General features: G+C 45.5%; 1 protein-coding gene across 1 annotated transcript; it reads right to left on the bottom strand.

The window, feature by feature from the left end:
* Positions 1-6,775: 6,775 nt before the first annotated feature.
* On the bottom strand, positions 6,776-96,022 carry BBS2 (Bardet-Biedl syndrome 2). Its single transcript, XM_068259982.1, has 18 exons — positions 95,884-96,022; positions 69,192-69,317; positions 56,125-56,352; positions 54,956-55,081; positions 52,560-52,622; positions 51,555-51,632; positions 50,216-50,320; positions 49,821-49,907; positions 46,323-46,458; positions 43,390-43,529; positions 41,725-41,869; positions 40,771-40,942; positions 36,291-36,420; positions 35,258-35,389; positions 35,040-35,177; positions 27,261-27,373; positions 24,299-24,447; positions 6,776-9,207 (listed from the first exon to the last, which is right to left on the bottom strand). The coding sequence occupies exons 2-18, from the start codon at positions 69,306-69,308 to the stop codon at positions 9,101-9,103; spliced, it is 2,166 nt and encodes a 721-aa protein (XP_068116083.1). The 5' UTR covers positions 69,309-69,317; positions 95,884-96,022; the 3' UTR covers positions 6,776-9,100.
* Between the last annotated feature and the right edge of the window lie 15,045 nt (positions 96,023-111,067).

Genomic DNA, 111,067 nt, shown 5'->3' with positions numbered 1-111,067 from the left:
CAGCCACGCCTGCACAGTAAGCTGGAGCTACTCATGCATGGGCAGCTCCATGCAGCTGCCCTCGTGCTTGAAGAGCAGCCTGGCCAGGATCGCCTGGAGGCTCCTGAAGAGCCTTTTTAGGATCCTGAGGCTTCACTCTTCTTGGGTATAACCATTTTAAGCCAAGCTTTGGCTCAGGTTCACTCTAAGTGATCGTTGTTACTGGTTTTTTACACGTACACATATGCAGTACACAAAGCTCCAGTACAAGTAGCAATAAGGCATGTTTCAGGAAGTCAGGTGCATGATGGATACATTTACAATGGTTTGTATGTTATCTGTCTGCTGTGCCCGTTGCAGTTTCACACTAATGACTGTTAAGCGTTCAATGCACTGCCGTAATACCGATGGAAGCCTGGGGCTCCCCACTGGATTGAAAAATTCCAACGGAATTCCTTCCACACCTGGGAGGATTCTCATTGGTCCAGTAATGGCAGCAATACATTTACTGATAAAATAGTAATACCCGGAAGGCTCATGGTGGTTCTGGGCCACGATGAGCTTTCTACCTATTACTTACCCCATAGAGCCATATCAATCAATATAGCCCTATCCCATAAAGCCATATCAATCCATGCCATGCACTGATGAGAACCTGAACATCCAAAACCGCTGTATGCAAGTTAGATTACTTACAGGCTTGTTATACACCAGCGCAGTGGCGTATGAGGCAAGTTTTACATTAAGCCCCCCCCCCCCCCCCAAACATTTTATACAGAACAATGTTTACTGCGCAAACAACCTAAAGATATCCACAGTATAAGAGGTGTAAGCGGAGGAGGGGGAACAGTTTGTTATTGGTTACCACTTATTCAAAGCATATATAGAAGTGATCTTTACCAGCATAGCACCATTGAAGAGCTAATACTGCAGTTGAGGGTGAGCCCTTAAATTATTTATTTATTGTATTTATAAAGCGCCAACATATTACGCAGCGCTGATGGGCCCCTCTGGTCCAAGGGACCGGTGCGGTCACAACCTTTGCATCCCCCCTATTGCTATGCAACTGCACTAACGGTTCTCGATTTCTGCCTGGCTTTCAGGGGCATAAAGAGATAATTTGCATATTCAAAAGTGATGCATCATGGGAAACCACAGTTGCTCACTTAGGCCTCTTTTCCACGGACTGTGGATAGGCAGTGAAATGCCTCTCAAACTCTCACGACTGCTCACTACTGCCGGGTAACTGTGCTCACTGCTGCCTGGTAACTGCTTGCTAAGCACACAGCTCAACAGTCCATGGAAAAGAGGCCTTAAAGTGAATGTTAAGCTTGCTGAAAAAAAAAAAAAACACCAAACCAGGTACTCACCTATGGAGATGGAAGGATCTGGGTCCTATAAAGCCTTCCCGCTCCTCTCCTGGTCCCCGCAATCCAGTGTTGTCACCCCACAAAGCAGTATCTGTCTGGTCGAATACTGCTCTGTGCTGCCAGCGGAAGGCTTCGGGAGCACTCGGGCTCCCGAAGACATTTGAAGCCTACCGTGCTGAGGGATTGAAACCAGCGTGACATCGCTGGAACCCGGGGACTGTGAGAGGAGCAGGAAGGCTCTATAGGACCCAGAGCCTTCCCTCTCCATAAGAGTTTTTTTTCTTAGCTTAACATCTAGCTTTAAAGCTGAATTTATCGCAAATACCTTCCGTTTAAAGAAGGCAAAATTACATCTGTTAAAATAGTAAAGTTGTCCTTTAGACCACTACAGGACAGAGCTTTCTACAATGTTGTGTTTCTACAGGTGAAATTGATGAATGTAAATACCTACACATACATCATGTCTGTGTTTGGAAGCCTGTCCCAACACTCCCAAGATTGCATTTCCTTTCTTACACTTGGCATTTATAGGAACTTTAGAAGAAAGCTAACTGGAACCAAACACAGAGGCAGTGTTCATAATCTCCTACATTGTTTAGTTAATAATGTTTCATAACACACCTCCCTTTCATTAAAATCAGATTATCTGTTAAAACACTGCACACGGTGTGTATGATAAATTGTGCTCACTGAGATTTGTGCTGTGTATCAGTTACTCTGCATGTCTATAGCTACAATCATGGCTAAGCACAGTTAGGGCTACTGGTTGGGCTCTTGCCCTACCTCTGGTGAGCCAATTACCTAGTGGCCTTAGTTAGTATGTCAGACAGTTATCAATCATGCTGAGGTTGATAGAAATCTTTTCTGCACACCATTGTGTGATTTTATGTAGAAACACACGCTTTTTTTCTGCAAAGGAAATATGCATTTAAAGTAAACCTGATACAATGATGGTACAAGGATTTATACTTACCTGGGACTTCCTCCAGCCCTTGTAGTCCATTGGCTCCCTTAGTGTCCATCTGGTCCCCTCCACACAGCCACTGTGGATTCCGCAATCAAGCCGGGTTGCAGGCACACATGCACTGTTCCTGCCGCATACACTCCCTGATCATGCTCCCATGGACAGAAGCATTAAAGTGTACCTGAGAAGAACAAAAAAAAAAAAAAAATTATACATATCTGGGGCCTCTTCCTGCTCCGCGCCCTCCCCCTGCTCCTCCGCCACCTGAATAGTATGCAATTCACCCCGGGAAGTCCTCCAGTCAGCGCAGGTGCCATCTGGCCGTGCACGCTCCCCTGTCGCTAGGAGCGTTCAGCCCTGCGCAGAAGTACATGCTTCTGTCACAGTTGAGGTGGCACGCGCATCCAGACCATGTGTGTTAAAGAGACTGAAGTCTCTTTTTTTTTACCTGCTTCTGTTTAACAATCCTCTTCAGCTGTAATGCCAGAGTTAAATCGCCGCATCCCCGTGGCAGAGGAATGATTTATTACCATAGATAAGCCCTGCAAAGCTCCCGGGCTCGCAGGGCTTCACTTCCTCGAAGAGGCTAAGCTTTACACTGTAGCTCTGCCTCCTCTGCAGTCAATCTCTGCGGATTGCCACCTCTCCCCGCCCCTCTCAATCTTCTTTCCCTGAGAGGGGCAGGGAGGAGGCGGAGATTGATTGTGGAGAGGCAGAGCTACAGCTCAAAGCTCAGCCTCTCCAGGAAGAAAAGCCCTGCGAGCCAGGGCAGCATGATCTGCGACCTGCAAAGTCGTAGAATTTTGCAGGTCGTTTTCTAGGCAATAAATCACTTCTGTGCCGCGGGGATGCAGTGATTTAGCTCTGGCATTAAAGTGGATCCGAGATGAAATTCTACTCATTGCATAATTGTGTTCCTTTCCTATTGTTTATAGGGCATTCTTCAAGCCAAATACTTTTTTGTTTTAATACTCAAATTCCCTATAAACTAAACAACCCTCGCCCACAGCTTTTCAGAGAGCCTTGGCATTTTCAGACAGTAGCAAGGGCTCATGGGAGCTCAGTCTGGGCAGGAGGAGGGGGAGGTATTACTAGCCAGAGATTTCAGAGGCAGAGGGGAGGAGGGGGGATTAGGTTTTTTTTTCACAGGCTGAGTGCTGAAGATGCAGATAAGCTTGGTTGTGTGTAATGTTTACAAACAACATGGCTGCTGTCATTGTATCAATGGAAGAAATAATCATATTGTATTGAAGCTTTTTGCATTTAGATTTGCTGTGTAAATTATCTAAACTTTAGATAAGATATATAGACAAGTTACTTGTTCTAGTTAGTTTTTCATCTCGGATCCGCTTTAAAGCTGAAGAGGATTGTTAAACAAAATAGGGTAAAAAGAGAGACTTCAGAGTCTCTTTAAAAATAGCCAAGACCTGTGGACTTTCGGGGCGAAGAGTGGACGATTTAGGTGGCGGAGGGTGACAATGAGGTAGTGATCAGGCTGGAGGAAGCCCCTGGTATGTATAGATTTTAATATTTTGTCCATCTCAGGCTTACTTTAATAAACTGTGCACACTCAGCAACCCCCTGATTGCACTCCTGGCTCTAATGGCTGAGACCACCCTTTTGCTATAGTTCCTAACTGACTTAGTCAGGACTTTACCAAGGCTGACAGAGGAGGAACCCGGGAGGATAGCAAGGGAGCACAGACTACAGGGGCTGAGAGGAAGCCCTAGCTAAGTGTAAATCCTTTTATTTCATTGGCTCAGGTACTTATGTGTGAGCTAGTCCATTGATTAACCTCCCTAGCGTTCAATTTTCCAGGCTTTCTGTGAAAAAAGTGATCCAATTCATTTTCATAACCTTTTTTTTCCTGTAACTTGCCAAAATGTGTCAAGCAAGGGTCTAGTATACAGTGCAGGAGAGTATTGACGTTTATGCACGTCAATACTGTTCACAGCATGTTTTGTATTGACATGTATAACTGTCAATATTGCTAGGGAGGTTAACATTGGTTCTAAGTTTTCCAATGCAAACAATTCACACAAAAACAGACACGTGTGCTTCCAGCCTTATCGACCTGTATGTTTCCACATTAAGCTGTCTATTTTCTTTTTCCCCTCACACAGTGTTAAAAAAATGGAGTCACGGTAATAGGGAACATTGGGAAGGACGGAGGACCTACTAGAGCTCTGCTAACAGTGACTTTGGGTCACAGATGACTGTATCTGACCTGTGGCTTTTCTCCCAATATTTTCTATTTTCTTCATGTAGAAGGGGTAGAGTTGAAATAACCATACATGTCAGCGCAATAGCACACAGGTATGTTCTACATAAAAACATCTCTAACATTCACATTGTTGTTGAAAACACAGCAGTGACTGAATAACACTGCTGAGCGATTGTTTGTGACTTGGCAGAACTTACTGGGTAAACCAGCAAAAGCAATCTCAGCACAAATGCTAGGGGAATACTATCCCAAAACATGGTTTGTGTATGCGCTGTCCTCTGTGTACCCAATCTAGAAAACCTGTCTTATGCTGGGAATACACCATACGTTTTTTGGGCAGATAAATGGTTGGATAGATAATTTCCGACATGTCCGATCTTATTTTCGATCATTTTACTGATCGATTTCTCATAGAAAAGAATGGAAATAGATAAGAAAAGATAAGAGAATCGAGCGGGAAATCGCCCGGAAAATCGCATCGTGTGTACCCAACATCATGCTCAACAAATATGCTGAAAAAATGCACAGACAACGGCTTGGACATGTGGTATATATTTAAAGTTTAATGAAAAAATATCGACAAAAACCTATAAAAATTCAATAAATACATAATTTATTTTAAAGCCCAACTTTACAACCCCCAAAGTTTATTTTAGCCTTGAATTTAGAGGGGACAAAATGTTATGTTTTTATTTATATCTGTCATCATATCCTACCTCAGAAAATGAAGTGGTTTAACTGCTCTGGACGACGTTAATTGAAATGTACACCCTGTTTGGCAGCTGTTATCCTTGCCAGGGCTTAATTTCACTCACCGCCGCAACTCACTCTCGCTGCTACCGTTGATCACGCTGCTCTCGCCGCAGACCTCTCGCCCTGCTGTCGGTATGACGGCAGAGCTCTGTGAGGCGGTCAGGAGACTATTCCATTGGCTCACATTGATGACATGAATGAAATTGGCTCTTAACCGCCTCACAGAGTTCTGATGGCAGAGAGAGTGGACTGGAACGGGTGATTTGCGGTAGCAGCGATTTCGTGTGGCGTGAAGTCGGCGAGCCCCGGTTTTTGATGCCAGCGGTCTCTGGTCCTTAAAGAGAACCCGAGGCGTTTTTTTTTTTTAAATCTTAAGAGGACACAGAGGCATGTTCTGTGCACAATCGCATGTCTCTGTGTCTCTCTATTGCCGCCGCTATTTCCTCCCCCCGCCCAGTCTGCTGTGCACCACTGAAAATATTGCCTGGCTAGCGACTCTAGCCTGATGTTTACAAATTATCAGGGGGGCACAGAGACCAGGGGGGGGGGATGGGGTGAAGACCAAGAGGCGGCAATCGAAAAGAACATGCCTCTGTGTCCTATTAAGATTTAAAGGGCCAGAGACAGCTGGTACTTAAGTGGTTACAGTACTGTTGTCACTAGCTTTTACACAGTCCTATCTCTAGTTAAACTGCATAAAATGAGCCTTTGATGGTCCCTCCTTTCCTCAAGCGACCAGAAACAAACATTCCATTGTGTTTGGTTAGTGCTACATTTGTGCAGCAAAATACAAATTTGGGCTGCTTTCATTTTGAAGAGAATAGCATTTTTTCCCCAGACAAGATCTCCCAGCCCCCTACAACGGTGCACAGACATGAAACCGGTATGGTTGGATAGTGCCACAAAAATAATCTAGCGGCACAAATGCAGTACTACCTATGCCAGTTTAAGGTCAATGCACTGTTGTAGGAGGGTTGGGTGATGTTACAATCTTGACCACTTAAAGTAAAGGTCGAAAATATAAAAAAAAAAAAATAAATAAAGATCCACTTACCTGGGGCTTCCTCCAGCCCCTTGCAGCCGTCCTGTGCCCTCGCCGCAGCACTGGTGGCTCCCGGTCTCCTGCACTGGCAAAGCCGACCTCGCCAGGTCGGGTTCCGGGTCGGCTGCTGCTGCGTTTCATGGTGCTGGTCACATGGGAATCGCTGACGTCAAAAAGACGGTACTGCGCAGGGGCAGAACTACTGCGCCTTGCAGTACTGTCCTTTTGATGTCAGCGAGCCCATGTGACCAGCGCCGTGGAACGCAGCAGCCGACCCGGAACCCGACCTAGCAAGGTCGGCTTTGCCAGCGCAGGACATCGGGAGCCACCGGAGCTGCGGCGAGGGCACAGGACAGCTGCAAGGGGCTGGAGGAAGCCCCAGGTAAGTGGATCTTTATTTTTATTTTTTTATACCTTCGACCTTTACTTTAAGTGGTCAAGATTGTAACATCACCCAACCCTCCTACAACAGTGCATTGACCTGATGCCCCCTTTTACATGAGAAATCTATTCCTTTTCACAAACAGACCATTAGGGGGCTCGGTATGATTGATATTGTGGTGAAATCCCTCCAACAAGAAACTCTGAGGACTGTGGTACTCCTGGCAGTTTCCTGTCTGTGAACCCTGTTGCATTGTGGGAAGTAGCTGTTTCCAACTGCCAAAAGAGCATGCAGCAGCTACATCACCTGCCAACAGTAAAAATGTCACCATGTAATAAATGTCAGAATGTAAAACAGGGATTTAAAAGTTTTTACATTGGGCAAACACCGACTTAATCATTTATACATAACTGTAAAAATGAAGCACTTTTTTATTACATTATTTTCACTGGAGTTACTCTTTAAAGACCACAGAGCTTTCTGTTTGTGGGCTGTGATGTCTTCCAGGATGTTTTTTTTTTTTTATAAATAAATATTTATTGGTTTATTTTTTAAATAAAAAGTTTTTTTTATTATTTTTATATAACTGCCCCCCTCTGCCAGCCTATGACAGCGACAGCCAATGAGAGCTGACTGATCTCCTGTGTCCCAGGGGGACAGCCGTGTCACATGGCTGTCCCCAGTACAGCGCTGCCGTAGATCGCAGCCCTGTACAGACTAAATAGAAAGTGAGTCTGCTAGCGGCGATCGCCGCTGGGAGACTGATGATGGAGCGGAGCTTCAAATCCCCGCCCCAGGATTTTACGCCAATCAGCATTAGGCGGTCCTGGGATTTCCGCCATAACCACACCCATCGGCATGACACGGCCATGTAGTTGTTAAAGGGAATATTCAGGCAGCTAAAAAAAGACACTTACTTACCTGAGGCTTTCTCCAGTCCCGAGCAGCCAACATGTCCCACGACGCAGCTCCACTCCCAGCCGCCAGCCCGGGGTCTCCACCAGTGCAGAGGCTGACCTCGCAAGGTAGTCCTCTACTGCACCTGCGTAGTACACTCCACACCACGTGCGAGTGATTGACAGCAGTGTTCGCACAGGTGCAGTAGAGGACGACCTTACAAGGTCAGCCTCAGCACCGGCGGGGACCCCGGGGCCAGCGGCTCGGAGCGGAGCTGCTGCGAGGGACCTGTCGGCTGCAAGGGGCTGGAGGAAGCCTGGTGTAAGTAAATCTCATTTTTTGTTTTAGCTGCCTGTTTTAGCTTCCCTTTAAAACATAATATCGTAATTGCGATTATGTTTAAAACAAAAGCAGCACAATACTTTGCAGCAGAAATGTAGCACTAACCAAATATGATATTTTTATTTGTGCTTATCTGGCCACAGATAAAAATAAAAGGTTGCTTTTGAAAACTCCCTTACCTTTTACAGACATGAAACTTGTTTACAGCCCGCATAACTCAAAACTAAACAAGGCAAATTGTTAAAAACAATCATGGCAATTAGAGTAAATTGTAAGAACTAACTTTGCAAATTAACTTTTAAAACAGGAAAACCTTTTATTCAGCTTTGCTTATATGCAGACCTGCACATATTTATACAGGCATAAGCACTTCCCCACCCCCCTAGTTTCCCCTTATATGAGGGGAAGTTGTAAGACCCCAAATTGCCATTTCCTGTGAACCCCAAGCCCTTCTGTCTGAGGCTGAGACATTGTTTCTGCTGGAATGCTGGGAAATGTAGTGAGATCTGTTCCTCCTACGTTGGGTGTTGGTCACTGAGATAATAGTTCTGACTTGTATGCAAATATAATGTAGCTTGAAACTTGGGCCAGTCGAATGAACTTCCTGTGGATTTTGATTGGCCCCATTTCCAAGCTGCATACAATATACATTACATTTGCACATAAGACAATTATTTGCAGCTTATTGACTATGCTTAGTTATAAGGTCACATCTGCTGCATCCAGAGAAGACAGGAAGCAAACCGTAATGCAGCAGCAATGCGTTTCCCCCTTGGAAAAGCTTACAGATTCAATTTGGTGAACCTTAGTATTCTGTCCACCAAATTGATTCTATAAGCTTTTTCCATTCGCTTATCCTCCAGATTGCAATTAGAATTTGCCTTGTTGGGTTCTGCGATGAGTTAGATTTTGCTTTATAAGCTCACATGGGAGACTTGTTCCCATACTCTGATTATCCACATCACTGCCTATAAAGCCTATTCATCTCCTCTGATATGGACAGTAAACACGTCTACACGGAACAGTTACACCCAGATAATCCTGCTGGGAGGCTTATTACCCTGGGATTGGAGCCTATAAAACATCAGCTCACATCGCTTTGGTCTGCAAGTCTGCACTGGATGCTGGAGGATGCTGAAGGCCCCGGCTAGGAAGGAGTGGCTCCCACACGCATGATCCTGAACAAGGCATTGATATTGTTGGTGCGGATGGCGTCCCGGCATGCTGTAATCACCTGGGCTTTAGGTTTACCCACTGGAGAAAAAAGGAAAAAAGAGAATTCAGCATATTCAAAATGTATGCAATTCATTTTTCTACAAAATCTTGAAATTACATGGATCTGGTTAGGTTCATAGATGCTCAATTGTAAATCTTACTGTAAACCTACATTTTATAGCAGTATGAGTGCCCTTTAGCGGTATTACCCTTAAGGTGGCCACACACCATACAATTTTTTAAATATCTGTTCAATTTCAGAATTGCAATCAATTTTTCTGACTGATTGTAACATTTCAAAAATATGACCAATGTACCACACACCTATGTTCAATTTTTCCCCAATCATGATAAAAATGATTGGAAACTGAGAAAATTGCTAGGTGGTGTGTATTAATAAATTGACAATCTAACACACACCATACAATCTTTAGAAAGATTGAAGAAAAATATCTGGCATTCCGGATCGATAAAAATCGAAGAAAATGGGAAATCCGTTTGGATTTTTCAGTCGAATGAAAAAAAAAGCTTTCGATTTTTTTTCGGGAGATCCGATCGTTTTTTATTGAATTGGCGTAAAATCGGATCATTTTATTGTATCGTGTGTGGCCACCTTTATTTCTAGCTTCATGTACCTGGAGTTATGCTATTAGTGCTACTCGAGTAGCCCGGGTCGCACTAATGGAAGAACGCGCGGTACTTGCTGCTGGAAATACTGCTGTGCATTGTCTGTGGTATTACCGCGATGGTTTGCATCAACCCATATGCCTGAAGCAGGGTGTGAAAAAGGCATTGGCTTCAATTCACCAAGCATTACCGCATTCGGTAAAGCAGAAAACAGATGATTTTACCAAACATATTGTCAAATGTCAATTCACTAATGTTATTGTTGTATGGAAAAGCAAAATTATAGACTTAAAGTGAATGGGAACCGCATTTTTTAAAAAAAGAAGCAAATACTTACCTAAGGAGAGGGAAGGCTCTGGGTTGTATAGAGCCTTCTGTCTCCTCTCTTGGTGCTCTCTATCCTGTGCTGGCTCCCCCCTTCCCCCGTTTCAATCCCCCACCGAAAGGGTATTTGGAAGTCTTCTGGAGCCGTGTCCTCCCGAAGACGTGCGGCTCCATACTGCACAGGCGTGAGCGTACAAGAGAGCGTGCTTGCGCAAGCGCAGTACAGGGCCACCCTTCTTCAGGAGCACTCTGGCTTCCTGAAGACTTCTGAAGCCTCCTTCGGCTGGGTAAAGCAGTATTTGACAAATTTAGTCAAATACTGCTACCGGGCGAGCCAGCACTGGAACGAGGGGACCAGGAGAGGAGCCGGAAGGCTCTATAGGACCCAGAGCCTTCCCTCTCCTTAGGTAAGTATTTGCTTCATTTTTTTAAATGCAGTTCCCATTCACTTTAAAGTCAGTTCACAAAGATTAGAGCATTTGGTAAAATAAGTGAAATGTTCAACATTTTATCACCAGCCTGGAGCTTTCTGTAACTAACAAATAGCCATTTGGTTAAAGTCAATGGGCCCCGCTGATTAAAATAAAAACCAGATACTTACCTAAGGAGAGGGAAGGCTCTGGGTCCTAATGAGCCTTCCTCCTCTTCCGATGCCCTCGGTGCAGCTCAGGATGCCCCGTTTGAATCCCCCGCCGGAGGACTTCAGAAGTCTTTCGGAGCCGAGTCCTCCCAAAGACAGGCGGCTCCAAACTGCACACGCGCGAGACAGGGCACTCAAACGTGCACAGTATGGAGCGGCCTGTCTTCGGGAGCACTCTGGCTCCCGAAGAATTCTGAATACTCCTTTCAGTGGCAGAGAGAGCAGTATTTGACTAATTTAGTGAACTACTGCTACGGGAGATTCTGCGCTGGAACGGGCACTAGGAAAGGGAAGGCTCATTAGGACCCAGAGCCTTCCCTGTCCTTAGGTAAGTATCAGGTTTTTATTTTAATCAGCGGTTTCCAATTACTTTAAACGGAAAAGGCAAAAGAGCCAGCCAATAGGAAGAGCCACCCTGTCTAACTACTCACTCCATTGGTACCAATGTACAGCTGGGTGGGAAATCAGAAAGTAGACAAAGCATGAGATGCAGGAGCAGGGCACATTCAGTGGGATTTCCCCATAACCCTTTAGATGTGCACAGGGAAAGACTGATACAGATAATCAGAGGGACTACAGATAGCATGCAGATCTAAAAAGGAAGCACCTAAATTACTATTTCTTTGCAAGAGTAATTTAAGCGCTCATACTTGTGACCAAGCACTTGAATTAACCTAAAGAAGCAAGGCAGCACCATGAAACGCGTTCTATATCGTGCATTAATAAAACATTTTTTTCCATTAACCTATGGTTCTACTGAGAAGGTAGGAACCTTCCCTTCTCATCTATATAAGCATTTATGGTAGTCTATCATAAAGAATGCCTTCACCAGTGTTTTAAGCATGGTTGTTTAACAGGCATTTTATGACAAGGTGGGGGAAAAAAATCACTGGGGAGAAAAAGTGAATTGCATTTGGGCCATTCTGTTACTTTAGAACTTGTCAATGCCAAACAGCCACTAGAACAATATAATGGGATTTGAAAGTATACTGTAGTTGATGGAGCTGTTTGTGGAAGCCGAGGCTTCAGTCATGATGTCTACATAGACAGTAGGGATGGTCAGAACAGCTCAATAACAAGACAAGGGGAAAGCGGCGTCCAGTGGGAATAAAATAGATTAAAAAATAAATAAAACAAAATGCAGCTAATAGCATTTTTAGGCACTTTTATTTGGCCTGAGGAAGTGGGCAGAGTCCCACAAACTAGTTGCATGTCCTTTACATGAATTGATCTTCATTGAGGTAAGCCACCTCATGTTTTTCGTTTGTAACATATTTTATTTCCACTGGGCTACTCTTTCCCCTTGTCTTGTGTCACCCCAGCCCCCCGCCCCTGCTCCCAGAGTGTGTATCTTTTAGAAGAGTGCGACCATCTCTAAGCTACCTGGAAACCCGAGTGGTCGGGGTTGTGCATCTCCACCTGCCTATTACAGTCGGTTGCCCTTTTTCAACCTACCTTTGTATAATCCCATTACTCTCTCTTCTTCCTCTGTATCTGTGTAACATACTGCACCATTTGGTTTCCTGTTGTCTGTGTTTTTTTCCTTTTAGGGTGCAGTTTTTTTACACCCAAAAAAACACTTAGCTCAATAACAATTTCATCAGAATATTAAGTTCTGCCAGTAAATACCAAATTTTGCGTTCTGATTTCCGTGTTCCGAAAGCTTTTTTCAAGTCAATGGCGCCAGATTTTGTGGTTAATAATAATGTTATGGAGATTAGTAGGAACAAAAACTAATTTGTTATAAGACTATGGCCTCGATTCATCAAGACTTATCTTGTCAGTATTGGCAATCTAGAGGTATATTGCCAATATAGGTAGCCATACAAGTTACACCCCCCCCATGCGCTTAATTATAGGTAGCCTGGCCACGTCACCAGAGAGCTGAGAGCTAGGCAGTGACTTACCACAAAGTTCGGATCCCCCTTGCTCACTCCTTGCTGTGCTGCCCTGCGGAATAGTTCACACCTCAGAACATTGGTAAGCCAGCCGCAGTGAAGAGACAGCCAGGCAAGCGGTGCACAGTGACGGTGTGTATACTTCAAATGAGCAGTGATGTCACTTTCTGTATCTGCGCCATCACTGTGCACCGTTGGCCTGGCTGTCTCCTCCACACTAATCTGAGGTCTGAAGTATGCCGCAGAGAAGCACAGCAAGGAGCGAGGGAGGGGGAGCCAAACTTTGTGGAGGCAGGACAGGACCAGGACAAGTGGCAGGTGGACAATAAAGTGGCAGGCAAATCTGGTGTGTACCACCTGGCCAACAGCAAAGTACCACCGGTGGCAAGCGTACCACAGGTGCAAAGCCCTGGTCTAGAGATTAGCCTGTCTAATTATGCCTTTTCAACCAGTAAACAGCAAGTGTAAATTAGGGCTGTCAGGTGTGCCACTTTATGCCATCGTTTGGTCTAATATATAAACACAGGAGGTTAACTCTTTTGTGTTCATAGGGCACCAGAAAGTAAACACTGCAGGGTTTTTGTAAGATTTCTGTAAGTTGTAACAAAGAAATGTTTTTCTTTAAAGTTATGATGCTGTTGCTTATCTCCTTAGAGCAGAGAGGAAGCTCTCAGTTTAGGTCTGCTTCAAAAGCTGACAGAACCAACAGGTTTTGGACTAGTCCATCTCCTCACGATGGAGTCTCAGGGTTTCCTTTTGTTTTCAAAAGCATTTGCTGAACAGCCATTGTTAAGTCTGACTGCCAAAATAGTGTGCGAGTAGGGATGCTGGCTTGTCCTATTTTGGCAGTTAGACTTAGCAACTGCCATTTAGGAAATTATTTTAAAAAACAAAGAAAACCCTTTGTATCCCCAATGAGGAACTCGACTAGTCCAAAACATGTTGGTTCTGAAAGATTTTAACTGCTTACTTTTTCACTGTAATGGTCCTTTAAAATGGTAATTTGATAACAACCGTGAAGGTCAGGATGTACTGCTGCATTGCTGAGCTTATTTCAGTAATGTGTCTCAGACTCTCATGTGCTGTGCTGTGTTCTGACAATAAACTGCTGCATGCAACCCAACACAGTGCTGTCTCATTTCAATTAATACTGCCATGCAGAGCAACACACGTACATTTTTGTAAAGAGAAGTAAATGGTTGGCACTCCAAAACATTGGTACAGAAAGATCTGTAATTCATTCTGTAATTAAGATAATCCAAAATTCCAAAGCAACAAAGTACCTCCTTATCAAGAAAAAAACAGTGCAAGTTCATCTGAAAAACAACTCCGCACCAATAAATCACCACAATGCACAATAAATAAATACATTTGAAGTAGCCCAAGAAAAAGAGGGTGACCATCGTAGAGGAACACAAGTACCAAACACTAAGGTGAAGAATGTGTGGACAAGTTTCAAAGATGGCTAAAAGTGCTTCTAGCCTGGAAAGAGAACCACTATAAAAGTTGAAGCCAATAAATGCGTCATTAGACTAAGAGCAAGCTAGGAAGATAAAAAGCCAACATAGGCTTTTTCTTCCACTCCCTCTCTACAGTTATCCATATAATAATTCCTTTTTTTGTATAGCGCTTTTCTCCTGTCGGACTCAAAGCGCTTGTGAGGCAGCCACTAGAGCGCACTCAGTAGGCAGTAGCAGTGTTAGAGTGTCTCGCCCAAAGAGCTCCTTACGGAATAGGTGCTGGCTTACTGAATAGCAAGAGCCAAGATTTGAACCCAGGTCTCCTACATCAGAGGCAGAGCCCTTAACCATTACACTATCCAGCCACCATATCTGACACCTGTCACTGTTAGAGATAGCCAGTTTTAAATTGTGCAAATCGTGATGCAAATCTAGCCTCCAAAACACAAAATGAGGTGGCAAATCAACATTCAACATTAAGGACCTCAAGGCTTGTGTTTGCAAAATAAATAAAATAGGAAAGGAAGAAGGAAACAATTGGAAAAGGATAGTCGAAAAATGGAAGTTCAAAAAATGACAGTTGGAAAATAATGGCAATTTAAAAATGGCAGTTGAAAAAAAACAAGAGTTAGAAAATGGCAGTTGGAAAATGACAGTTAAAATTTGATAGTTGGAAAATGACAGTTAAAATTTGACAGTTGGAAAATGACAGTTGGAAAATGGCAGTTGAAAAATGACAGTTAAAATTTGACAGTTGGAAAATGGCAGTTGGAATTTGACAGTTGGAAAATGGCAGTTGGAAATTGACAGTTAAAATTTGACAGTTGGAAAATGGCAGTTGGAATTTGGCAGTTGGAATTTGGCAGTTGGAAAATGGCAGTTGGAAAATGAGAGTTAAAATTTGACAGTTGGAAAATGGCAGTTGGAAAATGGCAGTTAAAATTTGACAGTTGGAAAATGGCAGTTGAAAAATGACAGTTAAAATTTGACAGTTGAAAAATGACAGTTAAAATTTGACAGTTGAAAAATGACAGTTAAAATTTGACAGTTGAAAAATGACAGTTGAAAAATGACAGTTGAAAAATGACAGTTGAAAAATGACAGTTGAAAAATAACAGTGGGAAAATGGCAGTTAAAAGTTGAACTGTCATTTTTCAACTGTCATTTTTCAACTGCCATTTTCCCACTGTCATTTTCTAACTGTCAAATTTTAACTGCCAATTTCCAACTGTCAATTTTCAATTGCCATTTTCTAACTTATTTTTCAACTGCCAAATTTCAACTGCCCTTTTCTAACTGTCTTATTTAAACTGTCATTTTCCAACTGTCAAATTTCAACTGTTTAAAGGACCACTACAGTGAAAAAAGTGAGCAGTTAAGGGAGAAATTAAGTGAGAGGCATATTGAGGCTGCCATATTTATTTCCTTTTAAGCAATGCCAGTTACCTGACTATCATGCTGATCCTCTGCCTCTAATACTTTTAGTCACAGCTCCTGAACAAGCACATGCAGATCAGGTGTTTCTGACATTGTCAGATCTGAGAAGGTTAGCTGCATGCTTGTTTCTGGTGTGATTCAGACACTTCTGCAGAGACATAGATCAGCAGGGCTGCCAGTCAACTCATATAGTTTAAGGGCTCTTTCACAGTGCGACGTTAAAGTCGCACGTTACAACAACATGTAACGCACAGTAACTTACAGCAATGAAAAATCAATGGGCTGTTCACAGTGCACATGTTGCGTTGGTGTCTAACGCTGCACGTTAAATGAAAGTGCTGCATGCTTTGCGTTATACACGTTTTTAGTTGCGTTAGACTGTTTGCACATGCTCAGTAACTTTTCTTTTTAACGCACGCGCTGTTTTCGTTCTATCGTACTGTGCAACGAAAACGGCGCACCAAACGCAGGGCTAAATAACATAAAAGTTATATTCTTTCAATGCGTTGCATTGGGGGCACGTTATGCGACCTTAACATCGCACCAAACGCAACGTCTTACTGTGTAAAAGGCCTAAAAGGAAATTAATATAGCAGCCACTATATTCTTCTCACTTAAGTTGCCTTTAACCTCCCTGCCGTTATAAAAAATTGCTGCGCACGGCAGGGAGGGTGTTTTTTGTCATTATTTTTTTTTTTTAGCATGTAGCTAGCCTAGCGCTAGCTACAGGCGTCCCCCCGAATGTGCCGATCGCCGCCGGCGCATATACCCATCCGGAAATCCCGTTCTGAACGGGATTTCCAGGAGGGCTTCCCCCGTCGCCATGGCGACGGGCGCGATGACGTCACCGACGTCGTGACGTCAGAGGGAGTCCCGAACCACCCCTCGACGCTGCCTGGCACTGATTGGCCAGGCATCGCACGGGTCTCGGGGGGGGGGGGGGGGCACCCTCTGATGCGGCGAATCGGCGCGGAGCGGCGGCGGTCGTAAGTTACACGCAGCTAGCAAAGTGCTAGCTGCGTGTAACAAAAAAAAAAATTATGCAAATCGGCCCAGCAGGGCCTGAGGAATCCTCTGCGGCAGGTTACCCCGAGCTGAGCTCGGGATAACCGGCAGGGAGGTTAAAGGAGTTCTTTTGCATCCATAAGCCTCATCTAGACAGAGCGATCCGGCGGCTCGATTAGCCGCCGGATCGCCTCTTCCGCATCCCCGTGCGTACCCGCCGCGTCCCCGCTCGCCCGCGCGTCAGATTCGATCCACCCTCGTCCCCGCTTATCTTACGCTCGATTCCCTGCCATTGTCCCCTCGTGGGGAACGAGCAGGGAATCGGTGGGGGCGAGATCCGACCTGTCGGATGTTATCAATCGAGCCGATTGATAAGCCAAATCGCCGCCGGATCGCTACGTGTAGACGTAGCTTAAGTATCAAACAAGCTGACACTTACCTGGGGCTTCTATTGGCCCCCTGCAGTGGTAATGTCTCACGCCGTCCTCTTCCGATGCTCCGTTCCCCGCCGCCGGTCCCGGTGTAATCACACGAGTTATTACACTGCGGCTGTGCAGTTAGCTCCCGATGACGCGAGCAGGAGCTAACATTGTCTGTTTAGACGAATATTAAACTGGGACCGGCGGCGGGAAACGAAGCATCGTAGGAGGACGGCACAAGACATTACAGCTGCAGGGGGCTGATAGAAGCCCCAGATAAGTGTCAGCTTGTTTGATTGATTTTTAGAATCGCACAGAACCTCTTTAAAGAAGACCTAAACTCAAGCACTGCAGTCAAGGAAAACAAATACTACTGCGCATGCGCACACACCGACAAGGAGATCTTTGGGGCTCCCAGAGCTGGATCCCTTCTACTGTGGAGGAAGGGGGAAACCTCTTTAGGATACAAAGGCCTCCCCTTCCCTGAGGTAAGTACCCCCTGGGGCACTTTTTTCTTACAGGTACACTTTAAGAAAATAAGAGGGTATATGGGAGGAGAAAAGTAGGAGGCATTGGTGGGGAAACCAACCACAATTAGATTGCAAGCCTACATATTGTCAGTATTGGCAATCAGTAGGTAGATTGCCAATATAGGTAGCCTTGCAAGTTCCTCTCTAACCCCCCCCGCATACATATGAACTGCCTGCCGGGCAGAGCCAGATTAAGACCACGCAGGGCCCCAAGCAGGGCAATACATTTGGGGCCCCCCTCCGCTCACTTATGTCCTCCCCTTTGGCACCATCTCCCTCTGTCAGGCCACACATTTTTACTGATCTCCCTCCTGGCACCATGATCCCTGCCTCACTGAGGGCTCTCTCACAGTGTTAAAGGGGAACTGAAGAGAGAGGTATATGGAGGCTGCCATGTTTATTTCCTTTTAGACAATACCAGTTGCCTGGCAGCCCTGCTGATCCTCTGCCTCTAATACTATTAGCCATAGCCCCTAAACAAGCATGCAGCAGATCAGGTGTTTCAGTGGTTCAGACTTATAAGTCTGATCTGACAAGACTAGCTGCATGCTTGTTTCTGGTTTTAATCAGATACTAGTGCAGAGAAATAGACCAGCAGGGCTGCCAGGCAACTGGTATTGATTAAAAGGAAATAAACATGACAGCCTCCATATACCTCTCTCTTCAGTTCCCCTTTAAAGTCGCACGTTATAAAATACTTTAAAGGGGAACTGAAGTAAGAGATATACGGAGGCTGCCATATTTATTTCCTTTTAATCAATACCAGTTGCCTGGCAGCCCTGCTGGTCTATTTTTCTGCAGTAGTATTTGAATAACACCAGAAACAAGCATGCAGCTAGTCTTGTCAGATCTGACTTTAAAGTCTGAAACACCTGATCTGCTGCATGCTTGTTCAGGGGCTATGGCTAATAGTATTAGAGGCAGAGGATCAGCAGGGCTGCCAGGCAACTGTTATTGATTAAAAGGAAATAAATATGGCAGCCTCCGTATACCTCTTACTTCAGTTCCCCTTTAACACAGAGTAAAGCACAGCACTACAAAGTCTGTGCGACATTCACAGTGCACAGTTGCGTTAGTGTGTAACGTGTAGCGTTATTAAAAAGTGTTGCATGCTGTGCGTTTAACAATGAATCTGCTGCGTTATGTGTGTTGCACATGCTCAGTAATGCTTTTTTTTCCCTTTTTTAAACTGTTCCTCATGCGCCGTTTTCGTTCCATAGTAAATACATTTTGTAACGTGCGACTTTAACGTCACACTGAAAGTGTATATGCGTTGCTAAATGTGAAAGTGTATATGCGGTGCGTTAGCGCAGCGTTGTGCGACCTTAACGTCGCATCAAACAACGTCCTAGTGTGTTAGTAGCCTCATGCTAATTTCCGAAGTTTAAGCACCCCTACTTCCATCACTGTTTTCACTCCCCCCCACCCCCCCTCAACATCCATGCCTTTTTGGTATTCAGTGGCAGTGCATCACTGTCTGCACACAACCCACTTTACTATAGTATGAAACCTTATAGGCCACATCCATACTCAGTACTGACAGGTGGAAAAGCCATTATGATTCGATCATAGTGAAATAATCTGTCAGTAACAATTGATGCATGTATGGCCAGCTTTAGATTATGTTTTATAATAACAAGATTGGAGAGAGGAGAGAGAAGGCAAAGCAGGTGGTTTTGGTGCACAACGCTCAGCACCGGTTACCCAAACCAGGATCCCCATAGCAGCAATAATATGCTGCGCGGGGCACGTAAGGGAAATTCGGGGCTCTGGTGATTGCCGCACCCCAAATTACACCTCCCTCAGAGTTGCAACGACTTGGAGGGAGAATGGTATTTATCGCCACCGGGGAGATTATTGGCAGCAGGAAAAGCCGTCATTCGGCACTCCCGGCGCCCAACTGACCTACAGCGTACAAATACTAAGGGCTCAGACACTATAAGCGATTTTCGGAGCGCTTTTAGCCATCAGAGCTTTCTGAGAGATTTTTAAAAAACGCTCAAATTGACTTACATTAAAATCATGGTAAAAGCGCGATCATGGTAAAATCGCGACCGCGGTAAAATCACGATCGTGGTAAAATTGCACAGAAAAGTGCTTAGAGTGTGTCTGAGCCCTTATGCAGAGAAGGGGAGAAACGGTGAGGTGAGAAAAGCTGAGAGGGGAGAAGATATTTGCCTCACCAGGATTGTACTTTTATTTAGCTTTCCTGTATGACACAAGAAGACACAGACACCCAGCACTAGGGGAAGAGGGAAACAAAGGTGAATGAGGGAGGGCTGGTGCACGCCAAGAGCAATTTGAAAAGCGCTTGGCTAATGTTACCCTATGAGAGTGTTCCCACAGCGGCATTGTGGTTTTTTCAAAATCGCAAACATGCTGCATGTAGCATTTTTTGGAGCAATTCATTCAAAAATCGCTCTGAAAATCACTTCACAAAACCGCACTCCCAAATTGCTAGCGATTGCTATTGCGATTTTGGGGTGCACTAGCCCAGAGAGAGGAGGAGTGGAGAGAAATTGAGACTAGCCTAAAGGCTGAGACACACCAGAAAATCTCCCCAAACGCTGGAGGTTTCAAAAGCTCTTCCCAATGTAATGCTATGGGGTTTTTTTCTTACAAAACCTCATTGCTACAATGTGTATAGACACATAGGATAACATTAGCAGGAGGTTTCAAAAACTCAAAACGCTCAGAAAAACTTCTCTGGTGTGCACCAGGCCTGAGATTGAGCAGAGAGCTTCTCTGTATTGCAGTCCCACATCACACAGAGGCAACTTGCCTGTAATAGGACTCCTGTACATGCCAGTCTCTCACACAAGTCAGGAAGCAGCCCTCCTGGAGTCTAGGGACTGTCAAAAACTTTTCAACTTGTTTAACACCTTATCCACACATGCAGTCATTATAACAATGAGGAGAGACCAGACAGATATTTTCCCACAGACCCTCCAGGCAAGCTCTGCATCATGCTGTGTATATTTACCAGCTTGCCTGCCCTCTAATTGCACTTTTATCAGCTAGCCTAGTGCTTCACATTGCCTTACAACAACAAACCTGAATACACCAGATGCTGGACCAGCCCTAAATCACTGAATAAAAGGTGGTCTGGGGGTAAATCTCCCCCCTTCTCCCCTGTAATAGATACTTTGCTCCCCTCTGCTCACACTCTGGCATGCTGTTGCATTATCTGGCAGCTAAAAAGATGCAATTTGCAAACTAACAAGATTCACGTCTGAGCAAGGCTGTGGCCACTCAGGTATAACTGGGGTGATAAAACTAAGGGTAAATGATGATGCTATCATGGAAGAAAAATTAACTACAGATGTACCTGTAGCCTCAGCCCTGGCTAGCAAGTAGTTCTGTTTGTTTTCAAAACATTTGTATTAGTGGAGAACGCTGGACAGAGATCACACAAATAACATTAGTCATTCCAGACCCCAGCCTGTGTTTGACCGCTAAACTAAGGAGGGGAGGGGGTGGGAGGATCCAGGAGGAAACACTGTCTGTATGTGTCTTATTGTCTGTTATGGAGAGCATTTCTGAAGACTTTGTTTTTTACTGACCATAAAGAGTTACATCAACAGGGGCAATAAATCTTTATTGGAGCTGCCGGGCCCCTGACCTTTCACTAGATCAAAGCAACTGCCTCTGTTGCCTGGTGGATAATCCGGCTCGGGCGTCGGGAGACTTGGGCGCAGGATACAGCTGCTATACGGCTATTGCTGGAAGCCAAATTGCAGTGTTTTAAAAGCAACTTTAGCTATGTCTTCTGACTGTACGCCGCAATAGCCATAAATCCTATTTCGGCCTATGATGGTGCCGGCTGCGTCCAAATCTCCTGCACTGTTATTACAGTGCTCGCCCCCTTCCCCTGCATAATTATAGGTAGCCTAGTCCCACCATCAGAGAGCTGAGTGCTAGGCAGTGACTCATCACAAAGTTCGGCTCCCCCTTGCTCACTCATTGCTGTGCTGCCCTGCGGAATAGTTCACACCTCAGATCATCGGTAAGCCAGCCACAGAGAAGTGACAGTCAGGCAAGCGGTGCACAGTGACAGCGCGAATACTTCAAATACAGGAAGTGAGCAGTGATGTCCCTTTCTGTATCTGCGCCATTACTGTGCACCATTTTCCTTGCTGTCTCTTCCCCACTGATCTGAGGTCTGAAGTATGCTGCAGAGCAGCACAGCAAGGAGCTAGGGAGGAGGAGCCAAACTTTGTGGAGGCAGGACAGGACAAGTGGCATGCGGGCAATAAAGTAGCAGGCAAACCTGGTGTGTACCACCTGGCCAACAGCAAAGTACCACCGGTGGTACGTGTAGCACAGATTGAAAAGCCTTGCAATAGAGCAGCGCAGTCCAACTGGCGGCCCGCCTCTCCGAGATGCAGGCATGGCATGCGCTATGGGCGCCATGCCTGCTCCCTCTTTTGTGGCCTCTCCTGTGTCCCCGCTGCCTAGTACTACCGCTGCCTCACAGCTCAGACCTCACAGATCGCGGCGACTGAGGCAAACAGAGTGCGCATAGTACCCGCACGGAGTACGTCACATGCGGAAGTGACATCATGAGTCACTTCCGCATGTGACGGTCTGCCGCGCGGGTGTTATGCGCGCGCTCTGCTTCCTTCAGTCGCCGCGATCTGTGAGGTCTGAGCTGTGAAGCAGCGGCAGCGGTAGTACTAGGCAGCGGGGACACAGGAGAGAGGTAACGGGCGAGGCAATGGAACTGGGGGAACACCTGTCACTTACTGGGGGGGCACCTGTCACTATCTAACTGGGGGGGCACCTGTCACTATAACTGGGGGGGCACCTGTCACTATAACTGGGGGGGGGGCACCTGTCTATCTAACTGGGGGGGCACCTGTCACTATCTATCTGGGGGGCACCTGTCACTAACTGGGGGGGCACCTGTCACTATCTAACTGGGGGGGCACCTGTCACTATCTAACTGGGGGGGGGCACCTGTCACTATCTAACTTGGGGGGGCCCTGTCACTAACTGGGGGGGCACCTGTCACTATCTAACTGGGGGGGCACCTGTCACTATCTAACTGGGGGGGGCACCTGTCACTACCTGGGAGGGGGGGCACCTGTTACTACCTCATCCGGCCACACCACAGCATCACCGCCAGCCCGGCCATAGCAGCAACGAAGGCCTTTCAGCCCACACATCATCACCAATCTGGCCAGAAACACTATTGCCAGGCCAGCCAGGCGCAGCAGCCAGTCGAGGAGAATACAGAAGCCAGGTGAGAGGTGTCTACCATATTAAAGAGGCATTCTGCCTATTTATGTGAAATGCTCTCTATTTATGTGCCTCATGACTGCTGAATTTGTCGTGTTGGGGGCATCACGATTGCTGAATTTGTCTTGTTGGGGGCCTCAAGATTGCTTATTTTGTCTTGTTGGGAGCCTCATGATTTGTTGGGGGCCTCATGATTGCTGAATTTGTCTTGTTGGGGGACTCATGATTGCTGAATGTGCCTTGTTGGGGGCCTCATGATTGCTGAATTTGTCTTGTTGGGGGCCTCATGATTGCTGAATTTGTCTTGTTGGGGGCCTCATGATTGCTGAATTTGTCTTGTTGGGGGTCTCATGATTGCTGCATGTGCCTTGTTGGGGGCCTCATGATTGCTGAATTTGTCTTGTTGGGGGCCTCATGATTGCTGAATTTGTCTTGTTGGGGGTCACATGATTGCGAACTGCGAGACTATGGAAAAAGCTGAATCATCATCATGAGACAATAGCATTAAACCTTTTTTAGCTTTTTAAAACGGAAAATAAAACTGGGAGGTTCTAAAAAAAAATATACATTTTTCAGGAGTAGGATGGATGAAATTGTTTATCTTCAGAGTTTATTTTCAACTTGGATTTTCCATAATGTTCATGTAGGAGTTAAAACGTTTGTATGTAGTTTAAATTGCTGTTGCCACTTTGCGATAGATAAGTGACTTTTGGGTTGCAGTTTGGGCACTCGGCCTCCCAAAGGTTCGCCACCACTGTCCTAATCTAATGTCCCACATTTCTAAATTCATGTAAATTTGTCTCCACCCGTGGCCACACCCACATTCTGGTCCATGGCCACACCCATTTTTCGGCACGGCGCGCCGCTATACTCGCAACAGAACCCCCATGGTTTTAGTCGCGCCGTGTGCGCCGCACAACTTCACCAAAATCTTAAATTGCATTATGTGGAAAGTGCTGCCAATCTAATTGTCCTTTAATTGCATTCTTTTTCCTGAGGGGGGGGGGGGAGGGGGGGGGGGCCACTGCGGCTCTAGCAAGAACCTTCAGCCCTCCACCATGGGGTCTGAAAAAAAAATGGCCCTCCATGCCCATGATGTTGGACAGCACTGCCATAGAGGATGTGTGTGGCACGGGGCGCGCATACAGCATTGGAGGGGAACACTGGAGGAACTGCGGAATGTGGGAAGACTGAGGAATCAGGAAGACTTAAGGGGGCTGGAAGAAGCCCCAGGTAAGTAAATGGACATTTTATTACTTCAGGTTTCCTTTAAAGCTGGCCACACACACTATACATTTTTTTTTTCCCTTTTCCCAATTAGACATTTGATTAACGAAAACAGCAAATTGGACAAAAATGGTGTTTTCCATTAGGACTATCAACATTTTGAATGTCATCACAAGAAAGGCAATGTTCATTTTTGGTGATGTCAATCACAGGCCCATCGCAATGTCATTCGCAGTGCCGATCAAAAATGCAGTTGTATAGTGTATGGCCAGGTTAACAGACTCTAATAATGTTATTTGGAGTGGAGTGTCTCATTACTCACCACGTAAACGGCCAGCTCGCTGGATGGCTTGATTCACACCCTTCAGATTGTTCAGTAGCTCTGTATGATTGCTACAGCGAATTTTGTAGCGATTTATAAGGTCTCTGTTGAGGTCATAGAGTTCTGTATAACGTTTCTTCATGTTCTTTCTGTGTAAGGAAAAGACATTACATTAGCCACACTGAACACAGTTTACACCACCATCTATCAGTAAATAATAACCTCAACTGGTAATCTTACTAAAAAAAAAAAAAAAAAAAGTTAATTATGGACATTCCAGGTTCCTCCAACATCTCAAAAACATACAGGTAAATCAGTGGGCTCCCCCCAATATTGGCATTAGTCTATGATAGTGACACTGCAGTATGACTATGGTGAAGACTGAATACTCAAAAATAAAAATGCACAATAATAAGTGCCATCAACAAGACACATTGAATGGATAAGCAGCGGCCTTTGACCTCCTAGACCACACCCCCTTGTCATAGATAGAAGTGGATGATTCAGGATAGGGTGGAGCTGACAACTTATTTTTTTCCATCCAGCTCAACCTTAATTAGATTAACAAAACAGAAATAACTTTTTTCAAAACTCCTATAATAAATATATGTACCTATATACAGAACCGTCATTGGCAAACAAAACAGTGTGCAAATCTCCTGCTTAATTAAATGTAATGTGAGTATACAGCGAAAGCCCTTTTCCTCTGGAAGTGGCATTTGCAAACACGTTGCAATTTGGGGTGTTGTGTAGAAACTTTTTCCTATGATTGTAGCTTTGCATGGCGTGATTGCAATTTTCAGGAGATTTAGGAGGGTTTATGCCATATTGGTGAACTGCACAGATATCACATAAAACAACACTAGCGTTGCAATTTATGTGTGCTCTACCTGACAACTACCGAAACACAGTCGCAGGAAAACTGCAGCAAGCAATACGATTGTGCTGAGGTTTAAATCAAATTGTGCCTGATTGCCGCAGAGGAACCAGAGCACCCCAGTGATCATCACAGTGCCCCTGCAATTTTCCTAGAATGCAGCAAAATAGCATCCAATAAGATTTTTCACACTTGACTTATGAATGGCCCACCTGTACAAACCTGTACCTGCAAAAGTGAAATTTGATTCTGTGGGATCAAGTCAGATTTGGGGGGCAGATTTGGCACAGAAGGGGACACTGAAGGCATGTTGGCAGAGGTGGCATTGAAGGGGACACTGAAGGTTGAGGTGGCACCGAAAGGGACACTGAAGGCACAGGGGGGCAGTGATGGCACAGAAGGGGACACTGAAGGCACAGAGGGCAGTGGTGGCACAGAAGGGGACACTGAAGACACGAGGCAGTGGTGGCACAGAAGGGGACACTCAAGACACGAGGCAGTGGTGGCACAGAAGGGGACACTCAAGGCACGGGGCAGTGGTGGCACAGAAGGCAGTGGTGGCACAGAAGGGGACACTGAAGGCACAGAGGGCAGTGGTGGCACAGAAGGGGACACTGAAGATGCGGGGCAGTAGTGGCACAGAAGGGGACACTGAAGGCACAGAGGGCAGTGGTGGCACAGAAGGGGACACTGAAGGCACAGAGGGCAGTGGTGGCACAGAAGGGGACACTGAAGACACGGGGCAGTGGTGGCACAGAAGGGGACACTGAAGACACGGGGCAGTGATGGCACAGAAGGGGACACTGAAGACACGGGGCAGTGGTGGCACAGAAGGGGACACTGAAGACACGGGGCAGTGGTGGCACAGAAGCCAGTGGTGGCACAGAAGGGGACACTGAAGGCACAGAGGGCAGTGGTGGCACAGAAGGGGACACTGAAGATACGGGGCAGTGGTGGCACAGAAGGGGACACTGAAGGCACAGAGGGCAGTGGTGGCACAGAAGGGGACACTGAAGGCACGGGGGCAGTGGTGGCACAGAAGGTGACACTGAAGGCACAGAGGGCAGTGGTGGCACAGAAGGGGACACTGAAGATACGGGGCAGTGGTGGCACAGAAAGGGACACTGAAGGCACAGAGGGCAGTGGTGGCACAGAAGGGGACACTGAAGGCACAGAGGGCAGTGGTGGCACAGAAGGGGACACTGAAGACACGGGGCAGTGGTGGCACAGAAGGGGACACTGAAGACACGGGGCAGTGATGGCACAGAAGGGGACACTGAAGACACGGGGCAGTGGTGACACTGAAGACACGGGGCAGTGGTGGCACAGAAGGCAGTGGTGGCACAGAAGGGGACACTGAAGGCACAGAGGGCAGTGGTGGCACAGAAGGGGACACTGAAGATACGGGGCAGTGGTGGCACAGAAGGGGACACTGAAGGCACAGAGGGCAGTGGTGGCACAGAAGGGGACACTGAAGGCACAGAGGGCAGTGGTGGCACAGAAGGGGACACTGAAGACACGGGGCAGTGGTGGCACAGAAGGGGACACTGAAGACACGGGGCAGTGATGGCACAGAAGGGGACACTGAAGACACGGGGCAGTGGTGGCACAGAAGGGGACACTGAAGACACAGAGGACAGTGGTGGCAAAGAAGGGGACACTGAAGGCAGGGGGGCAGAGGTGGAACAGATGGGGACACTGGAGGCACAGGGGACAGAGATAGCACAGTGTTCTGACGGATTCAGGTTATGAACAGACCTACATTCCCTATATCGATCGTTGACCGAGGACTACTTGTACATAAGAATTTAGCATTTAGGTAGAACATGTACATAAATGTCAGGAAACAAAAAAGGGGTGTGCCCTGCATTTTATATTCCTTATTTTATATGTATAATTAAAAATGCTAAATTATTTTTAATAATCTCTATTAATCTCTTTTTAATGCACCCACGGCCATAAGATCACAAGATGGATTCACGCTGACACCTTCACTTCAGGCAGTGGCATGATGCAGTACTAAAATATATGAGAGCGCGGATGATATGAGGTGTGATTGCCAGCCTGAGACAGGAGATAACTTACATGTCCCTCATGAGACGGGCATCCTCGGCTTGCACCAGCAGGCTGCGCACCAGGTTAGACTGATCAGCCATGTCTGCAGTCAGCTTCTGGTGTACCGAGTGCGAGTCATCCACCTGCAAATAATGCAGGGCTGCTTAGTGGATACAACTTGTTAAAGAGGAACTGTAGTGAAAATAACCATGAATAAAATTGCTTATTTTTCTATATCCATTTGTAATTTATTTAGTCAGTGTTTGCCCATTGTAAAACCTTTCCTCACCCTGATTTACTTTCTGAAATTTGTCCTGCCGGCAACATCTTTAGTGCTGGCAATATTAATTAATCTGGCGCACAGATCGTAATTCCACTAGTAAACCTCACTCCATGTGAGGGAAGGCAGGACCAATATCAGTCGATCAGCACAAAATTCAAGGACCGCCACTCATCTACTAGTATTCACTTTATTGTATCAAGGTTAAAATTAACAACAACGGACCCTCCAAAACCCCCCACCTATTAAAACCCCCAAAATCCACACTGGAAATTCCAAGGAGCGCTCCTGGTCACAACCATACTCAAACACCCACATTCATCCACCAAGGATTGATCAATCCACTAACTAGATGAATAGAGGCTAATATACTAATTTTCAGTCTGCGATGGCTCAGTCCACTTCAATAATTCACTCCGGAGTATGACTTCCAGATAGCTAATCCTGCAGTATGGATGCACAGTCCAGAGTTTTAATCTTCAATAACTGCAACATACTTCTGCATAGCCATGTCTTTTAACACTTCCTTATGTGAATATAAGTGTACAGTCCCTCTTCTGAACACCATGCCATCATCTTACAACCTGGCTTCCGCTCGGCTGGATGATTTCCAAACAAAGTTTCCCTTCAGCATAAAGGTATTACCTTCTCGCCGCCGATTCTAATGGCAAGGACTTCCTTCTGCGGCGTCCCGCAGTATACAGGTACCTGTATTCGTGACTGTTCGCCAGCTGACCGTATATCTCGCATCCCTTCGTATGGACGCCAGTGCTGCTCCTCGTGTCCAGTGTGTAGGCCACGCCCACATACGCGTTACGCCCACCAACGTGAGCTTCGTCAGTGTGATGACGCTGTGGCTGGGTGATAGTGGGAACACCCTTTTCCTTTTAAAAACATGAATGTCATATATCCACGCCTCTCTTTGGGTTCGCTTTGATTCTGCGCTCTAGGTGTTTTTTGCATGTCAGTTTCCCATACCTTGAATTTAAGGAGATGTAGTCCATATTTGTTCATATAGAGCCCCATAGGTTTTTTGTTTTTCAATGCCTCATATCACTGCCTCTCATATGCACAGGATTTATTACTGTCAATGGTAAAGCGGTTTTCATACCTCATTCTTTAATAATTCTGTCATTATACCAGAATCATCACTCTTCCACATATGTGTGAGACTATCTTTCGCCCATCGATTTTTTCTCTTCCTCCACACACATAATCTACAATTTTCAGTCATATATCCTTCTTGCATACTGCAATATACTTTTTTCATAATGTCAAGATGTAACATCCCTCTCATATCCTGTTTACACCTCTCTTTGCTGTTCTCACTCAGACATTGGCATCACACTTGTCTACACTTCCCAGCATCCCTGCAATCCAGACTTGTCCTAGTATGCCAATCCACCACTACCAATCCCACTACTCATACAGGGGGGCTAACTTGAGGAAGGTCTGGCTTAATCAAGGACCAACCCTACCCATATTCTTTCAAAAAATGAACCAGATTTAATTCTGAGTTTAATCCTCGTGGGATCAATGTTCCCAAAGTATAAATCCACCTATTCTCTATCTGGTACAGTAATTTTTCAAAGTCCCCACCCCTTGTGCTTCTTTTTGGTTTAATTATGCATTTGTACCTTAGACAGTCTGGATTGCTATCATGGAATACTGCGAAATGTGTACCCAATGGGCTTTTTTCATCGGCAGCAGCTATATTTCCTACATGCTCACCAATTCTTTCTTTTATCTTCCTTTTTGTTTTCCCTATATACTTCAGTCCACATGGGCAGGTAATCATGTAAATTACACCTTCTGAATTACAGTTCACAAAATTTCTGATGTCATACTTTTTGTTCCCCTTTGCATTCTCAAACACGTTTGTTTTTTCTACTAACCTGCAATACCTGCAGGATCCACATGGGAACATCCCATTTGGGATGGGGCCTAAGAATCCCCTTCCTCAATTGGGATCAATACTTTTAGAGTGAACCTCAGCCCTCACCAAAGTGTCCTTAAGATTTGGGGCCCTCCGTGGAGTCAGCAACGGATATGGACCCACAATCTTCAACAGATCTGGGTCCAAACTTAACACATGCCAGTGCTTTTCAAGCACCTTCCTGAGCTGGGGCCAGTGAGACCCATATGTGGTTATGAATCTCACTTTCCCCTGCCCATCGTTCTTTCTTTTCTGTTTCTTTCTCAGAACGTCGTCACGGTCAATTGCACCAACACGCTCTCTGGCATTGTCTAGAACCTGTTCAGGATATCCACGTTTCCTGAACCGTTCACACATTTTATTTACCTCTAGCCCAAACTCTTCCTCTTCCGAGCAATTTCGGCGTACCCTCACGAGCTGTCCATATGGGATACCCCACTTTTGACTCCTTGGGTGAAAGCTTGAGGCATGAAGATATGTGTTTCCTGCCGTATCTTTTCTGAAAACAGTTGTCTGTAGTCTTCTGTCTTTCTTCCTTATCATCACATCTAAAAAAGATAACCTCTCGCTTTCTATACTGTATGTTACTCTTAAATTTCTAGAGTTTACATTTAAATCCTCGAAGAATATCTCCAGATTTTTCCTTGGTCCCCTCCAGACAAGGAAGACGTCGTCTATGTAACGAAGCCAGAGGGCAGCGTGCGCCCCAAACATGGGATGGGTATACACATCACCTCTTTCCCATGCCCCCAGATGCAAACATGCATATGCTGGTGCGCACGCTGCCCCCATCGACGTCCCCCTTGTCTGTCGGTACATAGACCTATCTGCCATGAAACAATTTTCCTGCAAGACTAACTTCAATAATTCAATTACTGTACAATTTATATTAGACTTCCATCCTCTGTATTGTGCCAAGAAATACCTTACTGCCTCAATTCCCACCTCATGAGGGACTGAAGTATATAGGGATTCTATGTCTACACTCACTAACAAATCATCATCATCCATTTGAAAATCTCTAATTAGGTTCAACAACTCAGTGGTGTCTTTGATAAAAGATGGTAACTCTTCCACTAAGCCCTTTAGGTTCTCGTCTATAAAGACCCCAACCTTTTCTAACGGTCCATCTATTGCAGCTACTATGGGCCTTCCCGGGGGATTGTCCCTATTTTTGTGAACTTTTGGTATTAAATACAGTACCGGGATTTTATAATGTTGCAACTTCATAAAATTATATTCAGCTGCAGATATTGATCCCTCCTCCAAGGCCTGTTCTAAAATCTCATCTCTTTTCTTAATTATCCCTGGGAATGGGTTATCACGTAGCTTCGTGTATGTATCTTTGCAGTTAAGCTGTCTATTCATTTCTTCAAAATATGCTTCTTTGCTCCATAGTACGATGTTTCCCCCCTTATCACTTCCTCTGATAATGATGTCATCCGCCTCTTTTAATTCAAGAACTGCCTGTCTCTCCAAGGGGGATAGGTTATCAAACCTGGGTCCCCAATGTATAGATTCAAGATCTCGACTGACCAGTTCAGAAAACACTTTAATGTTCTTATCCATGGAGAGTGGAGGCATGTATCTTGACCGTTTTTTGAGGTCTGAATAGACAACACTATTATCCTTACCTCCCTGCGACACCATGGGGATGGGGCTTCCTTCATCTATCAACCCTTCTAGATCCCTCAAAAGTGCCCTCTCCTCTACGGATCTAACTGTGGGTTCAGATTCTGGAGTCTCTTCAGGCCGAGAGGACATATTCTCTTTGTTAGCAAACATCTTCTTAAACAAAACATTCCTCAGAAAAAACTGGAAATCCTTATAGGTATCAAAGGGATCCCCACCTACAACAGGTGAGAAGGATAATCCCTTGTTTAGCACTGAAATTTGCTGCTCCCTTAGCTCGAATTTAGTCAAATTCACAATATTATTTTTGTCCTCTCCGTCTTCAGGTTCCCCATTCTCATCTATTCCCTGTGCGTTTTGCCTTTCCTGTCCGGTTGTACTCTTTTCTTTAGAATGGGCTGTAATGTAGGTGGATTTATACTTTGGGAACATTGATCCTACGAGGATTAAACTCAGAATTAAATCTGGTTCATTTTTTGAAAGAATATGGGTATGGTTGGTCCTTGATTAAGCCAGACCTTCCTCAAGTTAGCCCCCCTGTATGAGTAGTGGGATTGGTAGTGGTGGATTGGCATACTAGGACAAGTCTGGATTGCAGGGATGCTGGGAAGTGTAGACAAGTGTGATGCCAATGTCTGAGTAAGAACAGCAAAGAGAGGTGTAAACAGGATATGAGAGGGATGTTACATCTTGACATTATGAAAAAAGTATATTGCAGTATGCAAGAAGGATATATGACTGAAAATTGTAGATTATGTGTGTGGAGAAAGAGAAAAAAATCGATGGGCGAAAGATAGTCTCACACATATGTGGAAGAGTGATGATTCTGGTATAATGACAGAATTATTAAAGAATGAGGTATGAAAACCGCTTTACCATTGACAGTAATAAATCCTGTGCATATGAGAGGCAGTGATATGAGGCATTGAAAAACAAAAAACCTATGGGGCTCTATATGAACAAATATGGACTACATCTCCTTAAATTCAAGGTATGGGAAACTGACATGCAAAAAACACCTAGAGCGCAGAATCAAAGCGAACCCAAAGAGAGGCGTGGATATATGACATTCATGTTTTTAAAAGGAAGAGGGTGTTCCCACTATCACCCAGCCACAGCGTCATCACACTGACGAAGCTCACGTTGGTGGGCGTAACGCGTATGTGGGCGTGGCCTACACACTGGACACGAGGAGCAGCACTGGCGTCCATACGAAGGGATGCGAGATATACGGTCAGCTGGCGAACAGTCACGAATACAGGTACCTGTATACTGCGGGACGCCGCAGAAGGAAGTCCTTGCCATTAGAATCGGCGGCGAGAAGGTAATACCTTTATGCTGAAGGGAAACTTTGTTTGGAAATCATCCAGCCGAGCGGAAGCCAGGTTGTAAGATGATGGCATGGTGTTCAGAAGAGGGACTGTACACTTATATTCACATAAGGAAGTGTTAAAAGACATGGCTATGCAGAAGTATGTTGCAGTTATTGAAGATTAAAACTCTGGACTGTGCATCCATACTGCAGGATTAGCTATCTGGAAGTCATACTCCGGAGTGAATTATTGAAGTGGACTGAGCCATCGCAGACTGAAAATTAGTATATTAGCCTCTATTCATCTAGTTAGTGGATTGATCAATCCTTGGTGGATGAATGTGGGTGTTTGAGTATGGTTGTGACCAGGAGCGCTCCTTGGAATTTCCAGTGTGGATTTTGGGGGTTTTAATAGGTGGGGGGTTTTGGAGGGTCCGTTGTTGTTAATTTTAACCTTGATACAATAAAGTGAATACTAGTAGATGAGTGGCGGTCCTTGAATTTTGAACATCTTTAGTGCTGGCAAGGTGCAGCTCTGTGGAATCTTTGTTTACTGAGAGTTCTGAAGCCAGTAGAAAATATACCTTTCAAGTCTTTCAAGAATGCTCTGAGAGGAGAATTCCGCATAGCTTAACAGCCTAGTCTAAACATCAGTGGCAGGGTGGAGCTACATACCAATATACAGCAATATATAGATATAGGAAGAGTTTCTGATGCAGAAACCAGGAAAATTACCATAAAATTGGGTAACCTGTATAATTTACTGCATTGTACTATATGTCACTACACTGCCTCTTTAAAATATACAACACAAAAAGTTTATTAACTTTCAACAACAAACTTTCAGAACAAATTGTTGTAAACGGTTGCACTGATTGTCCAGAGGAAATACCCGAATGTCAGGGAAATGTTCCGCCTTTTGAACTTTCAAACCGGCCTATTGGTTTATTAATAAATTGAAAGCATCTATTGACCAATAGGGTAGCTAAGCTCAGCTTACAATTATTACATATGCAAAGATGAGATGCTAAGAATTCCGGCTCACATGCAAATTTATAGCACACCGAAACGGAAATGAGGCCCAAAAAATTAACATATTTACTGTAATTAAAGAGGACAATTGGTGAAAAATAGAAAGCCTGCAATGTAAGGCTCCCTTACTGCTGCATGGATCGGCGGGCGGTAGGGTTAAGCACCCTCTTGCCCGTAATTCATTGTCAGAAACTCCGCCCCTAACTCGGCAGCTCACGTGATTTTTTTTTTGTCTATAGTCTTCCGAAGCTGTGGCCACCCCCACCTGTGTTGTCTGGCCCGCCCCAGCTTGGCAGCCGCTTCCTAATTGGCTGTGGAGCTGGGACAGGACCCACAGCAATGAAGTGAAGGTGGCCTCAGAGCTTCAGAAAGCTTTGGAAAAATGGCAGTGGCTTTCTTACAGATGGAGGGGGCGGAGTTTCTGTCATTTATGAATCACAGACGAGCTAGTGAATGATTACCTCTATCTAACCTGTGCGGTAATAATAGAGAGCCTTACATTGCAGGCTCTTGCACAGGCTTATTTTTTCACCAATTGTCCTCTTTAATACTTATCTCCTGCAGATTCCATCTGTCATAATCTGGTGTTCTGTTCGGCCACCGCTCCTCTACAAAATCTGGCATCTCCATTTTGAGAATAGCACTGTCCCTGGAAGAACTTCAGGGTCAGAGCTTGTGTGTCCAAATGCACGGTCAGGACACTTGGGAGTGAGCTCAGTAGGACATAGGGACATGGTTGAAGGGGGGGGGGGGGAACGGGACGCGAGTGGGATGGACGCCAGAGACCTGCCTCCACCAGTTTAAAAATTTGACTTTCTCTGAACGAGAATTTTTTTGCTGGGGATTACATAGAAGCGCACAAGACAACTGACAGCGCAGAGAGGTATGTACCAGCAGACTGAACATACATCTGTGCTTAGTTTCAATAGTTAAACATGTGGTCAGGTATCCTTTAATGGAAATTGCATCTAGATTGGAAATGGGCCAAACCAATCCCCCTCCTGTCAATTTTGGCTGGCCCAATTCCAATCTGTGCGCAATTTGCATTAAATTTGTATGCCAGACAGAATTCCTAATGCCTAGTACACGTCATACAATTTTCTGTTAGATTTTTCTGTAAAGGTGCGTACACACGCACTACTTCCGCCAACAACGGGTCTATCAGACCCTTCCGCTGGGCGGACGTTCAGCCGACAGTAGCAAGTGAGTACGCGCTGTCGGCAGACTGATAAGACTGTTTCTGAACGATCCGCTGCCGGTCGGCTGAATGTCCGCCCAGCGGGAGGGTCTGACGGACCCGTCGTTGGCGGAAGTAGTGCGTGTGTACGCACCTTAAGATTTTCTTTTAGATTATTTTCTGTAAAGTACTGGTAAAGACTGGTCATTATCTCTGGTGCATTGTCTTCTGTCTTCTTATCTCCTGCTGAGTAGAACATGTTGAAAATTATCTATCTGGCAGGTAAATCTAACAGAAAATTGTATGGTGTGTACTAGGCATAACATCCCACCGACACTATCATCTCATCAGTTTACCTCAGACTGGCTTTAGAGTCACAGAAAGATGTCATATACAAGCTGAGGTTATGTACCGCAGCAGATCAGAACAAGTCACCCCACCTGCACAAGCACTTTCCGGAGCTGGTCAAAGTATTTGGGGAAATCTGCTTCTACAGGCAGGTCTTCTATAGCCAGAAAGGCTGCCAGCGATTGAATGATGTCTCCAGCAAGGTCCATGTCATCTGTACCTAGTGTGATCTGCATAGACATTACACATTACAATGCATTGCATGGGATTGGTACAAATATTGCGCATGGTGTCATGAGGGAATGCCTACCTCTCCATTAGGTTTCATACTGATGAGAAGAGTCCCAGCATCGCGAAGAGACGTAAAGCAGATCTGAAATGGAGCACTCTGCACCTCTGTGTCTTCCGGTAACAGGAAGTTTTGGTTCAACCAGAGGACAACCTACCACACAAAGAGAGAAGACGATGGACAGTCAGAATTCAGCATGAAGAGAAGAGGAGTTCTGTAATGGTGCTTGTTGCCTAATCGCACTGGTGCAAGACTACAATTTATACTGACATCAAAGCGCTATAGACCCCCAAGGTACCGCATTTCCTGCATTAGATGCAGGTATAAGTACATTGAAAAGGACTTTTTTTTTATTTTTTATAAAGTCTCACTGTATTAGGAATTGACTAGGAATAATGATATGTATACCATTAAAGTAGCTATACACAACCCAAACAACCCTCTGGTGCAATAATTTTATGAATTGTAACAGAATTTGTGCTACAACATAGCCACTTGATTTACCTTTCGATCGCTTTGGTCCAAAATCGGTCAAAAGGATATATTAGACAGGCTGGAAACAGGCGCACACGCCACACACTAAATGCCGGCGGCATGTATAGGGCTACCGGAGCAGAGGCACTCTGAAGACGAATAGGGACCGCGTGGTGGGTGACATAAGAAAGGTAATGTATAAATGCACGCATGGGGGGTACATTTATAAGGGGGCACCGGCGATGCAGCTGACTCGGACGATTTCTTGCTGAAATCAATTGAGAATCAGCCTGCGGTGTATAGGCAGCCATCAGATCTCTCTAATCAGATTCGATCAGAGAGATTTGTCTCGAATCTGGCCATCATTGCTAGATGTATGGCCACCTTTAATCATTTAAAATGTTTGCATAGTATATGGCTATATGGCTAGCTTAGCTCTGTATCAGTGATGGATATGTTTCGACGCGTGCCTGGAGTATCTCCCGCTTGAAGCTTTTTAGTTTCAGTTTTAAACAAGTATTATAACCTTTAAAATGCAATTGAGACCTACAAGCAAGCCTGTTCATTGCAGAAGACTCACCCTCTGTACCCGTTCATTTATGGTGAAGGTGACATGGCTGGATGGCTCTGGTGACGAGGCTGGGTTACTAAGAACATACATAGAAAACCGAGGAAGTTGCCTTGTCAGTTCAAAGACATGGAACTGTGCACTATGAAACAAACAAAAAACAAAAAGTCAATACTTTAGTCATAAGGACATATTTGCTAAAGTAAGCACATGAAATGTATTTTTATGCAAGCAGCACACCTGAAGTGAGAGGGATATGGAGGCTGACATGTTTATTTCCTTTTGAATAATGCACATTGCCTGTCTGTCCTGCTGATCCTCTGCCCCTAATATTTTAAGCCATAGACCCTGAACGAGCATGCAGATCAGGTGTTAATGACAAATCTGACAAGATTAGCTGCATGCTTGTTTCAGGTGTGTGACTTAGACCTTATGACCTCGAAATATCAACAGCACTGCCAGGAAACTGGTATTGTATAAAAGGAAATAAATATGGCAGCTTTCATAGGTTACACACCTCAGATTCCTTTTAAAGCACACCTGAAGTGAGAGGGATATGGAAGCTTCCATATTAATTTCCTTTTAAACGATGCTGGTTGCCTGGTTGTAATACTGATCCTTTGCCTCTTACCAGAGTTGAAAAATATAAAAGATTTATATATACCTGGGGCTTCCTCCAGCCCCATAAGCTTGGATCGCTCCCATGCCGCTGTCTGTAGCTCTGGTACCGGGTCCCGTCACTTCAGCCAGTCTACGCAGGAGAAGTACTCTCTGTACGTATCTCTCCAGCGGCAGCGCAAACAGCCCACTTCTCTTATGTCAGACTGGCCCCGACTGACAGAAGTGATGGGACCTAATACCAGAGCTACAGACAGTGGCGTGGGAGCGATCCAAGCTTATGGGGCTGGAGGTAGCCCCAGGTATATATAAATCTTTTATATTTTTGTACTTACCTGGAGCTTCCTCCATCCCACCATAGCTCGGGAGGTCCTCTTGGCTCCTCTCCTTGTCCCGTTGGTGGCTCCGTTAATTGGCGACTTCGGACTGAAATCGCCAGTACGAGTCCCTGCTGTGCACGTTACGCATATAAATCAATATTAATAATGACAATATCATATTTTGTTCATAACTGGCAAGGAGAAGGGGAGTGGGGATGCCATGGTGAAGAGCTCAATTTTAGTCACAACTATTACTCTGCAAGTAAAAATAGACATTGCATCTTCACAGTATATGTATGAACTGTTACTCAGTACTTATATGGGTAGTAAAGTAGCTGATGTGTGCGTTGTTCCATTTTTTTTTGTAAATCTATTTCTCTCATGTTGTTTACTTTTCTCTTGTTGTAAAATGTGAGTTTGCACTGCCAGTGATATCTGTTAGGTCTCTTTCACAGTGCGACGTTAAAGTCACACGTTAAAACAACATTTAACACAGAATAACTCACTGGAATGAAAAATCAATGCCCCATTCACAGTGCACACGTTGCGCTGGTGACTAACGCTGCACGTTAAGGGAAAGTACTGCATGCTGTGCGTTATACACGTTATTAGCTGCGTTGGACTGTTTGCACATGCTCAGTAATGACTTGGAAACATACTTTTCATTGCCTGTATGCTCTACTGTACGCGACCGTAACGGGGCATTAAGTTGCGTTGCGGCTTTTTTGGGGCATTGCGTTGAAATTTGCGTTGCGACTTTAACGTCGCATCAAACCGCAACATCCTACTGTGAAAGAGGCCTTAGACCCTTTTACAGGACTTATGGTGCACAAATTGCACATTCTATAATGTTCCCTACCGCTTCTAGTATTCACTTCAAGTAGACATCAATACAACTTATCAGCAGTTCAGTGCACATGGAGAAGTATGGATTAACCACTTTCCTACCCTGGTCATTTTCACAGTTCAACTCAGGTCTGATTACTTTGGCAATAACTTTATAAATAATTATCACAACTAAATTATCTATATATTGTTTTATTCAGGGCAAATGAGGCTTTTTGTGGCTGATATTTATTTTTAGTAATGGCCTTATTTTCTATGTATTTTAAAAGGAAAAATAAGGAAAAAAGTGAAAAAATACACAATTTTTCCACTTTCATACATTATAGCTTTAATGTAAAATGCTTCTATTGTTCATTAACCCACACATTTTATTTGTCTATCTCTCCTGTTTATTTAAACAGTTTATTTGTTTTAATATGTATTAGTAACACATTGTATATACCCTACTCTCTCGTTACATCTGTCTGCTCCTGGAATGTTTGTTTTACACTTGATTACACATTAAACTTGCCATTTAATTCCCTGGGAGGAAGGGCGGGGTTTGCTGTCATTCCTTTACAACTGTGTAGCATTGTTATCAGCTCAGAGATAAACAGTTTATTATTTATTAAACAGTAAATTAGCTAGTATTGTGTAGGGAGAGGACTGCAGAGACTTATTTTCACGTCATGGGGCAGGAAGTGGTTAATGGAGACGTATGGATTAATGGAAAGTAAATGTAAACAGCAAGGTTTAATTCACACTGCAGATCACAACTGCAATTTTTCCAAGCGATTTTTAACCACTTTACCCCCAGCCGTACGGATTTCTCCGTCCCTTTTTACCATCCTTTTACCACCAGGGACGGAGAAATCCGTACTTCCCGCGCTCCCGCTCGCTCATGCGCGCACTCCCGCTTGCATACACGCCGCCGCCCGCTCGCTCGGAGATCAATGAACGGGAAAAACCATTCCCGTTCGTTGATCTAAGCCGCGCAATGATCCGCTGCTTCTATGAGAAGCAGCGCGATCATTGTGGAAAAAAAAACCAAAAAACTTTCCCAGCCTCATAGCACTTCCTGCAAGCGTCCGGACGCTTGCAGGTCGCATGTAAACAAAATGTTACTGTGGCCATCTTGTGGCCAAATAGTAAAACTACACCCTAAAGCATTTTTCACATACAAATACATTAGTTTTACACAAAAAAGTAACTCATTACCTCCCACACTCCCCAATTATAATTTTTTTGGAATAAAAAAAAAAATTAAAAAATTTACAATTAAAAAAAAACATAAATAGTTACCTTAGGGACTGAACTTTTTAAATATTTATGTCAGGAGGGTACAACACTGTTACTTTATAAACTATGGGCTTGTAATTAGGGATGGACGCAAAACTGAAAAAAATGCACCTTTATTTCCAAATAAAATATTGGCGCCAAACATTGTGATAGGGACATAATTTAAACGGTTTTATAACCGGGACAAATGGGCAAATACATTTCATGGGTTTTAATTACAGTAGCATGCATTATTTAAAAACTATAATGGCCGAAAACTGAAAAATATGGAATTTTTTCAAACATTTTTCCTATTTTCCCATTAAAACATATTTAGAATAAAATAATTCTTGGCATAATGTCCCACCTAAAGAAAGCCTAATTGGTGGCGGAAAAAAACAAGATATAGTTAATTTCATTGTGATAAGTAATGATAAAGTTATAGACGAATGAATGGAAGGAGCGTTGAAAGGTGAAAATTGCTCTGGTGCTCAAGGGGTAAAACCCCTCAGTGGTGAAGTGGTTAAGCAGGATTCCTGCAAAATGCAATTGCTCAGAAAATACTGCATGCAGTAAAATTGCAGTTGAATCCACATTGCAATGCTGCAGTGGATTCACCCTCATAGGGCTTTATTGTACTAGAGCTTTGCTGATCGCCGTCGATCAGCAAATGCCCCGAAAACACTGCTACTGTGAACTAGCCTTTAGTTACATGGCAGTATTTTGCTAGTATTTTAAAAAAGTGTTAAAATCAGTAATGCAGGTACAGCAAGACCCCCAGTATCCAGCACAGGTGGGGTTTGCCTGATGCCAGCTATGTGTGCACTTACAGCAATGCAGCTAGGAGCTGCAGGAAATGTAGGTGCATGGATGTTTTGTGTCCTTTGTGTATGACTCCCAAAGCGTGAATATGACCCAGTGCCGGTGAGGTGACACGCCGGGAGACATACATGGATCCAGCACAGCAGCTAGGAGCTGCAGGAGTGTAGAAGATGAAGCCTGGAGGTTTTGTAAATCGCTTCTGCTGCACATCGCCCTGAAAAATCTATAATAAAGTTCAAGCCCCTATTCTGCCATCAGGCATGTCAGCTGGTTGAGACTGCTGAGTGCTCGAGTTCCAGATTATGGGGGTCTTACTGCACATTTAGTTCAGATACGTTCGCCTTGGTGCACTGGAAATATGCAACTCATGGGCTCATGCTTGTCCAGTTCACAGGAGCACAGGCATGGACCTGGGCAACTGGGATCCAGTCAGAGCATCTACTGGCAGGGAATGACACAGAATGGAGGGGACCCAAGTGGAAACGGACATCTTTCTAGAGGTGTCCGTAGATTAGAATAAAATCCTATAAACTACTGTATATGTGGTTTGCAGCTTTTTAGCACAGTTCAGGTGTGCTCAGATTATGACTCCTGGAGGACACTTGATCTGACAGTAAAGCTGGTCTTACCTGCTTTTGTAACCCACAAAGGCTTTGATGTGCAGATCCACAGGGACATCTTTAGGGGGACAGATTGGAACTCTAATGCATCCCATTAGGTTTTGGACACTAGGATGAACAACATGGCTTTCACCTTCAAATATACCTTCAGCAAAAATAAGCACAGCGCGAATGATTGTATCTAAAAGATAAAAACAAATACAACGTGTTGTTACTACCAAAAGAGTTGCACGGTTAAGCTGGTCAGACATCTAGCAATGCTACAGCCCGATTGACCATCTGATTCAATCATTTCATCAAATTGGATGAAAATCGGTGCTGCAATAAGCATGCCTGATCGACGACTAATGTATCAATTGAGCAAGCTGGAAAATCTTGACATGGTCATTTGGGTGCGCGGCAGTAACGGTGTTCGATATCGCAGCGGCTGAAAAAAGCGACATAACCCCGGCTGCTTTCCCCCAATATGTCAGTGAATTCTAATCTCACCTGCCCAGCTACGGCGACTCCTGGTCTTGTCCGCTGTCTCCCCCAAGCACTGCCAGGCGTGTCTATGTGACATCACACACACGCCCCCACGGCATGGAGCTCAGTGTGACGGCAGTGCTCGGGGAAGACAGCGGAGGAGACCAGGAGTTGCCGCCGCTGGAGCAGGTGAGACCACAATGCACTGGGGAGGGCATTAACATTTGGAGGGCGGCAAAATGGCACCCTGAGGCCGATTCCCGAGAGATTTCATGCTGAAATTGATGGGGAATCAGCCCGCGGTGTATGAGCAGCCAACAAAAGTCTCTCTCTCCGACCAGAGAGAGATCTGTCTCTAAGCCGATCTGCCCATACATCACTAGATGTATGGGCACCTTTAAAGGTAATATGAGTTTAGATATATTCACTTTCCACCACTACCTTTAATTCATATATTAAAATGGCTGCGTACATTTAGGATCAGATAATGTTCCCCACCGTTTGATGTTGAGATGGTCAGTTCCACGTGGGGAGCATGAGTCTCTGATCCTAGAGTGACAGACAGTGCGGTCTGCAGCTGTGTGTTGGCTGGAATCACTCCCATCTGACCATCAGGCTCGCTCACTTGCGATCTCGAGTCCGCCTGTTATAAAATTCAGAGTGGACAATATTAAAACCAAAAAGGTGCACTCAGTCTTGAAAGACACTCTGGAAGCAGCACAACCGCTAATCTGATAACCTTCCAGTTCTTCAGCCTGGAAGAATCCTAGTACAAAAAAGGTCCTAAAGGACAAAGCCCTAAACGTACATTTAACACACTACATTTTTTTTAGTAAAAATGTTGTACAAACACCACCCAAAATATTGCCCAGACCTCCGACTCCCCACTATGTTTTGTCACTTTAATGTGCACTATCAGGGAGACATAGGGGATAGTTACACCCCACACCGATATCACTAAAAGCTGTGGTGGTGTGGGGGGGGGGGGGGGGAAACAAGGACACCCCCTTTGTCATCTCCCACAAAATACTGATTGATGACATGCACGTCTATTGTGTTTTTTAGGGCCATGGCTCCCTGTTTGTACAACATTATTATTAATAAAACGGCTAGTGTTTTAAATGTACATTTAGGGCTTTTTCCTTTAGGACCTTTTGTAGGCATCGGAGTCCCCATTACACCCTTTCAGAAAAATTATTATTATAAGAAGCCTAGTACATCATGTCCTGCGGGTCTTGCCATGTATGGAAGGTCTTGCCCAAGTACACACGCTAGATTAAACTTGGCAGATGCGGATGTTAGGGACCACCTCTGGCGAGAGTGCGTGTATGGATGCCTCCTGATGATCCGCATGCTGGATCTTCAGAAACGTCCGATACCCACCTGACCGCACTGTGCAGTGTTCTCCTACCCACCCCATCCGCTGGAAGCCAATTAGTTGTGCACTGCACAATATTCCTCTTCCCTACTCCATAGAAACAGACCCCCACTAGCCTCTAGGCTAGTGACATGTCTGAGGGATCCAGTCCTGATCCCCATGGACAAAAGTCCTTGTGAAACTTCCAAAGAAGCATGAAGCCAAATTGTCTATTGTGTCTGAGCCGTTAGAAGAGATCTGATTAGTTCTTGGGGAAGTAATTAATCGTATAGAGTGCGTGAGACACTAAGGCTCTTATTCAATTCAATTAAACATAAAATAGAGGGTCTATGACTGCCAGGCAGTCTGTGATAACAGCAGCTGTAAAGTCCGTTAGCCCTGTCAGGCTGGGACACACCCCCTCCCACACAGCACTGCAGAAACGAGAAGCATTCTCCATCATCAACCTGGGTCATGGCTCTCCTTCCTCAGTGCGGATAGAGGGGAAGTAAAGAACACCAGCTATGGTCACATGACTGCTATTCCTCAAGTCTCAGAGAGGTATCTATTTATGGTCTACAGCTGCAGCTAGTGGAACTCAAGGGTGTAAAAGTGCACATCAATAATACAATCTTGAATGTACAATTTTACCACTTCCATGCAATATGATGGACTACCTAGAGTATATGTTCAAAGTATATACACTTTGTTTACCCCTCTACTGCATAGATGTATTAAGATTGTACCATTAATGGGCACCTTGAGGTGATTTCCTTTTATTGAGGCAATCCACTTAGGCTACGCACCTTTGAATTCTCTTGATAATTCTTCAGCTCCAGTAAGAGGTTCTGCTTCTTCTGACTGAGCTCTCTGACCATTTCCTGCTCCACACTGGTATCCATGAGACTCCCGGCAGCTTCATTACTGGAGGGCAGGTAGCCTCTGACTGTAGCCAAGATAGATGACCAGTTACTAATTTCTCCAGTACAAGACCATACTAATACGATTACTGCTTTCTTTCTGTAGTCTGTATCTAGCTGTTTAGTAAAGTCTCTTGTACAGACCACTGTACGTTCCTTCCTGTTCTCAGGCATGGTTTCCTAAGTCCTGATGTCAACCAAGGATTTTTGTTGCACAAACCGGACTATGAACCACCATGCCGGATCTTTAAATGACTGCAACTGCAAAGCACATGGTTCCTCTCCTAACCTCGCCCACCAGAACCAGACAATCATTCACCACCCCATCATCGCTCCTCCTTGCCCCATAGCAACAGTATGCTTCGCTTGGCTGTAGTTAAGGGGCACTTCTGTATAAGCTTGTACATGGAACTGTTGCCCTAGTGATCAAGGCCTGATCCATGTGGGTACCGGTTATTATTAAATGTGTACACAGCTTTAGTATTTACCTGTATGCTGGGATGATCGCAGTGTCCCAGAGTCACACAGACAGAGGGATACACATCCTTCATCGTACTGTAGCCGTGATTGTGTATTTTACCATTTATGGTCGAATATGGGATTTGAAGACTGTAGTTTGGAAGCTTTCTGCTTAACGTGGTAGCGTTTTTTTGGGACATAGAATCTGCGCCCTCAAAAGTGTTCCTGTAAGTTCTTGGACATAGATTCTATGTTCTTGACCAAATATTCCATGGGGGGAGTTTAATAAGTTAAAATAAGTTAAAGAAACAAGATCAAAATGAAAAGTAAAGTTTTAACCCCTTGTTAACCACATAATATACACCTGTTTATACAGCTTTGATAACTACTGCCTGTAACGATTGGATGCTATCACTAGGGTGACAGTTCGGGGACCCAATGCTTTACAAATGCATTGCTCTGCCTTTGCCTAGCAATACATCTGTACAGCAGTGAACCCCCGAAAAAGTCGACCTGGAAGTCAAATCCTATAGCTACAGACGCGCAGGCTGGGGATAATAGTCCACTGCATGCCCAGATAGAAGTAAAATCTGGCATATGTGGTATTATTTTAATCGAGGGCCAAATATATTTGTATGACTTTTATAACTGAGGGATGTAAACATTAGGAAGGGTGAAAACTGAAAAAAGGAGTGTATTTTCTGCATTTACATCCAGTTTTTCCCTACAAAAATTCCTATAAAATAAAATAATTGTTTTAAAAAAAAAATTACCCATAGAAAGCCTAGCTTGTCCTATAAAAAATGCTGTTTTAATAGCCACACAGCTGAAAACCTAAACGTAAAGTCGTTAATAAAAATCTTGAAATAGAAAATAATATTAAATTCAAAAAACTGTAAAAAACGAAAGCATTAAACGTCAGAGCTGCTAACTATATCGTCAGCCTGGTCATCCTCTATAACAATCAGTTTTCCTTATTATTATTTATTGTATTTATAAAGCGCCAACATATGCAGCGCTGCACAATAGATAAATGGGTTAACATACAAGGTAGGACATATAAGGAGTATGTCCTACCTTGAATGTAAAGATAAAGTTCTGATATGCACAAAATAGTCCAACACAAAGATGTAAACAACTGATAGACTTAAAGTGGTCACACCACTAATGCAATATAGATCATAGCAATAATCTTGCTAAAGAAAATCGAGCTTTATGCTGGGCATACTCGGGTCGATTTCGCCGCTCCGTTCTCCTGTCCACTACATTCCGCAGGCGATTCTCTTATCTTCCGCTCGTTTTTCTTATCTTTTACCATTGTCCTCAATGCGGAATCGAGCGTGGAAATGATCGGGCGGGAGATCGGGCATGGCGGAAATTATCTGTCGAGCCATCTATATGGCTAAGAATCGAGCCGTGTATTCCCAGCATTAGACATTGGACAAGGGTTTGTCATCCTACATACAAAGAACACAACACAGTGACGGTTATCTAAATAGCCTGCATTGCTATATTAACACTATAAATGGAGAGTCCAGCCTCGTACAAATCTTTTGTCTGTAGGGATTGGGACTTGATTCCTCGGGTGTCAGTTCAGGGCCTAGTGCTGTACAGACAAGATACTAGAGTAGGAGAACAATGCCATCAGCCACAATGATCCACCATTCTGGTCTCTCACTGACGCATAAAGGGGGATCCTGGGCTACTGTACACACAGTAGATAATCGACAGAGTCAGCCCAGAGCAGCCGCTTTGGCTGGAAACCATCTAACACATGTACAAGTCTGTACATCAATTACGTCAAGGATGCCAAAAAACGATAAAACAAATTCATCCCCCAGTTAAAGTTAAAGCACAATTTTTAGCACCCAGGGCATCTCAATGGCACATTAAAAATGCATGCCAACAAGGTGGCTCATTTAATTTAAAAAATCCACTTTTTCTCTATATAAAAAAAAAAAATAAACTTTTTTTTTTACATTTAAAAATTTAGCAGAGGATCTTATTGCCCTACTTCCGATGCCTGCCCGACCTCCGAAATTTCAGGCACATAAGGACTGATGTGATTATTTTATTGCACACATTAGCAGAGAGCATACATAAGCTTTCAACAGCAGGTGAGGGGGGGGGGGGGGATAGGATTCTATTCTTCAAAGAGTTTATAGAAGTCATAGATGCTATCTTCACACCTTCCCTTGTACAAATAATGGGCACCTCCTATAGGTAGTAGAAACCAGGAAAATAGTGGCACTTGGTTCCCTTTAAGATCATTCAAAACTTTGGCTACCCCAGCTTGTACAATAAGACACACACATACTGAGACCATGGCTATATCACCACACCCTGTAGATATGATTTACCTTCTCCATCTATGGAACAACAGATAAGCTGCGTCTTCCCATCCATACGATAATCACCTTCCACTACTCCTGCTATAGAGGAGGAGAAGTTGTCTTTAAAGATTACCTCCCCTGTACGGTCACTGCGGGCATCAACCTGTGAAACAATCCATTTATCAGTGGGAAATGGTAAATATACATGGAATATTGTATAGGAACATCAGAAAGCCTTGCACACATTCTGGTATTTTATGCACAAGCAGTTGCCACCATCGCTGACAGAAAATGGCCACATTTACTGGTACCAAACTTTTTTTTAAAGTGGCAATAATATTTTACAGTCTACCCCACAACACAGTGCTTTGCAGAAAAAGCGTTGCAGCCTATAAAAGGCCATTTTTTTTTCTTTATTTCAAGAGGAATTGTCGTGAAAATAACATAATGAACTAACTTGCTTATTTTACAATATTCATTTATAAATTATATAGTCAGTGTTAATTGGCCTACTGTAAAATCTTTCCTCACCCCGATTTGCATTCGGCACTATATCACAAGTGGCCATATTTTTAGTCCTGTCAGGTACAGCTCTGCAGAAGGTTTGTTTACCGAGAGTTCCTAAGCCAGTGAAAATAATGCCTGGCCTTCCAAAATGCTCATGCTCTGGGAGGAGAATTCCACATAGTTACTTACCTGGGGCTTCTTCCAGCCCGTAGATGTCTTTTACGTTCTGGTGCACTGCACTGTCCCGCTGGCCACCCGTGAAGTTTAGCGACCCGTCGGCGGGTCAGCACTTCGGCGCATGATTGGGCACACAGACTAGATAACTGCGCAGATGCAGTACGCACCCGGACGGCCGCACATACACAGAAGTTCAGACGGGTCGCCAAGCTTTACGGGCGGCTAGCGGGGACAGTGGGGAGCACCGGTGCTGTGGCGAGGGACCGAGAAGACATCAAGGGCATACATGTCAAACTCCAGCCCGTGGGCCAAACCTGGCCCTCAGAGCCATTAAATTTGGCCCTCAAGTGGTTTCCCCACTTTGCATTAAACTTGGCCCTCTCTAGACCAGCACGGAAGCTATATTGGAGGTGAAGCCCTAGAACACCAGGAAGCCATATGGGGAGGTAGGGGGGAAGCACTAAACTCTAGGAAACTGTATAGGGGAGGGGGCCACTAGGCACCAGGGAACTGTATAGGGGTTGGAGGAGGGCCAGTAGACATTAAGGATGGCCAACAACTAGGTCCTAGTGTGCATTTTTGGCCCACTTTGCATTTGAGTTTGACACCCCTGATCTAGGGTCTGGAAGAAGCCCAAGGTAAGTAACGATTGCTGCTCTTTTTCACCTCATATGTCCTTTAAGGCCCCTTTTACACTTGCAGGTAATTCCTGCGTTGCATTACCCTATTTTACCGCAATGGGCCACAAATGCAATGAAAGTATGGAGACTTTCACACCTAATGCAGTCCATTGCGCCGGAAGTATCCAATCTTGTGCAAGCACTGCACTTTAAGCACAGAGCTTGAGGTAATGGATGTCTATGGGTGACACAGTAAGTGTAAATGACAGAGTGCAGTGCGGCGCGCGCATGTGCAGACCCACAGGAAACCCAGTGAGATACTGCCCAGCAGTGAGTACATCACTGAACGGGGGCGGCACTATGCAAAAAATATCAATCATATGACCCTGCGGCATCCTTGAGCGCTGTCACTTTTTTGTCTGTTTGTTCTATGACCCTGCGGCAGAGTGGGCCGACAGGGTCATATGATGGACATTTTTTTGCGTTGCGGTGCGGCCTTTTATTTATGGCCTGTTTCACATTTTCACATTTCTGATGGCAATAGGAATTCGGTCTCCTGCATTTGTTTCTTTGTGTGATGTGATAATGACTTGGTTCCCCTGGAATGTTTGTCCTGTTTCCAGTTCCCACTATAATTTTAAACATGCTTATTTGTATATTAAGCAAACAATATGACTGTTGCTATGAGTAGCAAATATTTTCCGCACATGAGGTCCTAGGATGCAATTCTTGCTTTATCACCAGAAAAGCGGTTCTAGATCAACTGAAGACTGTCCTTTTAACAATATCACATAGCTAGAGATGCATCACAGTCATGGAGAACCAGAACCACCAGGATTTTGTAAAACGATTTTTTTACACAACCATATTAAAAAGGCTATTTTAAGTACAATTTTCCCTTACTGCCGGACCAGTCATTTTGTACCTATCTCCATTGCACCATTGGCTGAATCTGACCATGGATCATCAATGGACAGTGCCACTGATGGTGCCTGGCCTATAGTTATTTACTCTAAGGACACGCACGTGAGCAAGCGCCAGTCTGGCGTGAAACGGCTGTAGTGCCGTCCGTTCTTCCCCTGGTCACCTTTCCCCTGCACACCTCTACACCATTTGTTATCCAGGTCTGACATATCTGTTTTTCTTCTACATGTCAATACTGCTGGTTTTTGGCTGAAGTACAGAATAAAAACGCTTAAAGAGACAGGTGCACAGTATCTTTTTCTCCATGTGCTATAGTTATTTACGGCTATCCTGTCTGAAGGTCTGTAAACAATTGATATAATCATGTTGATTACTTTATGTATTGTTTATTGTTATTCTCTGTGAAATCATTTCATTGTACAGTTCTGTCTGATAATATGCTGGAGAAGTTTGTCATGATTCCTGTCGAGCTTCAATAAACTTCTTTTAGCTAGAAAAAAAAAAAGTGTACAATTTTCTCTTCTTAAAACAGAGGTACTTGCAAATGTTCAGCTTCACATGAGTAAGACAACAGTCGCATAATGCATCACTTAAAGGGAACCTAACGTGAGAAGGATCTGCATTTTCCTTTTAAAATAATACCAATTGCCTGACTCTCCTGCTGATCCTGTGTCTCTAATACTTTTAGACACAGCCCCACTACAAGCATGCAGATCAGGTGCTGTGACTGAAGTCAGACTGGATTAGCTGCTTGCTTGTTGCAGGTGTGTGATTCAGCCACTACTGCAGCCAAATAGATCAGTAGGACAACCCTCTGAGTTTAGCTTCCCTTTAAGGATCAAAGACCACTGGTACAAAAAATAGGACCTGCTCGCTGATCACGCTGCTCTCCCATTGCTGAAGCTTACTTGCTCTGATGTCGCTATGACAGCAGAGCTCTGGAGGCGGTCAGGAGCTGATTTCATTGGCTCCTGACCCTGCGATCAATGTGAGCCAATAAGATACACTTGGGGTACACATAAAAACATTTTTCTAAATACAGAAAAGTCCAAAACAGAACCTGAATAGTGATTTTTGGGAGGATTCCGTATGGAAACCGAACCGTTTGTTTGTTTTAAATCTGCCTTGATCTGAAGGCCAAATTTAAATTAATTTCCTGCGAGGTGCTATAAATCTGCCCAATAAACAGAAAACTGAAAGTCAAATAGCCAACTACACAATGGTTGTGGTGTACATCCATCAGTACACCCATCAGCCAACATGACCCAGTAACCAGCAAACAGAATGGAACACTCACCTTCCCATTGGACCAGCCTGTAATCAGTTCACAAACACCATCAGAGTTCAGGTCAAAGGCATGTATACTCATGGCAAGATTTTTAGACTGTGAAGACATAAATATTGCACAGAAGCGTTTTAGCTTACCGTATGTTATATCATTACATGGTGGCTATCATACAGCAGTGACTTCAGAGCCCAGCAGTGAGAGATGGTTTCTTATTGCAGGTAGGGCTGTGTGATGGCTTTTATAGTCACTGAGCTGGGAAAAACTGGGCAAGAAAAGGCGGTTCAGCTACCGTCCTGTCTACAAAGAGCTAATCTCTCAGCAGCAGAGAGAGGAGCTGGTTGGGGGCTTATTATACACAGTGCAGCTTGATTTAGCATACTCAAATATATTTTATTGGTGCATACCTTTATCCTCCAATAGCGTGCCATGCGGTCATACACTCCCACTGTACCATTAGAGAGAGCATATCCAAAGCGACTGGAGTACATGGGGCACATTGACGTTATAGTCTGAAAGGAGAAGAACCATTTCATATCTGTTCATTAACAAATAACTTGTCAGGGCCGTCAGTACAAATCATGCAGTCCCCCCTTGCAAAACTTTGATGGACCCATAGTGTTCACAACCCTTCCCTTGCCTCCCCTTGTGACCGTCACAGCCTGTGGGCTCATCTTACAAGCCTGGTCATCAGGATCTTCACACTAATACCAGCTGTAGCCACAAACACTAGATCTGGAGTATTGCAGGATGGGAAGGCCAGTGGTTGCCTGCCAAGCCTCCCCCGCCCCCCTATGCCCCCCCCCCCCCCCTGAAGTCTCAGGGGCTGCTCCCCTGTAGTTTTGCCCCTGTAACTTAGATTAGGAGTAGTGTTGGACAGATCATTCATCTTCTTCTTACTCATTTTCTGCAGAAGAGTAGGGAAACAAGGAGGCTGTATCCATACTCACACATAAGGGATGATGCATCAAGGAGGGAATGCATGTAATAAGGTGTCAGGAAATATGGGCGCAGGGTGAAGCAGAAACATTTCTCCCCCTGCTCCTGCAAAAGTCTCAGCGGCGTTAATTACTTCAGGCCGCCATTGACACTGGGGTAAGACGTAATTTGGCTTTCAACTGTTCCTGGCGGCCAAATTGCGCTGTTTGATCGTAATTTGGGTTCAGTCTTTTGATGATGCAAAATTATTGACTAAGGACTGCTATAACCGCAATTCACATTACGGACTATGGCGGCGCCGACTACGCCACAGTTTTCAACACTGTTTTTGTCGGACTCATCCAAAAGGTGCCGTGGTAGTGGAGAAGCTGACCAGAGGAAATAATCCAGTTTCAGATGGCTAGTAGTTCTGGACAAATGCCCCCCGAGGAAGCCAGCAAAACTGTTTGGAGCTCACCTGCTTACATGTGATGCCGTCCTGCTCTAGCAAAAATGTATGGGCAACAGGTATTATGTACTCATACTGTGCTGTGTGATCTGGTTTTTCCTTGTATTCCTGTATTGTCATTTTGCTGTATGTCACCCCTAAATATTGTCTGTAACCTAAACTAATGTCCAGCGCTGCGTAATATGTTGGCGCTTTATAAATACAATATATAAATAAAAATAATGAATAATCTTGGTATGGCAAGTACAAAAGAACCCTGCAATAAATATGAGCTGTAAGCATCCATGCATGATATCACATGTATACAAGTATCACAAACGCATAAAACAAGGACTCCACCACAACTTATACATAATTACCTCTGTCTCCGTCATCTCAGCAACTATCTCATCTTCTTTAAACACTCTTATGTCAAAGTCTTCAGATCCGACGAGAAGCTGAAAATGTCATATAGAAACACTATAATAAATTGTGAATGTAAAAGAGATGACAAGAATAATTCCTTAGCTGGCAACATTAAAGCAATGGTTCATCGATTTGGGTAACACTGTTAAGTTCTCCTTGCACCAATCACCCAATAGCATTGAAGATCCTATAGTAGGTGAAGCCTGATGAAGGTGCTGCCTGCATACCAACACTAGGATAAGTGGAAATACAAATAGTCTATATGGTAGAGTCTCTGTTGTCCGGCACAGATGGGGATGGGATAAGTCTGCTTTCCGTTTGGTTGAGATTCAATACAGGCGCCTAATGGGGCAAAGGTGGCTCCCCGAATGTCCCCCTATGAAGGAGAAGCATCAATGTGGAATATTTCTCACCCTGGCCCCGCCCGTTGTACAGCACATCCCGGTGGCCGTTGTATTCTCGCATGCATGCTGCACTTAGGACGCAGCACTACAGTTGCGTGCAGTGTAGACATAGGGCAAAGCACATGCTCGGTTGTTGTTTCTTTTTTCCACTTGCTGGGGAGCTCTGGGACCACTAAGGCGGAATACAGGAAGAGAGAGAGCCCAAGCTGTGGGCTGAACATGGAGGGAGGTGACCATGGACCCTGGAGCTGCATACCAGGATGCCTTGCTTCTGTGCGATGGATCTGGAGACGGGAGAGTGACTTAAGGGGTGTGGCCTGTGTTAAGGGTTGGAGCTTAGAGCGCCAGAGCTTATGTGCCTATAGGCTCCTGAGCTGTAAATCCGGCCCTGGTTGCACCCCATTTTCAGCCTCCTCTTCCATATGTAGCAACCCCTCTTTCATGTTCAGATGTCCCTCGTGCTGCTGCTGCCCAAGACCCGGGCCTTTGTGGCCTTCCTAGAAATCCCACCCTGCGTATAAAACTTCTTCGTACATCACAGCATAAAACACTCACCTCCTTCTTCCCATCTCCATCAAAATCACACAGTGCTAAAGAGCGCACGTTGTCTCCTGTGACCTAAGGCATAAAATTAGCAGTGTTAGGCAATAGTAAAGTATTAAATATACCGAATACACTTCTACCATGAGCTGTAATTATTAATTTGGAACAGGAGCAGGGACAGAGGCAGGAGAGGCTCCAACCTCAGGGCGCTGTATAGGAGGGGGCGCACAACTCCCTCAGCTATCATTCCCCTATTATGTTTGAAGCAGAGAGAAATAAGAAAAGGGGATACATGGCAGTGACTGCAAGCCAGATAACTAGAGATTAAGGTGTTGGGTGCCCTGGGGTACCTTAGTTTAATAGCAATCAGTGTGTGATGACTGGGGTGGGAGGGATGGAGGGGCGCACTTTGGTGTCTCAGCCTTGGGTGCTGAAGGACCTTGTCCCGGCTCTGAACAGGAGTAACTCACCCATCACAGACACCCCCCCCCCCCGGTCCCCCATCACCATTAAAGTCAATGAAACATGATACACTGCCTGCAGTGTGATGCGACGGAAGGGCTTCAGGTAATGCAGAAGCTGCAGTGTGTTGCAGTGTGACATCCGTGGTAGTCCCAGAAGTGTACCGGAAGTGGTGTGTAATTTATTTTTCCTAAGTTGCACTGTGGCTATAACACACAGCACCCTCAAGAAAACCCGAGGTGGATTGTGCCCTAAAAATCAGAATCTTACCTAGTAAGAGCCGCTGCCAAGGACACTCTTGAAGTTCATGTCCGCACTTCCTGCTGTGCAAGAGCGTGGCCGTGCTGCACTTTTTTGCGGTTGCGGCAGTAACACAGAGCCACAGGCATAATACAGCTTGGTCACAAGTACATTTCTGACAAGCGCTTGTCAGATAAGTTTCAAGGGTCCACACTCTGCAACGGTGGGGGCAAGGAGGACATGGGAGGGGAGGTTTCCGGAGGATCAAGAGGCTTTCCTATTTCTTGTCCTTGTACATTTTTTTATATATTTTCTAAGTTTAAAAAAAATCCTCCAGATGCTACAGAGGATTCCCCGATGCTCAGTTACCCCTCCATTGCCACACGGGACCATCTCCATCTCTGCAGCTGCGCAGTGCTCTATGTACAAGTGTGGCCTTACTGCGCAGGTGCCAGTGGGTTCACACATGTGCAGTAGCCACTTGTGCACAGAGAAAAAAGCCATATAAGAGCGGCTCTGTGCTACTTTGCCTGCAAACACTTAGCGCCTGCGCAGTGCCAAGCTCATTCGCTCGTGGCTGCGAGCAATCTTTATCTTTAATGTCAAAGACTGTCCAAAGGGTCCCAGCACAGAACGTGGCGTAGGAAGACTAAGAAAGCCTACACGGACCCCTTTAAAGTGATCCAATCAAAGCCTTTGGCTGCTACCGGTAGTTAATTACTAGCTAAATGATGAGCAGCTGTTGAGTTTAATTGGCACAATGTATTTTAGCTGGCAGGATCAGCTGGATGACGTACTGGTAAGGCTGTTGCTTTTGATGTAGGATTTAAACCTTTAACCAGGGTTCAGTACATACAACAGTAAGGAGTCTTTGGTCAAGGCTCCCTAATGATCCTGGTTGCTTGTGGAGCGTGCCCTAAGTGGTTGCAGCTCTAAAGTACTTTAAAGGACAACTGAAGTGACAATATAGATTTCATTTTATACAATATCAGTCGCCTGGCAGTCCTGCTGGTCATTTAGTTACAATAGTGCCTGAATAACACCAGAAACAAGCATGCAGGTAATCTTGTCAGCTCTGACAATAATGTCAGTTATTTTAGGGCCCTTTTCCACTAGCAATCGCAATCACAAAACGCCAGCGATTGCGATTTTTTATTTTTTTATGCGATTGCGATTTTTCATTTGCATTGCATTATCCCTCTTAAAAAAAAAAAAAAATCCCTCCAGAAAGCGATTGCGATTTACAAATCGAATCACTATAGTGGAAAATACTTCTCATGATTTCTATGATAAAATCACTAACCATTTGCGATTCAGCTGTGCAGTGGAAAAGGGCCCTAGCACCTGATTTGCATATGCTTGTTCAGGGTCTATGGCTATAAGTTTTAGAGGCAGAGGGTCAGCAGGATAGCCAGGCAACTGGTATTGTTTAAAAGGAAATAAATACGGCAGCCTCCATGTCCCACTCGCTTCAGTTGTCCACCAGGAGAAAAGCAGGATATAAATGTTCTCTGTCTTGTCTATTTCCCGTTTTGGGGGGCAGTGGAAATTTGCAGGTTAGGAGAACATTCTGTTCAATACTACTCCACATTAATGAGAGTGCTAAAAGACTTACCAACATTTTTACAAGATATGCACTTAAATAATTCATTTTTAATTTAGACTGGATACACATTGTGATAGCAGACTGTATTGTATGCTCTTACTGTCCAGAACATGTCATTTCCCTTGTAGTCAAATCCTTGCAAGGCACAGTTTCCACCAATGATTGCAAGTGGACAGCTGATATCCCCCAAGCTGCCCAGAACCACTGCATTCGCTCCATCTGCAATCTAAAAAAACAAAGTTAAAAGTTTGGAAGTTATTTATCTATAATTCAAATACACTACTTGCAAGTTTTATATAAAAAAATGATTTTCAGATTATTAAAACTCAGCTCTAGGTGAAAATGTTTTCCTGCACACAATCAGTTTCAGGGAGTGTTTTTACCTCTGTAGAAGATCCGAGGTGACATGTGACATGATGAGATAGCCATGTGTATGTACAGTGCCAAGCACACAAATTACTACACTGAGTTCCTTTTTTACCTTTCTCTGACTGAAAGAGTTAATCAGGTATGTATGTGACAGTTTCTGTCCGAGTCGGGACCGGGTCAGACTATAGCATAACCCTCACTAATAAGTAATTACAACCATAAAACACATTCCTGTCAGTAACTTATGATATAATGAATTGAACGTGTAGTAAGGATAATGAATAGAACATTAGTAGCAAAGGAAAGAGTCTCATATATTAAATTTTCAGTTGTATAGCTTTTTTTTGTGCTTTTTTTTGATACATTGCATCATACTGTCACAGTTGCTGTTTTAATATCGCACTCTGTATTTAAAGCTATAAAACAAAGCTGAAATAATGACCCTTTGAACTTCCCTGCAGTACAACCTTATGTCAAGCTGTATCTCACTGTTTCTTGGCTGTTTATGTGCTTCACAAAACAGCACTATATTCAACTCAGTGGGTTGAATAGCTCAGAGACGCTGTTTTGCATAGCTAACAAATGAAGTGTTTTTGTTTTGTTTTTTTAAACTCTTCCTGTACTGAAAAACAACATGTCTCTCTTTTCTTTTTTTTTCAACGGGACACGCGTAGCCAGGCGGCGCATGTATTGAGTGGCCGAAGATAATGGCTGCTACAAGGATCCAGAAGGCTTTGGACAGCTGCTAGGGAGTGATTTACATGGAGGGGGCTGGAGGAAGCCCTATGTATGCATAAAACTTTTCCCTCCTTTCTTCTCAGGTTATTCTTAGAAGTACAAATCCCAAAAGCCCCAAGTTGTCCAATCCCTTTACATAGCCTCTTCTGTATAATTATTCACCTCTTTAAAGAACAAGTCGGAGTTGTTATGCACATCATAGGCCAGCAGGTTGGTCTGTGTTCCCACAATGAGAGAGTCACAGCTCTGATGAGGGTCCAGCAATCCAGCAGTAAGGCAGCTCACATTCTGGTTGATGTTCAGCAGTGAGATATCCGAGTCCTGGGCGCTCTGGACTAAGCGGTTTGAAGAAACGCGCTGGTTGCGAGCATGTGGGTTATGGATGAAGACCTACAAAACAATTGAAAAGTATAAAAAAAAACCTGCACGAGAATTCACACACAATCACGCAAATATTAAAAGGCATTCTGAGCAAAACAGTAGGGCAGGGGTCACACTCGTCTGCTTTAGTGCGTGTTTTCTGCACAGAAAAACTGATTTCAACTGAGAACCCATGTTAATCAATGGGCTAGGCTACACTTGAATGTAGATTTTGCACGCAGAAAAAAACCTGACATCCTGCACATTTTGTCAGTTTTCTCTATAAATTTCATAATTCGCTGTAAGGCAAGGGTCACACTTGTCTTTCAACTGTCTACACATTTCAGAAAACTGAAAGACAACTGAAAGACAAGTGTGACCCCTGCCTGAGACGTTACATAAGACTGGATGTAATCCTGACGTTTTTGTAGTAACCTTACGGAAATAAATGTTAAAGGACAAGTGAAGTGAGAGGGATATGGAAGTTGCCGTATTTATGTCCTTTTAAACAATGCACATTGCCTGGCTGTCCTGCTGATCCATTGCATCTAATATTTTTAGTCATGGACCCAGAACAAGCATGCAGATCAGATGTTCGAATCACACACCTGAAACAAGCATGAAGCAAATGCAGTTAAACTTAAAGGACAACCGAGGTGACATATAACATGATGAAATAGACATGAGTATGTACAGTGTCAAGCACACATAACTAGGCTGTGTTCCTTTTTTTACCTTTCTCTGACTGAAACATCAGGTATGCAAGTGACAGTTTCTGTCCAAGTCGGTACAGGGTCAGACTGCGTCAGACTATAGCATAATCCTCACTGATAAGTAATTACAGCCATAAAATACTTTCCTGTCAGTAAATGGCTTCTGGGAGCAGGAAAGAGTAAAAAAGGGCCAATAATTCATAGATTTGAGCATTAGCATACTTCAGTGAAGGGTCATTGAGCAGAGACAATGAAACAGTAAAAACTTAAAAACTAGGTTTAAAAACTTAAAATAAAACTGTGGGATATCTAAAAAAAGTCATTTTTAGGAGAAGATAGATACAATTGTTTTTCTCATAGTTACATAGTTATTAGTTGAAAAAAAAAAAAGACATACGTCCAGTGCTCATCAGTTTATTTTCACCTCGGATGTCCTTTAAAGCACCAAGGACAGTCATGCTATCCCAGGGGGAAAAAAACACATATGTAAGTAGATACTTGTTCTACTTACATAACATATGTATTTTACTGCCCACGTTTTGATTTCAGTGAATTTTAAATAGTAAATAAAAACAGTTTCAGGCATTTTCCATTTTTACTGCCTCTGACTGAAGCCAATCCTGATGTAATTTCCTCCCTTACTCTTTTTTTCTCCTAGAAACTTCACTGTCATATCTAGCTTGCTTTATAAACACATGTAAGCACAGCATACATTGTATTTCAGCAGCTTCACACTAAACTGTGCTTTCAGCCAATCAGTGAGGAACAGGAATGTGTTTAACAATAACACAAGAGGGGAGGATTTTCATTTAGACTTAAAGAGACACTGAAGCGAAAAAAAAAGTACTAGGGGTAATTACTAGAACATTGGTAGCAAAAAAAAATTCTCATATTTTCAGTTATACAGCTTTTTTTTTATAACATTGCATCATTCTCTAATATTTGCACTTTACACATTACTCAGCATTTTAAATGTTTTTACAGCACAAGCAGTGAACTTTTGACCTGTCCTGAACTGTTCTGCAAAAGAAAAACACAATACAGTTGAGATAACCTAATCAGAAGTCAGAGCCCTCTGGACTTTCAAAGTCTTGGAGCTCAATGGCTATTTGCATAGATAACAACTGGAGTTTCTTAACTCTTCCTGTACTGGAAACAAATAATATGCTGGGTACACAATATGAGATTTTCTGGCCGATTTACTGTCAGATCAATTATTTCGAACATGTTCGATTTGCTTTCCGATCGATTTCTGAGCATTTTCTGACCGATTTCCCGTTAACCACCCTGGAGTTTATTTGCGACGCACGGCCGCGGGTGGGTTATATATGTGTGTGTGTGTGTGTGTGTGTGTGTGTCTCCCTGCCAAATCCCTCCCAATTCTCCGATCACCGCCGGCGATCATACCCAACAGGAAATCCCGCTCTGAACGGGATTTCCTGTATGGGCTTCCCTCGTCACTATGGTGACGATCGGAATGACGTCATCGACATCATGATGTCAGAGGGAGTCCACATCCACCCCATAGTGCAGCCTGGCGGCGATTGGCCAGTCTGTGCAAGGGGTCTGCGGGGGGGGGGCCTCTTTCGCGGCGGATCAGCGGCGATCGATTACAACACGCAGCTAGCAAAATGGTAGCTGCGTTTTTTTTTTTTTAATTATTAAAAATCGACCCACCAGGGCCTGAGCAATCTACCGCGGCAGTCGCTAAGGTGGTTAAAGTGAACGGAAATCGATCGGAAAGCAAATCGGACATGTTGGAAATAATCGATCTGACAGTAAATCGACCAGAAAATCTCATAGTGTGTACCCAGCATTAGACTTATTTCTCTGCTCCTAATGCTTTATTTCTTAGCTGTACTACACAACCAATTCATTATATCATACTTTTTTTTTTTTTTTTTGCTTCAGTGTCTCTTTAACCACTTGCCGACCGCGCACTCATAACGCGCGTCGGCAAAGTGGCTCCTGGAGGACCAGCCACGCACATGTGCGTCGCCAGGTTCTCGGTGATTAATCAGCGATCGCGCGGCTGTGTCACGTGGTGCCGCCCCCTTGTGACTACAACCCGCGGCCAATCCGCAGCGCCGGCGGGTTGTAACTTTTCAAATTAGCCACTTGAAATCGTATAATACAGTTTGTTTACCTAACAAACTGTATTATACTGCCTGCCTCCCCGCTGGTGGTCACACTTAGCGATCGACCACCGGCGAGGAGAGCAGGCACAGTGAGTGAACGCACCACACTCTTTAGGAGCCCCACAGACCCCCCGATCACCCGCAGCACCCATCAGACCCCCCCCTGTACACCCCTGCAGCACGCAGCTTAGACCCAACCACCCTCCATATCACCCATCAATCAATCCCTGACACCACCTGTCACTCTAATCAATCAGATCAGACCCCCAACTACCCCTTAGGGTTATCTGATCACCCCCCACCCCTTCAGATCTCCCCCCCCCCTCCCTCCCCCCCTGTATACTGCATATCTCTATCTCCCTCTAATAGCCCACTGATCAACTGTCAATCACCTATCATTCACCTGTCAATCATCCCTTGTCACCACCTGCCACTGCCCCACATCAGATCAGACCCCCCACTGCCCCTTAGGGACTTCTGATCACCCACCCACCCTTTCAGATCCCCCCGAGACCCCCCCCCCTGATCACATCAGCAGTCCATTGTTTACATCTTTTTTTCCCTGTAAAAACCCACTTATCACCCATCAATAACCCATCTATCACCCCCTGTCAACACCTGTCACTCCCATCCATCAGATTAGACCCCCAACTACCCCTTAGGGGTATCTGATCAACCACCCACCCCTTCAGATCTCCCCCACCCCTGACCCCCCCCCCCCCCTGTATACTATCTATCTCCCTGTAATCGCCCACTGATCAGCTGTCAATCACCTATCAGTCACCTGTCAATCATCCCTTGTCACCACCTGTCACTGCCCCACATCAGATCAGACCTCCAACTGCCCCGGGGCTTCTGATCACCCACCCACCCTTTCAGATCCCCCCGAGACCCCCCCCCCCCCCTGATCACATCAGCAGTCCATTGTTTGCATCTGTTTTTCCCTGCTGTAAACACCCACTTATCACCCGTCAATAACCCATCTATCACCCCTTGTCACCACCTGTCACTCCTATCCATCAGATCAGACCCCCAACTACCCCTTAGGGGCTTCTGATCACCCACCCCCTCAGATCCTCCCCACACCTTACTAGTGCATTGCTTGCGTATATTCTCCCCCCTGCCATTGTGTATCTTATCTCCTGTCTGTAAGGCTTGATTGTGCTTTGTTTGGCTACAATTGTCTCAATTGTACTGTGATTGGCATCGATTGTCGTGTGATTGGCTTCGATTGTCACGTAATTGGTTTTCAATTGTCGTGTGATTGGCTTCAATTGCCCTGATTGGTTTTGATTGTGCCAATTGCCCTCTGATTGGCTGTTTTGCCCTGTGTCTCGATTGTCTCAATTGCCCTGTGATTAGCATAGATTGTCGTGTGATTGGCTTCGATTGTCACGTAATTGGTTTTCGATTGTCGTGTGATTGGCTTCAATTGCCCTGATTGGTTTTGATTGTGCCAATTGCCCTCTGATTGGCTGTTTTGCCCTGTGTCTCGATTGTCTCAATTGCCCTGTGATTAGCATCGATTGTCGTGTGATTGGCTTCGATTGTCACGTAATTGGTTTTTGATTGTCGTGTTATTGGATTCAATTGCTCCTTGATTGGCTTTGATTGCGCAGATTGCTGTAATTGTGTTGTAATTGCCTCGTGATTGTTTTTGATTATTTGTGATTGCTCTCTGATCCCCCAACCCCAACCCCCCCTCACCGTCACTATCCTAGTGATCTAAAAACAGTGATCAGTGAAAACTGTCACTTTTTTAGTATCACTAGTGGTAACAGTTAGGCCAGTTAGCTAGGCAAAAGGGTTGTTAGTGTCAGTTAGTGCTCAGCCCACTGCACCACAGTCACTAATTAACGTCATCACTGTCGCTAATCAGCATTGGTACTATATAGTATCTGTAAGTGATCATTAGTGATCACAGTCAGATCTATATTAGGGTCACTAGGATCCACAAAAAAACGCAGTGTTTGCCCGATCAGACCTGATCGTTCGCCTGCACTGCGTTCAGCCCGCCCCACCGCAGTGACAGAAATTTATTTTTTCTGATCACTGCAAAAAACACTGTACACTAGCTGTGGCACTGTAAACAGCAGTTTTTATTTTTTTTTTAATCAAAACTCAGTGACCACAGCTTTCTACCTCTCAAGTACTCCATTTCGCTAGGTAGGTGCTCTTTTTCCTGGGTAGTCTCAGAGGAATACCTCCTAAATTTAGCAGGCCACCATGGCAAAAAAGAGGTTTTCCAATGAAGACATCTACAGGTACATGGACCAGTCGGATGAGGATGATTGGGTCGACTTATTCGACGAATCTTCTGGTTCAGAGTACGATCCTGTAGACAGCAGTGGCTCTCTGACCGATAGTTTCGATGACGAGGTTGAGGTCCCGGCTAGAGCCAGGCGTACCACACCCCATGTCACTGGACTGCAGGTGGCGGAAGATCAGTCTCAAGGGCAGCAGAGTGATGCTGGCGTTGATCTGATTTTTCTTGGTGAGGCATGCACCAGCAGCGCAGCATCTCCTGGACCTCTCAACACCAGTACTTCCGTAGAAGACCCTGGTGAAGTGGCGAACACCAGCCCGGAAGTAGAAACTGGTTCGGTGGTACGTGAATTAAGACCCGATTCGCAGCCACCAAGTAGACGGGCCCGTACTCCCATTGGTTTTCCAGAGGTGCTGGCAAACCCTGATTGGCATTCCCCTGATCCCGCCGCACCCGTACTGCCCCCTTTCACCGCCCAGTCTGGAGTCCAGGTGGAGACAGTTGAACTAGGATCGGCCCTAGACTTTTTTGAACTGTTCCTCACCCAGGATCTCCTTGACTTAATTGTGGCTGAGACCAACCGTTATGCCACACAATTTATAACTGCCAATCCGACAAGCTGCCACGCCCAGCCTTTTCAGTGGAAACCACTCCAAGTTTCTGAACTGAAAATTTTTTTGGGCCTTCTCCTCAACATGGGTATTACCAAAAAAAATGTATTGCGCTCTTATTGGTCTACACGCCAAATACATAACATGCCCGTGTTCTCTGCTGCCATGTCCAGGACGCGATTTGAGATCATCCTGCGCTTCCTGCATTTCAATGACAACGACACCTGTCATGAAAGAGTCCACCCAGCTTATGACCGGCTCCACAAAATTCGGCCCCTCATAGACCACCTGTCATCCACATTTGCAGATGCTTATACACCTGAACAGAACATCTGTGTAGATGAGTCCCTCGTACATTTTACCGGGCGCCTTGGCATCAAACAGTACATCCCAAGCAAGCGCGCCCGGTATGGGGTGAAACTGTATAAGCTCTGTGATAGGGCCACAGGCTATACATCTCGTTTTAGGGTCTATGAGGGAAAAGACTCAAAATTGGAGCCGGTCGGATGTCCTGACTACCTGGGGAGCAGTGGAAAGATTGTGTGGGACTTGGTGTCACCCTTGTTCCAGAAGTGGTACCATCTTTATGTGGACAACTTTTACACAAGTGTGGCCCTCTTTCCGCACTTAAAGTTAGAAGGAATCCGATGCTGTGGCACCGTGCGGCCTAGTCGCCGGGGCTTCCCCCAACGGCTCGTTAACACCAGACTTCAACGGGGGGAGAGGGCCGCCTTGTGTACCGATGACTTGCTCTCGGTGAAATGGAAGGACAAGAGGGACGTTTACCTTCTGTCTACCATTCACACAGACACGACAGTACAAATTACACGGGCAACAGAGGTCATTGAAAAGCCCCTCGCCGTCCACAGCTATAATGCCAACATGGGAGGGGTGGACTTCAATGACCAGATGTTAGGGCCCTATTTAATTTCCCGGAAAACCAGACGCTGGTATAAGAAAGTGTCTGTGTATTTAATTCAATTGGCGATGTACAACAGCTTTGTTCTGTACAGTAAGGCTGGGAGAACTGGATCTTTCCTTCAATTCCAGGAAGACATTGTTTCGGCACTCCTCTATCCAGAAGGTGCCAGAGCCCAACCCCCAAATGCAACTAGCCGGCTGCATGGAAGGCATTACGCCTACCCGATTCCCAGTACCCCAACTCAACGCAACCCCAGAAAAAGATGTCGTGTCTGCAGCAAGGCTGGAATAAGGCGTGACTCCCCCGTTTACTGTCCCCGCTGTCCTGACCAGCCTGGCCTATGCCTAGGGGAGTGTTATGAGAGGTACCACGAGAAGGCACACTTTTAGAACCTAGGGAACTACAGACACAGCAGTAGGCACACAAGGGTCTCTCAGTGCTATTTCACACTGGCGCGATGCGTTAGGGCAAATTGCCTAGCAAAAGTCACACTTTGCGGTCCCCCCCTACGCCGGAAGTGCTTGACTTAACGCTAGTGCATGCCTACGTTACTGCGTGGCTTCTGCGGCAATTTGGGTCGGCCCGGAAGTCATGTTAGTCTATGGCGACGCAGTTAATTACTAGGCCGAATGCTACTCTTGTGGTATTCCCTGAAGATCTATTTTGGGCGAGACGGTGCGGCGGGCTCGACCGACCGGATAGGCCAGTATGCAGTGTGAACCCAAACATCAGGTTTTGAGATATCCAAATACACTGGCCTGCCAGAAACCTCTCCTTTCACTTGGGACAGAATGCATAATGTACTTCGCCACATATCTGTGCGATTTGCACTTTGCACATTGACCCATGGGGGAGGAGAAGTTTATCCTCAGCTCGCAGGTAAAAAAAACAAAAACAAAAAAAAACAGGTAAGCAAAAAAGTTCATATTTGGTTACCAATGTTATTGTTTGGTTTGAACATATTTAATAAAGTTTAAAAAGTTAATGTTATTGAAGTGCTTTGCTGCTTGCTTGCTTTTTTTTTTTTTTTTTTTTTTTCTTCTTCTCTCTTTTTTTCCAACCGACCAATCAGCTGCAGCACTGATGATGCATCCTGACAGAAGCATTGCGCTTCTGTCAGGTTACACAAAATCGGTGCATGCAGCGCTGTAGGACGAGATTTCTCCTCCACAGTAAAAAAGATACGTTTGCCGAGGCATATGGGCCAAGGTGTGGTGTTGGGGATTCATATGCTTTGGCAAGCACTTTGTATCAAAAAAGAACTCAAGCAATGATTTCTCCATTCACATCGATCAATGTGGATGAATAAATCAGGATTGCCTGGGCATACGAGCTGGTGGGTTTGGATTTTTGGGGTGGCAGCTCCTATGTCCAGGCGGACGCCTTCCCCTCCTTTTTGTTTTGTTTTTTTCGTTTTTCTTCTCTCTTTTTTCTATCCAGACCGACCGACCGACCAATCAATCAATCAATCAGCTGCAGCACTGATGGTGCATCCTGACAGAACATTGCGCGTCTGTCAGGTTACACAAAATCGGTGCATGCAGCGCTGTAGGACGAGATTTCTCCTCCACAGTAAAAAAGATACGTTTGCCGAGGCATATGGGCCGAGGAGCGGTGTTGGGGTTCATATGCTTTGGCAAGCAAAAAAGAACTCAAGCAATGATTTCTCCATTCACATCGATCAATGTGGATGAATAAATCAGGTTTGCCTGGGCATACGAGCTGGTGGGTTTGGATTTTTGGGGTGGCAGCTCCTATGTCCCTCTTTCTTTTCTTTTTGTTTCACATTTTTTGGCAGATATTTGTTCATCCACATTGATCGATGTGAATGAAGGGATGTTTGCCGTTCATTTTTCCTTTCAGCCCAGAATGCACTACCTGTATGCCCAATATAAGGAGTATAGCAGAAATACTGGCCATACATGTAATGATTGCAGAGGCCCTAAAATGCCAGGACAGACCCCACAAATGACCCCATTTTGGAAAGAGGACACCCCAAAGTATTCCGTGAGGTGCATGGTGAGTTCATAGAAGATTTTGTTTTTTGTCACAAGTTAGCATAAATTGTTGTTTTTTGTTTTTTTTCACAAAGTATCCTTTTCTGCTAACTTGTGACAAAAAATATTTTTTTTTATAAACTCACCATGCCCCTCATGGAATAATTTGTGGTGTCTTATTTTTAAAATGGGGTCATTTGTGGGGTTTGTTAACTGTCCTGTCATGTGGGGGGGGGCTAAATTGTGAGCACCCCTGTAAAGCCCAAAGGTAGTCTTTGCACGTTGGGGCCCCTTAGCGCAGTTAGGCTGCAAAAAAAGTGCCACACGTGCTATCGCCGTACCCGGGAGAAGTAGACCAATGTGTTTTAGGGTGTATTTTTACACATACCCATGATGGGTAGAAGAAATCACTCTGTAAATGGCAATTTTTTTATTTTTTTTTACACACAATTGTCCATTTACAGAGATATTTCTCCCACCCAATATGGGTATGTGTAAAAATACACCCCAAAACACATTGTACTACTTCTCCCGAGTACGGCAATACCACATGTGTGGCACTTTTTTGCACCCTAACTGCGCTAAGGGGCCCAGAGTCCAATGAGTACCGTTACCATTTCACAGGTCATTTTGAGAAATTTGGTTTCAAGACTACTCCTCACGGTTTAGGGCCCCTAAAATGCCAGAGCAGTATAGGAACCCCACAAATGACCCCATTTTACAAAGAGGACACCCCAAGGTACTCAATTAGGAGTATGGTGAGTTCATAGAAGATTTTATTTTTTGTCACAAGTTAGCGGAAAATGACACTTGGTAAAAAAAAACAATAAAAATCATTTTCCGCTAACTTGTGACAAAAAGTAAAATCTTCTATGAACTCACCATACTCCTAATTGAGTACCTTGGGGTGTCTTCTTTCTAAAATGGGGTCATTTGTGGGGTTCCTATACTGCTCTGGCATTTTAGGGGCCCTAAACCGTGAGGAGTAGTCTTGAAACCAAATGTTTCAAAATGACCTGTGAAATGCTAAAAGGTACTCAGTGGACTCTGGGCCCCTTAGCGCAGTTAGGGTGCAAAAAAGTGCCACACATGTGGTATCGCCGTACTCAGGAGAAGTAGTATAATGTGTTTTGGGGTGTATTTTTACACATACCCATATTGGGTGGGAGAAATATCTCTGTAAATTGACAATTGTGTGTAAAGAAATCAAAAAATTGTCATTTACAGAGATATTTCTCCCACCCAATATGGGTATGTGTAAAAATACACCCCAAAACACATTGTACTACTTCTCCCGAGTACGGCAATACCACATGTGTGGCCCTTTTTTGCAGTCTAACTCCGCTAAGGGGCCCAGAGTCCAATGAGTACCTTTAGCATTTCACAGGTCATTTTGAAACATTTGGTTTCAAGACTACTCCTCACGGTTTAGGGCCCCTAAAATGCCAGGACAGTATAGGAACCCCACAAATGACCCCATTTTAGAAAGAAGACACCCCAAGGTACTCAATTAGGAGTATGGTGAGTTCATAGAAGATTTTACTTTTTGTCACAAGTTAGCGGAAAATGATTTTTATTGGGTTTTTTTACCAAGTGTCATTTTCCGCTAACTTGTGACAAAAAATAAAATCTTCTATGAACTCACCATACTCCTAACGGAATACCTTGGGGTGTCTTCTTTCTAAAATGGGGTCATTTGTCGGGTTCCTATACTGCTCTGGCATTTTAGGGGCCCTAAACCGTGAGGAGTAGTCTTGAAACCAAATTTCTCAAAATGACCTGTGAAATCATAAAGGTACTCAGTGGACTCTGGGCCCCTTAGAGCAGTTAGGGTGCAAAAAAGTGCCACACATGTGGTATTGCCGTACTCGGGAGAAGTAGTATAATGTGTTTTGGGGTGTATTTTTACACATACCCATGCTGGGTGGGAGAAATACCTCTGTAAATGACAATCTTGATTTTTTTTTTTTACACACAATTGTCCATTTACAGAGTTATTTCTCCCACCCAGCATGGGTATGTGTAAAAATACACCCCAAAACACATTGTACTACTTCTCCCGAGTACGACGATACCACATGTGTGGCACTTTTTTGCACCCTAACTGCGCTAAAGGGCCCAAAGTCCAATGAGTACCTTTAGGATTTCACAGGTCATTTTGCGAAATTTAGTTTCCAGACTACTCCTCACGGTTTAGGGCCCCTAAAATGCCAGGACAGTATAGGAACCCCACAAATGACCCCATTCTAGAAAGAAGACACCCCAAGGTATTCCGTTAGGAGTATGGTGAGTTCATAGAAGATTTTATTTTTTGTCACAAGTTAGCGGAAAATGACACTTGGTAAAAAAAACCCAATAAAAATCATTTTCCGCTAACTTGTGACAAAAAGTAAAATCTTCTATGAACTCACCATACTCCTAATTGAGTACCTTGGGGTGTCCTCTTTGTAAAATGGGGTCATTTGTGGGGTTCCTATACTGCCCTGGCATTTTAGGGGCCCTAAACCGTGAGGTCTTGAAACCAAATTTCTCAAAATGACCTGTGAAATCCTAAAGGTACTCATTGGACTTTGGGCCCCTTAGCACAGTTAGGGTGCAAAAAAGTGCCACACATGTGGTATCGCCGTACTCAGGAGAAGTAGTACAATGTGTTTTGGGGTGTATTTTTATACATACCCATGCTGAGTGGGAGATATAACTCTGTAAATGTACAATTGTGTGTAAAAAAAAATCAAAAAATTGTCATTTACAGAGATATTTCTCCCACCCAGCATGGGTATGTGTAAAAATACACCCCAAAACACATTGTACTACTTCTCCCGAGTATGGCGATACCATATGGGTGACACTTTTTTGCAGCCAAACTGCGCTAAGGGGCCCACAGTGCAATGACTACCTTTAGGCTTTACAGGGGTGCTTACAATTCCGCACCCCCCAAAATGCCAGGACAGTAAACACACCCCATAAATGACCCCATTTTGAAAAATAGACACTTCAAGGTATTCATTGAGGGGCATGTTGAGTCCATGGCAGATTTCATTTTTTTTTGTTACAAGTTAGCAGAAATGGAAAACTTTTTTTTTTTTTTTGTGACAAACTGTCATTTTCCACTAACTTGTGACAAAAAATAAAATCTTCTATGAACTCACCATGCCTCTTAGTGAGTACTTTGGGATGTATTCTTTCCAAAATGGGGTTATTTGTGGGGTATTTATACTATCCTGGAATTTTAGCACCTCATGAAACATGACAGGTAGTCAGGAAAGTCAGAGATGCTTAAAAATGGGAAAATTCACTTTTGGCACCATAGTTTGTAAACGCTATAACTTTTACCCAAACCAATCAATATACACTGAATGGTTTTTTTTTAATCAAAAACATGCTTGTCCACATTTTTCGCGCTGCATGTATACAGAAATGTTACTTTATTTGAAAAATGTCAGCACAGAAAGTTAAAAAAATCATTTTTTTGCCAAAATTCATGTCTTTTTTGATGAATATAATAAAAACTAAAACTCGCAGCAGCAATCAAATAGCATCAAAAGAAAGCTGTATTAGTGAGAAGAAAAGGAGCCAAAATTCATTTAGGTGGTAGGTTGTATGAGTGAGCAATAAACCGTTAAAGCTGCAGTGGTCTGAATGGAAAAAACCGCGCTGGTCCTTAAAGAGAACCCGAGGTGGGTTTGAAGATTATTATCTGCATACAGAGGCTGGATCTGCCTATACAGCCCAGCCTCTGTTGCTATCCCAAACCCCCCTAAGGTCCCCCTGCACTCTGCAATCCCTCATAAATCACAGCCACGCTGCTGACAAACAACTTGTCAGAGCTGGCTGTGTTTATCTCTATAGTGTCAGTCTGCTGCTCTCCCCGCCTCCTGCAGAACTCCAGTCCCCGCCTGCATTCCTTCCCTCCCTGCTGATTGGAGGGAAGGGACGGGGGCAGGGACCGGAGCTATGCAGGAGGCGGGGGAGCAGCTGAGACTGACACTACAGATGTAAACACAGCCTCACACCATGGCTGTGATTTATGAGGGATTGCAGAGTGCAGGGGGACCTTAGTGGGGTTTGGGATAGCAACAGAGGCTGGGCTGTATAGGCAGATCCAGCCTCTGTATGCAGATAACATTCTTTAAACACACCTCGGGTTCTCTTTAAGGGGTGGTAAAGGCTGAGTCCTCAAGTGGTTAATGTGGACTATACTTCTCAGTCACATAATACCTACCTTTCCAGCCTGTGTAGCTGCAGTCAGACAAGGGTGTATGCCATCGTATTTACCCACTGCCACCATCCGGGGGTTGATTTTATGATTCAATTTCAAAGTAAATATTGGAACAAGCATGATCAATCCCTGCAAAAAATAAAATAACAAAAATCATGTTTATATGCGAATGCACAAACCTGACCACCTGAGTATTCCTCAAACAATAGTGTCCTGTAAGCCAGTTGTACTCTCACATACAGTATATGTCTTTTGTTCAGAATATGCTTCTCGGAACTTCTTGCAACCCACCCATCCAGTGCTTGGTGCCAAACCTACTCACCAGCACAAGTTGAACAGGTGTCTTCTGCTCATGAGGAGCACCTTAATACTGGGCATGTGCAAGTAAGGTTTGTGCATGCCCAGTAGAAAGAAACACTCATGCACAGATGAAAATAGCCATAGCTTTGTTCTACTGTGCATGTGCGGACCTTACTTGCATACACCCAGCAGGGAAGCGCTTACTTGTGTCCAGAAGAATAAGAGGGATAGAGCGCTGGATGGTGCTTTATGAGGGTGTGCAAAGTCTCTGGATCATCCAGAGGCTTCCAACTAATGAGGCGAGTATCTTTTTGTTTTTCTTAGACTTCAGGTGTGCCTAAATGATCCTTTAAAGGGCAACTAAAGCGAGAGAGATATGGAGGCTGCCATATTTATATCCTTTTAACCAATACCAGTTGCCTGGCTATCCTGCTAATCCTCTGCCTTTAATACTTTTAGCCATAGCCCCTGAACAGTGTACGAGAGGAATCAGTGCAGGAGACTTAGAAGCAGGGGAGGAATCGGTGCGGGAGACTTGGGCGCAGGATACAGCCGGTATATGGCTGGTCCTGCTGCTGCACAAGTTCCCGGTCATGTTAAATACCATTCCCCCTCCAGGCCGCCATGGATAGTGGGGAATGAAATAATTTGGCTTCCAGCAGTTGCTGGAGGCCAAATCATAGTGTTTTAAAAGTAACTTCAGCTCCGTCTTCTGATGGCGCCGAAGTTACTCCTGGTGCGCTGCTATAGCCGTAATTCCTATTAGGGCCTATGGTGGCGCCGGCTGCGCCCAAATCTCCTGCACTGAATTTGGTGTGTTCACCTGAACAAGCACACAGCAGATCAGGCGTTTCTGACATTATTGTCACATCTGAACGATTAGCTCCATGCTTGTTTCTGACATTATTTAGACACTTCTGCATACTAATAGACCAACAGGACTGCCAGGCAACTGGTATTGTATAAAAGGAAATAAATATGGCAGCCTCCATATACTTCGCTCTTCAGTTGTCCTTTAACTTTTTCTGGACCACATTGGTTGAAATCTATGTCCTGTAGGTAGGTGCGCAGCTCTGACAGGACGTAGATTTTAGCTTACCTGCCGCGCGCTCCCGCCGATCTCGCCACTCTGCCCCCACCGCAGTTCGTTAGCCCTGTCATCTGTGCCCCTTAAGAACCAGAGACTGCTGGTACCACAAAAGGGCGCCTCCCGACGAATCGCCACCCATACCCACCACTGTTGCCGGTCACGACGCTCTCCCATTGGTGCAACATAGAAAGTGAATTCCGAACGATGTCGGTAGAGTCGAAATAGCTTTATTAGATCAAACACATAAAAGGCTAAAATCCATCACCACATGCTGACATGTTTAGGACGTTACACGTCCTTAATCCTAGCAAGCAGACCCTCCGTCTGCTATCGCTATGACGGCACAGCTCTGCGAGGCCAGGTGGGAGCCGATTTCACTGGCTCCTGACCGTAGATCACTGTGAGTCAATCACATTGGCTTACATTGATGGATAGGGTCAGGAGCTAAATCGGCTCCTGACCGGTGCACAGAGCTCTGCCGTCATAGCAACAGCAGACGGAGGGTCTGCAGCAATGGGAGAGCGTCGTGACCAGCAACAATGGCGGGTATATGTGGTGATTCGTCGGGAGGCGCCCTTTTGTGGTACCAGCAGTCTCTGGTTCTTAAGGGGCCAGAGAGTGCTGGTACGGAAGCAAAATAAATTGTTATAACCTGGGGGATTTGTTCATTTACATTGTGTACATTTGTTTTGTGGGATTTTTTTTTTGCAGATGCTTGATCTAGGGTCATCATTTACTGCTATATCCTTGCTTTACATTATGGCAAACTTTAATTGTTATCAATTGTTAGTGCAGCAGTTTTGGGAGTGAGTGCTGTGCAGACAAATCAAGCATGTGCAAGACGTTTTCCTTGATAATAGTTGAGCAGTGTGTGCTGTTCTATGGACTGGGGTGGATGGACAATGGGTAACAGTGTACAAAGAAAGACAATGTACTCATTCACTACTTGTTAATTGCTGTGTAATGCCTGGTTCACACCATGCAGTTTCCCATCAGATTGACTCAATCATTTCCAACAAGTCCAATTTTGTATAGAAGTGATCAGAAAATTGATCAGAAGAATGACCGGAAATCAGATCGGACCTGCTGGAAATGATTGATTTGAACATCAATCAGATGGGAAATTGCATGGTGTGTGCCAGGCATAAACTAGGCAGCTGTACACAAACAGATTATTGGCACAGACAGTTCAAAATAATTTTAGTTGCGGGAAATGTAGTATGTGTGTGAGGCTGGAATCGCTGACACAGAGCAAATCGATACATTAAGGCATCTGCATCTAGAAACATATTTATTGGTGTAGAGTAGACTCTTGAACATGGTGTTCTCCTCACACATGCAGTACAAACACAAGAGCACAGATAAGGGAGTGCACAGTTTCACTGGCTTATCAATGTTTTTTTTTTTGCTGGACCGGTAGAATCCAAAGCCTCCCAGCAGACACTGGGAGGATTAGCTTGTAAGGAGATAAAACCACTCAGTCTAATAACAAAACGGCTTTCTGTGTAAATGTCGAGGAATTGCTGACTCACAGTGCTGGTGCACAAATAAAGAGGCCTTTATAATAAAAAGGTTCTCTAAACACCTGAAAATGAATAAGGTGGATTAAATGACAATCAAGTAGGTTAAAATGAAAAAACGATGTTTGAGGCCAAGACAACACAGATATTCGCAATCCATAAAAAAACAAAACACAGAGACCCACTTTGTCAAAAATCATCTTTCGAATACTGATTCTCCCCTATCAAGGACCGCCTTTCGAAACCATGTATGCCACAGACCCGCTTTCCCCCGGCCTTATTTCTTTAATTTATAGGGAACTTACACTTCACCGTAGCACACTAAAACCGATGTATATCCATAACTGGGAAAAAGACGATTGACCAAGAGGAACTTTCTACCACCTGGGGAAACATACTCACAACCTCAATCAATGCGGATATGCTTGAAATCAATTACAAGGTGTTGTATCGTTGGTACCTAGTGCTGTCTAGACTAGCTAAATTTAATAAAACTAATATACCAAATTGCTTTAGAGGGTGTTTCTCTCCAGGCACACACGGTCATGTATGGTGGTCATGTAAAATAGTCCTTAGACTGGATGGATATCATCCCTACTACACATTAATGTCCCTAGAAACCCAGCTCATAAGGCTTCTTGCACACCAAGACGTTGCGTTAGGTGCCACGTTAAGGTCGCATAACGTGCACCTAACACAACGTATGGTGCTGCAAGAGCCGACGGTAGAGTGAGCCGCGTTAGGCGGCTCGATTCCTATAATGTCTCCCAGAGTGGCGCTGATTGGCCAGCGGGACCACGTGATGCGGAGCGAGACACTCCGCATCACGTGGTCCCGCCGGCCAATCAGCGCCCGCCAGTGCAGTGAATATTAAGTAGCCATGTGCGCGGCTACTGTAGCTGGCTCTCCCCGCCCCCCACTGCGCATGTGCAAACAGTCTAACGCGGCTATAGCCGCTCCAACACCGTAGCATGCTGCACTTTGCGGAGAACGTGCAGCGTTACATGTAACGCAACGTGGGCTGTGTGAACAGCCCACTTGTATTACATTGCGCCTGTAACGTCTTGGTGTGTAAGCAGCCTTAAAGAGGAACTCCAGTGAAAATAATGTAATAAAAAAAAAAAGCTTCATTTTTACAATAATTATGTATAAATAATTTAGTCAGTGTTTGCCCATTGTAAAATCTTTTAAATCCCTGATTTACATTATGACATTTATTACATGGTGACATTTTTACTGTTGGCAGGTGATGTAGCTGCTGCATGCTTTTTTGGCAGTTGGAAACAGCTGTAAACAGCTATTTCCCACAATGCAGCAAGGTTCACAGACAGGAAACTGCCAAAAGTACGTACTTTTCTTGTTTCTTGTGGGAGGGGTTTCACCACAATATCAGCCATACAGCACCCCCTGATGGTCTGTTTGTGAAAAGGAATAGATTTCTCATGTAAAAGGGGGTATCAGCTACTGATTGGGATAAAGTTCAATTCTTGCTCGGAGTTTCTCTTTAAAGAGACTCTGTAACAAATTTTTCAGCCTTAGTTCTTCTATCCTATAAGTTCCTATGCCTGTTCTAATCTGCTCTGGCTTACTGCAGTCTTTCCTAACTGCACTGTCTCTGTAATAAATCAATGTATCTTTCCTCTGTCCTGTTTGTCGGGCTAAAGCTTGATTGTGTGGAATGTGCAGGGCTGCTTGTGATTGGTAGAAGCGATACACACCCTCTGCAGGCCCCCTGCATACTGTGAATGACTCACACTCTATGCTTAGCTGAGCCTATTAGAAGCTGGTTAGTTTGTTTGTAAACACTGCCTAAAACTGTTAATTACAAGCCAGGATTGCAGCAGAGAGTGGCAGAAACAGCACAGAGGGGCACAGGAGAAAATAATGAATAGAATGGTATGCTTTTTATTGTAAGAATATTAGAGTACAGATTCTCTTTAAGTCTTCCTTACCCAGGCCTAGCCCACACTCAAAATAATTCCCTTGTCAATTATATCTTTATAGCCACTAATCTCATTAGATCAAGTCAAAAACAAACTTGGGCGTATCCTAATTTTCGAAAAAAATAAGAGCTAGAGGAGAGGATAAAATGGTTAGATTCAACAAAATTTGGCTACTCCTCATCGAATACTTTTACTGGACCCTTCCACGATTTCAGAGCGATCACGGTCAGCATTTTAAAAGCACTAACACGATCACTCCAAAAATGCTGCAGGTAACATGTTTGCAATTTGCGCTAATCGCAAAACGCCTATGATCGGCACCAATTACGACAGTGAGAACACTACCATAGGGTAGAATAGCACTAGTGCTTTTAGAAAGCACTTTGGCGATTAGCGGGAATCGCCCGCTAATCGCCCTAGTGTGAATTATAGGTATCCTTTAAGCTGAGTACACCCATCAGATTAAAATCTTTGCAAACTGAAGCCACATACAAGTGCACAACGTGCAAACGCCCACCCACACGGCATGACGAACCGCATGACCTGTATGTCCACACGTCCGGACGGATAAACGGCCAACTCATTTACATACTGTGCACGATAGCATGACGGACTACACATTGAAAACAACTACAAGTCGGTTAACAGGCGTTCAAACAACTTGTACACACAGACCAACTGCACAATATCAGACAACTGTAGGCCAACATAGATCCGACAGTTGGATCAAGCGCAACGCCTGTTATCAGTAGCTTGTCAAGTCATCCAACAGTCTAAAGTCAGACGACAATCAGGCAGTTTCATCTGCAGATCAGATCCACTGGAATGAATCTGAAAGATTGAGAGATAAATATCTTTCGTCTGGATTTTTTGTGAACTTTTTTTTTTTTTTACAAAGATTATCTGCTTTTTTATCTTTGAACATTCACTTTTTGAAGATTTATCTTGGGTGTGCCCAGCTTTAATATTCAAAATCTCATACTGACCCTCATACTACATGGCAGTGTGGCCAGTCATCTTCAGATAAAAATTGGATGTGTGTATGGACCTCAAGTCTGCCACATGGCAAACTTGACTGCCGGGTTTACAAGAATCTTGTTAAAGCTGGCTATACACCACACACTCTGTTAAGAATATTCTCAATCAGTTGGTCTTTATATTAAATAAATGTGGTAAGAATGTATAATCAAGAATGTTGTATGAACACTATATGCGAGACTGGGACCAAACTCATACATTTTACTCTTTGATCCCTACTAGCCATACACTAGAATTTGATTGGATAGTGATTGACTCCTACCATACATGACAACCCTATTTTTCATACATTTCACCAGAAAGCAAGCTTCAATCAAACTACTCCGCTCAATGCAGTGCAAACCTATGGCCCTTCCGTTCCCCACCACTTTTCAAACATGTCTGATCAGACTTTAGATCGATAAACAGTTTAAAGTGAATAGAATCTGGGAAAAATTTACAAAAATTGATGCATGCATGGCCAGCTTTAGCTGTCTAAGGTCTGGGGCCCACTAAAGCGTGTTCAGTGGTGAGATGTATTTTCTAGGAATTGCTGCCAATTCCAATAGTACTTCGCCATTGTAACGTTACAGCCATGATTCCACAGCAGCCTTTGCAATTTGCTGAAATCATAATCACGGTTCCTGCAGTATTTTTGGATCGATTTCATTCAGAAAATTGCAGGTACAAAAATTGTATTCCCTGAAATGGCTGTTTTTACTTGTGATCTCTAGTGGGCCTCAGCCCTGAGTGAGGGGTAGGGATAAGCCAGAACCTTCTCACGAAAAGTGAGATTAACCTACAGTGTGTGGGAGGCAACAATTGTGTACACGGGGTTAACTCATCTAAGCCACCGCCTCCCTTCTTATGCGTTCTATGCTGCATTCCATCTTCTTATACTTCTAAGCCTGAACTTTCGCTCTGAAGTGGGAAGTATAAGAAGATGGAAAGCTGCCTATAATGCATCGGAAGGGAGGCGGTGGCTTAGGCGAGTTAACCCCTGCATACACAGCTCCCGCCTACCGTACCGCACACTGCAGGACAATCTTGCTTTTTCGCAAAAATGCTCTCGTTCATCCCTAGTCAAGGGTGATAAAACTCAGGCTAATTTGTTTAGCAATGACAGGAGCCAATTGTAAACATAACAAACAGAACTCAAAGGCTCATTGAACAGAGCAGATTGTCCATACGATGGGGCTGTCCTGGAAGGTCTATATTTTGTGTATACCACTGTCTGTATTATTATGTACCCCATATTTTATTTCATACTCTGCACAGCGACACAGAATCTGTTGGCGCTTTATATAACAATAACAATTAAAGGTAAGTTAACTACAGATGTTCCTGACTGGCCTATTTTAAGTACACCTGAACAGAGAGGAATATTAAGGTTGATGTTTTTTTTTTTAAACAATGCAGGTTGCCTGGCTGTCCTGCTGATCCTCTGCCTGCAAGTGTGACCTAATCCTTAAAAGTTTCAGAGGCAAAGAAAACCGTCAACGTTTTCCCACCGCCAAATCTTCATTTTCGGCTGACAGCTGCCTGAGAATAGCTGTCGGCAATTGGAATTTGCATGTGTTGCGTAACACTTGATAAAGGCCTGCTGGCTGAAACGTTGTGTTTTGTCACTATGGTGCAATAAAATAGTGCTACAATTGCATTCATCCAGGTGGAGACCCAGTCTTTTTCTTCTATTGCTGTGGATTGTTGCACCTTGAGGGATCCGGGTGTGGACTGGTTGACTCCCTGGCTCAATTATATTATTGCAGTTGAGCTTCTAGGACTGCTTCTTTTTTCCTTGGGTTGCGGAAAATGCCCGCCATTTTTGCTAAGTGTGACTCTAGCCTTAGCTGTAGACCTTGAATAAGCATGCAGATCAGGTGTTTCTAACTGAAGATTAGATTTAGCCAGAGGCTTGTTTCAGCTGTGTGATTCAGACACCACTGCAAGAGATCAGCAGGAAAGCCAGAAAACTGGTAATGTTTAACTCTCCTGGCGGTATGAAAAATTTCGCCAGGAGGGAGTGCAGCAGTTTTTTTTTTTTAGTTTTTTTTTTAAATCATGTAGCGAGCCCAGGGCCACTTCGATTGCCTTCGGCGATCTCCGATCAGGAGAACGGGATTTCCTGGAGGGCTTGCCATGGCGACGGGGCGGGATGACGTCACCGACGTCATTGGGACGTCATTGGGAGTCCTGATCCACCCCTCGGCGCTGCCTGGCACTGATTGGCCAGGCAGCGCACGGGGGTCTGGGGGGGGCGCGCGCCGCAATGGATAGCGGCGATCAGGCGCGGGGCAGCGGCAATTAGTGTGCTGGCGCAGCTAGCAAAGTGCTAGCTGCGTCCAGCAAAAAAAATTATGTAAATCGGCCCAGCAGGGCCTGAGCGGCACCCTCCGGCGGCTTACCCCGTGTCCAGCACGGGGTTACCGCCAAGGAGGTTAAAGAGAATCTGTATTGTTAAAATCGCACAAAAGTAAACATACCAGTGCGTTAGGGGACATCTATTACCCTCTGTCACAATTTCGCCGCTCCCCGCCGCATTAAAAGTGGTTAAAAACAGTTTTAAAAAGTTTGTTTATAAACAAACAAAATGGCCACCAAAACAGAAAGTAGGTTGATGTACAGTATGTCCACACATAGAAAATACATCCATACACAAGCAGGCTGTATACACCCTTCCTTTTGAATCTCAAGAGATCATTTGTGTGTTTCTTTCCCCCTTGCATCTCTCATGCACTGAAGTTTCAGGCTGCTCTTTTCTTCCTGCAAACAGCTTTGCCCTTGTCTGTAACTCCTCAGTATGTGAAAGCCCAGCCAGCTCAGAGGACGATTTATCCAGCTTGTAAAAGATAAGAGAGAAGAGAGAAGCTGCCCTAATCTAAATAATACACAGGCAGTGTGCATAGAGGGGCCTGGAAGGGGGAGTTCATAGCAGAACCACAACACTGAAGAACTTGGCAGCCTTCCAGACACAGGCTGACAAGTCTGACAGGGGAAAGATACATTGATTTATTACAGAGACTGTGATAGCAGAAAGTGCTGCAGTAAGCCAGAACACATTAATAGCTTTTGGAAATTGTAGGATGATAAAAAACAGGATGCAATTTTTGTTACGGAGTCTCTTTAAAGTGTACCTGAGATGGGAAAATATACATACCCGGGGCTTCCTCCAGGCTGCTCTCTCCCACGCCGTCCTCCTTGGTTCGTAACTGGCCCCAGTAAATCATCTAGTCGGGGCCAGATGGCGCAGGTTGGCCGCGCTGGCTCCCGTCGCCGGGGGCATACTGCGCAAAATGCTCCTAGCGACAGGAGCACGCAACCGGCCATGCATACACAGTTAAATAGTTACATAGTTATTTGGGTTGAAAAAAGACATACGTCCATCATGTTCAACCAGAGAACAAAGTACAACACCAGCCTGCTCCCTCACATATCCCTGTTGATCCAGAGGAAGGCGAAAAACCCTTACAAGGCATGATCCAATTCGCCCCAAAAGGGAAAAAAAAATCCTTCCCGACTCCAGATGGCAATCAGATAAAATCCCTGGATCAACATCATTAGGCATAACCTAGTAATTGTAGCCATGGATGTCTTTCAACGCAAGGAAAGCATCTAAGCACCCTTTAAATGCAGGTATAGAGTTTGTCATAACTACTTCCTGTGGCAATGCATTCCACATCTTAATCACTCTTATTGTAAAGAACCCTTTCCTAAATAAATGGCTAAAACGGTTTTCCTCCATGCGCAGATCATGCCCTCTAGTCCTTTGAGAAGGCCTAGGGACAAAAAGCTCATCCGCCAAGCTTTTATATTGCCCTCTGATGTATTTATACATGTTAATTAGATCCCCTCTAAAGCGTCTTTTCTCTAGACTAAATAAACCCAGTTTATCTAACCTTTCTTGGTGAGACCTTCCATCCCACGTATCAATTTTGTTGCTCGTCTCTGCACCTGCTCTAAAACTACAATATCTTTCCTGTAATGTGGTGCCCAGAACCGAATTACATATTCCATCTGTGGCCTTTCTAGAGAGTTAAACAGGGGCAATATTATGCTAGCATCTCGAGTTTTTATTTCCCTTTTAATGCATCCCAAAATTTTGTTCGCTTTAGCTGCAGCGGCTTGGCATTGAGTACGATTATTTAACTTGTTGTCGATGAGTACTCCTAAGTCCTTCTCCAAGTTTGATGTCCCCAACTGTATCCCATTTATTTTGTATGGTGCTAGACCATTGGTACGACCAAAATGCATGATTTTACATTTTTCAACAATTAATTTCATCTGCCATTTATGTGCCCATATAGCCATCCTATCCAGATCCTGTTGCAATATGTCCCTATCTTCCTGAGAGTTGATGATTCTGCACCAATTTTGCATCATCTGCAAAAATAGCAGCATTGCTCACTACTGAATCTACTCATTAATAAATAAATCGAAGAGCACTGGACCCAGTACAGACCCCTGCGGACCCCACTGCTAACAGTCTCCCATTTTGAGTATGATACATTGACCACAACTCTTTGTTTTCTGTCCATTAGCCAGTTCCCTATCCATGCACACAGACTCTTCCCCAGTCCTTGCATCCTCAACTTTTGCACCAGACTTTTGTGTGGAACAGTGTCGAAGGCCTTTGCAACGTCCAAGTATATCACATCTACAGCATTCCCAATATCCACGTTAGCGTTCACTAACTCATAGAAGCTGAGCATGTTAGTCAAACAGGGCCTGTCTTTAGTAAACCCATGTTGATGCTGAGAAATAAGATTGTTTTCTACTATGAAGTCATGTATAGTATCTCTTAGTAACCCTTCAAATAGTTTGCATACAACTGATGTTAAGCTTTCAGGTCTATAATTTCCTGGATCAGATTTTTTGCCCTTCTTAAGGGGCCCATACACCTAACGATTTTCCCGCCGAAATACGGCCGTTTCGATCACAGTGATCGAAACGGCTGTGAAATCGCTGACAGAACAATGGATTTCCATCCGAAATCCATCGCTCCCGTCGACTGCCGTCGATCCATCCGTGCGGAAGATTTTTTTCGATCGCCGGCAGGTCGGGAGTGCGTCGATAGCGGCGTTCGAATGCCCGACGACCGACGCAATACAGCGGAGATACATTACCTGCTCCGTCGGCGCGAGTACCCGCTGTCACCTCCCGGCTGGCATCTTCTCCCATCACCTTCCGCATCACGGCATCAGTGTATAACTTCCTGTGTCACTGCAGTGACAGCGGAAGTACAAATAGAGGGCGCTCTATTTGAACTTCCGCTGTCACTGGAGTGACAGAAAGTTATATGCGAATGCCGAATGTGTGATGCGGAAGGTGATGGGAGAAGAGGCCAGCCGCGAAGAAGATGCCGGGACCAGGCGGAGAAGAAGACAGTGGTGGACCAGGGGACTCGCGCCGGCCGGAACAGGTAATGTATGCAGGGGGGGGGGGGGGGGGGGGGGCAGCAGCGGCAGCTCCACAGACTGTGATCGGTTTCAGGCTGAAATCGATTCACAATCTGTTTGCAGTAAGGTGGCCATACGATCCCTCTCTGATCAGATTCGATCAGAGAGGGATCTATCTTTTGGTCGAATCTGATGGCAAATCGACCAGCGCATGGCCACCATTAAATAATGGAAAAACGTGGCTGTACGCCAATCCACTGGGACTCTGCCAGTTGAAAGAGAGTAACAAAAGATAAGATAAAGGGGTTTATCTATAACTGAACTTAATTCCCTTAAGCCATCCGGGCCAGGTGCCTTGTCTATTTTAAATTTAGTCTTGCCTTCACTTCTTCCTGCGTTAAGTATTTAATATTATACTTGGAAGATTGAGACTCTTCTGCCTCTGTAATTTGCAACAGTGATGTTTCCCTTGTGAAGACAGAAGCAAAAAAAGCATTTAATAACTCTGCCTTACCTTGGTCATCCACCATTGAGTCCCCCTAGTGATTTGATTTTCAGCTTCAATCTCTGCCAGCTTAATTTCTTTTTTACAATTTTTATCGCACTCCTTATAATTGTTTAATGCAGCATCGGTCCCCTCCTGTTTTAGGACCTTATAGGCATTATTTTTCCTCTTCATTTTATCTCTAACCTTTCTATTCACCCATAGAGGCCTTTTTTTATTCCTAGATATTTTGTTTCCATATGGGATATACATACTACAATATTGATTGAGAGTAAGTTTAAAAGCTTGCCATTTCCCTTCAGTGTCCTCCCCTTGTAGTACATTATCCCAGTTCACCAAACTTAGTGCCTGCCTGAGTTGATAAACTTTGCTTTACTAAAATTCATAAGTTTAGTGGTCCCGCTGCCCCGCGGCCTATCAGTCACCAGATCAAACGTTATCGCATTGTGATCACTATTTCCCAAATGTTCTTGAACCTGCACATTTGATACATTATCTGGTCTATTAGAAATAGAGTTGGGCCGAACGGTTCGCCGGCGAACGGGGTTCGCGCGAACTTAGGTGGTTCGCGTGCGGGTACCGCACGCGAACCTTTTGCGGAAGAAGTTCGGTTCGCCCCATAATGCACCTGAGGGTCAACTTTGACCCTCTACATCACAGTCAGCAGGCCCAGTGTAGCCAATTAGGCTACACTAGCCCCTGGAGCCCCACCCCCCCTTATATAAGGCAGGCAGCGGCGGCCATTACGGCCACTCGTGTGCCTGCATTAGTCAGAGTAGGGCGAGCTGCTGCAGACTGTCTCTCAGGGAAAGATTAGTTAGGCTTAACTTCTTCCTGGCTGCATACCTGTTCTGTTCAGTGAGCCCTCAGCCCACTGCATACCTGTACTGTGATCCTGCCACTGCATAGCTGTTCAGTGATCCTGCCACAGCATACCTGTTCTGTTCAGTGAGCCCCCAGCCCACTGCATACCTGTACTGTGATCCTGCCACTGCATACCTGTTCAGTGATCCTGCCACAGCATACCTGTTCTGTTCAGTGAGCCCTCAGCCCACTGCATACCTGTACTGTGATCCTGCCACTGCATACCTGTTCAGTGATCCTGCCACAGCATACCTGTTCTGTTCAGTGAGCCCTCAGCCCACTGCATACCTGTACTGTGATCCTGCCACTGCATAGCTGTTCAGTGATCCTGCCACAGCATACCTGTTCTGTTCAGTGAGCCCTCAGCCCACTGCATACCTGTACTGTGATCCTGCCACTGCATACCTGTTCAGTGATCCTGCCACAGCATACCTGTTCTGTTCAGTGAGCCCTCAGCCCACTGCATACCTGTACTGTGATACTGCCACTGCATACCTGTTCAGTGATCCTGCCACAGCATACCTGTTCTGTTCAGTGAGCCCTCAGCCCACTGCATACCTGTACTGTGATACTGCCACTGCATACCTGTTCAGTGATCCTGCCACAGCATACCTGTTCTGTTCAGTGAGCCCTCAGCCCACTGCATACCTGTACTGTGATCCTGCCACTGCATACCTGTTCAGTGATCCTGCCACAGCATACCTGTTCTGTTCAGTGAGCCCTCAGCCCACTGCATACCTGTACTGTGATCCTGCCACTGCATAGCTGTTCAGTGATCCTGCCACAGCATACCTGTTCTGTTCAGTGAGCCCTCAGCCCACTGCATACCTGTACTGTGATCCTGCCACTGCATAGCTGTTCAGTGATCCTGCCACAGCATACCTGTTCTGTTCAGTGAGCCCCCAGCCCACTGCATACCTGTACTGTGATCCTGCCACTGCATACCTGTTCAGTGATCCTGCCACAGCATACCTGTTCTGTTCAGTGAGCCCTCAGCCCACTGCATACCTGTACTGTGATCCTGCCACTGCATACCTGTTCAGTGATCCTGCCACAGCATACCTGTTCTGTTCAGTGAGCCCTCAGCCCACTGCATACCTGTACTGTGATCCTGCCACTGCATAGCTGTTCAGTGATCCTGCCACAGCATACCTGTTCTGTTCAGTGAGCCCCCAGCCCACTGCATACCTGTACTGTGATCCTGCCACTGCATACCTGTTCAGTGATCCTGCCACAGCATACCTGTTCTGTTCAGTGAGCCCTCAGCCCACTGCATACCTGTACTGTGATCCTGCCACTGCATACCTGTTCAGTGATCCTGCCACAGCATACCTGTTCTGTTCAGTGAGCCCTCAGCCCACTGCATACCTGTACTGTGATCCTGCCACTGCATAGCTGTTCAGTGATCCTGCCACAGCATACCTGTTCTGTTCAGTGAGCCCTCAGCCCACTGCATACCTGTACTGTGATCCTGCCACTGCATACCTGTTCAGTGATCCTGCCACAGCATACCTGTTCTGTTCAGTGAGCCCTCAGCCCACTGCATACCTGTACTGTGATACTGCCACTGCATACCTGTTCAGTGATCCTGCCACAGCATACCTGTTCTGTTCAGTGAGCCCTCAGCCCACTGCATACCTGTACTGTGATACTGCCACTGCATACCTGTTCAGTGATCCTGCCACAGCATACCTGTTCTGTTCAGTGAGCCCTCAGCCCACTGCATACCTGTACTGTGATCCTGCCACTGCATACCTGTTCAGTGATCCTGCCACAGCATACCTGTTCTGTTCAGTGAGCCCTCAGCCCACTGCATACCTGTACTGTGATCCTGCCACTGCATAGCTGTTCAGTGATCCTGCCACAGCATACCTGTTCTGTTCAGTGAGCCCTCAGCCCACTGCATACCTGTACTGTGATCCTGCCACTGCATAGCTGTTCAGTGATCCTGCCACAGCATACCTGTTCTGTTCAGTGAGCCCCCAGCCCACTGCATACCTGTACTGTGATCCTGCCACTGCATACCTGTTCAGTGATCCTGCCACAGCATACCTGTTCTGTTCAGTGAGCCCTCAGCCCACTGCATACCTGTACTGTGATCCTGCCACTGCATACCTGTTCAGTGATCCTGCCACAGCATACCTGTTCTGTTCAGTGAGCCCTCAGCCCACTGCATACCTGTACTGTGATCCTGCCACTGCATACCTGTTCAGTGATCCTGCCACAGCATACCTGTTCTGTTCAGTGAGCCCTCAGCCCACTGCATACCTGTACTGTGATACTGCCACTGCATACCTGTTCAGTGATCCTGCCACAGCATACCTGTTCTGTTCAGTGAGCCCTCAGCCCACTGCATACCTGTACTGTGATCCTGCCACTGCATACCTGTTCAGTGATCCTGCCACAGCATACCTGTTCTGTTCAGTGAGCCCTCAGCCCACTGCATACCTGTACTGTGATCCTGCCACTGCATAGCTGTTCAGTGATCCTGCCACAGCATACCTGTTCTGTTCAGTGAGCCCTCAGCCCACTGCATACCTGTACTGTGATCCTGCCACTGCATAGCTGTTCAGTGATCCTGCCACAGCATACCTGTTCTGTTCAGTGAGCCCCCAGCCCACTGCATACCTGTACTGTGATCCTGCCACTGCATACCTGTTCAGTGATCCTGCCACTGTATACCTGTTCTGTGAACCCGCCACTGTATACCTGTTCTGTTCAGTGGACCCGCCACTGTATACCTGTTCTGTGAACCCGCCACTGTATACCTGTTCTGTTCAGTGGACCCGCCACTGTATACCTGTTCTGTGAACCCGCCACTGTATACCTGTTCTGTTCAGTGGACCCGCCACTGTATACCTGTTCTGTGAACCCGCCACTGTATACCTGTTCTGTTCAGTGGACCTGCCACTGTATACCTGTTTAGTGAACACGCCACTGCATACCTGTTGTGTTCAGTGAACCTGCCACTGCATACCTGTTCTGTGAACCCGCCACTGTATACCTGTTTTGTTCAGTGGACCCGCCACTGTATACCTGTTCTGTGAACCCGCCACTGTATACCTGTTCTGTTCAGTGGACCTGCCACTGTATACCTGTTTAGTGAACACGCCACTGCATACCTGTTGTGTTCAGTGAACCTGCCACTGCATACCTGTTCTGTGAACCCGCCACTGTATACCTGTTCTGTTCAGTGGACCCGCCACTGTATACCTGTTCTGTTCAGTGGACCTGCCACTGTATACCTGTTCTGTTCAGTGGACCTGCCACTGTATACCTGTTTAGTGAACACGCCACTGCATACCTGTTGTGTTCAGTGAACCCGCCACTGTATACCTGTACTGTTCAGTGAACCCACCGCATCAGTGCGCATACCTGTGCAGTTAAGTGAACCCACCTACCTACGTGAGTGCACGCAGTGTGATATACCACTCCGTGCATACCCGATATGGACAAAACAGGTAGAGGAAGAGGAAGAGGTAGTGGCAGAGGCAGAGGAAGGCCACCCGGCAGGTCTGCGCGAGGTCGTGTAAATGTAATTTCGTGTGGACCTGGCCCACAGTACAGTGCTCGGAAGAAGGCACGTCCCATCACCTCCCAAGATTGTCAGGACGTGGTTGAGTATTTAGCGACACAGAACACCTCATCTTGCTCAGCCACCAGCGCTACTACTAGCACCACTTCCGCTGCATTTGACACTTCGCAAGAATTATTTAGTGGTGGTGAAATCACTGATGCACAGCCATTGTTACAGCCAGATGAATTTTCACCAGCTCATATGTCTGCGTTACGCGACAACACTATGGATGTAACGTGTAAGGAGGATGAAGGACCTACACATTTGGATTTTTCTGAGGCAAGCGAAGCTGGGCAGGATGATTACGATGATGACGATGATAGGGATCCTCTGTATGTTCCCAATAGAGGAGATGAAGAGGGGGACAGTTCAGAGGGGGAGTCAGAGAGTAGTAGGAGGATAGAAGTTGCTGAAAGAAGCTGGGGCAGCTCTTCGTCAGAAACAGCTGGTGGCAGAGTCCGGCACCATGTATCGCCAGATTCGCCACCTATGTACAGCCAGCCAACTTGCCCTTCAGCATCAGCTGCTGAGGTGCCCACATCCCAGGGTGGCTCAGCGGTGTGGAAATTTTTTAATGTGTGTGCCTCAGATCGGACCAAAGCCATCTGTTCGCTCTGCCAACAAAAATTGAGCCGTGGAAAGGCCAACACTCACGTAGGGACAAGTGCCTTACGAAGGCACCTGCAGAAAAGGCACAAACAGCAATGGGATGGCCACCTGAGCAAAAGCAGCAGCAGCACACAAAAGCAAAGTCACCCTCCTTCTCCTCTTCCTCCTTCAGGTGCATCATCTGCTTATGCCGCTCTCTCCCTTGCACCTTCACAGGCACCCTCCTCCACTCCGCCTCTGCCCTTGAGCGGTTCCTGCTCCTCTGCCCACAGCAGCAGTCAGGTGTCCGTGAAGGAAATGTTTGAGCGGAAGAAGCCACTTTTGGCCAGTCACCCCCTTGCCCGGCGTCTGACAGCTGGCGTGGCGGAACTGTTAGCTCGCCAGCTGTTACCATACCGGCTGGTGGACTCTGAGGCCTTCCGTAAATTTGTGGCCATCGGAACACCGCAGTGGAAGATGCCAGGCCGCACTTATTTTTCCAGAAAGGCCATACCCCAACTGCACCGTGAAGTTGAGAGGCAAGTGGTGTCATCTCTTGCGAAGAGCGTTGGGTCAAGGGTACACCTGACCACGGATGCCTGGTCTGCCAAGCACGGGCAGGGCCGCTACATTACCTACACAGCCCATTGGGTGAACCTGGTGGTGAACGATGGCAAGCAGAAAGCGGCGGACCAAATTGTGACACCTCCACGGCTTGCAGGCAGGCCTCCTGCCACCTCCTCTCCTCCTGCTACATGCTCTTCGCTGTCCTCCTCCTCCTCCTTGGCTGAGTGGCAGTTCTCCTCTCCAGCTACACAGCCCCAGCTCCGCAGGGCCTATGCTGCATGCCAGGTACGACGGTGTCACGCCATCTTAGACATGGCTTGTCTCAAAGCGGAGAGTCACACTGGAGCAGCTCTCCTGGCTGCTCTTAAGAAACAGGTGGATGAGTGGCTGACCCCGCACCACCTGGAGATAGGCAACGTGGTGTGCGACAACGGCAGCAATCTGCTTGCCGCTTTGCATATGGGGAAGCTGACACACATACCCTGCATGGCACATGTCATGAATCTGGTGGTTCAAAGATTTGTGGCAAAGTACCCTGGCTTAGCGGATGTCCTGAAGCAGGCCAGGAAGTTCTGTGGGCATTTGAGGCGCTCTTACACAGCCATGGCACGATTTGCAGAAATTCAGCGTAAAAACAACATGCCGGTGAGACGCCTCATTTGCGATAGCCCCACTCGCTGGAACTCGACCCTCCTCATGTTCTCCCGCCTGCTAGAACAGAAGAAAGCCGTCACCCAGTACCTCTACAACTGGAGTAGAACGAAACAGTCTGGGAAGATGGGGATGTTCTGGCCCGACAACTGGACAATGATGAAAAATGCATGCAGGCTCATGCGGCCGTTTGAGGAGGTGACCAACCTGGTGAGCCGCAGTGAGGGCACCATCAGCGACTTAATTCCCTACGCGTACTTCTTGGAGCGTGCTGTGCGTAGAGTGGCGGATGAAGCTGCGAATGAGCGTGACCAGGAACCGTTACGGCAGGAACAGGCATGGGACCAATTTTCATCAGACCCAGCTGTTTCCTCAACACCTGCGGCAGCACAGAGGGGGGAGGAGGAGGAAGAAGAGAGGTCATGTGCAGAAGATGAGTCAGACTCAGAGGATGATGAGCAAGGTGTTTCTTTGGGGGAGGAGGAGGAGGAGGAGGGGACAGCGGCAGGAGAACAACCGCAGCAGGCGTCGCAGGGGGCTTGTGCTGCGCAACCTTCCCGTGGTATTGTTCGCGGCTGGGGGGAGGAGGTTGACTTACCTGACGTCACTGAGGAAGAGCAAGAGGAGATGGAGGGTACTGGATCCGACTTTGTGCAGATGTCGTCTTTTATGCTGTCCTGCCTGTTGAGGGACCCCCGTATAAAAAACCTCAAGGGGAATGAGCTGTACTGGGTGGCCACACTACTAGACCCTCGGTACAGGCACAAAGTGGCGGACCTGTTACCAACTCACCGGAAGGTGGAAAGGATGCAGCACATGCAGAACCAGCTGTCAACTATGCTTTACAATGCCTTTAAGGGTGATGTGACGGCACAACGCCAGCAAGGTACCACTGCCACTAATCCTCCTCCCGTGTCCACGCAGTCAAAGACAGGACGCTCCAGCGATCTCATGGTGATGTCGGACATGCGGACGTTCTTTAGTCCAACGCCTCGCCGTAGCCCTTCCGGATCCACCCTCCACCAACGCCTGGAACGGCAGGTAGCCGACTACCTGGCCTTAAGTGTGGATGTAGACACTGCTGTGAACAGCGATGAGGAACCCTTGAACTACTGGGTGCGCAGGCTTGACCTGTGGCCAGAGCTGTCCCAATTTGCCATCCAACTTCTCTCCTGCCCTGCCGCAAGCGTCCTCTCAGAAAGGACCTTCAGCGCAGCTGGAGGCATTGTCACAGAGAAGAGAAGTCGCCTAAGTCACAAAAGTGTTAAGTACCTCACCTTTATAAAAATGAATGAGGCATGGATCCCGGAGGGCTGCTGCCCGCCCCAAGACTAAGTCAGTCCCCGCACATACAGCATCTCTGCCTGCACGCCGTGTGACTGGCTGCCTGGCCTGCCCCAAGAAGACTAAGTCGCTCCCAGTCCCTCCACACAGCATGTCTGCCTGCAGGCCGCTTCACTACCTTCTCCGCCACCACCAACAGGGTCCGGGACTCCAGGCGGATTGCTGAATTTTTTAGGCCGCTGCTAGCAGCGGCCGCTGTAATAATTTTTCGGGTGCGTGTACATGACTGCCTAATTTTTCTGGCTGCACTGCGGGCAGCTGCAACAACAAAAGAAAAGGCATGAACATGCGCCCATTCCCCTTCGTGATCATTACCTTGCCGTGGTGAAGGGGCTTGCGTATCACAATGGAGCAATGACCGGCGCCTAGATGAGTGTCTCGGGGGGCACACCCACGATAATAAGGTCGTTGCCTCATTGTGACTATAATAAATCGGAATGCCTTGGTCTCAAGTGTAATTAACATGTAAATACTTATATTGTATCAAAATTCAGGGAGAATATAAAATAGGGATAATTAAAAACTAGGGAAGGGATGTTGCGGAGTCAAAAATAGCATAATTCATGGCCGGCCAATCATACATACCACACCACTCACTCCAAGCACACCAATGAATCCCCCTCATGCAACCCTATGGAGCTCAGCGCTGGAAAAGATTTCACAGAATAGCGTGATTAAAAGTCCAGTGATTCACTAGTAACTCTTCAATATTAATAGAACTTAGTATCCAAGCGAAAGTTCATAAAGCAGAAAGTTCATGAAGCAATATGCAGCCGGTAGCAAGTTTCAGCATATAGCATATAGCGTGCATAGCATGATAAATAAGCATAGATCTCACCAAACTGGCTTCCGACTTCCGCAGCGCTGCTTTGATAGATCGTTGGGTTGAGGAGATAGGTGGATTGTAGTCTCTAGGGGCTCCCCTCTCTAACTTTTCTTCTGCCAGGTCGCCATACTGAGAGGGCTTTTCTGTCAGGCACGTGTGGAATCGAGGCTGGCTGGCGTCCCAGCACAGCTCCAACAGCGATCTCCACGGTCCTCCAATGGGAACGGCCACTCTATTGCCTGCAATGGCTCCTGGGTAGGGTAGTTCCTCGTAAGGAGTGGTCAGCACGGCCAGACGTTGCAATTGACTCCGCCCACCGACGCGTTTCACGCCGTGGGCGTTTCTTCAGGGTGTAATTCCCTCCCCCCTTGTGCATCCGTTTTTACTTCGTAAGGACCTCCTCCTCTGTCGTCACTGCTCATCCACCATTCGTCAGCGTTTGCTATAGCTGCCACAGCTCATAGCAATCCACACAGACAGGTACAGCCCCTATTCAAAGGAGGGAAGGCAGTTTCCAATACTGTTAGGCAGGGGGAAATATTGTGATATCGTGACGATGGTCTAGCAATTAAAATTATCGATTTCTAAGGCAATGTTCCCACAGCGGGGGGGGGGGGGGGGGGGTTTTCAAGACTTGAAGTTTCCTCCATTTTAGTACCAGAGTTCATGAAAAGCATTTCAGTAGCAGAACTCCAGAAATATTCTTGGCTACGCTGTTATCATTTAAAGGGACATCACATAAAAAGCTCCATCATAAATTATAAAGTCTGGGAGAGGGCCACCACAAAGTTACCTCTCAGAGAGTCATATCCCACAAACCCTTCACATGCTTTCCGTCACTTATACGCATTCAAGCGTAGGAATGCTCTCAGATCTAATTCTCTATTGAGGCCATGCGGATACAGGGTATTCAACCTATATATCCACATGGCCTCTTTGCAATAAAGGACATCGTCATAGTCTCCCCTCCTGCCCGAAATGTTTAGCTTATATATCCCTTTCACCTTAGTCCCGGTTAAATTGCTATTATGAAATTGGGCATAATGTGTCGCCAAGAAGCTCTTTTCCTCATTGTTATCCTCAATCAAGCGTAGGTGCTCAAGAACTCTGTCTTTCATCATTCTTTTAGTTTTCCCTATGTATTTTAATCCACAGGGGCATTCGATCATATATATAACTTTTTCAGTTGAGCAATTTATATGTGATCTAATTTCATACATGTTGTGGCAGCTATAGCAAACGCTGACGAATGGTGGATGAGCAGTGACGACAGAGGAGGAGGTCCTTACGAAGTAAAAACGGATGCACAAGGGGGGAGGGAATTACACCCTGAAGAAACGCCCACGGCGTGAAACGCGTCGGTGGGCGGAGTCAATTGCAACGTCTGGCCGTGCTGACCACTCCTTACGAGGAACTACCCTACCCAGGAGCCATTGCAGGCAATAGAGTGGCCGTTCCCATTGGAGGACCGTGGAGATCGCTGTTGGAGCTGTGCTGGGACGCCAGCCAGCCTCGATTCCACACGTGCCTGACAGAAAAGCCCTCTCAGTATGGCGACCTGGCAGAAGAAAAGTTAGAGAGGGGAGCCCCTAGAGACTACAATCCACCTATCTCCTCAACCCAACGATCTATCAAAGCAGCGCTGCGGAAGTCGGAAGCCAGTTTGGTGAGATCTATGCTTATTTATCATGCTATGCACGCTATATGCTATATGCTGAAACTTGCTACCGGCTGCATATTGCTTCATGAACTTTCTGCTTTATGAACTTTCGCTTGGATACTAAGTTCTATTAATATTGAAGAGTTACTAGTGAATCACTGGACTTTTAATCACGCTATTCTGTGAAATCTTTTCCAGCGCTGAGCTCCATAGGGTTGCATGAGGGGGATTCATTGGTGTGCTTGGAGTGAGTGGTGTGGTATGTATGATTGGCCGGCCATGAATTATGCTATTTTTGACTCCGCAACATCCCTTCCCTAGTTTTTAATTATCCCTATTTTATATTCTCCCTGAATTTTGATACAATATAAGTATTTACATGTTAATTACACTTGAGACCAAGGCATTCCGATTTATTATAGTTACTAGTAACTGGTTGTGTTTTGCGGCAGTAAGACAGATCCCCATATCCTTTTTTATTTGGTTGATGACTATATATTTATATATATCCCATACCTCTGCCTAGGAAATTTGCTTACTGCAATGGATCTTTAAATCATTGACGTTGCCTCATTGTGGTCAGACCAAATTTGATCGGCTGGACAGTCACTGTTCTGTCATTCAGCTACATCAGCCAGGTGACTGACCATATGGGCTGTAAAGCCACCAAAACCTGCACTCTCGCCATGGTGCGCACCAGTCCAGCACGGCCGTCACTACACAAACAGCTGTTTGCGGTGCGTTACACGATGAGTTTGGTGCGGCAGTGTGAAGCAGTACCTTAATTACACTACCTGATTGATGTATACACATGCAAGATGTTTGAAAGCACTTTAGGCCTGTCATTTAACATTCAATGTGATTTCTGCCCTTAAAACGCTGCTTTGCGTCAAATCCAGATTTTTCCCGGGGACTTTTGGCATGTATCCCACTCCGCCATCCCCCCCTCCAGGTGTTAGACCCCTTGAAACATCTTTTCCATCACTTTTGTGGCCAGCATAATTAATTTTTTTTTTCAAAGTTCGCATCCCCATTGAAGTCTATTGCGGTTCGCGAACTTTAACGCGAACCGAACCTTTCGCGAAAGTTCGCGAACCCGGTTCGCGAACCGAAAATCGGAGGTTCGGCCCAACTCTAATTAGAAATGATCAGATCCAGTAACGCATTCCCCCTAGTTGGTTCCGTTACCATTTGAGTCAAGTAATTGTCCTGTAGTGATGCCAGAAATCTGCTGCTTTTACCAGAATGCGGTGCCTCAATACTCCAGTCAATGTCTGGAAAGTTGAAGTCACCCATAACTATGACCTCATTTTTACTTGCAGCTTTTTCAATCTGCTGTAGTGATTGCAGTTCTGCAGCTTCAGGACTATGTGGTGGCCTGTAGCATACTCCAATAAGCAATTGGCAAACTTTATTTCCACCATGAATATTTACCCAAACGGACTCCACATCTTCACAATCTTCCTCCATCTCATCATTCAGGACAGCTGTAAAAGAATTCTTAACAAAAAGAGATAAACCCCTCCACCTTTTTTCCCTGTTCTATCCTTCCTAAACACATTGGCTATCGTTCATAAAAGTGAGTTCGGTAACAAAAATCCATGCGGAAAAATACAGCTTTCGGTATTTTAGACTTTTGCATGCTCATTCATAAAAATGTTGCCAGTTGCGATAGCAGTGCAGTGATTTCCCGCACTAGGCTGGCTCTAGGCTGGCGTAACAGGAGAAGCTGCCTGAGTCCCTCCGTGCTCTGCTCTCACTGCTGCTGCTTGGGAGGTCTGTCTCCATTAACTTAAATGTATTCCGCATGCTTATCGCTACTTCCAAGGGAGCGGTAATCCCCGTCCACATACCGCTTGCTCTAATCTTTATGAACTGACATTGTGTTACATTTGTTACGATAATCACCGCACAAGGTGGTAATTTATTGCTCTGCTCGGGAATGTCAGCTTTTCATGCGGAAACTGCCTTCATGAATAGACATTTTGCTATGTGCTCGGTAAAGTCAGCTGTTTTCAGCATTTCCGCATGCGGGAATGCTTTATGAATGATAGCCATTGTATCCCTCTAAATTAGCTATCCAGTCATGGCTTTCATCCATCCATGTCTCGGTTATTCCCACAATGTCATAGCCTTTGTCAATCAGAATGAACTCTAGTTCGTCTATTTTATTTGTGAGGCTCCTAGCATTGGTTACCATGCACTTTATATTTTTACCAACACATTTACCAATTTTGTTTACATGAAATGGGCTACTTGTAGTTATACCAACCTCTGTACTCTTTTCACTGTCCCCACCCCCCTCTTCACCCCCCCCCCCCCCCCATAATGTTAGGCTCCCACTGTCTTTTTACCTTATCTTGTATACATATTGAGACTTTATCCTCCCTCCTTGAGACTTTATCCTCCCTTTTCACAAGAGGCGCCCCAAAGTGGTAGCTCTTTAATTCTTCAATTATCACAATGCAGCTACTGCAAAGGCGTATCCATCTCACCACATGCAATATGTTCCAGTCACGCAGTAGCGCTATGTGATCCACATCAGGATGCTACCACATGTTTCTTCCACCTTCAGAGATCCCACATAGGATCTTTAACCTCCTTGGCGGTAATGACGAGCTCAGCTCGTCCATGACCGCCGGAGGGCGCCGCTCAAGCCCCGCTGGGCCGATTTTGATAAAAATGTTTTCATACACGCAGCAAGCACTTTGCTTGCTGCGTGTTGGGGGCCGCTCGCTGCCGCTACCTGACGCCTAACGGGTCGCCCCCCCCCCCAGACCCATGCACAGCCTGGCCAATCATTGCAAGGCAGCGCTGAGGGGTGTATCGGGATTCCATCTTACATCACGACGTCGATGACGTCATTACGTTTGTCGCCATGGCGACGGGGGAAGCCCTAAAGGAAATCCCGTTCAGAACGGGATTTCCTTATGGACAAGTGCGCCGGCGGCGATCGGAGGGGTGGGAGGGATGCAGCAGGGAGGGGGGGAATCATGTAGCTAGGCTAGCTACATGATTTAAAAAAAAATCCAAAAAATACTGCTGCGCAGCCTCCCTGGCAAAATCAATAGAATGCCAGGGTGGTTAAGTACCTAAATGTGCAGCTCAGTGCACAAAAAGACATAAAGGGATTCTCTCAGTGGAAAGTTCAGAAGATATTTTGAGTAAAATTTCCAGGAATGCAGCAAAAAACCATTACATTCAGAGGGTCCTACTCCAGTAGAAACCCTCTTGGCAAATACACTTCCCACTCAATGGCCTCGATTCATAAAGCCTTCCCGCATGCGGAAATGCTGAGAACAGCTGACTTTATCGACCATTTAGCAAAATGCGTATTCGTAAAGGCTGTTTCCGCATGAAAAGCTGAAATTCCAGAGCAGAGCGATAAATCACCGCCTTGTGCGGTGATTCTCGTAAGAAATGTAACAAAATGTCCATTCATAAAAATTAGAGCAAGTGGTATGCGGACGGGGATTACCGCTACCTCGGATGTAGCAAGAAGCATGCGGAATACATCTCAGTGAATGGGACAGACCTCCCAAGCAGCAGCAGAGAGAGCAGCGCACGGAGGGACTCTGTCAGCTTCTGTGTTTACGCAAGGCTACCGACAGCCTACCTCCAGCCTACAGCGGGAAATCTCCGCTCTGCTATCGCAACTGGCAACATTTTATGAATGACCACCAAGAAGTAAAAAATACCAAAAGCGGAGTTTTCCCGCACGGATTTACTTTCCCGACCAGACTTTTATGAATTGAGGCCAATGTGGTACTAAGCAGATATACTTGCAGTCAAGTATGCAGCATTGCCTGCTCTTGTCCCGAGTAGTTTGCAATGTTGCATATTTGACTGCAAGTATATCTGCTTAGTACCACATTGAGTGGGAAGTGTATTTGCCAAGAATTGGCCAATTGCAGAAGAACGAGGAGACAGAGAAGGACTGTGTAAGCGTGCTAAGCCTGGAGGAAGCCCCAGGTATGTATATTTACTTTTTAAAGCGAGTCTGAAGCGAAAATAATTCTTGCTTTTTACCTGCTATTTAGTTTAAGCAGTATGAGGAGATGTGAAACGCCCCATTCCCGGGGCAAAACGAGGGCTTTATAACCCCCAAATCCCTGGGGCAAAACGCGGACAGCGCTTCCTAAAAGAGGCAGAGCTTTGCGCTGTTGCTCTGCCTCTACTGGAGTCAATCGCCACTGAACGCCACCTCTCCCCGCCAATCTCAGTCTTCCTTCACTGAGAGGAGCGGGGAAAGGCGGAGATCCGCACACAGATTAACTTCAGTAGAGGCAGAGTTACAGTGCTAAGCTCTGCCTCCCAGGGCAGCAAAATCCTTGATTTTCAAAGTCGTGGATGTTTGCCCCGGGATTTGGGGGGTATAAAGCCCTTGTTATGCAGCGGGAATGCAACGTTTCAGCTCTCTTCATACTGCTTAAACTAAATAGCAGGTAAAAAGCAAAAATGATTGTCGCTTCAGACTCTCTTTAAGTCCCCATCTCAGGTTCTCTTTAAAAAATAAATACGGTAGCCTCCATATCCCTCTCAGCTTAGGTTTACAGTCAGTCCTTCCTTGCTACCAAGCAGCTACTGTACATTCCAGCACCCCAGAACACAGGAAATAAATCGTTTTATTTACCGAATGCCTGTAAACGTTCTGAGTCTGACAGTTGGCAAGACTGCAGTGTAGCAGATCAGGCTGTGTCGCCTGTCACCATGGCAACCCAACCCCAGAGCATTCTTTACATCCTAGCAATGTGTTTTTGCTTCTAGGCTTTGCAGAGTGAGCTCCTCTCCTGTAGGGTTATTGCACCACAACCCATTTTCATATCAGCAGGGTCAGGATTACTTACCTCTAGTGTGAAGAATATAGCTGCCCCACTGTGGAAGATTGTCCGTTTTCAATAAAGTTACAAGAAGCATCAATGATAGTGTACACCGGAAAATGTAGTGAAGGGTCAAGGCACGCCTCCTCCAATCTGATAGGGGGAAAAGGTATTACACACTGACACACACAACGTGTGTCTCTTCTTGCTGCCTTCTCCCCTCCTTCCTCCACTTTAGCTCAGTGATAGATACTTATCTATGATAGCCGAGCAGGTTCACGTTAAAGCAGAACACCTAGGAATGTGTAAGGTTCTGAAGGAGACCAAAAAGCCTCCTTACTAAAATGCTATGGAAAACATTTGTTTGCCTTCTTAACACAGAAGATATTAGCAATTATGCAGGTTGCCATGAGCTCTGATCACAGGCTTCCCCATCTCCCTAGACTGAGCCCAGCACCGTTAGATAAAAATGGCGCCCCATTCACTTACATTATCAAACGATATTTATCGCTTTAAAAGGTTAAAAAATGGCGCCGACCTTTTGAATGAAATTTATCGTTTTAAAACTTTTTTTTGTATCCTGCCTGAACGATATTTATCGTTTTAACCCCTGCTTTGCTGTCGTTTGGAAAATATCTGCCCGCCGGCTTTAATGTTTAATTAATAGCAAAGCCCCCCTTAAAGGACAACTGTAGGGAGAGGTTTAAGAATTCTGCCATATTTATTCCTCCTTAAGCAATACCAGTTTCCTGGCAGCCCTGCTAATGTCTTTGGATGCAATAGTGTCTGATTAACACCAGAAACAAGCATGCAGATAATCTTGTCAGTTCCGACATTAATGTCAGAAACACCTGATATGCTGCATGCCTGTTCAGGATCTATGGCTAAAAGTATAAGAGACAGAGGATCAGCAGGACAGCCAGGCAACTGGTATTGCACAAAAGAAAAAAAATGGCAGCCTCCCTACAGTTGTCCTTTAAAAGCTAAAAACACCATATTTGCAGGGAATGTTAGGAAGAAAATTGTGAACAAGAGGAACATTTTTTTTTTCAAAAAGACCTTATAGTTTTTGAGAAAATCGATTTTGAATATTCTTCTTCTGACCGTGGGAAAATTAAACGCCCGCCGACTTTAGCAGTTAATAGCAAAGCCCCTTTAAATGTCAGAAACACCAAATGTGTAGGGAATGTTAAGAAGAATAGTGGGAACACAAAGAAAAAAAATGTTCAAAAAGACCTTATAGTTTTTGAGAAAATCGATTTTAAATCTTCAAAGAGGAAAATGTATCTATTTAAATCGTGCAATGACATTTCCGTGGAAACAATTCCCGCCGACTTTAGCAGTTAATAGCAAAGTCCCCTTAAATCCTAGCAACACCACATTTGCAGGATATGTTTAAAAGATACTGGGAAACATTAAAAAAAAAACATTTTTTTTTAATTTACATTTTTGGGATATGTTCTGAGTGTGGGAAATTTTTTGAAAAAAATGACGTGGGGTCCCCCCTCCCAAGCCTCTGTAACCCCTTGTCCCCCATGCAGGCTGGGATAGCCAGAATGCGGAGCCCCGGCCGACTGGGGCTTCGCACCCTGAGCTATACCAGCCCACATGGTCCATGGTATGGGGGGCTTCGGGGGGGAGGGGCGGCCAAGCCTTCCCCTCCCCCCCCCCCCCCCGGAGCCCTTGTCCAATCCATGGACAAGGGGCTCTTCCCCACCTCCGGTGCCCCAGGAGGAGGTGGGGGCGACGACTCCCTGCTGGGGGGGGGGGGGGGGTTCCATGGTGGCATCTGGGAGTCCCCTTTAAGAAGGGGAACCCAGATGCCTGCCCCCCTCCCAGGAGAAATGAGTATAGGGGTGCAAAGTACCCCTTACCCATTTCCATAAGAGGTTAAATGAAATAAAAACGCAACGAGAAAAGTCCTTTAATGTTCTAAATTAACCAGAAATACTTAACTGTACCTTTAAGAAAAAATTCCCATGCCAATTAGGTCCCACGACAGTATCCTCTATCTTGCGATCTTCAGAAATACTTACCTGTACCTTTAAGAAAAAAATCCCACGTCAATTAGGTCCCACGACAGTATCCTCTATCTTGCGACCTTCTGATACATGTTGATTGAAGATCTCCGCCGCCCCAACGCCACACACGCCGCCTCCGCCGCACTGCTCTCAGCTATACTTAGTATAGCTAAGAGCAAAAAAGCATCTTTAAATTTTAGCTCCAATGGTCCCCATTGGTTCCTTAACAGACCAATGGGGATCAGGAGGATCCCCATTGGTCGATAAGGAACCAATGGGGAGCCTTGGAACCAAAGTTTAAAGATGCTTTTTTGCTCTCAGCTATACTAAGTATAGCTGAGAGTGCGTCTATACAGACGCATTACCACTGGCTGCCGCTGCTCTCCCTACTCTCTCAAACCTGTCACCCTCACCCTTGCTAGCACCCATGGGTGCATTGGGTGCCAGCATGGGTGAGGGTGACAGGTGGGGGGAGGCAGGGAGGGCAGCAACAGCCAGGGGTAATGCATCTGGATAGATGCACTCTCAGCTATACTTAGTATAGCTGAGAGCAGTGCGGCAGGGGCGGCGTGTGTGGCATCGGGGCAGCGGAGATCTTCAATCAAGATGTATCAGAAGGTCGCAAGATGGAGGATACTGTCGTGGGATCCAATTGGCGTGGGATTTTTTTCTTCAAGGTACAGGTAAGTATTTGTGGTTAATTTAGAACATTAAAGGACTTTTTTCGTTGTTGCGTTTTTATTTCATTTAACCCTTTGTGGAAATGGGTAAGGGGTTCTTAATGGGGACTCCCAGATGCCACCATGAACCCCCCCCAGGGAGTCGTCGCCCCCGCCTCCACCTGGGGCAAGGGAGGCGGGGAAGAGCCCCTTGTCCATGGATTGGACAAGGGGCTGCAGGGGGGAGGGGGAGGCTTGGCCGCCCCTCCCCCCTGGAGCCCCCCCATACCATGGACCATGCGGGATGGTATAGCTCAGGGTGCGAAGCCCCAGTCAGCTGGGGCTCCGCATTCTGGCTATCCCAGCCTGCATGGGGGACAAGGGGTTACAGAGGGGTTAAATTTGCTATCAATTTTTTTTTTAATGTTCTGAGTGTGGGAAATAAATTTGAAAAAAAACGACATGGGGTCCTCCCTCCCGAGCCTCTGTAACCCCTTGTCTCCCATGCAGGCTGGGATAGCCAGAATGCGGAGCCCTGGCCGACTGGGGCTTCGCACCCTGAGCTATACCAGCCTGCATGGTCCATGGTATGGGGGGGGCAAGCCTCCCCCTCCCCCCCCGGAGCCCTTGTCCAATCCATGGACAAGGGGCTCTTCCCCACCTCTGGTGCCCCAGGAGGAGGTGGGGGCGACGACTCCCTGGGGGGGGGGGGGTTCATGGTGGCATCTGGGAGTCCCCTTTAAGAAGGGGACCCCCAGATGCCCACCCCCCTCCCAGGAGAAATGAGTATAGGGGTACAAAGTACCCCTTACCCATTTCCACAAAGGGTTAAATGAAATAAAAACACAACCACGAGAAAAGTATTTTAATAATCTTAATTAACCACAAATACTTACCTGTACCTTTAAAAAAATGTTCCCACGCCAATATATCCTTGGAAATGATCCAACGAATAACAATATCCTCTTATCTTGCGATCTTCAGTTAACTTGATTGAAGATCTCCCACGCCAATTTGAATACTATACCTTTCAATGCGTCCTGCGTAGGGACGCATAGCACGGCTCCCGCTGTCCTCCCCGCCTCCTCACCTGTAACCCTCACCTAGCCTGGCACCTGGTGTACCCATGGGTGCACCAGGTGACACCCTAGGTGAGGGTGACAGGTGTAGGCAGGTGGGGAGAGATTGCGGAGCCGGAAGCTATACGTCCGCACAGGACGCATCCTAAGGTATAGTAACCGGCTCATAAATGAGCCGGTTCTTTTTGTATTGAATCAAATGAATCAATTCTCATTTACTCCTGGGAGGGGGGTGGGCATCTGGGGGTCCCCTTCTTAAAGGGAACTCCCAGATGCCACCATGAACCCCCCCCGGGAGTCGTCGCCCCCACCTCCTCCTGGGGCACCGGAGGTGGGGAAGAGCCCCTTGTCCATGGATTGGACAAGGGCTCTGGGGGGGGGGAGGGGGAGGCTTGTCCGCCCCTCCCCCCCAAAGCCCCTCCATACCATGGGCCATGCGGGCTGGTATAGCTCAGGGTGCGAAGCCCCAGTCGGCCGGGGCTCTGCATTCTGGCTATCCCAGCCTGCATGGGAGACAAGGGGTTACAGAGGCTCGGGAGGGGGGACCCCACGTCGTTTTTTTTAAATTTATTTCCCACACTCAGAACATTAAAAAAAAAATTTATAGCAAATTTAAAAAAAATGGTATGGGGGGGGGGGGGGCTCTGGGGGGGAGGGGCGACCAAGCCGGAGCCCCTTGTCCAATCCATGGACAAGGGGCTCTTCCCCGCCTCCCTTGCCCCAGGTGGAGGCGGGGGCGATGACTCCCTGGGCGGGGTTCATGGTGGCATCTAGGAGTCCACCTTTAAGAAGGGGACCCCCAGATGCCCACCCCCCTCCCAGGAGAAATGAGTATAGGTGTACAAAGTACCCCTTACCCATTTCCACAAAGGGTTAAATGAAATAAAAACGCAACAACGAGAAAAGTCCTTTAATGTTCTAAATTAACCACAAATACTTACCTGTACCTTTAAGAAAAAAATTCCCACGCCAATTAGATCCCACGACAGTATCCTCCATCTTGCGACCTTCTGATACATCTTGATTGAAGATCTCCGCCGCCCCGACGCCACACACGCCGCCCCCGCCGCACTGCTCTCAGCTATACTAAGTATAGCTGAAAGTGCATCTATACAGACGCATTAGCGCTAGCTCCCGCTGCCCTCCCTGCCTCCCCCCACCTGTCACCCTCACCCATGCTGGCACCCAATGCACCCATGGGTGAGGGTGACAGGTTTGAGAGAGGCAGGGAGAGCAGCGGCAGCCAGTGGTAATGCGTCTGTATAGACGCACTCTCAGCTATACTTAGTATAGCTGAGAGCAAAAAAGCATCTTTAAACTTTGGTTCCAAGGCTCCCCATTGGTTCCTTATCGACCAATGGGGATCCTCCCTGATCCCCATTGGTCTGTTAAGGAACCAATGGGGACCATTGGAGTTAAAATTTAAAGATGCTTTTTTGCTCTAAGCTATACTAAGTATAGCTAAGAGCAGTGCGGCGGAGGTGGTGGCCGTGTGTGGCATCGGGGTGGCGGAGATCTTCAATCAACATGTATCAGAAGGTCGCAAGATGGAGGATACTGTCGTGGGACCTAATTGGCGTGAGATTTTTTTCTTAAAGGTACAGGTAAGTATTTCTGAAGATCGCAAGACAGAGGATACTGTCGTTGTGGGACATAACAGATTATAGCGCGGGATCTTTTCCGAGGATAATGGCGTGGGATTTTTTTCTTAAAGGTACAGGTAAGTATTTCTGAAGATCGCAAGATGGAGGATACTGTCGTGGGACCTAATTGGCGTGGGAATTTTTCTTAAAGGTACAGGTAAGTATTTTTGGTTAATTTAGAACATTAAAGGACTTTTCTCGTTATTGCGTTTTTATTTCATTTAACCCTTTATGGAAATGGGTAAGGGGTACTTTGCACCCCTATACTCATTTCTCCTGAGAGGGGGGCAGGCATCTGGGTACCCCTTCTTAAAGGGGACTCCCAGATGCTACCATGAACCCCCCAGGGAGTCGTCGCCCCCACCTCCTCCTGGGGCACCGGAGGTGGGGAAGAGCCCCTTGTCCATGGATTGGACAAGGGCTCCGGGGGGGAGGGGAAGGCTTGGCCGCCCCTCCCCCCCCCGAAGCCCCCCCCCATACCATGGACCATGCGGGCTGGTATGGCTCAGGGTGCAAAGCCCCAGTCGGCCGGGGCTCCGCATTCTGGCTATCCCAGCCTGCATGGGGGACAAGGGATTACAGAGGCTCGGGAGGGGGGACCCCACGTCATTTTTCTCAAAAAAAATTCCCACACTCTGAACATATCCCAAAAATTTCAATTTAAAAAAATAAATAAATAAAATTTTCATTTTTTTTTTTAAATAATGTTTCCCAGTATCTTTTTAACATATCCTGCAAATTTGGTGTTGCTAGGATTTAAGGGGACTTTGCTATTAACTGCTAAAGTCGGCGGGAATTGTTTCCACGGAAATGTCATTGCACAATTTAAATAGATACATTTTCCTCTTTGAAGATTTAAAATCGATTTTCTCAAAAACTATAAGGTCTTTTTGAAAAAAAAAATTTCTTCGTGTTCCCACTATTCTTCTTAACATTCCCTACACATTTGGTGTTTCTGACATTTAAAGGGGCTTTGCTATTAACCGCTAAAGTTGGCGGGCGTTTAATTTTCCCACGGTCAGAAGAAGAATATTCAAAATCGATTTTCTCAAAAACTATAAGGTCTTTTTGAAAAAAAAAAATTTCCTCTTGTTCACAATTTTCTTCTTAACCACTTCCCGACCGCCGTATAGACAATTGGCGGCCGGGAAGTGGACCCCGCAAGGACCGCCGTATTGACAAATGGCGGCGGTCCTTGTAGGGGCATGGGCGGCGCGATCGCGTCATTCGTGACGCGATCGGCCGCCGGGGACTGGCTCCGCCCACCTCGCGCTGTAACCCGCCGGCCGTTCGGAAGCGCCGGCGGGTTACTAAACATTGGATCGCCGCATACAAAGTGTATAATACACTTTGTAATGTTTACAAAGTGTATTATACAGGCTGCCTCCTGCCCTGGTGGTCCCAATGTCCGAGGGACCACCAGGGCAGGCTGCAGCCACCCTATGTCGCACCCAAGCACACTGATTTTACCCCCCCTGCCCCAGATCGCCCACAGCACCCCTCAGACCCCCCCCCCCCTGCCCACCCCCCAGACCCCTGTTTGCACCCAATCACCCCCCTAATCACCCTTCAATCACTCCCTGTCACTATCTGTCAACACTATTTTTTTTTATCCCCCCCCTGCCCCCTGCCCCCTCCTGATCACCCCCCCCCACCCCTCAGATTCTCCCCAGACCCCCCCCCCCCCCGACACCCCCCCTGTGTACTGTATGCATCTATCCCCCTGATCACCTGTCAATCACCCCCTGTCACTGCCACCCATCAATCAGCCCCTTGCGGGCAATCTGATCACCCACCCACACCAATAAATCGCCCGCAGATCCGACGTCAGATCACCTCCCAAGTGCAGTGTTTACATCTGTTCTCTACCCTAAACACCCACTAATTACCCATCAATCACCCCCTATCACCACCTGTCACTGTTACCCATCAGATCAGACCCTAATCTGCCCCTTGCGGGCACCCAATCACCCGCCTACACGCTCAGATTGCCCTCAGACCCCCCCCCCCCCCCCCTATCAATTCGCCAGTGCATTAGTTACATCTGTTCTTCCCTGTAAAAACCCACTGATCACCTGTCAATCACCTGTCACTCACCCATCAATCACCCCCTGTCACTGCCACCCATCAATCACCCCCTGGCACTGCCACCCATCAATCACCCCCTGTCACTGCCACTTATCAATCAGCCCCTAACCTGCCCCTTGCGGGCAATCTGATCACCCACCTACACCAATAGATCGCCCGCAGATCGACGTCAGATCACCTCCCAAGTGCATTGTTTACATTTGTTCTCTCCTCCAAACACCCACTAATTACCAATCAATCACTCCCTGTCACTGCTATCAATCAGATTAGACCCCTATCTCCTCCTAGGGCACTCAATCACCCGCCCACACCCTCAGAACGCCCTTAGACCCCAGCCCTGATCACCTCGCCAGTGCATTGCTTGCATCTATTCCCCCCTCTAATCACACCTTGAGACACCCATCAATCACCTCCTGTCACCCCCTAGCACACCTACCCATCAGATCAGGCCCTAATTTGCCCCGTGTGGGCTCCTGATCATTCGGCCAAACCCTCAGATCCCCCTCAGACCCCCTTCCGATCACCTCCCCAGTGCATTGATTGCATCTGTTTTCCCCTCTAACCACCCCCTGAGACACCCATCAATCACCTCCTGTCACCCCCCTAGCACTCCTATCCATCAGATCAGGCCCAATAAAATCTGTCATCTAAAAGGCCACCCTGCTTATGACCGGTTCCACAAAATTCGCCCCCTCATACACCACCTGTCATCAAAATTTGCAGATGCTTATTTCCCTGAACAGTCATTTTGAGACATTTGGTTTCCAGACTATTCACGGTTTTGGGCCCATAAAATGCCAGGGCGGTATAGGAACCCCACAAGTGACTCAATTTTAGAAAAAAGACACCCCAATGTATTCTGTTAGGTGTATAACGAGTTCATAGAAGATTTTATTTTTTGTCAAAAGTTAGCGGAAATTGATTTTTATTGTTTTTTTTTCACAACGTGTCATTTTTCACTAACTTGTGACAAAAAATAAAATCTTCTATGAACTCGCCATACACCTAACGGAATACCTTGGGGTGTCTTCTTTCTAAAATGGGTCACTTGTGGGGTTCCTATACTGCCCTGGCATTTTAGGGGCCCTAAACCATGAGGAGTAGTCTAGAAAACAAATGCCTCAAAATGACCTGTGAATCGGACGTTGGGCCCCTTAGCGCACCTAGGCTGCAAAAAAGTGTCACACATGTGGTATCGCCGTACTCAGGAGAAGTAGTATAATGTGTTTTGGGGTGTATTTATACACATACCCATGCTGGGTGGGAGAAATATCTCTGTAAATGGACAATTGTGTGTAAAAAAAATTAAAAAACAATTGTCATTTACAGAGATATTTCTCCCACCCAGCATGGGTATGTGTAAAAATACACCCCAAAACACATTATACTACTCGTCCTGAGTACGGCGGTACCACATGTGTGGCACTTTTTTACACCCTAAGTACCCTAAGGGGCCCAAAGTCCAATGAGTACCTTTAGGATTTCACAGGTCATTTTGCGACATTTGGTTTCAAGACTACTCCTCACGGTTTAGGGCCCCTAAAATGCCAGGGCAGTATAGGAACCCCACAAATGACCCCATTCTAGAAAGAAGAGACCTAAAGGTATTCCGTTAGGAGTATGGTGAGTTCATAGAAGAAGATTTTATTTTTTGTCACAAGTTAGCGGAAAATGACACTTTGTGGAAAAAAACAATTAAAATCAATTTCCGCTAACTTGTGACGAAAAAATAAAAACTTCTAAGAACTCACCGTACTACTAACGGAATACCTTGGGGTGTCTTCTTTCTAAAATGGGGTCATTTGTGGGGATCCTATACTGCCCTGGCATTTTAGGGGCCCTAAACCGTGAGGAGTAGTCTTGAAACCAAATGTCGCAAAATGACCTGTGAAATCCTAAAGGTACTCATTGGACTTTGGGCCCCTTAGCGCAGTTAGGGTGCAAAAAAGTGCCACACATGTGGTATCGCCGTACTCAGGAGAAGTAGTATAATGTGTTTTGGGGAGTATTTTTACACATACCCATGCTGAGTGGGAGAAAGACCTCTGTAAATGGACAATTGTGTGTAAAAAAAAATTAAAAAATTGTCATTTACAGAGATATTTCTCCCACCCAGCATCGGTATGTGTAAAAATACACCCCAAAACACATTATACTACTTCTACTGAGTACGGCAATACCACATGTGTGGCACTTTTTTGCAGCCTAACTGCGCTAAGGGGTCCAAAGTCCAATGAGCACCTTTAGGCTTTACAGGGGTGCTTACAAATTAGCACCCCCCAAAATGCGAGGACAGTAAACACACCCCACAAATGACCCCATTTTGGAAAGTAGACACTTCAAGGTATTCAGAGAGGGGCATGGTGAGTCCGTGGCAGATTTAATTTTTTTTTATCGCAAGTTAGAAGAAATGTAAACTTTTTTTTTTTTTGTCACAAAGTGTCATTTTCCGCTTACTTGTGACAAAAAATAATATCTTCTATGAACTCACTATGCCTCTCAGTGAATACTTTAGGATGTCTTCTTTCCAAAATGGGGTCATTTGGGGGGTATTTATACTATCCTGGAATTCTAGCCCCTCATGAAACATGACAGGGGGTCAGAAAAGTCATAGATGCTTGAAAATGGGAAAATTCACTTTTTGCACCATAGTTTGTAAACGCTATAACTTTTACCCAAACCAATAAATATACACTGAATGGGTTTTTTTTATCAAAAACATGTTTGTCCACATTTTTCGCGCTGCATGTATACAGAAATTTTACTTTATTTGAAAAATGTCAGCACAGAAATTTAAAAAAATCTTTTTTTTGCCAAAATTCATGTCTTTTTTGATGAATAATATAAAAAGTAAAAATTGCAGCAGCAATCAAATAGCACCAAAAGAAAGCTTTATTAGTGACAAGAAAAGGAGCCAAAATTCATTTAGGTGGTAGGTTGTATGAGCGAGCAATAAACCGTGAAAGCTGCAGTGGTCTGAATGGAAAAAAAGTGCCTGGTCCTAAAAGAGACACTGAAGCGAGAAAAAAAAATATGATATAGTGAATTGGTTGTGTACTATGAATAATTACTAGAGGATTAGCAGCAAAGAAAATATTCTCATACTTTTATTTTCAGGTATATAGTGTTTTTTCTAACATTGCATCATTCTATAATATGTGCAGATTACACAACACTCAGCATTCAAAATGAGTCTTTCAGAGCAGTCTGTGAAGTAATGACCTCTCCTCTAGCAGAGGAAAAGTAAATAGTCCAGGAACAGTTGAGATAATAAAAGTCAGATAACAGCCCTCTCCACGACTAAAGGTGCGTACACACATGCGACTATAGTCGTTTGTAACGATCGTTCCCCGATCTTTACCAACGACGATCGTTACAAAAAACGAACCACCGACTATTAAGTCTAACGACGAACGAGGCAAATCGCTACAAAAGAAAGTTCTGTCTCGGCGGATTTTTCCCAACGACGATCGTTTGCAAAAGTAGTACATCGTTGGAAACGATCGTTCGTACCAGGCTGGACATGCGCATTTCACTTTTTCTCCATGGAATTTTACAATTTTATGCGCAGGCGCATTAAGTGCTTTTACGTGGTGTAACGTTCGTTCTAACGATGTGATCGTTACACACTTTTTAGAACTAACTTTACTTCGGTCGTTCTTTCATCAATTAAAAGATCGTTCGTCGTTAACAACGAACGATCGTTGTCGCATGTGTGTACGTAGCATAACTTAGTCGGCGAGCTTAATGGCTTGTTTGCATAGAGATAACAACTGGAGTTTCTCAACTCTTCCTGTACTGGAAACAATTACACTGATGTATCTGATCTTAATGTTTTATTTCTTAGCTGTGCTACACATACAAATCATAATATCATCATTTTTTTTTTCGCTTCAGTGTCTCTTTAAGGGGGGTAAAGCCCGCGGTCCTCAAGTGGTTAACATTCCCTGCAAATTTGGTGTTTTTAGCTTTTAAGGGGGCTTTGCTATTAAACATTAAAGGCGGCGGGCAGATATTTTCCAAACGGCAGCAAAGCAGGGCAGTGTTCTCCCCAGAATTTTTTTCCAGCCGGGTGGCATGAAATGGTAGCCAGGTGGCATGAAATGGTAGCCGGGTGGGGTGAGTTGAAAATGCAGGGCAACTGTGCTTACAGCATAGGAGGTGAGCTGATGACAGCCGGGTGGTCACCAAATCTAGCCGGGTGGAGCACCCAGCTAAAAGAGCCTGGGGAGAACACTGCAGGGGTTAAAACGATAAATATCGTTCAGGCAGGACAAAAAAAAAAAGTTTTAAAACGATAAATTTCGTTCAAAAGGTCTGCACTATTTTAACCTTTAAAACGATAAATATCGTTTTAAACATATATCGGGCAGAAGGGGGCGCCATTTTTTTGCCGGCGCCATTTTTCACTAGACGCGTACCTTGAAAGGGAGCACAGTTGTTTGTGCTGAAGAGCATCCATGTTCTGCTACGTGTTTGTGCGTTTTTTCTTATGTTTTTTGTGCGTTTCCATTTTGCAGTTTTAACACAAAATCGTGTAATCATATTTAAAGCAAACCCAAAGTGAACCTTGGGTGAAAAATGAAATACCTAAGTAAAGCAAAGCTGCTGGACCCTCCAGAGGCTTAACACGTTCCTTTGTACCTGTACCACTGCACGGGACCCTCTGGGACATTGGGGCCACGCTCTTCTTGTGATTGAGCCTGCGCAGTAGCACAGAGCTGCTTAGGAGTAATAAAGAGCTGTGGTGCACATCCGGCTAAAACATCAATTTTATTGCTCCATTAAAATATGTTCTTCTATAGAGTGACCAGATTTTTGAGGGCTCAATCTGGGACGGGGTGGGGGGGGACGATGAAAGAGCGGGGGGGCAGAGGAGGTCGGGTGCGGCGAGCGAAGCTGGCAAAAATGGGTGTGGCCATGACATAATGGGAGTGGTCATGACATAGGGCGGAGCTACCTAATGTAACAGAGCTAACTAATGTAACCGTGTAACTCTGAAGCAGTGGGCCGGAGTTACCAAAATGCCAATAGCTGCAACAATAACCTTAAGGCTACTTTCACACCAAGACGTGGCGTTTTAGGGGACGTTAAGGTCGCATAACGTGCCCCTAACGCAACGCGTGGTGGTGTTGAAGTTGGACGTCAGATTGAGCCGTGTTATGCGGCTCTCAAAGCAGCCGCTTCAGGATAGTGATGGGAAGTCCGGATCTTTTTAAGGATTCGGATCATTCGCCCGCCATAGCTTTATACTGCGGCGGTCCGCAGTAGCTTAATGACCTAGTAGATGCAGTAGTAAGCAATGTTGCTATTTTTGCAGATGACACAAAATTGTGCAGAATCATCAACTCTCAGGAAGATAGGGACATATTGCAACAGGATCTGGATAGGATGGCTATATAGGCACATACATGGCAGATGAAATTCAATGTTGAAAAATGTAAAGTCATGCATTTTGGTCGTACCAATGGTCTAGCACCATACAAAATAAATGGGATACAGTTGGGGACATCAAACTTGGAGAAGGACTTAGGAGTACTCAATGCCAAGCCGCTGCAGCTAAAGCTAACAAAATTTTGGGATTAAAAGGGAAATAAAAACTCGAGATGCTAGCATAATATTGCCCCTGTTTAACTCTCTAGTAAGGCCACATCTGGAATATGGAATTCAGTTCTGGGCACCACATTACAGGAAAGATATTGCAGTTTTAGAGCAGGTGCAGAGACGAGCAACAACATTGATACGAGGGATGGAAGGTCTCAATTACCAAGTAAGGTTAGATAAACTGGGTTTATTTAGTCTAGAGAAAAGACGCCTTAGAGGGGATCTAATTAACATGTATAAATACGTCAGAGGGCAATATAAAAGCTTGGCGGATGAGCTTTTTGTCCCTAGGCCTTCTCAAAGGACTAGAGGACATGATCTGCGCATGGAGGAAAAACGTTTTAGACATTTATTTAGAAAAGGGTTCTTTACAGTAAGCGTGATTAAGATGTGGAATGCATTGCCACAGGAAGTAGTTATGGCAAATTCTATACCTGCATTTAAAAGAGGCTTATGCTGGGAATACACGGTTCGTTTTTGCCTTCGTTTAAACCTTCGATTCGTTCGGTAAACGAATCGAGTGTTGAAAACGTATGTGAAAATAGTCATAATCTCATTATAGTTTCGATTAATAGACCCCAAAAACGAACGACTAGTGATCGAACATGTTTGATATTATCTCTCTTTATCCATCTAATCGAGCCATTGGTAGGCTTGATGGCTGTTCAGATCGATTATATATTCGTTTATGCTAGTCCGTCCCTGTAAAAAGGGATTTTCGTTTCGTTTCTTTGCAGCCTTCGATCATTGGAAAAACGAAACCATCAGAATCGAAAAAAAAAACGAAACCGTGGGTGGTGATATTAACCGTATGACCGATTATTTCGGGATCGAAAAGGACAAAAGGCACAATCGAAACGAAGGTTTAAACGAAGGCAAAAACGAACCGTGTATTCCCAGCATTAGATGCTTTCCTTGCGTTGAAAGACATCCATGGCTTCAATTACTAGGTAATGCCCAATGATGTTGATCCAGGGATTTTATCTGATTGCCACCTGGAGTCAGGAAGGAATTTTTTCCCTTTTGGGGCTAATTGGACCATGCCTTGTAAGGGTTTTTCACCTTCCTCTGGATCAACAGGGATATGTGAGGGAGCAGGCTTGTGTTGTACTTTGTTCTCTGGTTGAACTTGATGGACGTATGTCTTTTTTCAACCCAAATAACTATGTAACTATGTTTTAGCTGGATGTGCGCCACAGCTCTTTCTTCTTCCTAAGTTGATACTCTGTTGATTGGCGAGTGGCACTCCAGAGCTGGCTACTGTATCCTGTGCATGGACTTCTCCTTTATTGTTGCACAGAGCTGCTCATGCATGAGCGGGCCCTGCTTACTGTGCAGGTGCAGCCGTACTCACAGACAAAGTACAGCTGCACTCGCATTTGACAAGCGGGGGATTGGAGGACAGCGTGGGAAGCCTTTATAGCAGGGGTGTCCACTCTTTTACGGCTTGCAAACTACTTTGGTAACTACAAGGCTGGAGAGATCTACCAACATTTCAAATGCTAAACTTTGCATATCTCCCCCCCCCCCCCTCCATCGCAGCATGATTGGGCAGCTGCAGAATCCCCCCTCTCCAATCAAAGCACAATTGGGCAGATGCAGAATCTTTTCTCCTATTGTGCCCCCAGTATAGGTAGCAAGGCATCGGTGCCCCCAATATAGGTAGCCAGAAATATGTGCCTGCAGTATAGGTGCTTCCACTATAGGTAGCCAGGCATAGGCTCCCCAAGTATAGATAGCCAAGTATAGGTGCCCCCAGGAGCGATGGTGCAGCGGGGGGGGGGGGGGTGTCGGGGGGACAGTGGACACAGAGCAGTAACAACCCAAGTTCCAGGATCCACACGCAGCGTATATTTTCATGCGTTCCTATGCGTTTGTCACATTAGTAACAGTGCCTCCTGTGATGACATGGAGTTACAAACGTGAAGGACGCCTAGAAGGAAAAGATAGATTTCTTATGTGGATCTCGGAAGGTGAGTTGTTATTTCTCTGTGCCCATGTTCCCCCCACTACTGCACCCCAGACCCCCCCCCCCCACCCCGTTGCTATGCCCTAGCAGTCACCCGCAGCAGTCAGCGTCTAATGCACTACTTCAAAATGTCCGACTGCAATCTATC

Source organism: Hyperolius riggenbachi, chromosome 11 (genome assembly GCF_040937935.1).
Source record: "Hyperolius riggenbachi isolate aHypRig1 chromosome 11, aHypRig1.pri, whole genome shotgun sequence".
NCBI classification, from domain to species: Eukaryota; Metazoa; Chordata; class Amphibia; order Anura; family Hyperoliidae; genus Hyperolius; species Hyperolius riggenbachi.
The sequence above is the reverse complement of the archived record's forward strand: the minus strand, read 5'-3'. Positions and strand labels throughout refer to the sequence as shown.

Excerpts from the sequence above, each read along its gene's own strand:
- BBS2 (XM_068259982.1), bottom strand. The coding sequence starts at position 69,308 with ATGCTTGTTCCAATATTTACTTTGAAATTGAATCATAAAATCAACCCC. Across the intron at positions 51,633-52,559 it reads ATGGAGATGGGAAGAAGGAG|CTTCTCGTCGGATCTGAAGA; the intron begins GTGAGTGTTTTA and ends TGACATTTTCAG. Across the intron at positions 49,908-50,215 it reads CACGCTATTGGAGGATAAAG|TCTAAAAATCTTGCCATGAG; the intron begins GTATGCACCAAT and ends ATGTCTTCACAG.